The 144,179-nt window shown below is 40.3% G+C and overlaps 1 protein-coding gene and 1 pseudogene across 1 annotated transcript; one reads left to right on the forward strand and one right to left on the reverse strand.

Annotated features, from left to right (window-relative positions):
• The first annotated feature begins 5,493 nt into the window (after positions 1-5,493).
• Positions 5,494-87,585, forward strand: LOC123781596 (antigen WC1.1-like). The gene is made up of 14 exons (XM_087855910.1): positions 5,494-5,962; positions 53,845-54,165; positions 60,204-60,506; positions 60,600-60,917; positions 75,404-75,496; positions 75,572-75,886; positions 76,983-77,297; positions 83,471-83,512; positions 83,605-83,919; positions 84,716-84,853; positions 85,236-85,328; positions 85,617-85,700; positions 86,228-86,365; positions 87,400-87,585. Exons 1-14 carry the CDS (start codon positions 5,494-5,496, stop codon positions 87,543-87,545), a joined length of 3,090 nt encoding a protein of 1,029 aa, XP_087712036.1. The 3' UTR covers positions 87,546-87,585.
• A 1,840-nt stretch (positions 87,586-89,425) lies between these two features.
• LOC148107748 (antigen WC1.1-like) lies at positions 89,426-94,271 on the reverse strand (annotated as a pseudogene).
• Positions 94,272-144,179: the final 49,908 nt, after the last annotated feature.

The raw sequence follows: 144,179 nt of genomic DNA on the forward strand, positions 1-144,179 counted from the left end.
TGGATGTCCCCAGCTACCTTAAACTCAACACATTCAGAGCAGGAATTTCCTTCTAAAATTGCTCCTCGTATTGTATATTCTTGGTGACATCATGGGAGAAAACAGTGAATGGATCCGGATGACTCCTTATTGTCCTGTAATACTTCTTCAGTCACCAAGTCCCACAGGGTCTCCCTCCTCAATATAGCTCACAAGCGTCCTCTGGTCTCTTTATTTTTGCTATTACTTTTGTTTAGGGCCATATCATGTCTCCTGGATTATTGCGATAGCTTCATGTTTGTGCATGTCCTTCGTTTGCAGCCCCTCGTCACTGAAACAAATGTTCTATCTATCATCTATCTATCTATCTATCTATCTATCTATCTATCTATCTATCTATCATCTATCTATCTATCTATCTCTATTATCTATCTATCTATCTATCTATCTATCTATCTATCTATCTATCTATCATCTATCTATCGCAAGTGAGGGTGGGAGGGGCAGAGGCAGAGGGAGAGGGAGAGAATCCCAAGCAGGCTCCACGCCCAGCACAGAGCCCCACACAGAGCATGACAGGGAGCTTGACCTCACCACCCTGGTATCATGACCTGAGCTGAAATCAAGAATTGGACGCTCAACCCACTGAGCCACTAAGGCACCCCTTTAGGAGAGACTCTGAAGAGTGTACTCTCTTTCAGAGCAAAACTATGGAGGGAGTGAGTCAGAGACCTTGTTCGGCTGCCTTTCCTACGGAAGGGAGAACAGCTCCTGGAGAGGGACCTCTGCGAGGGATGGGCTGTATGTCCTGCAGAGAGACTCTTTGGTGCCGGGGCTCGGTGTCAGCAGCTGTGCGGTGTGGGGAAGAGCTCTTTGCAAGCTGCGGCTTGGCAGCACAGCTTACCAGTAATCAGTGAGGGGCTCCTGGTGCTTTGTGCCAGAAGAGAACAGCACCATAGAGACAGTGATGGTGGCAGGGAACCGCGCTATGACTGAGCAGTGATTGCCTTGACCACCAGTGGCATGGCAGGGGACACTGTATCTGGATGAAGTGCTTTCTGGTGCCTGGCGTGGGGCACCTGTGACGGTCCTGCTTTTGTTTACACAGGGTGGGGACGAGGAAAGTATTGGGGTAGAACTCAACCATAGCCCATGGCCGAATGATGAGAGAATCAGAAGAGAACCTCAGTGACAACACACACCACACACACACACACACACACACACACACACACACACACACACGGGAATTCTCAAGAAAATGCCAATAGAGTACAAAAGGACTTCCTAGAACCAGTAGATGTGATTTTCTAAGTAAAAATGCAACAGGGAAACAGAAACAGAGGATGATCACCGCTGAGAACTAAATTAATGGTCTGAAAATACAAAAATTATGGATACCTATAAAAACATAGAAATAAAAATTAAAAAATTTAAAAAATTAAAAAACCCCATAGAAATGAAAACGAGGGAAAGATGGGATTAGGAGGACAGATCTAGGAAATCTAATATACAGAATTCAGACGACTTCCAAAAGAAGAATAAATTCAATCAATAAATGAATAATAGAAAATGGTCCCTGGGCTCAAGACTTGATTGAAAAGCTATACTGAGTCCTGTATAAGACTTGGTTTCCTAGGGGCGCCTGGGTGGCGCAGTCGTTAAGCGTCTGCCTTCGGCTCAGGGCGTGATCCCGGAGTTCTGGGATCGAGCCCCACATCAGACTCCTCTGCTGGGAGACTGCTTCTTCCTCTCCCACTCCCCCTGCCTGTGTTCCGTCTCTCTCTGCCTAATAAATAAATAAATAAATACACACATACATACATAAATCTTAAAAAAAAAAAAAAGACTTGGTTTCCTAGTATCAGTAGAACAATAGGATTCTAGAACAGCAGAGGCTGTAGGGAAGCACTTAAGCATGAGAGGAAGGTGGGCATAATTACCACAGTAGATGGTGAAGTTGGGTGGGAATCAGGGGATTCCCTTAACTCCTAGGAAACTATGGTGAAGATTAATAGCATATGGTGTTCCTAAGAGTAAGAGGTGGGTAGCCAATGGAAGTACTGCAGAGGACTCACGTCAGCTATGACAATGGAAAATCATGATCCCTTCCTCAGGTTCCAGATCTGTGTCAGTTATTAATTGAAAGAGAGGATAGTTCCCTTTAAAAAGGAACCTTGCAATGCCACCACAAGTATATTCAATAAATATTCCCCAGATCCTCTCTCAAGGGACCTACGGCCATATACCAGGGTGATCGTATACTAGGGAAAGGAGAATACTCAGATTTTCAGGGGACTTAAATGCTGTTATGACCCTGGTTGGTATACTGGGGAGTGAATGAAAGCCAGACACAAATGGAGTCTTAGTCCAAGTCCTTCTCATAAAGGGTCTAATGTGATGTTTTTCTTTTTCAACATTTAGCTTTTCCTGACTAATACAATTAGTTATTATGAAAACCATCACCTCCCTTCAGTTCCCCAGACTGGAAACCTTAGTTCCCAACTCCCCCTCACTCCCACATCCCATCAGTTACTAAGTTGTAACTGAAACTTTCTTGTTCATTGTTTAAAATCATTTATTATATAACATTCGATACAAAGAACACATTTAACATGTAATTTACAAAGCACAATAATGAAATTCATTCCCTTCAATATCACAACCAGAATGTTATCAGTAACATTGAAACTCTGTGCTTCTCCTCTGTTTTCTCTCCTTGACTTTGCCTCAGAAGGAACCACTATCCTTTTTATAAAAATACTTTTTAGCACTCATGCATGCTTCCCTAAACAATAGTGTGATTATTTTCAAGTTTTCTAAAAATGGTATGAGTCTGTTGTAATTTCCTGGGATCTGCTTTTATTCATTTAACATTGTATTTCACATTCATTCATATTTCAGCATACAGCTGCAGTTTACAAGTATACCACAAATTATTTGTTCAAACTTTTGTTGATTAACACTTTAGTTGTTTCTACTTTTGGCTATAAGCAACAAATCATTGCTCAAGTATTCTTGTAGCTGTCTCCTCGTGCATATGTGCAAGCGATTTTTGGGTATATGCCAAGGAGTAGAATTGTTGAGTGTTTAATTTATAAGGTAATGCTGAATTGTTTCAAAAGTGAGTGTGCCAATTTCCATTCCATCATATACACCTGTCCGTGTGTATAAGAATTCCTGTTGATCTATATCACTCCCACACTTAGTACTGTTGGATTCCAACTTGTTCTCTCACTCGGTATTGTTAGACTTTAATTTTTACATTACAGTGATTTTGAAATGGTATTGCACTGTGATTTTAATTTGCATTTCTCTGATTAATAAAGAAATTGAGCATCCTTCCATGTTTATTGGCCATTCACATTTCCCCTTCTGTGAATTGCCTAATTTATGTTTATTGCACAATTTCCCATTGGCTTATCTTTTTTATTTCTGATTTTAAAGAAGATCTTTGTATATTCTGGAGACTACTCCACATGTATTACGAAAAACTTCTCCCCTGTCTGTGGCTTGTCTTTTCACTAACTTTCTGGTATTTTTTGATTAACAGAAGTTCTTAACTTTAGTGTAGTTGAATTTCTCACTCTTAGAAAGATGAGTAGTGCTTTCTGTGTGTAAATAAAAAAAGTCCTTGCCTACCTCAACGTCTAGAAATATCCTATATATTATTCCGTAAATGTTAATGCTTTGATTTTCACATTTAAAACTTTAACCCATCTCAAATTGATTTTTTCACATATTGTGTGAGGTAAAGACCCAATTAATTTTTTTTCCCATTTGGAAAATTAATTACTGTAGCACTCCAGAACCATGCATTGAACAATTTCTTTTTTCTGGTGATTTATAATGCTTCCTCTAGTCATCTCTCCAGAGCCCACATACATATGGATCTACTTCTGCCTTTCTATTCAGTTTCATTTATCTTTTTATTTATCCCTATGCCAAAACTGCTTGTCTTCGTTATCTAACTTCGTCATAGTCTTTGTTTCTTTCAGAGAAAGTCTCTTCTCTCAGTTTGTTCATTTTAAGTTTTTAAAAACAAAGTCTTGAGACTTTGCTCATATATATTTATTTTATATGTATTTATTATATATATTATATTTTATTTATTTATATATTATTTATATATATATTATATATATATTATATAACATTACATATAACATTTATTTATTTATTTATTTATTTATTTATTTATTTTTTAAAGATTTTATTTATTTATTTGACAGAGATAGAGACAGCCAGCAAGAGAGGGAACACAAGGAGGGGGAGTGGGAGAGGAAGAAGCAGGCTCATAGTGGAAGAGCCTGATGTGGGGCTCGATCCCAGATCGCCGGGATTACGCCCTGAGCCGAAGGCAGACGCTTAACCACTGTGCCACCCAGGGCGCCCCTACATATAGCATTTATATGTAAGAGTTAAGAGTTTATAAAGTTCCACAAAAAAGCCTATTGAGATTTTAATTGGGATTGCATTTAATTTGTAGACGAATTTTGGGAGAGCTGAGATCTTTACAATGATTCTTCTGTAAAACTTACAGAACTAAAACTTTCAGTTTTACGTAGATCTTTGTTATTGTTTTAATGTAAGGTTTTAGAATTGTTAGATTCGTTTCTAGGTACTTGTGTTTATTATGGCTATTGTTATTGTCTTTATTAAATTATGCATTAAAATTGTTTATTTCTGGTGTATGAAAATGCAGTTGATTTTTTTTGTATAGTGAACTTATATCCAGTTATCAAATTTTCTTATGAAATCAATACGTTTAATTAATCTGACAGTATATTCTTTTAGATCATACATGATCATATCATAGAAAACCAGTGACCTTTTTATTTCTTCCTCTTCAATCCTTGTGATTACCTTCTTATCATACTGTACTACCTAGAGCCTCCAGTAGAATATTAAATAAAAGAGTTCATTCTTGGGGCACCTGGCTGGCTCAGTCAGTAGATCATGTGACTCTTGATTTGGGGGTTGTAAGTTCAAGCCCCACATTGGGTTAGAGTTTACTTAAAAATAAAATCCTAAAGGGGTGCCTGGGTGGCTCAGTCAGTTAAGTGTCTGCCTTCAGCTCAGGTCATGATGCCAGGGTCCTGGGACTGAGCCCTGAGTCCCCCCCCTGCTCAGCAGGGAGTAGCGGGGAGTCTGCTTCTCCCTCTCCCTCTGCCCCCCCACCCCTCCTCCGCTGCTTGTGCACCCTCTCTCTCGCTCAAATACATTTATAAAATCTTTAAAAAATAAAATCTTAAAAAAAGTCTTGGGAGGAGGACTAGATAGTCTGGTGGGACGATCCTTCATCCCCTCAGCAGTGCCTTCAACCTTTGCCCCCTCACCTACTCCTGCTGTGATCAGCAGTGGTCTGAATGACCTGTGTGAACTCTCCACGGGAATAGCCATGGCACCTGGTGGATATGTGGCTCCCAAGGCTGTCTGGCTGCCTGCAGTAAAAGTAAAGGCTTGGAGATTTCTGGAACATTTACTCACCACCAAGGGCACATTTATATGGGCATGAACTTCACCAACAAAACTCTGCAGCACGTGACACATTTTGCAATCCGGTTTAACAAGAATAGCTTCGGGGTCATCCCCAGCACTCCTCTGGCCATCCATGCACCGCTGATGCCAAACCAGAGCATAGATGGCTCCCTGCCTCTCAACACTTTGGGCCCAGTCATGAAGACGGAACCTCTGTATAACCTGCAGGTGCCTGTGAAAAACTATATCTATGTCTTCTACTTCAGCTGCCTCATCCCACTCAATGCGCTTTTTGTAGAAGACGGCAAAATGAAGCACCGGGTCTTCCTTGCCACATGGAAGGATATTCCCAGTGAAAATGAACTTCAGTTGCAGATTAAGGAATGTCATTTAAATGCTGACACTGTTCCCAGCAAATTGCAATACAACAATGTTTATATTATTGCCAAGAGGAACTTGGAAGGGCAGGATGCGCTGTACCAATCCCTGAAGCTCACTGATGGTATTTGGATTTTGGCTGAGTTACGTATCCAGCCAGGAAACTCAAATTATATGCTGTCGCTGAAGTGTAGAGCTGCTGAAGTCTCTCAGGACATCTATCAGGTCTACGACAGCATTTCGAAAAACTCATAGACTTGTGTGGGGCCCTCCAGGCACCCTGTGATTGCTGCAAGCCAAGAACTCTTAACTGGAAGAAATTGTATTGCCGTATGAAATCTGAACCCAAACACACTGAGGCCACCCACCAAGGTAGTGACTAGTCTAACCTGTGCTAACATTAAGGCATGACCCGTTGGATAGGTCCAGTTTCCTATGAACATTTCTAACCACTGCTTGGATCACTTCCCACCTCTTGCCACCTGACGCTGCTATCTGTCCTTTCTTGTGAGCTTCTCCGCGGTGTGCCAGTGGCTGGCAGTTTTGAGTGTAGCTTGATATTTCGTAATTGAGAACTCGTTTCAAAAGCAGAAAAAGAAAAAATTTTTAAGCAAGAAAAAGTGTCACTGAAAAAAAATGTGTTCTTGCTTGTACATTCAATGCTTCCTATTTTTCACAAGAATGATTTTGCTGTAATTTTTTTTTTTTGGTAAAAACAATTTATCAATTTACAGAGGCTTCACTTGCTAAGAGATTTTTTTTAAAATTGTGATTGTTGCATTTAAAAAAAAACATGAATAGGTATTGAATTTAATGACTTTAGAAATCTTTAAATAAATATAGATTCTTCACTAATTATTACCATATTGTATTATTCCAAAGTTCTAAAGTCATTTTGGGATTTTAGAAATGATATCGAAGCTAGCTTCAGTGAACAATATAATTACCGTTGATAATGAATTTATCAGAGAAATGTGGCAACTTAAAATTTTACTCAGATTGTGGATGTAAAGGTAACTTTGCAGTCTACATAATTTGTACTAATGACTAAGATTAAGAAAACCCTTATATAAAGATACTAATTATCTCAATTATTACATTTAAATAGTAATTACATAGAAGTATTTAAACATTCATTTGCATATATATATATACACGCACATTTACATACTGTTAAATAATGGCAGAGGTAACGACTTTATCTCTAAGGCAAGTGGACATAATTTAGTAGGTTTCATTTAATCTAGCCTTTTAGAAAGCAAAATCCAGTCTTACATAAACTATAATGCCACATTTGCTGTTTTATTTCATACTGTGGGGAAAATTGGAGGAATGTATATAGAAACCTTGTTTATCTGAAATTCATACACCAGTTTCTTTAACCCAAGGGAACTTGTATTAAAATTTAGTTCTTATATTTATTTTTGCCATCATAACTTCTAGTTTTGGGTTTTAAGATCTTAGGATCCCAACAAGAAGGTTTTCAAAAAATATCTTTCAATTTGTAATAATGTATTTGAAGGGAATTTAGCCCTGGAATCTCCAAAGTTTCTTCTGGCTGGTTTTATTCAATTTACCTATTTCTTTTCTCCAAAAATATACAGCAGACACTGCTTCTGAATCAAAGGCTGGCGTTCCCTTGGGGTCCTGAAATTGTCTTGGGCTCTTTACTCACCATCTTTCAGTTTTCTTGGGCATTCATATGGGAAAGCAAACCTTCACTTGTTCAAATGAAAGATGACAATTACTGAAGTTTGGTCACTAGATATTCATGATAGCCTTGTATTTCAAAGAAAGGAAAAGAAAAGACATAATTGAATCAGGGGGAAAACCCCATCCCCAATCTCAGAATGAAACACCTGAAACAGCTTGTTCTAGGGTTTCCAGCAAATCACACATTTATTCTATCTTCTAAGGTAGTAGGTCCCTTGTCTGGATGAAGGGCTGCCACTGGGGCCCTATCTTTTTGTTTCTCCTCTAAGCTCTACTCTAGCCAAACTTTTCTGGTAGCCTGGGAACTCTTGTCCCCTGATCCCTGCTGGATGGCTTAATCTCAAATGTCACAAAGAAAGAACGTGTTTGTCTCCAGTTGGGTTAATATCTATCTAAGTCGATAAAATTTTCAAATAATTGCCAAAATTTCCAAGAGGACAGAGTTTAAAGGTTTATTTATTTATTAGAGGGGGGGCGGGGTAGACAGAAAGGGAGAAAGAATCTCCAGCAGACTCCCCACTGAGTGTGGAGCCTGTTGTAGGACTCGATCTCATGACCCTGAAACCATGACCCGAAGGAAACCAAGAACCAGACACTTAACCGACCGAGCCACCCAGGTGCCTCCAAGAGGACAGAGTTTAAACCACTTTTCCTTTAAGTTGGACTACACAGGCTTTATCAGCTAAAAAATTCCTGTGCTGACTCCACTAACAACATCTGGCAGCCACTACTATGTAGCAACAACGACTACTACCACCATTACATATTTGAAATTCTTTTACGTTCTGCTGGTTCTCAGCTCAAGTTACCCTGCGTTGTTTGGATCACGTTAGAAGAAAGCACAAGTCACACCCAAGATACAAAGGGAGGTGAACTCATCCTTGGGTCCTCATTCTCTGCCTTTTGCTTCTTCTCAGTTTAAACAGCTAGTTCAAGGCAACACTTTTTTGTTTGTTTGTTTGTTTGTTTGTTTAAAAAAGAACCAAATAATCTCAATCTCTTTGGTTGAATAAATGACCCAACAGAAGAAGAAAACATCATATGCAGATGTTTCCGTAAGAAGAAGAAAAAACGTCAGCTATCTAGGGAATCCAAACCATTTGGTATTGCCAACCCTGGACCAACAGCAGGGGGTGCCAAAGGACTTTCCATGATCTTAACCATCTCATTCAGGGATCTTCCTTCTTTCTCCTTTGAGGACTACAACTGGGTTTAAAAAATGTATGTTGTTTGATGTGAGCATTTTGACGGGCTTTCTCCTCTACTACTTCTAATCTCTACCTTATATCAATAAACAGTATCACAGAACCTTTTTAGTAGTACTCTTCTTCCTGTGATATTCCTGTGTGGTTTTACTTGAAAAACAACCGAATGATAAATACATATGTAAATACCCTTTCTCTTCCGTGGTGTCTGATTAAGATGTAATAAGTTTCCACCTGTTAGTATGTTGTGGTTTGTCCTATGTATCTTTGGAGACAGAGAGACTGACAGCATTTGCTGCTAATGATACATTCGTGGGTGATAAGCTGCTTCTGTTCTTGAAAAGAATTCGTTAACGGCTGAAACTTATGCCCTTGAAGCTAAAACATCAATTACCTAAGTAATATTCTCAAAAATAGCTCTTTTGACACAAGATCATTTCTCTTAAGTGTCCAGCATACTGTTATTCATTCAATAAACATTAGTTAAGCATCTAGTAAGTTATAGACATTGGAAATACAGAGCCACTCCCCTCCAAATCTAGTTTAGAAGAGTAAGTGGCACATAAATAAATGAATTAAAAATTTCAGGCACTCTGGTAGCAGTAGCTGGGAGGCAAAATAGGGAATATAGGCTTTACCCCAACCTTTGGGTCTGCAGGACCTCAGTAGCTGTCTGTAGCCTGCAGGGGCCTTAGTTAGCATGCCCAGATGGGGAAGGATTCAAAGATAAAGGAAAGAGAACCTGTTTGCAGACTTTTTAGATGTGAAAAGGAAGAAGCAATGTGGCTGTATTTTCAGTGTTTCCAAGCAGGTCTGCGGTCAGGACTTTAAGCTGCACCAAAGCTCCGTGTGCAACTGAGCACCCATGTGGGAGCATCTAGCTTTGAGGTCTGCGTGCCGGCCACAGACGGCTCAGATGCTCAGATTCTGCTCTTCTTTATTTGGTTTTGAACTGACTTCTGGGTTGGAGAGCAAACTGTGCTAGCACTAACCTTGGATTTAAGGGGCTCAGGAATCACCACCCACAAGAACTCAGATTGCTCTGGACTGGTTAATTACCGGGGCTCTGGCCAGAGATGGATTAGTCACGACGCTAATAAAGCCGAACTTCCTGGCCTCCCAATGTATGGGCCCTTCCCAGGCCCTGGGAGGGGCCCCAGCGCTGTGCTCACAAGGGCATATATTTTGAATGTGCCATTTTTCTCGGGTTGAGGAAAAGAAGCAATTTGGGGAAGTTATTTCTTTTCTTTTTTAAAGATTTTATTTATTTATTTATTTGACACAGAGAGAGAGAGACAGCCAGCGAGAGAGGGAACACAAGCAGGGGGGGTGGGAGAGGAAGAAGCAGGCTCCCAGCAGAGGAGCCTGATGTGGGGCTCGATCCCAGAACGCCAGGATCATGCTCTGAGCCTAAGGCAGACGCTTCACGACTGCGCCACCCAGGCGCCCCAAGGGGGAAGTTATTTCTTACCCAAAGGCCACGAAGGTAATTAAAGCCTGAGCATGGAACACTACACCCAGGAGTCAGGTTCGCTCAGGAAACCAAGAAGCAGTGGAAGAGGTTTAAAGCACACCCCGCCTTTTCCTTAGTAGGGGAATGTGGATGGATGAAAATAAAGTCAAAGGTGATGGACTGACTAACCTGGAGGAAAGGAGAGATGGTTAAGGATTAAGGTCAAGATGGTGAGAGGTGAAAGCAGGGAAATGGGAGTGTGACTGTGAGCACAGACTGAGGTAAAAGGAGAAAGGAGATGCAGCCAGGTCCACTTGCTCTTAAAAGGGGGGTTTTGATCTGGTTGTCAGGGAATCAGAAGCGGTAACTGGGAACCAGCAGAGTCCCGCAGAGGAACACACTGAGATCTGAGAGAGCAGCTTGGAAGGAATACCCAGGACGAGGCCTGGACGCAGGAAACTATGAAGAAACATCTTCTCTATGTGGCAGATTCCATCTTCTTTCCAAGTCTTCTTTCTCCTTGACATCAGTCAGAATAGACTACACACTATGCCGTGCAACAAGTTAACACAGCAATCTCCGTAGTTCACATACACACACACAGATTTATTTATCACCATGCTACAGATTTGTGGTCAGTGGAGGGCTCTGCTCTCCTTAGTAACTCTGGGACCCAGGCCGACTGAGGCTCTGCCATCTTGTCGATGTCCCATCTGGAACATGCAGTTCCTGGGGCAAGAAAGTGAGAGACTAGAGAGTTATCCTTGGGCTTCTCACTGCCTCCACTGGGAAGGGGCACATGTGATACCTAGCTGCATTTCATTGGCCAGAACTAGTCATTAGCACCTAGGAAAGGGAATATTTGATGGGTATGTTGCTGCCTATGCCACACCCTTCAATCAAACTTTTGATAGCAATGCTGTCAGTCTTTTCTTGGAGAAGCTTGTGAGGTACAGCTCTGTGCAGAAATCAAACACATTTGAACTTCCCCCTGAGTGGGTGTTGAAGATATTTTATATCTGATTCCACTTTAGTCTGTGCTGAATGTGATTAGTCAGATTTTTGTCTTCTCTGTTTCCTAGCTTCCATGAACCCCAGGAGTTATGAACTGCAGGGTTTTTTTCATCCTTTGTTCATGCATCCATTTCTTTCTTTCTTTCTTTCTTTCTTTCTTTCTTTCTTTCTTTCTTTCTTTCTTTGTTTCTTTCTTCTTTTTTTTTAAGGATTTTATTATTTGTTTATTTGATAGAGAGAGAGAGAGAGAGAGAGAGAGCGCGAGTGCACAAGCAGGGGGAGGGGCAGAAGGAGAAGGAGAAGCAGACTTCCCTCTGAGCAGGGAGCCAAATGTGGGGCTCCATCCGAGGACCCTGGGATCATGACCTGAGCCAAAGGCAGACACTTAATTGAGTCCCCAGGTGCCACTCCGTTTCTTTATCCAATATTTATTAAGCTCTTACCATGCACCTTTACTTGGCCCTAAAGAGACATTGAAGAATAAGACACAGTCCCTGCTTTCAGGAAGTTTCCGATGTGGAGACAGTAAGCACATTTGTACAGATTAAGTAGACACAGCAGTGATTTCTGGCTGGAAGGATCAGAAAATGCTTCACAGAGATGATAGCTCAGAACATTTATAAATTCAGGAAAGACCTAAATGTGAGACCTGAAACCATAAAAATCCTTGAAGAGAGCACAGGCAGTAATCTCTCTGACATCAGCCATAGCAATATTTTTCTACATATGTCTCCTGAGTCAAGGGAAATAAAAGCAAAAACAAACTGTTGCGACTATATCAAAGCACAAAGTTTCTGCACAGCAAAGGAAACAATCAACAAAAATGAAAGGCAACATACTGAAGGGGAGAAGATATTTGTAAATGACGTATCAGATAAAGGATTAGTATCCAAAATATGTAAAGAACTGTTACAACTCAATAACCTGAAAACAAATAATCCAATTAAAAACGGGCAGGAGACATGAACAGAAATTTCTCCAAAGAAGATATAAAGATGGCCGGCAGACATTGAAAAGATGCTCAATATGACTCGTCATCAGGGAAATGCAAATCACGACTACAGTGAGAGGGGCACATGGCTGGCTCAGTGGGTAGGTACATCATGCGACTCTTGATGTGGAGGTTGTGAGTTCAAGACCCATGTTCGGTATAGAGCTTACTTAAAGGAAAAAAAGAAAAAAAGAAAGAAAAAAGAAAGAAGAAAAAAAGAAAAAAGAAAAGAAAAAAGAAAAAAGAAGAAGAAGAAAAAAAAACCCCAACAAAACAAAAGCTACAGTGAGATATCACCTCCCACCTGTCAGAATGGCAAATATCGAAAACACAAGAAACAAGAAGTGTTGGTGAGGATGTGGAGAAAAAGGAGCCCTCATGCACTGTTGGTGGAAATGCAGACTGGTGCAGCCACTCTGGAAAACAGGATGGAGGTTCCTCAAAAAATTATAAATAGAACTAGCCTATGATCCAGGAATCACAGTACTGGGTATTTACCCAAAAAATACAAAAACAGTAATTCAAAGGGATGCATGCACCCCTATGTTGATAGCAGCGTTATTTACAATAGTCCAATTATGGAAGCGGCTCAAGTGTCCACGGATAGAAGAATGGATAAAGAAGGTGTGGCATGTATACACAGTGGAATATTACTCAGCCATAAAAACAATGAAATCTTGCCATTTGCAACAACTAGAGAATATATTGCTGTGTGAAATGCGTCAGTCAGAAAACTCCAGGCGAATAACATATGCTCTCACTCATATGCAGAATTTCAGGAACAAAACAAGTGAGCCAAGGAGGAAAAAAAGAGAGAGACAAACCAAGAAACAGACTCTTAACCACAGAGAACACACTGCTGGTTATCAGAGGGGAGGTGTGTGCTCTGGGGAAGTAGGGGGTGGGGATCAAAGAGTACACCTATCATGATGAAAAAAAATAAGATGAAAAAAACTTGGGAAGATTTGGGAATTACCTCTCTTTAGTGAACTAGAGAACGTCCTCTAGAGCTCAAATAAGCACAAATGTAGTGTTTTCTATTTTTGTAACTGATTTTATCTTGCTCACTGGCAAGGGGTGTTTGTGTGGATTACAAATTTCCATAAAGTTAACTCTCTTATTTAAAATGTGTTGTTTAAGTTTGCTCGGGTTCAGTGCAATAAATTGTCAATTCTAGATTGAGACTCTGGGTTGGAGTTTCTTTTTTTCAGGGATGAATTTCCTCTCTTTCTCCTTCCAAAGGTGGTGTCTGGACCAGGGGGCTTCTTATTACCCTAATGGCAGTGGAGAAAGGGTCCTCGTTCTCCACTTAGTCTCTGCTTGTCTTGATTTAATAGGTTGATCTGATCTGGTTTCTGGGCATCATGCGCTGGATTTGTGGAGACGTGAATGAGGCCTCTTCAGTGCGAAGCTCTTTGCTAGGCGTTGCTAGCCATAGACTGCAACAGGCTGCACAAGCATGGGCTGGCCCTGAGCACACTCATGCCTCTGGTCCCTTGAAACGAAATGGGCTTTGCTAAAGGAGCCTTTCCTAACCCTTGCACCATCCATATGGAGAACACAGAATGGTGAGGTGGATCTCCAATGCTTGGGTAAAAAAAGTCAATTAATAATTTTTTTTAATGTTGCATAGATCTTTTTTAATTCATAAGGGATATTTTATTTTATTTTTTTCATAAGGAATATTTTATATCTTAGTGGGAATATTTTGCATCTTGGTCACTCTATTTCTGATAGCTTTTGACGAACTCTCCCTCATGTAAGAATGTTTAATATTAACTTTCTAGAAAAGATACTACTTAACCTCTTAAGCCATTTTCTCATGGGCCAACTGGGAATGATAACACAATACTGTTGTAACATGTTGCATTGTTTTACAATCCATAAGGCCAATCAAACAGGTATCTTAGGTAAAAAAAATTCTTTCTGCTCCTTACCTCTATATTTTGTATTCAACATAGAAGATGCTGAATTAATATTTTTTATAACCAAATTTTCTTCCTGTTACAGTCGTGTGTGGTTTTAATTGGAAATGTGTCAAATGATAAATAGGTAACATCCTGCCGACTTAGCCCTATCTGATTGAAACTAGAGTAAGAGGCTTCATGGTCTTCACCTGTCAATGTGCTGCCGTTTGTCTTCTGTATCTTGGGGGTACAGAGAGAAACCTGTAGCATCTGTTTTTTGCAACTGGCGGTCTCATCACTGCTGTGCGAATGGGGATGCATTGGTTTCTGGAACTTGGAATTGACTGTATTCATTGCAGAAGCATTGTGTTGTTTTGAACCCTTGCTCATACCATTTAATGGTATTGTATGAAATATATTAATAGAATAGCCTTTACGGCTACTGGATGATCATTCTATCAAGTGATGTAATTTGCATTGTGATGTGAAGCTCTCATGACATTGAGGTGAATGATATTCTTTTTTTTTTTTTTTTAAAGATTTTATTTATTTATTCGACAGAGATAGAGACAGCCAGCGAGAGACGGAACACAAGCAGGGGGAGTGGGAGAGGAAGAAGCAGGCTCATAGCAGAAGAGCCTGATGTGGGGTTCGATCCCAGATCGCCGGGATCACGCCCTGAGCCGAAGGCAGACGCTTAACCGCTGTGCCACCCAGGCGCCCCGAGGTGAATGATATTCTTGAAACAGTTCTTTTTAGTTGAGATGGTTTGTATAAAACACCTTCCTGAGTGCCACTGGAATAGGTATAATTTGGGATTGTTTAATAGCCAGGCATTGAGGAGATAGAGGTGAATTAGATGCAGAGCTAACACCCCGAACATTGGAAGATAGGAGATAAAATGAATAGGTAAATAAAGAGTTAATGAAAAAGTTGTAGATGCAGGGCTCCTGGGTGGCTCAGTCAGTCTGCTTTCTGCTCAGGTCATGATCCCGGGATGCTGGGATCGAGCCCTGCACTGGGCTCCCTGCTCAGCGGGGAGGCTGTTTCTCCCTCTCCCTCTGCCCCGCACTTGTACTTGCTCTCTCTCTCTCTCAAATAACTAAATAAAATCTTTAAAAAAAAAGAGAAAGGGTTGTAGATACTAAGATACAATTTCATGATCAGTAGAATGGGAGCACAGAAGAGAGGGGTGAACCGCAGAGCCGCACGAATGGGGGGGCCACCAGTTCTCAGTATGCCATCGAGCCACCAGTGCATGTGGTTCCATGATGGATTTTTGACAGGCTGGGGGTAAAAGAATTTAATTGCACATTCTAAAGTTCTGTGATTCCTGGGGGGGGGGGTGCCCTGATACTACTTCTCCACTACTCCCATGTACTACTGATGAGGGAATGGAAGCAAGCTGAAGACAAAGCAGAAGCTGACACCCTACAGTCCCCCCCTCCCCCACCGCCATGTATGCAACACTCCTCAGCACTCCTGGCTGCCCTAAAACTAAGGAAAGGACCTGCAACTCATTGATAAGGACACAGTGATAGTGTGGACAGCCTTGGCTTGATGGTGGTGGGGCCTCCAATATCCTGCAAGTCTTCTTTGACATATGAAGGTATCTGCAGCTCATTGATAAGGACACAGTGATGGTGGACAGCCTTGGCTTGACCATGGCAGGGCCTCCAGTGTCCTGCGAGTCTTCTTTGACATATGAAAGTGCTTTCTCAGCCTCCCTTTCTCCTCACCTCCCCCAACCCCATGGTATATAATCAGCCACCTCTCACAACCTGGGGCAGCAGCTCTTTCTGCCCACGGGTCCTGTCCCCGTGCTTTACTAAACCACCAATTTTGCACCAAAGATGCCTCAAGAATTCTTTCTTGGTCATCAGCCCTGGACTCCACCCCACTGAACCTCACCTATATTCCACAACCTCATCATATGGTGCCCAAATGTGGGGCTTTGAGTCTTCACATCCGGACTCTGAGCTCTGGTGCAAACTTGGTATTTTCTCTACTCTTCCTTTACTCTCACTTCAGGGGCTCTTCAAGGAGTACGGTCTTATTGGAACACTTTCACGTCAACTGCTCAGGCTGTAATCCTCTAGCTCATGGCTACTCTATGGGGAGGAGAAAGCTTGCCTTTTGGCTGGAAGTTAGTACCCTGGCCAGGATGGTAGTAAGACCCAGAAACCTGATGCCCTCTCTTTATTGCTGTCCTTATACAAAGTCATCTGTCTTGGGCACGGGACAGCCACCTAAGTGACTAGCACGGCTGCCAATCTTAAGACTCCCGTGTGAGGTTTCCTCCTGATTGATCTAATGTGATCCCCTCCTCATCCCTGGTCTAGCCGCTTCTGGCTGCGGGACCTCCACTCGGAGCTGGCCGAAACCAGTACCCAATTGAACTAAAACCCAACCAGGGACCGTTTCCTAGGGAAGTTGGCTGTAAGGACCACCTGTGTTGGAATGTCACTTAGACCATGATGGATTTCTATCTTTACTGTTTTCCATCAGTGTACTCTACTAATTACTTAGGCTACAAAATTTGGTAATTCCCCCTTGTTAAACTTTTCTAGTTTTCCCCATGGGTTAAAAACAGCTGGTTCTTCAAGGCAAGGTAAAATACTTTCAAGGCAAGACAAAATAAGGCGTGACCTTAACGGCACGACCTTCAAGGCATGGTAGTTTCAATCCATTCACCAGGCACCCATCAGCAGCCTAGGATGCGATGGGGTAGGGGAGGGACGCCCTCCTACGGGCCTTTTATGGAAGGAATGCCTTCACTGGAAGGCAGGATTGTGATCAATAGCAATGTCTTGTTTGAGGGACGCCTCCAGTCGCTTTTGATACAAGGGAACCTCTGACATATCCTGCGTGGGATGCCACCCAGTAGTCGGGATTTGGCAATGGACCTTCTTTACTTTTCTGAGTGTGGCCTCTGTACGCTGCTTCTTCGGGTCCCAAAGGATTCTCCCTTGGGATACCTTTTAACCCATTGGAAACAATTTGGACTGCAAAATTTAGGAAAGGACTGAGCTCCTGTGACACTGCATGGCTTCAGTGGGAGCTATTGGTTAGATCTCTTCTGTAAGGAACAGAGCAAATGGACCTAGGGTACCTTCATTGCTCGTACCTAGGCCTTCACTGCTCTACACAAGGACCCCGACCTAAGGGCCTCTTGCAGAACGTGTTTGCCTGAATGGGTCAGCTAGTAAACTCTCTCCTGACATATTGGATGATAATTATCTAAGTAGGCCTCCTCCGAGTAAGCCCAGGTTGCTGGAGGAAACACAGGCCATCCCCAAAGGGGACTCTTGACTCTCTTCTCTCACTGTTTCTTCTAACAGATGTGGGGGCATCTCCCTCACTCATTTCCTGGGTTGATGACTATAACTGGAGCCAACTGCGGTTAGTCTATTTTGGGATGGGGACTTTAAGGAATATTCCCAAACAACTGCTGAAACTCCCTTTGTTTCGGGGAAATTCCCTGTCTTCTCTGGCCTGACATGGACTACCTGTTCCTCCTTGTTGGCAGGAAAACATGGCCTCTGCTCCTGTTGGAGCTGATGAGCTCTAACACTGGGAACCCTTTCTCTGCCTTCTGGCAGCACTCTGCCTCTACTGTCCCCCCTCCCCCTTCTTCCTGCACCACCTGGGGTGCGGCCTGCATAACCGGCTTCTGTACCATCCTGGGTGCCTCTGGCACCATGGCTCCTCCTCCTCCCCTCACCATCAAGGAGTGAAGAAGAGCACCCCCTGGACCTAATGTTACCCACTCCAGATTTCCCCACCAGTGTCTCAGGCAAAAACTGAAACTGGGGTGGGCCCAGGTGGAACATAATTCAGTGTTTAAACTAAGTCAAGTTTGTTGGTTTAATTAAGATAGACCTGTCTTTAAAGTTATCAGCACTAAATGTAAAACTTATTCTATCGAGGTTTACTAAAGGTCAGACAAACTTGTGTTACCTCTGTTGTGAGTTGTTAGTAAAAAGATGACTAAAATAATGGTTAACTGTCTCAAAGTTTTCATTGGGTAATTGTTAAAATAGCTTTCAAAGTCTTTGGTAGCTTGAATCTTTAAAGTTTCCTTGGATGAATTCGTTGGACATCTAGGTCTTTTCCAAATAGCGTCAAGTACTAAGTCATTGATTCCTGGATGTAGGTTTGTGCTTTTGACTTCTTATTGCAAAGAAACTAAAGATATTTAAATCTGTTGGTAGACATGTTTTGTGCTTAATTGATTCATAAATTTACCATCTAAACATTTTGGTGTAACAGTTTACAGTTGGTTACTACTTAGTTCTCACTGGAGACTAAGGTTTCTAAGAAAACTCTACTAAATGTAATGAAGGCTGATGGAAATTAGGGAAGCAACTCTATATGTAGAAAAGTAGGAGAATATGGAATGCATTTTTTGTTGAAGGTAATATTGTCCTAAATAAGATGGTTGTTTGGTAAGATAGCATAGGATAAAATCTGAATGCAAAGAAAGCTGTAGAAGGAAAATCCTTGGAAAGGAACTTTAGGTGGGGTCAGGACTGACTAAGTGTGAAATGAATTTTTAAAGTACAGTGGTATAATAAGATATGTGTCTGCTTTCTCTCTGTTCAAAAGACAAAGGTTTCTTGAATTGTTCATTTGCTCTGGATAGGAAAATGTAAACAGTTTTCTTTTTGCCCAGAAACCAAAGTTTCTATGTTTTGTCATTAACAGGTCTTCCATCACTTAGTTAAAACTTCTCAATATTAAAGGAGCTAAGTTGTGCTATAAGTTTAAGGTTTTAACAAACTTTACCAACATTTAAATTGTAAATGAAGTCTCTTTAACTCAATAGGCCTTTTTCTATGCTCAGTTACTCTGGAAGCACTGTTAAACAAATGATAAGCCTTAGGTTACATTTGTACAAATGTATATTTTGTATATTATTTCTAGAGATAATCTACAATTCCTAAAGTTTTAATATAAGGTCATCGTCACTCTATTCTGGCTATTGGAGTGTTATGTGTCACAGAAATAACCTGACCTCCTTGCCAGCTATGTTGTAAACTCATCAGACTCTAACCATGTCCATTCTGTGTTTTTGTCATTTATAATTGTTCTTATTGTCTTGCAAAATGAGTTTCATCTTCAAGGAAGTTCATATGAAGGACTTTTAGGACGGATACAGGTATTCAATATCTTTATAGAATCCTAAAACTGAAACGGGTAGGAATTTCCAGAACTAACTAAAGCTGCATTCAAACTAAACAAGAATTAGTAACATGGGACTAAATAATCCGAAAGATTATAGTGTTGTGACTCTTGTTTAAAACATTACTGGTTCTCTAATGTTTACTCTTCCAGATCGAGGAAACTTTCTCTTAAGACATCAGCAATATACAGAAATAATAATAAAGCAAATTAAAGCATTTAACTCTTCTCTCTACCTGAACCCTCTGAAATTAAAAAGGTCTCAGTAAGTATTCTTTCTTCCATGGCAATCATAATCATTTGCATAAGTTCAATAAGTATTGTTCTCCTTGTAACAGGACACCATTGGAAACATTGGTTATTTTACCAAGGCTTTGACTGGAATGTCGTATTTGAGAGACATGCGTAGACTCAGATATGACCAGAGAGCTTTAAGGAACTACGGTTGACTTTATGAAACCTGGAGCCATAAAGCCCCTGGAAATGGCCTAATACCTTGCTTACAGAGTTCCCAGCAGCCTCACCAGGTGAGTAAAGAATGTCACTTCCTGGCAGGTGCAGGAACCTCAGGCTACTTTAGGGACCTCATGGAGAGGAATCTGCCCAAATCTACAGGTATCGCAGATGTGTCTGATGGCAAGTACTTGGCTTGGCTTCTGGCCTGGAAAGGCTACTAGAAGTTCAACCTGGAGATTCCTTATAAAAGTTCCAGCAAAGCAGATTCTAAAAGTTCTATATGATCAGTCACTATTCTTGCTGAGCTTATGTAAATAATTATGCCAAGCTTGTTAAAATTGGACTTGTTTTGCAAATAAATTAGTCCTGATTTGGCTATCTCTGGAAATGAGGGTTATTTTAGAGAGAAAAACTATGTTTAACTAACACATCTTTGTGGATGTTAAATTCTAGATCTGATTGTCCTTAAATGTTTGCTTAAGTTAGACAACTTGAGGTAAACTTAAGAGAAATTGCTTTTTCTATTTCTATACAATAGCTCATGTATAGATAATCTTCATGCTTTTTATTCTGTGGGGCTAATAACAGGACCCCATGGGCATATGTTTAATTATTTGAACAACCGGGAAATGGGATAGATTCCCCAACGATTGTATAAATATCACCTTGACCAATTCTTTGTGGATGGGATTGATGAGGTTGTGGAATATAGGTGAGGTTCAGTGGGGTGGAGTCTGGAGCCGACGACCAAGAAAGAATTCTTGAGGCGTCTTTGGTGCAAAATTGGTGGTTTAGTAAAGCACGGGGACAGGATCTGTGGGCAGAAAGAGCTGCTGCCCCAGGTTGTGAGAGGTGGCTGATTATATACCATGGGGTTGGGGGAGGTGAGGAGAAAGGGAGGCTGAGAAAGCACTTTCATATGTCAAAGAAGACTTGCAGGACCCTGGAGGCCCCACCATTGTCAAGCCAAGGCTGTCCACACTATCACTGTGTCCTTATCAATGAGCTGCAGGTCCTTTCCTTAGTTTTAGGGCAGTTTTGGTGCCAAGGAATGCTGCATACATGGGGTGGGGGGGGCAGTTGCAGGGTGTCAGCTTCTGCTTTGTCTTCAGCCAGCCTTCTGTTCCCTCATAAGGATGATGAAATCACTCCCTAAGAGCCAGAGCATACCCCACTCCATAGGCTTGTGGAGATAATGGATGACCCCACTTTCCTTGTGATTGGACTGGAAAAACATTACCAACTCAGCCAACCTTCCAAAATTTAAAACCATGGTGGACATGTTCTGTATCTCATTGGTATGACCACCTAGCATCTATCTTTGTTACCTCTTTGAAACTGGAGAATGTTGTTTGGCACATGGAAACTCTTAAGTACACGGTCAAAGCCCTAAACGACACTCAGGATAACATTTATCTATTAAATTCTGAAGTAATACAAATACATGAAGCAGTTTTACAAAGCGGAATGGCATTAAATTCCACAAGGTGAAACTTGTGCTAACATAAAAGCAATGGTATGTATACAGTCCAAATTACCGCCAAAATATTTCTGGGTTTCTACCTGACAAATCGGTACTCAAATTGGTGCTTTAAATGATCTCTTTCCTTTAGTGATTGTTTTAAACTCCTGGACTGGAGGAAAATTGTCAAAGGTCAACTATCAAAGATCTTTTATTGAGATCTCTCTTTCTTTTTCAATGTTAACCTTATTTTGTCATTTCCGGTGTCTCCCTTCCTGGTGCCAAGACTCCTTCACTGCCCTAACTTCCAGCTAACAGATGATCCCTTCTACTCAAGGAGGTTCATCTACGTTATCCTGTGATTCAGCTGCCTCCCCTTTTGTAACTCCCCTATACATTCCTCACTGACCAATATTGACCCATAGGTAGGGACATCTCTACGCCCCTATCCAGCAGGAAGAAGTTACAGAAGATGAGACCTTCCACCTTCAACAACCTTAAAGATTTAAGGGTCAAAATTGTTCAGGGCGGAAATGATGAGGGAACGGAAGGCAAGCTAAAGACAAAGCAGAAGCTGACACCCTGCAACCCCCCCCCTCCCATGTATGCAACATTCCTCAGCACTCCTGGCTGCCCTAAAACTAAATTCATTGAAGAATGAATTGGCTTTGTTAGATGATTCATGAATTGGGCAGCGTCCCACCTAGCAAGAAGAGAGGAGCTCTGAGGAGTTGTACAAAATACAGGGTTTTCATAGGAAGGAGGGTGGGGTAAGAAAGTTACTAGCAAAAGGAGAGGGTTGCTCCAGGCAAGGTAGCTTTCCCATAGGGGGCCGAGCAGGGGGCTTTATGCAGATTTTCACATCTTCCTTTCAGGGATGGAGAGGGTGTGCAATCACAATGGCAGACTCATTGGCTCTGATCAGAAAAGTCCTGACTGATTGGTTAAGACTGCATTTCCAGGGGGAGGTTGAGACTGCAATTAGAGTAGCTGTTAAGCCCCAGTTTGGGGACTTGGCCTAAGGGATGCCATTTTGGGTGTGTGGTTGTTTCTTTTCTTTTCTTTCTTTCTTTCTTTCTTTCTTTCTTTCTTTCTTTCTTTCTTCTTTCTTCTTTTCTTTTTTTAAGATTTTATTTGTTTGAGAAGAGAGAGCAGAGCGAGAGTGAGCGAGCAAGAGAGCTGGGGGGAGAGGGAGGGGGAGAAGCAGACTCCCTGCTGAGCAGGGAGCCTGACTCCTGGCTTGATCCCAGAACCCTGGGATCTTCACCTGAGCAGAAGGCAGATGCTTAACCAACTGAACCACCCAGCAGCCCGCTGTGGTTTTCTTTCCTCTTTTTTTTTTTTTTTAAGACTTTATTTATTGCATGGAGCCCTGGGTGTTATACGCAAATAATGAATCATGGAACACTAAATCAAAAACTAAGGATGTACTGTATGGTGACTAACATTACATAATAAAAAATTTTTATTAAAAAAAAAGACTCTATTTATTTATTTGACAAAGAGAGAGAAAGAGAAGCCAGAGAGAGAGGGAACACAAGTAGGGGGAGTGGGAGAGGAAGAAGCAGGCTCCCAGCAGGGCAGGGAGTCTGATGTGGGGCTCGATCTCAGGACTCTGGGATCACTCCCTAAGCTGAAGGCAGACGCTTAACGACTGAGCCACCCAGGCACCCCTGTGGTTTTCTTTTAAACAAAGGTCACACAGAGCATGTGGCAGAGCAGTGAGTGAAGGTCTGCTGGTCTGGTTCTGGAGTCTGTTCCCTTGACCACTGCGTCGTACTCTGCCAGGTTCATTGTGGGACACAGCTGGATTGGTAGCCTCTCAAATTTTCCTCCCCTTCATCCTTGATGAGACTGTACATTGATATTTCCTCATGTGTCAAAGATCTTATCAGAGGACAAGTAGGCTCATGTCAACCTGTACCCTAAGCTCTGGAGTACAGCGTGCTACGTGGAGACGGCCCGCCAGCCCTGAGTTGAGCTCCTCCTTTCCAGTCTGTCATTCCCTGGAACAGGGTCTGGAGCCCAGAATGGTGCCTTCTCTATGAGATCTCAGTGCTGAGGGAAGTGAGACCCTATGAAACTGGTTACACTAAATGCATGCCTATGCCATCCTGTGGGAAGGGATGGTTGGACTCCAGCAAGTATATCCTGTGTTTCAGGTGTCTGGGTGAATGGTTTCTGGTGAGGATGTAAAGTCTCCAAATGGGGAAGGGATGGCAAATCCTGGCACCAGACGGAGGACAGCTTTGACTCTGAGTAAGAGTCATCCTAGCTGTGGCACCTGAGTGACAGTCATCATTGCCTCATCCTAGCTATGGCACCTGAGATCAAACCCTGTTTCAGAGATTTATAATCAGTTATTATCATGACGGTGTTAAGATGACAGGCATAGGAGAACACAGGGCTTACGTATAGCCATGGGAGTTAGGAGTGGCAGAAAGAGATGATAAGTTAGTGATGCTTGGGAAATTAATAAGTAACTATTAGAATATTTAGGGGAGAAGTGCATGTGTTCAATTGTTTTCTTCTCCCTTTAATTTACCTAAGTCTCAAGGACAAAGAATGGGCATGGCAGGGACAGAGAACCTATATTTGCTGACCTGGATGAGATGGGTCCTTCTAGTGGAGAATGTGACAAGGCTGTGGACTGACTCACAGCTGCCCTCAGTGTTTGTCCCACTGAGAACTTCCTGTGCAGGATGGGGAGGAGGAGGAAGCTGTCTCTGAGCTGGGGGCGGGGGCCTCTGGGGCTGGGGATGTTACAAAATGCTTCCTTCCATATCTGTGTGCTTAAATGTTGAGGGCCAGGGCGCGAGGACCGCAGGGTGGGTTTGTGTGTACTGCCAGGGTGCATTGTGGGAACCCTGAGCTTGAGGGGGTGTGAAGAATGGGATGGTAGTGTGTGTTACCAGAGTTGAATTTTGAGGTGGGAGACTGTATCTTGCATTTCCTAACTGCCCTTCTCACTCTATACCTACCCTAGGGCTACTCTCTTGGGGAACATCTGGGAACATGTCTGATCAATGGGAACCAGAGTAAGGCAGCAATGGCTAAATTGGGCACATGCCCCATCTGCTTTTGGCTTTCTCCTTAACCCATCTGGGCTTTCATTCTTGCCCTCACCTTTCCTCTCGGCCTTAGGTCTAAGGAGGCAGGGGGTCACTGGTGCTTTCAGGCAGCATCTGCCCCCTTCTCTTTTCTGTTTCACATGCTTCTCCTTTGACCCTTACCCTTTGCAGCCACCCCCAGCAAAGGACTGTCTCTTTTCCCTTTCTGTCTGCAGTGGTTCTCTTAAATTATATTTTGTCTTCTTTAGCTGTGGTTTATAATACAGCTGTGTTCTGAGTCCTACCAAACCAACCTGTTAATACACAAAAGGGAAACATTTGAAGTTTAGAAAAACACAGTCTTTCAAAACTATTTATTTTCTTTTTGGGACCTAAAAATCTTATTTTGGAGGGCAGAGTTGAAGATTGACTCCTTTCTCTATGTGCTGTAATAACAGTCTGTTTCTTACCCGAAGATCATTTGACGGCTAGCTGAAAGGGAGAGTTCATGTAAGATGAAATGCAATAAAAGAAAAGGATAGCATAGTTAAAAAGCCCCTTATGTCTAGATATTGTATCCATCTGGTTATCTATCATCTGTCTATGTATGTATGTATGTATGTATGTATGTATGTATGTATCTATCTATCTATCTATCTATCTATGATCTATCTATCATCTATCATCTATCTATCATCTATCTCTCATCATCTATCTATCACCGTTACCAGCATCATCAATCATACCATATATCTAATCCATTTCTTTACTTTAGTTTCTATGTTTCTATCTTCATTAATTTCTTTCAGAGTTCAAACAATGGAACTTTGAGATCTTAGTTGATAGACCATTCTAGAACATTTGAATATGAAATAGATATTGTGATCTTTTTGAAAAACAAGTAATTACTTTGGACTTGGCTCCCTGTTTCCAGGAACTTGTCATTCCCAGCTCTGCCATCTTGTGGCGATCCTGAAACCGGCCCACTTGCAACCAGGAACCTCGGCACCCCAGTAGAAGCTGATGTTCTCACACGTTGGACAAGTACACTGATACAGGGAGTGGATTACATTTTGACTTCAACATGTCTTTGTAAAAATTAATCATTTAAGTGTTTGCAACTCAGAAGCCCAGAACCCAGCAAAGGCATGTAAAGATTGCATGTCTAGGTGAAAGGACAGTGGCTAGTGTACCTTGGGCGTTGGGGGGCGGTCACTGACAGATCTCCTGTCCCTGGGATACTTCCCATTCCAGCCACTCTTAGAAGAGATAATGACTTAGATGAGGAGTGGGATGAAGGTGATAAATTTATTTTTTGCTTTTTCCTCCTTCAGGAATGTTCGGTGATTCAGAGAAGAATGGAAGGATTTCTAGGTACTTCAACAGCAGTATGGTAAGAAACAATATTTTTGTCATTTAACTAATAGTAAATTGCTCTTCTACAAATATCATAAAAATAATAATATTCCCTTTCTGGACGTTATTACACATAAATAATCTGAGATGTGGACAAATCTATGTGAAAAGATTTTTTTTTTTTAAAGATTTTATTTATTTACTTGACAGAGATAGAGACAGCCAGCGAGAGAGGGAACACAAGCAGGGGACGTGGGAGAGGAAGAAGCAGGCTCATAGCAGAGGAGCCTGATGTGGGGCTCGATCCCAGAACGCTGGGATCACGCCCTGAGCAGAAGGCAGACACTTAACCGCTGTGCCACCCAGGCGCCCCTATGTGAAAAGATTTTTATGATAACATTAATTAGATGAAAATGAATATGTGGAATTTTCTTTTTCATCTTCCTCCTTATCCTCATTCTTTTCTTCTTTTTCCTCGTTGATAATTACTCATACATAAATTATTACCATTAAGAGAGCTAACTGTTAATGTGTCTTTATTTTCAAGAAGATGTGTGTACTGACTGCAACTTTTCAGAAAACAATTTAAAATTTAAATCAGAATACCATTTTTATTAATTTACACTGGGAAATGCAACTTGTCAGATTGGCCGGATGTTACCAGAATATGACAAAAGCATCTTCTACCTGTAACCTTCGGGGTGGGAGAGGGGTTGGCATGAGATGATTGAAAAACCTAGTTCATGAACAGGGGAAGCTGGATATTTAGTTGGAAGGTTTAATGGCCTCAAGCTCTGCAAGCCGACAAATCTATCTTTCCAACAAAGATGGGTGGCACTTCCATTCCAACAAGACAATGTCAGATGAGTTTCAGGAGACCAGACCATCATATTGGCCAATAAGGGCATCCTCTGGCTTCAATGAGCTCTGCATAGGCATAGCCACTGTTTGTTTTTGATAGCCCTCTTATGCTTCTGGAGTAGAATGTTAAAACTGGAATTGCCACCGAGACATCAAAATGTAATAGATCTGAAATTCTGAAGCCAGACATCTAAATACAGAATTTGCAAAGGTGATATATTAGATTTGGTTCCATGGCACTTGGCCCCATTAAGCAGATTACGGATATGAAAGAGATCCTAGTGTCAAGGCAGAAAGATTTTCTGAAGAAGGATTTGGACATTTTTGGTGCCTCAGTGCTGTAGCCAGATATTTTTCCTCAGTCCAGGGCAGGCATCCTTTGCCCAAAAGGTCCTGGGGTCTCCTATCCCCTCAGAGAAACCTGAGGCCTGAAAGCTAGGTTTAGAACATGGCCTTGTGGCGAGAGCCAGACTGAGGCTTGTCCTGCTCTTCTATTTCCCACATATCCACACAGCAAGGGGCCTGGCCTGTGAGCAAGTATGTTCAGTCCAGCTTATATGTCCTTGCTCCATATAACCCGGGGCTTCTCAAATCTTGATGTGCATGAGAATAACCTGGAAAGTTTGTGACAACCAGATTCTGATTTAGTAGGTCTGGGTGTGGCCTGAGAATTTTCATTTCTAGCCAGTGAGCACGTGATGCTGATATAGCCTGTGGGTGATCCATACTTTGAGGAGTCCTGGTCTAAACTGTGCCCCTACTTCCATAGCAAACACTAGGGCTTCTCAGGGCCAGAGTTGCTTACTCGTTGTTCACTCTTAGGAGGATGTGTCGGGAAGAGGTTGATGCAGGTCTAGGAGCAGGCTGGGCTCCATTTGGGCAGGGAATTCCTGGTTCTGAGAACCCAGAGGTGGTCTAGTAGGGGATGGCAATGACTCTGTCTTGGTGAGGATATTCACTTAGCCCATGGACTCTCTTCCCAGCAGAAAGGGGCTGGCTAGGGGACCGCCAGAGTAGTGTCCTATAAAGTGCAAGATCCTCCGGACTGAGTCTAAGGGGAGTTCTGTCTGGATACGGTCTTATTACTGCACTGATCTTGTGTTTGGTGACTTAAAGTGACCTTGGAATGCCCATTATTTAGTAGTGAGAAGTCCTGGGACCTGCCATGGGGGCAGGGAAAACTTTTCCTCTGAATTAATTTTAAGAAATGAGTAAAGTAAAAAAATATTTTCATTTCTTCATCAGTTGTGTTTGCTCAATATTCCACTTATCTTCCATGGCTGACTAATCTTCTTTCTTAATGACATGGTCTTTACCAGGATTCATTCAACTTTTCCATTAGGTAACCATGATAATCTGATTTATAAGAAATATATATTTCGTCATTCAGATGACCAAATATATATTTTTGATATATATTTGTTTTTCATCTACAGTTTCAGGCTCAAAGCTCCCACAACCCTTGGGATAAGTGATATAAAGTGATAAAGGCATATTTCATTATGTTAATGAGGTGGCTTTGGGTAAGCACTTAGGGATGGGTGCTGGTTTCCAGGGGAGACAACCATTATGTTTAGAGGGTTGGAACTTTCAGTTCCATCCCCTGACATCTGGGGAGAGGAGAGGAGCTGGAGGTTGAATCAATCACCAATGGCCAATGATATAATCAATCATGACTATGTAATGACGTCTTCATAAAACCTGTTATCCTTAAAGAAACAAAATTGCCAGTTATTTTACTAGCAAAAGATGGTTTATTCAGGAATAACAGAAAATCATACTCTGGGACAAGGAACCTTTGGCAAAACCATAGGCAAGCCTGCCATAGGAGAGGAATGCTCTTTTACAGAGGAAGATGTGAAGTCGTGAGGATGTTATTAACAAAAGGTCCTTTGGAGTAAACTGGGGATTCTAAGTATAGTGGATTTTCATTGGATGGGTTGTGACTGTCTCTCATTGGCTGGGTTGCTGGGGGAGGAGGAAGCCTTCCTTTTTCTGTTGGGGTAATAAAGTAATATCTAAGTGCAAGGTCTGTTCTTCCTATTGGGTCTGCAGTTGACTCCTAGTGGTAGGGCATGAAAGCTCCCCCTGCTGAACCTCCCAACTCCATTTTAGTGAGGTTTTCCTATATTAGTTTTACGAACCTAAAAGAACTGGGTTCAGAGAACTTCTGGGCTGGTGAACACATGGAGGTGCAAGGAGAGTGGCCTGTCCGGAGAAGGCATGGAAGCTCTGCATCCCTTCCCCCATCCCTTGCTCCATGCACCTCTTCCACCTGGCTGTTCCTGAGTTGTATCCTTTTGTAATAAACTGGTGATCTAGTAAGTAAAATGTTCCTCTGAGTTCTGTGAGCTGCTCTAGCAAATTAAACCAACCTGGTGAGGAGTTCATGTAAATCTCCATCTGTAGCTGGTCTGTCAGGAGTACAGGTAACAACCTGGGCTTGGGACCGGCACCTGAGTGTGTATGTGTGTGTGTGTGTGGGGGGGGGCGGTGACAGTCTTGTAGGGCTAAACCCTTAACCTAAGGAATCCGATGCTCTCTCTGGGTAGATAGTGTCAGAATTGAGTGGAATTCTTCTTCTTCTTCTTTTTTTAATCCATTTGACAGAGAGGAGAGAGAGAACATAGCAAGGGGAGCAGGAGAAAGAGGGAGAGGGAGAAGGAGTTTCCCCGCCAAGCAGCGAGATCGATCCGGGGCTTGAATCTAGGACCCTGGGATCATAACTTGAGCTGAAGGCAGACACTTAAACGACTGAGCCACCCAGGCACCCCTTGAGTTGAATTCTTAGACACCCTGCTAATGTTGCAGAATTGCTTGGTGTTATGGGGGAAGCCCTTCCCTCTACTGCCCCCTGTTAGAATTGAGTCCAAGAACCCAAAAGAGGAACTTTGGCATTTTATTGTACACAGCATGCCCCTATCCATCCCCTTGTCTTTTCTTACCCCTCTTAACTTTTGGAAATGCACTCCAAAGCCTGAGCACCTGATGCAGGCTGAGCCAGAGAGAGTAGCTCATCCTTCTGAGCCCAGCTCCTGGTCTAGGGATGGGCATAAGACTTAAGCTAGGCCATCCAGTGTCCTCGTCTGGGTTTGTCAAACTGCAGCTAGAAGGAGAGACCCCTTTGCCTCTTGAGGTAAGAATGGGATAGAGCTGGTCTGCAGTAGAAAAGAATGCAAGCAGACAAGAACAGGACAGGTCAATGCAGAGACTCCTGGCAGTGGTTGTTCTCAGCTTCCATCCCCAGAGACTCTTCCGTTGGTTCAATGGCTCAATGAACTGCTTCGGGCCTTTTCAATAAATTTTGTACTTGTTTTGTCAACAGGTGGGTTTCTGGGTTTCTAACTCTGGAAGCTCAGTGTTCTATCAGATAAATGAAATAATGCAATTTGAATAATAATAATGCAATTCTCATCAGGTGCAATTGCAAACTTGCTTCCCTCTCTAAACATTTTACTAACCACTTCCTTCCTTCCTGTAGTTTTGTCTTCTATTTCACTGAGAGAAGTAATCAGACCACGATATAATACATTATTATTATTATTATTATTATTATTATTATTATTATTATTATACATTGTCTTCTCCCTTTGCTCATCCTTGGTGGTAGCACCAATGCTTAGTCGGATGACTCTTGTCCCTTGTCTCCAAGACCAGAGTCATTTCCTTTCAGGTCAAGGCCTGTCTCTCTGCTCCTGTTCTAGATCTCAATCCCTTAAAGAACCAAATGAGGACATGTGCCTAACCCAGTGCCTTCTACTCCACAGCAGTAGGTAAGGACCAGAATGTTCTGAGGGCCGTGTGGACCGTCTGTATCCCATCTAAGATGTGAACTAACCCTGAACAGGAATATTTATCAAGTCCTGAGAAGTTTCACATTTACCACTAAAGCTGATGTCGTAGCCTTACTATATTCCTCTCCTGACTGTGTAGAGGAAATGGCTGCCAAGGAAAAATGGCTGAACATGGAAGTGAGTAATTGGGACTTTCTATGCTCGATGGGAGTGAAGGTGTTAGGGCCTACCCTACCTCTGTGGGCCAGTGGGGGAGAAAGGCTAGGACTGCTGCCTGACTGCCCGTGAGTCTTTCTGCCTTTGATTCAGGCTTGACCATGAACCCCTGCAGGCCTGTCTCAGTGGCTTTAGAAGCTTCTGGATTAATAGCAGTTCATACCAGTTAGTAAAGATTGAGAGGCAGCTGTGGGGAGCAGTGGAGTGTTGAGGAGGGGTCCAGCTAGAACTGGTGGTACAGGAAGTAACTGTTTAATCCTGGAGGATGTAGGCTGACCTCTGTGTTCACTGCCAGATACTGGTGCATGAAAGAACCAGCAATGGGCTCAAGGTTCAGAGCTGCTTGTATAGGGGGTACTGAGATGATGAACCTTGGGTCTGAAGTTAAGAGGACTCTTTGAACAGAGGGGGTACAGTATTAGGGTGCCACTCATACTCTGTGGGTGACAGGGAGGACAAAATAATCAATGGAGTGTGAGCTGGAGCAAGAGGGTAGAGTTGTCAACCTGTTGGCTGGGGTGCAAAAATTCTGTATGATTTCGAAATAGCATCATATAATGCTGAAGGGAAGAGAAGCAGTGAATTTGAAACCCTGCTTGATAGGAAGCTTCCTTTTCTTTTGTCTTGATGCCTGCCAGATAGATGAAGGCATAGCTTCTCTTAATAGTGGTATCTACTGATAATGAGTAATACCAGTGGATCAGTTTGAGTTCATTCTGCTGTGAATCTGCAAGTTGTAGGGGGTAGTTTGCAGTTCTTCCATCAGATGGATTTCCATTGGTTATCTATTTTTTTAATTCTAGACAGACTGTTCAGATTTTATAGCTGTCTTTGTCCTCTGTAGTAGTTTCTGCCTCAGCCTGAGAGTTTCATGTGTTTTCTCCCAAACTTTGGCTCCTACTGGCTGGAGCTTCCTGAAACTCCACTCCTGTGACTGCACAAAAACATGGCTCTACGGGAAGTCATGTTTCACCATAAAACATGAACATAGTAGGGCCAGTTAAGTAGCATTGCTCTTTGTGGCATGTTACACATTTGAAGAAAATGGTAGTGTCGCTGTCCTTCTTGCTCTTGTTCACTGTTCCTCACGAATCCATAATATCAGCTTAGTTCTTTCAAACTCTGAACCCCCTGGGGCCTGGCTCTACATCTTTATGCCCCAGTCAACTGAAATACGCCTCTTGGTGATCTAATCTTTAATTCTTTCTCCAACTCTTAGTCCATTCTATCTCAAGTAGGGCAAGAGATTCAAGGGAGGAGAGGGGTTGAGGTGAAGGACAGGTGTGGTTGAAATAAAAGCAAGATCTAGAAGAACAGAATTTCAGTATGTAAACATTCTGAATCTGGAAGGGAGTGGTTACCAGCCATGGGAGATTCTAGAGAGGGGCCACGAGGCTTGAGTTGAGGGACTTGACTTTCCTGGCAAACTCCAACTCCTTCATTTGTGTCAGCTGAAATATCCCTTCCAAAGAGAAGCTTCCTCTGGGGAGAGTTGGCTTCCCCACAACCTCCATGTTGTAACCCTCATCACGCATGGGATTTTTTCATTATACATTTTTCACATCTGTTGTGAAACAATTTCATATATGCTTAGTCTGTATAACATCTTTGACCACCAGCTAGACTGTGAGCTCCGTGAGTGCAGGGACAGTGTCTGTCTGTTCATTGTCTTATTCTGAGCCTGTGGCACAGTGTTTACACGTGATGGTGTGGAGAGGATGTTAGTAAATGCTAGCTGATGGTGTGGTATGCACGATGCCAGTAACTCACAAATTTTACCTCAGTAGCACTCATATCTTCTGAGTGCTTGTTGGTTCTGTCTCCCCTTGTTTCTTTCCCTGGTGTGACTAACAGTAAAACCATTAAAAATGAAAAGAGAGTGAATAAGTGTATTAGGGATAGCAAGGATATGATGGGGTTCATCTTCACACTACACCAAACTAGGGTTTTAGAGAGATTCCAGAAAGGTGTGTGTGCATCCGGGGGTGGATGCAGGAAGAAAAATGGTACAAGTGGATCAGTCATTTGGCTGGAGCAGACAGGAAAGTGAGGGATGCCCAACGATGGTTCTGGAATGACGAAGGGGTGGCGGGGACAGAGAGGCCATGGACTTTGAGCCCTTAGCACCAGCCCGGCTTTCTAGCAGACCAGGTTTTTAAATACCCTGTAGATTATAGCCCCTCCTCATCTTGGTAAAGGAGAATTAAGCCTCGGGGGGCAGGTGTAGGCAGGACACCGTGGTTTTAAAGGCTAAGAAAGATCCCTGAAGGGGAAAAGTTAGATTCTGTGAAAGCCCCTTGTTATTATGAGCTCCTCTGTGCTCCAGGTCGCCAGTCTCCAGACTGTTCTGAGAAGGGAAGAAAGACCAATAATCACACTTCCTCCACTTGATTCCCACCTCACCCCTCCCCATTCACCTGTGAATTCCTATGCTGCTGGTCCTCATTTTCTGCTGGCTTATTTGATAATTATTCTTGTACTTCACTTCCTTGTGGTTCTCTGTTTCAGCCATGAGCTAAGTCACAGAGAAGAACAATGCTTGATTGCACCAAAAACTTCCACTTCCGGGCCAAATGGTAACTGATCGCGGCACTCTGACCCTCAAAGATTTCAGCCTGCCATCAGCAGCCAGGACCCTTAGGGGAGAGAAAGCCACTCCTGCTTTTTGATGTAACTTTTCTACTTCAGCCCCCATCATGCAGGCCTGGTTCTCAGAGACCTAAGGAAGCATGATGTCAAAAGGCCATGTTGTTCATATAAGGAGATTTTGGAGATTCAGAATCTAATTGGTGTTTGAGCTTCAGAAAGTGGTAGATGAAGTCTCCGATCGCATCTTACATGGTAAAGTCAGTCTCTATTGGCTCTCAGTAGGGAGGATGTCAGAGGATGTGTTTATCTTCTCCCCTCCCATTACTGTAGACCTTTGTTGGTGTCCTGATACCTCCTTGCAGCATTATTTTGCAGCTGGGACTGTGACCTTGATGACATGGGGGTCAGGATGGCTTTGAATCTCTCTCTTCAGGGACTCTGTTTCCTCCTCAGCACCATGGTGGCTGCTCAAAGTGAGTTTCCTGGGATCAATAGTAAGGGGTGAAGAGAAAGGTTTCTGACATCAGGGAGCCAAAGCCTCAGTGTAAACCAGTGTTTTTGACCAAAAAGGAACCGCATTGACTGCGAATATTGGGTCTTCGCCTAGGGGGTGTCAACTGATCATAGTGGCAGATTTTGTAGAGAAATGATATCGAACCCAGACTGAGATGAGTCAGTGTCAGTCAGCTTCCATGTCTCCCTTGTTTTCAGGGAGTGTTTGGTTAGTCCCGGTAGCTCCCTGTGTATGGGAAGGACCAGAGACTGACCTCAGCTGTGTCTCTGGGGTCCTTGCATACTGCATTTGTCCACTTTGCAGAGGATTACCCCATCAGGGTTTCCATGTTTGATATGTTTATGTGACTGTAAGCGATGTGCTTGTGTGTCTGTCTGTAGAGTGGGTGTGAGGGGGGTATGGGGAGCATGTGAGGGCTGTCTGTGCGGGAGGAACAGGGCTGCTGAGAAGTGACTGAGTCGGTTGCTCTGTGAAGCACACAGTGCCCACACTGTCGGGAGTGCCATGTCCCGTATGTAACCAGATCATAGATAATCTCACACCTGCCTCTCCTCTCTGGTTCCTCGCCTTCAGTCCCACCGCCTTCTCTCTGCTTGACTGTGGTGTTGGCCCCTCAATGGATTCTGTGAGAGTCTTTTCCTCCTGGCCTCACCTATTCCTACCAAGTGTCTGTCGTAGAGCAGAGCAACCTGCAGCCATGACGAGAGGCCTCTTGTTAACAGAGGTCAACTGATGTGCAGCACAGTTCTTTTAAGTCTCCTGAGTCCCTGGCCCAGTGCTCGTGGCTCATTTCCTGACTTACTGGGATCCTGGACTGGTCCGTTCTGAATTCTGGAGGGTGCATTTTGTCTCTCCTGCATTCTTCTATCCCCCCTCTGCAAGCTGGTTTCCACTGAGCCTTGGACTCAGAGGACGGCAGGCATCGAGGATGGGGCTGCGAAAACCCTAGCCTTCTGCCTGGAGGAAGCAGTCTTTCAGATCTGGGTGCCGGTCCGGGGTGAGACTGCTTACAGCTCTGACTGCTCTCAGTGCTCATTGTCTTCCTTCTGGAGCTCAGTCTCTCAGCCCCTCCCTGATTCTCCTCAAGGAATCCCCACCCCTCCAAGTTTCCGCTCCATGAGTGTTGGCCAGATGATAATGCAGATTCTTCTCTTGATGACTCCGAGGTGTAGATGAAGGTTTTGATCCCACGAGAGTGAGAGACAATGAGTGTTCTCATATAAGGCCCCCTCTTCTTACTAGAAAAACTATAGGAAATTTCTTCAGTAGTAACTTAAGTTGCAAGAACATTTCACCAAAGCAAGCATTCTTTTTATTTTCCCAGAACCAATACCATTCAGCGTATCCTACTAAAAATTTATTCTGTTTCATACAACATTGGGCCTTGCTCTTTGTAAAACAATAGTCCTGGCCTTTTGGAGCATTTGATAATTTCTGAGTTGGGCACATATTACAGGAGTCTCCACTGCGAAATCCATGATGGGCATTGGCAAAAGATTATCCTTTGAAACACAGTTTATGCCATTACACAGAAACATAGACCCTCAAAGATTGGACAATTCAGTATTTATTATTTTATAAACTGTTTTTAAAAATTAACAATATATTTTGGACACCTTGTTATTCTTCTTTTACACACTAAGAATGTTTTATGGTAGTCTTAAAAAATGTGGTCTGTTACAGGGCTATTATGGAAAATTTTAATTGTTTCCAATTATTTCATCATATGACCAAAACGCAATATACTCGCCTAATCACCCGCTTTGATCAGTTAGTTGTTTTCAGTGTTTCGGCTTTTATGAAACATGTTCTGAACTTCCTTGTTTTTAAATGTAAATCACTTCATGATCGTTTTTCTTCATAACATTCTAAAAGTGGAATTGCTGCTTTATGGGCCGTGAATACTTTCAGAGCTTTTGTACATGAAGAGCCATTGCCCACCAGAATGTTTGCACTAAATTTTATTCCCACCAACATTGTATGAGAGAGTTTCCAGCTCCTCACCAACATTGGCTTTTTACCAGGTTTTAGAAACTGGGCCAGTTTCATAAGCAAAAACTGGTATATATTAGCTAATTTAACCCTTCATTTGTGAATTTCTTGCTAATGACGTCTGTCCTTTTAAACTTGGGATGTTTGTCCTTTTGTCATGATTTATGTTGGAGCTCTTTATACTGTTACTACCACGATGGCTGTGACTAAGATTACCAGCCACTTCTGTGAACTCAACGAATGCACCACAACCCTACAAGGCAAACGATATTTTTATCTCAAAAAACAGATCAGAAAACTGAGGCGAAGCAAAGTTCAATCACTTGTGAGACAGGTGTAAGTAGTAGAGGCAGGATTTGAACCCAGACAACTTGGGTCCACAATTGTCCCTATTGAATTTTTCCATTTACAGGCTGCAAATCTTTTCCCCGGTTTATTTTCATTTTATTGTTCCTATGCTTTGAGATGCATGGAAAGGTCTAATGTTGATAGTCAAATCTGTAAAAATTTCCTTTTCCCCCCCTACTTTCAGAGCCTTGTTAAGAAAGCTCTTCTCCGCTTCAATTTTAAATAAATTATTTCATCTTTATTCTAATAATTTTGTGAATATAGTTAAATAGATGTCAATGCTAGAGGGGTGTTTGGGTGGTTCAGTCAGTTGAGCGTCTGCCTCTTGATTTTGGCTCAGGTCATGATCTCGGGGTCCTGGGATTGAGCCCCAAGTCAGGCTCTGCGCTCAGCACTGAGTCTGCTTGAAATTCTCTCTCTTCCTCTCTCTCTGCCTCTCTCCCTGCTTGCCTGGTCTCTCTCTCTCTCTAAATAAACAATCTTTTAAAAAGTCTGAAAAAATATATGTCAATACTGGATAAATGCGTAAGTTATTTTACTGAATGATATGAAGTGATATCTAACATTGTTTTATTTTTCCAGTATTATTTCCTGAATTCTGTTTTTGTCTTTTTTCACTGATTTGAATGCCACTTAAAAACATGCTAAATCACACGATGGCCTTTCCATTGTATCCTTTTTGGATTTATTTAGACTTTAATTTCACAAATGTCTACTGGGTTTATGGTGGGCTGGTGGGGTTTTAAGTCGATGTTCTTTAGGTGCAGAGGCCCTAGCGAGGACGAAGGAGGTGTTCCCCGGCCCCTGAAGTGAACAGTCCAGTGTGGCTGGGCACCAAAACAAGAATTTATAATTTATAACAAACTCTGTTTTCCATAGTGGCTGCACCAATTTACATTCCCACCAACAGTGCACAAGGGTTCCCCTTTCTCTATATTCTCGCCAACATTCATTATCTCCTGTCTTTTTGATAATAGCTATTCTAATATGTGTGAGGTTGTGGTTTTCTCATTATGGTTTTATTTGCATTTCCCTGATGATTAGTAATGTTGAGCACCTTTTCATGTACTTGTTGGCCCTTTGTATGTCTCTTTGGAAAAAAGTCTATTCAAGTTCTTTGCCCATTTTTTAAATACTTAAAATACTTTTTTACGGCGCCTGGGTGACTTAGATGGTTAAGCGTCTGCCTTGGCTCGGGTCGTGATCCAGGGGTCCTGGGATTGATCTCCGCATCAGGATCCCTGCTCAACGGGGAACCTGCTTCTCCTTCTCCCTCTGTCCCTTGCTGTTCCCCTGCTTGCGCTCTCTCGCTCTCTGCCAAATAAATAAATAACATCAAAAAAATTTTTTTCAAAGTTAAATTCTTGTTAGCTAACATACAGTGTAATATTGGTTTCAGGAGTAGAATTTAGTGATTCATCACTTAGGTACAGCACCCAGTGCTCATCACAAGTGCCCTCCTTAGTGCCCATTTAGCCCATCCCCCACTCACCTCCCTCCAGCAACCCTAAGTTTGTTCTCTATAGTTAAGAGTCTCTTTTGGTTTAATTAAATTAGGTTATTTTCTTCCTTCCTTCCTGCCTTCCTTCCTTCCTTTCTCTCTCCCTCCCTCCCTTCTTCTTTCCTTTCCTTTCCTTTCCCTTTCCCTTTCCTGCCTCCCTTCTTCCTTCCTCCCTCTTTCCCTCTCTCTTCTTTCTTTCTTTCTTTCTTTCTTTCTTTCTTTCTTTCTTTCTTTCTTTCTTTCTTTCTTCTTTCTTTCTTCCTTTCCTTTCCTTTCCTTTCCTTTCCTTTTTTTCTTTCTTCCCCTCTCCTTCCTTCCTTCCTTCCTTCCTTTCTTTTTCTTTCTTTCTTTCTTTCTTTCTTTCTTTCTTTCTTTCTTTCTTTCTTTCTTTCTTTCTTTCTTTCTTCTTTCCTATTGATTTGTATGAGTTCCTTATATATTTTGGATATTAACCCCTTATCAGATAGATGGCTTGCAAATATTTCCTCACATTCCATATGTTGCCTTTCTATTTTGGTGATCATTTCTTTTGCTCTACAGAAGCTTTTTAGTTGAGCATAGTCCTACTTGTTTCTTTTTGCTTTTTTTGCTTGTGCTTTTGGTGTCATAGCCATAAAATCTTTGTCAAGACCAATGTCAAGATTTCCCCTTATATTTTCTTCCAGGAGTTTTATAGTGGCAGTTATTAGCTTTAAGTTTTTAGTTCATTCTGAGTTAATTTTTGTGTGTGGTGTAAGATAGTGGTCCAATTTCATTCTATGCGTGTAAACATTCAGTCTTTCCAACACTATTTATTGAAGATACTGTCCTTTCCCCTTTGAGTGTTCTTGACTTTCTTGTCAAGTATTAGTTGACCACATTGCATGTGCTTATTTCTAGGCTCTTGATGCTTTTCCATTGGTTTTTGTGTCTATTTTCATGCCAGTATCATACCGTAGTTTTGTTGTATAGTTTGAAAGTGATACTTTCAGCTTTGTTTATTTTTCTCAAGATTGCTTTGGCTGCTTAGTGTCTTTGTGGTTCCATACAGATTTAAGATTTTTTTTTCTATTTCTGTGAAAAATATGATTGGAATTGATAGGAATTGCATTGAATCTATAGATGATTATGGGTAGCATGGATATTTTAACAACATTAATTCTTCCGAACATGAACAAAGTATATCTTTACATTTATTTGTGTCTTCTTCAATTTTTTAAAAAAGATTTTATTTATTTATTTGACAGAGATAGAGACAGCCAGCGAGAGAGGGAACACAAGCAGGGGGAGTGGGAGAGGAAGAAGCAGGCTCATAGCGGAGGAGCCTGATGTGGGGCTCAATCCCATAACGCCAGGATCACGGCCTGAGCTGAAGGCAGATGCTTAACCGCTGTGCCACCCAGGAGCCCCTTCTTCAATTTTTTAAAATCAAAGTCTTTTAGTTTTCAATGTCCAGAACTTTCAACTCCTTGGTTAAGTTTATTCCTAAGAGTTTTCTTCTTTTGATGCTATTATAAATGAAGTGGGTTTTTAAAATTTCTTTTTTAGATATTTCCTTGTTTTTGTATAGACACACCACTGATTTCTACATGTTGATTTTGTATCCGGCGACTTTACTGAACTCTTTGATTAGATATGCTTTTTGGTTGAGTCTTTAGGATTTTCCATATGTAGAGCCATCTGCAAATGTTGACAGTATTACTTCTTCCTTTGTGCTTTGGATGTTTTACTTCTTTTTCTTGCCTGATTGCTCTGGTTGGGACTTGCTGTACTATGTGGAATAGAAGTGGTGAGAGTGGACACCCTTACTTGTTCTCGATCTTAGAGGAAAAGCTTTCAAACTTTCGCCATTGAGTATGATATTAAGTGGGCTTCTTATATATGGCTTATATTATGTGGAGGTGTGTTTCTTCTATATTGAATTTTCGGAGAGATTTGATCATTTAAGGATGTTGAATTTTGTCACCTTTTCGACATCTATTGAGATGACCATATGATTTTTATCTTTCATCCTCTACATGTGGTGTATTATATTTGTTGATTTGATGCGTTGAACCATTCTTGGATCTCAGTAATAAATCCCACTTCATCATGGTATATGATCCTTTCAACGTACTGTTCAATTTGGTTTGTTAATATTTTCTTGAGAATTTTTATATTTATGTTCATTGGAGACGTTGGCCTACACCTTTCTTTTTTTGTAGCGTCCTTATGTAGCTTCAGTGTCATGTTTATGCTGACAATGTAAAATGATTTGGGGAGTGTTCTTTCCTCCTCAACTTTTAAAAAAGATTTTATTCATTTATTTGAGAGAGAGAGAGAGGGAGAGAGAGAGAGAGAGGAAGGATATGGGCAGAGGGGAAGGGAGAGGGAGAAAGAATCTGAAGCAGACTCCACACTGAGCGTGGAGCCTGATTCAGGGCTTAATTCCCCCAACTGTGAGATCATGACCTGATCTGAAACCAAGAGTTGGATGTTCAACTGACTGAGCCACCCTTTCCTCTTCTAGTTCATGGAAGAGATTAAGAAGGATTAATGTTAATTTTTCTTTAAATGTTTGGTAGAATTCATCAGTGAAGCCATCTGTTCCTGGCCTTTATTGTTGTTGTTGTTTTGGGGAAGTTTTAAAATACCGATTCAATCTTCTTACTCATTATTGATCTGTTGAGATTTTTTATTTCCTCATGATTTAGTCTTGGTAGCTTGAATGGTTTTAGAAATTTATCCATTTCTTTTGGGTTATCCAATTTGTTGGCATATAATTGTTCATACAGTCTCTTACGATCTGTTGTAATGACCTTTCATTTATAATTTTGTCTCTTCTCTTTCTTTTTCTTGATTAATCTAGCTAAGGTTTTGTCATTTAAAAAATAATTTCAAAGAATCATCTCTTAGTTTTATTAACCTTTTGTATTGTTTTCTTATTCTTGATTTCATTAATTTCTGCTCTAATCTTTTTTGTTTTTTGCCCTTTGCTATCTTTAGGCTTAAATTGTTCTTTATTTCAGGGTCTTGAAAGTGTAACGATAGGTTGTTTATTTGAGATTTATTTTTCTTAATATATGCATTCATAACTATGAATTTCCTTTCTAGAAATGCTTTGCTGTATCCCATAAGTGTTGGTATGTGTATTTCCACTTTTGTTTGTCCCAAGACATTTTTTTTCATATTTGATCCATTGGTTGTTCAGGAGTGTGTTGTTTAATTCCCACATATTTGTGAATTTTCCAGCTTTCTTTCTCTTGTTGATTTCTAGTTTCATACCACTGTGTTCAGAAATAATATTTGATATTATCTCTGTATTCTTGAATTTGTTGAGACTTGTTTTGTGGCCTAACATATGATCTATCCTAGAAAATGTTCTGTGTGCACTTAAGAATGTGTCATCTGCTGCTCTTGGGTGGAATATTCTGTACATATCTGTTAGTCCATTTAGTTTATAGTGTTGTTCAAATTTGCTTTTTCCTTCTTGATCTTCCCATTATTCTTTGTATGATGTACACATTGTTGGAAGTGGCATATTATAGTAGCCAACTATTATTATATTGGTGTTTCCTTCTTTTCAGTACTCTTAGTTTTTGCTCCATATATTTAGATGCTTTGATTGTGGGTGGATAAATATTTACAATTGTTATATCTCTATGAATTGACCCGTTTATCATCGTTTAACACCTTTTGTTTGAATCTTTCAACCATTTTAAACTTAAAGTCTCTTTTGTCTAAGTATAGCTACCCCTGCTCTCTTCTGGTTAGCATTTGCCAGAAATATCTTTTTCCATCTCCACACCCTCAGTCTATTTGTGTTCTTAAAGCTAAAGCGAATCTCTTGTAGGCAGCATCTCACTGGATCTTGCTTTAAAAAGAAATCCATTCAGCCATTCTATGTCTTTTGATTGGAGAATTTAATTCATTTATGTTTAGAGTAATTATTGATAAGTAAAGGGCTTACTACTGCCATCATGTTATTTTCTGTTTTGTAGATCATTTTGTTCTTTGCTTTCTCATCTTTCTTGGTGATTTGGTGAGTGTTTATGGCAGTATACTCTGACTCCTTTATCATAATCTTTTGTGTATCTATTATAGGTTTTTCCTTTGTGATTAAAATGAAGTTTACATAAAATATCTTATAGTTATAACATTCTATTTTATGCTGATAATAACTTAACTTCAATAGTATACAGCAACTTTTTTTTTTAAAGATTTTATTATTTTATTTATTCAACAGGATAGAGACAGCCAGCGAGAGAGGGAACACAAGCAGGGGGAGTGGGAGAGGAAGAAGCAGGCTCATAGCGGAGGAGCCTGACGTGGGGCTCGATCCCATAACGCTGGGATCACGCCCTGAGCCGAAGGCAGACGCCTAACTGCTGTGCCACCCAGGCGCCCCTACAGCAACTTTTTTACTTGTGCTTTTCTTCCCTTCAAATTCTAGTTTATTCATGTTACAACTTATATCTTTTTCATATTGTGTATTCAATAACAAACTTAATATGCTGTTTTTAAACTTCTAAACTAAAATTACAAGTGATTTACACACCATCTTTACAATATTAGAGAATCTGACTTTGATTATTTACCTTTAATGGTGGTTTTACACATTCACAACTTTTTACAACATTAATTAGCCTCCATTTATTTCAGCTTGAAGAACACCCTTTAGTATTTCTTATAAGGCAGTTCTTAGTGGCAGTGAACTTGCTCAGCTTTTGTTTGGGGAAGTATCTGTTCTTTAGTTATGAAGGACATCTTTGTTAGGTATAGTATTTTTGGTTGACATTTTTTTCTTTCAATATGTTGAATATATTATGCCACTCCCTGGGCTGCAAAGTTTTTGCTGAGAAATCTTCTTTTAGTGTTATGGGGGCTCCCTTGTATGTGATGAGTCAGTTTTCTCTTGCTGCTCTCAAAATTCTCTTTGTCTTTGAGAATTTAATTATAATGCGTCTTGTTGTAGCCCTTTTTGGTGTCCTTTGGACGTCCTCAGTCTGGATGTCCATTTCTCTAGTCATGTTTGGGATGTTTTCCGCCATTATCACTTTAAATAGACTTTCTCTCTCCTTCTATTCTCCTTCTGGGATTCCCATAATTCCTACATTGTTGTTGTTGTTATTGTTTGGTGGTGTCCTATGAGTCAAAGGCTTCCTTCACTCTTTTTCATTCTTTTTTCTTTTTTGCTCCCCTGACTGGATAATTTCAAATGATATATCTTCAAGTTCATGTATTCTTTCTTTTGTATGGTCAAGTCTGCTGTTGAAGCTATTGAATTCTTCAGTCCAGTCATTGTAGTCTTCAGTTCTAGGGCTTCTGTTTGGTTTTTATTCATGATTTCTATTTCTTTGTTGAACTTCTCATTTGTCATGTACTGTTTTTGTGATTTTACTTAGTTGCCTGTCTGTGTGATCTTGTAGTTCACTGAACTTCTTTAAGAGAATTATTCATAATTCTTTGTAAGATAGTTCCTGTTGAGTATGATGTTGACTGTGGGTTTGTCATATATAGCCTTTATTATGTTTTTATGTTCTTTCATATGTTCCCAAATTTTTTATTGTTTTTCTTACCATGAAAGGATGTTGTATTTTGTGAAGTGCTTTTTCTGCATCTACTGAGATGATCAAGTGATTTTTTTTTTTAAGATTTTTTAATTTATTTATTTGACAGAGATAGAGACAGCCAGCGAGAGAGGGAACACAAGCAGGGGGAGTGGGAGAGGAAGAAGCAGCCTCATAGTGGAGGAGCCTGACGTGGGGCTCGATCCCGTAACGCCGGGATCACGCCCTGAGCCGAAGGCAGACGCTTAACCGCTGTGCCACCCAGGCGCCCCTGATCAAGTGATTTTTATCTTTTGTTCTATATATGCTATATGTCACATTTATTGCTTTGCTTACAGTGAAATATAATATCCTTGCATCCTAGGGACAAATCTTACTTGGTCATGGTTAATTATCCTTTTAAATGCTATTGATTTCCATATATTAAGAACTTATACAACAATATCAAAAACAAAAAACCCCAAATAATCCAGATAAAAAATGGATAGAACATAAAGACATTTTTCCAACAAAGCATACAGATGACCAACAGACACATGAAAAGATACTCAACGTCACTAATCATAAGGGAAATGCAAATAAAAATCACAATGAGATATCACCTCTCACTAATTAGAATGGCTAAAATCAAAACACAAGGAATAATAAGTGTTAGCAAAGATGTGGAGAAAATGGAACCCCTGTGCATATTGTGGAATGCAACTGATGCAGCTACTGTGGAAAACAGTATGTAGGTTCCTCAAAACATTAAAAATAAAATTACCATATGATCCAGTAATTCCACTGTTGGATATTTACCCAAATAAAATGAAAACACTAATTCAAAAAGATATATGCACCCCCACATTTATTGCAACATTATTTACAATAGCTAAACTATGGAAGCAACCCAAGTGTCTACTGATAGATGAATGGATAAAGAAGATGTGGTATATATATATATATATATGTATATATATATATATATATGAATTATATATATGTATGAATACATATTATAAATATATATAAATATATATATTATAATGGAATATTACTCAGCCATAAAAAAGAATGAGATCTTGACATTTGCAACAACATGGATGGATCTAGAGGGAAAATCGTAAGCGAAATAAATCAGTCAGAGAAAGACAAATATCGTGTGATTTCACTCATGTGGAATTTCAAAACAAATGAACAAAGAAAAAAAAAGGCAAACAAAAAACCCAGAATCTTAAATATAGAGAACAAGATGGTGGTTGCCAGAGGGGAGATAGGTGGGGATGGGTGAAATAGGTGAAAAAGATTAAAAGTGTTTTTAGGGCAAGCATTTAAAAATGTTATAGAATTGTTGCATCATTATCATGTACAGCTGAAACTAATATAACATTGTATGTTAATTATGCTTGAGTTTAAAAAGATTAATTAATTAAAAAATAAAATGTTTTTGAATTTGATTTGCTAATATTTTGTTGATAATTTTTGCATCTATTTTTATCAGGAGTTTTTCTTGTCTTATGTGGCTTTGGTGTGAGAGTATTGCAGGCATCATAAAATGAGTTTGGGGTGTTCCTTTCCCTTTAATTTTTTTAGAACGGTTTCAGAGGATTGCCTTTAATTCTTTACTTTTTGGTGGAAATAAGTGAAATATCTGGTTCTGGGCTTTTCCTTTTTGGGAAGTTTTGATTACTGATTCAATTTCCTTGCTTTTTATTAACTTGAAAATTTCTATTTTTTTTATTAAGTTCAATTAGCCAACATATAGTGTACATCATTAGTTTTTGATGTAGTGTTCAATGATTCATTAGTTGCCTATAACACCCAGTGCTCATCACATCACGTGCTCTCCTTAATGCCCATCACCCAGTAACTCCATCCTCCCACCCCCTCCCATTTGCAACCCTCAATTTGTTTCCTGGAGTTCAGAGTCTCTCATGGTTTCTCTCCCTCTCCGATTTCTTCCCATTCAGTGTTCCCCCGCTTCCCCTGTAGTCCTCTGTGCTATTCCTTATATTCCAGATATGAGTGAAACCATATAATTGTCTTTCTCTGCTTGACTTATTTCACTTAGCATAATTCTCCCCAGTTCCATCCATGTTGATGCAAATGGTAGGTATTCATCCTTCCTGATGGCTGAGTATTTCTTCATGATTTCTTCTTGGTAAGTTGTATGTCGCTAGGCATTTGTACATTTTCTAAGTCATTGAATTTATTGGGGTATGATTATTCACACGAGTCTCTTTTGATCTCTGGGTTTTCTGTGGTAGTATCAGTTGTAATGTCTCTTCTTTCATTTATAATTTTATTTATGCATGTCTTCTGTTTTCTTAGTCAGTTGAAGTTTTGTCAATTTTGTTTATCTTTTCAAAATACCAGCTCTTTTGTTAATCTTTTCTGTTGTTTCTCTGGCCTGTATTTCATTTATTTCTGCTCTGATCTTTGTTATTTCCTTCCTTCTGATGCTAACTTGGCTTTGTTTGGCTTAGTTATTTGAGGTATAAGCTTAGGTTTTCAATTTCAGATCTTTATTTGTAATGTAAGCATTTATTGCTATTAATTTCTCTCCTAGAACTGCTTGAGTATTCCATAGGTTTTAATTTACTGTGTTTCCATTTTTTATTGTTTCAAGAAATTTTTTTGAATACCCCTTCAAGTTTTTCTTTGACTCACTGGTTGTTTAATATCCACAATATTGTAAAATTTTCCAACTTTCTTCCTTTTATTGATTTTTTAAAAGATTTTCTTTATTTATTTGACAGAGAGAGAGACAGCCCGTGAGAGAGGGAACACAAGCAGGGGGAGTGGGAGAGGAAGAAGCAGGCTCCCAGCAGAGCAGGGAGCCTGATGCGGGGCTCAATCCCAGGACCCTGGGATCACACCCTGAGCAGAAGGCAGATGGTTAATGACTGAGCCACCCAGGCACCCCCTGTTATTGATTTTTAGTTTCATACCATTGTGATTGGAAGAGATAGTTGTCACGATTTTAGTCTTCTTAAATTGGTTGAGCTGTTTTGTTGCCTATCATGTGATTTACTCTGGAGAATTTTCCCTGTGTGCTTGGGAAGAATATGTTCTGCTTCTGTTGGATGGAATTTTCTGTTTATGTCTCTTAGATTCATTTGGTTTAAAGTATGGTTCAAGTCTAATGTTTCCTTGTTGATTTTCTGCATGGATGGTCCACCCATTGTTGGAATGGTATATTGAAGAACTCTACTTATTATTTGATTGTTGTCTATTTCTCTCTCTGGGTCTATTAGTATTTACTTCATATACTTAGTGCTCCAATGTTGGAAGCATATATTTACAACTGTTACATCCTCTGGATGAATTGACCACTTTATCATTATATAATGGCCTTATTTGTCTCTTTTACGGCTTTTGACTAAAGTCTATTTTGTCTGTTAAAAATATGGCTACCCTTGCTTTCTTTTGGTTTCCATTTCCAAGGACCATCTTTCTTCAATCCTTTCACTTTCATTTTGTGTGTGTGCTAGAACTGAGGTTAGCATCTTGTAGGCAGCATATATCTGGTCTTTTTGTTTTTAGCCTTTCAGGTACTCTATGTCTTTTCACTGGGGAGTGCAGTCCATTTACATTTAGAAGAATTATTAATCTGTAGGACTTAACTAATGCCATCTTATTAATTGTTTTCTGGCTGTTTTGTAGTTCTCTTGTTCCTTTCGTCCTCTTGCTGCCTTCCTTTGTAAATTGATGATTTTTCATAGTGGTATGCTTTGACGCTTATCTTTATCTCTTGTGAATCTCCTATGGGTTTTCTCTTTGTGGTTACCACAAGGCTTACATAAAACATCTTAATATAAAACAGTCTATTTTATGCTGATAACAATTTAACTTCTATCTCATATAGAAACTCTACCCTTTTGCACTTTCCCTTTTATGTTTTTTTTTTTTTAAGATTTTATTTTTATTTTTTTGAAGCGTTAAGAGACAGCCAGCGAGAGAGGGAACACAAGCAGGGGGAGTGGGAGAGGAAGAAGCAGGCTCCTAGCTGAGGAGCCTGATGTGGGGCTCGATCCCAGAACGCCGGGATCACGCCCTGAGCCGAAGGCAGATGCTTAACGATTGTGCCACCCAGGCGCCCCTCCCTTTTATGTTTTTGATGTTATAACTTACATCATTTTATATTGTGTATGCATTAACAAATTGTTTTAGCTAAAGTTTTTTCTTGTTGTTTTATTGGAGAGAGAGAGAGAGAGAGAGAGAGAGAGAGAGAGAGAGAGAGAGAGAGAAGCGATCACGAGTAGGGAAGGAGCTGAGGGAGTGGGAGAGAAAATCTTAAGCAGGCTCCACACCCAGCCCAGACCTGATGTGGGTCTTGATCTCACAACCTTGAGATCATGACCTGAGCTGAAATCATGAGTCACACACTTAATCAACGGAGCCACCCAGGCATCCCTTAGTTATAGTTATTTTTTATATTTGTATCCTTTAACCTTTATGCTAGAATTAAGTAGTTAATACATCACCATATTATAGTGTTAGAGTATTCTGAATCTGACTACATGCTTTACCAGTGTGTTATATATTTTCATATATTCTCATGTTACTAATTAAAGTCTTTTCATTTCAGCTTGAAGAACTCATTTCAGTGTTTTTTGTAATGCAAATCTATTGGTGATGAATTTTCTTAGCTTCTATTTGTTAGCAAAAGTCTTTCTCTTTCCATCATTTCTGAAGGACAACATGCTGGGTAAAGTATTCTTGATTGGAAGTTTTTTATTTTTAGCACTTAGAATATACCATATAATTCTCTCCTGGCTTGCAAGGTCTTTGCTAGGAAATCTACTGATTATCATATGGATTTCCTTGTATTGAATTTTTTTTTCTCTTGATGCTTTTAAAATTCTCTCCTTATGTTTGATTTTAGGCACTTTTATTATAGTTTGTCTAGAATGAGATGATTTTGGATTGAAATTTTGCAGTGACCTATTAGCTTTATGAACTTGGATGTCTAAATCTCTTCCCCACTTTGGGAACTTCTCAGGTATTCTTTCTTTAAATAAACGTTCTACCCATTCTCTCTCCCTTCTTCTGTGGCTCTGGTGATTAGTACATAGTTTTTTTTGTTTTTTTGTTTTTTGTTTTTTTGTTTTGTTTTATTTTGTTTTTTTGATGGTGTCCTATAAATCTGATAGGCTTTCTTTATTCCTTCATTCCTTTTTATGCTTTATCTTTTGCTCATCTAATTGGATAATTTCAATTGATTTGTCCTTTAACTCATGGATTCTTTCCTCTGTTTTGTTAAGACTGCCGTTGAAGCTCTTTATTGAATTCTTCATTTCAGTAATTATATTCTTCAACTGCAAAATTTCTGTTTCGTTCTCAAAAGTTTTTATTTCTTTGTTGAAATTCTCATTTTGTTTGTGTATTGTTTTCTTAATATTATTATATTGTTTATATATGCTTTCTTGTAATTCTCTGAGTATCTTTAGAACATTTACTTTGAATTTTTTGTTGGGTAATGCCTATGTCTCCATTTCTTTGGGACCATGTAGTTGAGGTTTACTGTATTCCTTTGGTGGAATCCTTTCACCTTGATTCTTCTTGATGCCTGTAGCCCTGCACAGGTGTCTGTGCATTTGTAGAAGCAGTACCCTCCTCCAGATTTTATAGACTGACTTTGGTAGTAGAAGACCTCCACCTGTGTGTGAGGGCACACTCTAGCATGCTGTGACCTGGATCTAGTGATGCAGAGTGCCCAGGGCATGGGTGTGTGGCAGCACTGGGTCTGGGGAGCATGATGTCTCTTCAGCTCAGGTTGCTGAGGTCCACAGCGTTAACAACTGTATGGACCTTGACAAGCACCATAGGGTGTCTGCAGTGGCTGCAAGGGCTGTTGGAGTCCTCAACAGTGACTCTAGGGCTTGTGGCTGGGGGCCAGGGTAGGCAGATGTAGGACTGGAAGGGAATTCTTTCTAGATAGGGAGTTCTTTCTTTGTCCTGAGCAGTACTGGCTTGAGGGATAGGATGATGCTGGCAAAATGTGCAGTCGTCATATTGCTAAAATTTCTGAAGTGGACTTCCAAGCTTTCCCAGAGTGCCTTTGTTCATGGAAAGCTATCCAATTACTGATGATTCTGTGGGGTGTGGGGGATGGAGTCTGGTGTTTCCTACATTGCCATTTTGCTGATGTCACTTAGAATGTTCTTGAGTATAGAAATTTAGGTTGAAAAGTTGTTTCTCTTTTGGATAATCTAGGGCTTCTTTACTTTGTACTGGTATCTCTTGTTTCGGGGACTTAAATGTTAGTATAGATGTTGCTCAATTGGAGGTAATGTGTACCAATTCTGCCTTGACATTTTTTTCTTTGTCAGTTTTCTGCTGTTTCTCATCATTTTAACAAGAATAATTAGATTATGTCGTAGTAACAAATAAGCCAAATTTCAGAAAATTAAATAAACAAAATTTATTTATTCTTACACTACACATTTGTTTCAGTTTGGCAGGACCTCTGCTTATGATTATTCAACTTCTTAAGTTGTTGAATGGCTCCCTCTCTTATGGCACCAGTTTAACATGATGCTGTAGGATTTACTGTGGTTGATGCATGTAGTGGCTTTTAGATGTTTCTATCTGGAAGGGCCACACATCACTTGTTCTCATACTTAATTCAGTACAACAGATCACAGACTCATGCTTAACTACAAACAGGCAAGGAAGTGTTGATATCTCCATGTGCACAGAGAAAACTTGAAATATTGCTGAACGCTAGTCATGTCCACCACATTCAAGATGTGTCTACATATAAATTTCTTTTTATATGGCTTGTTTGAGTTTTCTTGGGCTTATTCAGTTTAAGGATTAGTATCTTTCATGAGTTCTGGAAAATTCTTAACCAATATTTTTCAAATATTGGTTCTGCTCAATGCTCTTTTTTCCCCCCTCTGTGTGTGTCTCTCTCTGTCTCCCTCTCTTCCTTCCCATATTTCAATTTAACTTGCTGTAAACCTTCTCACTCCACTTTATGTCTCTGATCCTCTTTTCTGTATTTTTATTCTCTTGTTTCTCTGTGCAGCATTCTAGATAATTTCTTCTAACTTATTGTTCACTTCAATAATTCTCTTCACCTGAATTTAATCTGATGAAAACATTTTAATTTCAACAAATATATTTTTCATTCATAGAAGTTCATTTGGGTTTTATAGTTTTTTCTATGCATTTTTTCTTAGTTCCTTGAAGCATCCCTAAGATTCCCTATTTCTTTATTTCTTTGAATATGGTATACGTGGTGTTTATAGAGCCAACATCTAACATATCTAATATCGGAAGTGTCTATCTGTTTCAGGAGTTTCTCTTGGTTATTGTTAACGGTTTGTTTCTTTGTGTATTTGTCTATTCTGGACAATGTACTGGCCATTTTATTTATGAAAATTCTTTATAGAAGTATTTTGAGGCCTAGCATGAAGGTAATTTCCTCTGTGAGGATCTTATTTTAATTTTCCTGTGATGATATGGCACTTTTAATAGTGGGCTACCTCAATACAAGTGCAAAATTGATATTATCTAGATAATCTAGAGATTCAAACTTGAAATGTAATTTTATACAAGGGCATGTCTATTTCAACTGATATCCCAGCTTATTGTGGAGACTCTCTTCTGTTAGATGTCTCATCTACATATAGGTTTGGGATTTGATTTGTGCCTCCTCACCATCAAAGGTTGTAAAAACACCCCATTTTCCTGAATAGGCTATTGCTGTCAGGCAAAAGCACGTTCCATGCTCCTGTGTCTCAATGAATTCCCATTTTCCCTTCAGATTTGACCTGATTTTTCCTTCTTATCTTATCAGGTCTTTAATCTCTGAAGATCATTTTTAGTATGTTTTATTCCACTTTTTATTTTATTTATTTTCAGCAGAAGAGATAAATTCAAATAACCAAGCTTACTATTACTAAGAAAATCTCCTGGGGGGGTGCCTGGGGGGCGCAGTCGTTAAGCATCTGCCTTCGGCTCAGGGCGTGATCCTGGCATTATGGGATCGAGCCCCACGTCAGGCTCCTCCGCTAGGAGCCTGCTTCTTCCTCTCCCACTCCCCCTGCTTGTGTTCCCTCTCTCGCTGGCTGTTTCTCTCTGTCAAATAAATAAATAAAATCATAAAAAAAAAAGAAAGTCTCCTGGAACTTTTCACAGTAATGAAATCATCTGCTTGCTGTGTCACCAACTAGATACCAGCTACCTGAAGGCAAGAACGTTGTTTAAGATTTTTTTTTTAATTTTTATTTTTTTGAAGAGTTAGAGACAGCCAGAGAGAGAGGGAACACAAGCAGGGGGAGTGGGAGAGGAAGAAGCAGGCTCCTAGCGGAGGAGCCTGACGTGGGGCTCGATCCCACAACGCCGGGATCACGCCCTGATCCGAAGGCAGACGCTTAACTGCTGTGCCACCCAGGCGCCCCAAGAACGTTGTTTAATTATTTTCTGTGTTTACAGCATTTAGCACAGGACCTGCCTCTCAATTGATTATTTTATTATTATTAATTTAAAAAGATTTATTTATTTATTTGAAGTGAGGAGGGGCAGAGGCAGAGAGAGAGAGAGAGAGAGACAATCTTAAGCAGGCTCCATACCCAGCACAGCGCCTGATGTGGGTCTTGATTTCATGACACTGAGATTGTGACCTGGCTGAAATCAAGAGTCAGACACTCCACTGACTGAGCCACCCAGGTGTCCTTTGATGATTTTATTATTATTATTAATTATTATTTTGATGATTTTACTGTTAATAATAGTAGTTTCTCATGTACTTTTAGGATCCCATTTCAATCTTCTACTCTTACCTTAATGTTAGACTTAAAAATAAAACTGAGTAAGCTCCCCAGGATGTCTCCCTTCTTCTATTATCTCCTTTACCTTCTTCCCATTTACCTTTATTTCCTTCCTGGAATGGACCTCCTCAGGTGCTAGGGATTGAATTGTGTCCCTTCAAAATTCAGTGTTGAAACTGTGTCCCTTCAATCTAGGGATTGAATTGTGTCCCTTCAAAATTCAATGTTGAAACCCTTATAAGAAGAGGAAGAGAGAGAGTGATCTGTCTCCATCTCTCCCTGTGTACACATGCTGAGAAAAAGCCACATGAGCACACAGTGAGACAGCAGTGGTTTACAAGCCAAGAGAAGAGGTCTCAGGATGAAAACTGACTTGCCGGCACCTTGATCTTGGACTTTCCAGATTCCAGAACTGTGAGAAAATAAATTTCTCTTTAAGCCAGTTAGCCTGTGATATTTTGTTATGGAGCCTGCCTAAGCAGACTAGCACACTAGGATTCTTTCTAGTTTAGCATCTTCCCAGATGTTTCCCTTTTTGATGCACCACATCTGATTTCCAGAGTGGAAGCATATGGAGCCAGGTATAGATCTGAGCAGTGTGACTGAGTACCTCCAGGGACCACATTTTGATTATAAGAAAAAAAATTTTTCATTTTGCTAGCCCCAATACAAAGCTAATGGAGATGATTCCAGGACCTTAGGAAATCCACTTCTCTGTTCCTGATGGGAGAGCAGGAACCTAGCTCACTGGATAAGAACTGATATGAAAAGAAAGAGGTGGCTTAGGTCCCAGTTCCACGTAGGACAAGGTCACAGAATTGGTCGCTTGGGAAGAAGTCTTATTTGGATGAAGCAATTAAGCCACTTATATAAATCTCTAGCTTGCCCTGTTGCTGTTTTCTGACTCTGGAGGGAACCCCTAAGTTAGCCATATATTACTGTACAAGAAATTACTGCCAAACTTGGCAGCTTAAAACAACAACTATCATAGCTTCTGTGGGCCAGGAATCTGGGCATGGCTTATCTGGGTCCTCTGACTCATGATCTCTCACAAGGTTGCAATTATCCTAAGGTTCAAATGGGATTGAATACCACCCAAGCTTATTTACCTGGTTATTGGCAGCATTCAGCCCCCGGTGGACTGTCTAACTGAAAGCCTCAGTCCCTTGCTGGCTCTTGACTGAGTCTTCCCTCAGGTTCTTGTCATGAATCTCTCCACATGCAGCTCATCATATGCACCTGGCTTCATCAGAGCAAGCAAATGAGAGAGCAAGACAGGTCAACAAGAGAAACTGGAGTTATCTTGAAACCTGATTTTTTAAGTGACATCTCATCACCTTTACCAAATTCCATTGTTATGTGAATGTTATTAGGTTCAGGCCACATTCAAGTGTGAGAAGGATTACATAGAAAATGGATATCAGGGGGCGCCTGGGTGGCACAGCGGTTGGGCATTTGCCTTTGGCTCAGGGCGTGATCCCGGCGTTACAGGATCGAGCCCCACATCGGGCTCCTCTGCTATGAGCCTGCTTCTTCCTCTCCCACTCCCCCTGCTTGTGTTCCCTCTCTCGCTGGCTGTCTCTATCTCTGTCACATAAATAAATAAAATCTTAAAAAAAAATGGATATCAGGAAGCAGGAATAATCAGGACAGTTTAGAGGCTACTTACCACAGTCCTCTCTTTCAAAGCTAGATGAGAGTGTTCCCTATGGTACAGAGAAGGAATGGGAATATTCCTCCACTGACTTTCCGAGCCATGAACTGTAACTGAGATGGGGGAATTTGGGCCCCTACCAGCCTTATGCATCCCTACCGTGAAGGCAGCATCTAGAGGCATCTGAAGGCCTGTTCTTCATGGTATGCATGGAGCTGAGTCTTACCTGCTTGTGAGAAATAATTGTGTATACCTCTTCCCAACACCATGTTCAGTGATGCCACATTTGGTAGCTTAAAATTAAACACAGAGGGAATATTTATACCACACAAATCAACAAATGCTATACATGAGAGGTTTCTTTTTTTCCTCCCCCAGAGAGCTCATTTTTAAATACAGCATACCACTAAAATCCTAAAATCTCTCCTGTGTTCTGTGTCTATGTCTCCCTTACAGTTATGGAGCTGAGGCTGATGAACGGGGGCCACCGCTGTGAAGGGAGAGTGGAAGTGAAATACCAAGGAGAATGGGGCACGGTGTATGATTACAAGTGGTACATGAAGGCTGCAGATGTGGTGTGCAGACAGCTGGAATGTGGACCTGCTGTTGATGCTCCTATAGCGGCTCGTTTTGGATCAGGGGTTGGGCCTATTTGGCTTGTTAATACTGTTTGTAAAGGGACAGAGTCAACTCTCAGTGACTGTGATCATTTTCCTATTCAAGACTACCGTGAGCAAGGTGCATCCCATAGTTGGGATGCTGGAGTAGTCTGCTCAGGTAAGGCCTGTCTGTTCTGTCAAGGGGATACCTGGCAGCAATAGCCCTGGCTTCATTCCCAGAATAACTAACAGGATCACAAACTTGGATGAAGACTCCAGTTACACAGTGACTCCTAAAGTATTAGGTGCTCAAGGAAGCATAAGGACTTGCTTGGCCCTATACAGTGAAGGTTCCAGATCTATGGATCACTGGGCCCTTCAGATCTCTGTGGTGTGTCATAAAAGATAGGAAGGTGGGGTCAAATGTTTCACATAGGCACAGCTACTGGGTTGTACCTGTATGAAATAAATTTCATCACGGTAGTTGTTTTATTTTCTTTCGTGAGATGGTCAGTCAGGTGCAGCCGCAAGAGGGGACATGGGAGAGGTGCAGGGAAACAAAGTTTATTATTCTTACAAGTCCTAGAGAGATGGATAGATGGAGAGATGGAGTCACTTAATGTTGCAAGGGGGCCACATGGAAGAAGTCCCAAGGAAGCAGGTTCAACCAAGCAGGTGGAGAGCCAAGAAAGAGAGTAAAGACCTGTGGGTAAATGACCATATTGGGGTTCGAAGTGGAGTACACAAGCAAAAAGCAAAAGGGGATTTCATTGTTACATTTGAATGTTACTAGGTCACAGTCAGGGGAGGGAAAGAAGGGGGACTGGTGGCAGATGTCAGCTTTATCTCATTGGTACACCTGGTCACCTGGGTGGTGTGCTCACAGCCTGTTCGGGAAGACATTGAAGCAGCAGGTAAATATGAAAAAAAAATTAAATTATTTATTTATTTCAAAAAGATTTTATTTATTTATGAAAGAGAGAGAGAGTGCATGAGCATGCGGGAGGGGCAGAGGAAGAAGAAGAAGCAGACTCCCCACTGAGCAGGGAGCCCGACCTGGGGCTTGATCCCAGGACTCTGGGATTATGACCTGAGCCAAAGGTAGACGTTTAACTGACTGAGCCACCCAGGAGCCTCAGAAAATATGAAATTGGAAAATTTACAATACGATAGCTGAAGCAAAGGAAATAGGGCAGTGAGGCCAAGAGAACCTGAGGTGGCACATAAGAAGTGCTCAATACCATCCAAGCGTATTTGGCACGTGCCAAAGTGGAGGCAGTAAAGACAGCAATGAACCTAGAGTGTGAATGGTGGTATCGGTATTTGCCGGAGATGTTTTCAGTAGTTATCACAGTGATTGATGAAAAGGTCCGTCACTAACGCCATCAGAACAGCTTGACTTGAGGAAGATATTATCAGATATCACAGTGAATTCCCTAAGGTAAGTAGCTGGGTCTTAAAAAAGGTCCATCCATCTGATGGACTGGTGAGAAAGGTGGAGACATGAGCACATTTGACTAGGACTATAGCAACCTAACCCCACGATCCTATAGCCAGTCAGCATTGTCGTGATCTGCATGAAGAAGATCCCTGGAAAAGTGATCCTCAAATTGTAACTTCAGTGGATCTTTGATGATACTAATTCAGGTCCCTAAAAACACAATTATTTTCTTTTTTTGAGAGCTACTCTATTGAGGTATGATTGACATGCGAAAAACTGTACATATTTAACGTATACAACTTGATGAGTTTGGAGGAAAATATACATCTGTGAAAGCGTTAGCTTGATCTGTGCCATAGAGCTATTTGTCATCTCAAAAGTTTCCTCGCATCCTCTTTATTAATATTTAAAAAAAATAATTATTATCAAGGGGCATTTGAGTTTACTACCTTCAGTTAGGATTTTTTTAAAGAAAACTTGTTTTCTGACATTTCAGGTAACATTCCTTATTGTCACAATGTCTTAATCATGGGTATTAACTGCAGATAAAGTTGTGGAAACACTACAGGGGGCCAGACTTATCTTGTTAAATCAGTATCTAAGTAAAAATGGAGTGTGTGATGTTTGAACTTCTTAAGAAAATTGTTGCTTTTGATATTAATTCCAGTTAAGGTACACGTAAAGATAAAAAGAGTTTGAGAATGGTATGACATCTAAACTTTGATTTTATTTTTTATTCCCTGATTACCATTACCACTGCTTTAACTTAAATTCTCATGTTTTAATGAACTGTTTCATTTTTCTTTGACTAATCTCTTTGTCATCAGTTTCTACTCTCCAGTCTGTTTCTATATTTTCCAGAACATGTTTTAATGATGTAAAGAGAAGTCAAAGAGGTGGTGATGTAGCATTGATAAGAATAAGAAACCATGCCTTTTGCAAAAATTTAAATTGAATTCTTGGAATTTCTCTCTCTCAATTTTAGGAAAGGGATATGAAAGAGAAATTTCAGCCTCTAGTAGATTGTCAGAAATATCGTGTTTAGCAGAAATCCAGAGGTAGAAAGAACGATCTGTGAGGATTATCCAGGAGCTTGTTTGAAATAAAGAGGGGATTTCAGAGGGTTTGGGGAAAAGACTGGGGAGGGGCTTTACAACTTGAGAAGGGCTACAGTACTGAGGTACAAAATGGGAAGGGGATGAAGATGCAATTAACTTCAGGAGGGGAGATTGGGGACTGAAGTTCCATGTTAATTCATATATTCACCACAGCTTCTGTTTTAGACTTCTTGTTCTCATTTCTTCTTTCCCTCTCTTTCTCTATGTTGATGCAGGAGTTGTTTTTGAGCTCCGTGGCTATTTGAGGTTTGCAATTTTCTTTGTGGGAAGTTTTTAAATATGAGTTCTATTTTTTTAAAGATTTTATTTATTTATTTGAGAGAGAGAGAATGAGAGAGAGAGAGCAAGTACAAGCCAGAGGGGAAGGGCAGAGGGAGAGGGAGAAGCAATGTGCTTGATCCCAGGACCCCGGGACCACGACCTGAGCCCTGAGCCAAAGGCAGACACTTAACCAACTGGACCACCCAGGTGCCCCAACATAATATGAGTTCTGTTTCTTTAACAAATTTGGGAATACTCATTTTCCATTTATTTTTGTATTAGTTTTTGATAGATTGTGTTTTTCAAGTAATTAGTTTCCAAGGACTCATCCTATTATAAATAAAATTTTCAAATTAGGACAAAATTTGTTCATACCTTATTATCTTTTACATATTGATAGGATCCATAATGATAATCCCCTTTTCTTCTCTGATATTGTTAATTTGTGTATTTTCTCATTTTTTCTTGATCAGGTCTACTAGAAGATTATCAGTTTTATTATTCTTTTAAAAAGAATTGCCAATGACCTCTGTTGATTTTCTTTGTTGTATTTGTTTTCTACTTCGTTGATTTGGGTTCTTAGTTTACATTCTTCTCTTTTGGTTATGATTTGCTGTTATTTTTGTAGATTCCTGAGTTGGAATCTTAGATAATTTATATTTAGTTTTTCTTTTGTATTCTAATATATGCATCAAGGAAGTGTCAAGGCTCTAGATTTTCTTCTAAGCACTGCCTTAGCTGTATCCCACTAATTTTGATATTACATGATTTCTTTTGTATTTTATCATCGTGAAATGTTTTTTCTTTCTTTATTTATTTTTTAAAAAAAGATTTTATTTATTTATTTGACAGAGAGAGACAGCCAGTGAGAGAAGGAACACAAGCAGGGGGAATGGGAGAGGAAGAAGCAGGCTTCTAGCGGAGGAGCCTGATGTGGGGCTCGATCCCGTAACGCCAGGATCACGCCCTGAGCCGAAGGCAGACGCTTAACAACTGAGCAACCCAGGCGCCCCTCTTCTTTATTTTTGAATATATTCCTGTCCTATAGTCTTAGTTTGTCTGATATTAACATAGATAACAACAGCTTTCTTTGATTAGTGCTTGCTTGGTTTATCTTTTCTGACACTTTAAATATGTTTCTGTGTTTATTTTTTTTATTTTAATTTTATTTTGGGGGGAGGTGCAGAGGATGAGAGGGAGAGAATCTCAAGCAGGCCCCAAGCTCAGCATGAAGTCAGATGAGGGGCTTGATCTCATAACCCTGAGATGATGACCTGAGCTGAAATCAAGAGTCAGATGCTTAACTGACTGAGCCACCCAGACACCCCTGTTTCTGTGTTTATATTCAATGTTTATCTGTTTTTGTGGACAGCATATGGTGTGTCTTACTTTTTCCCTAGTTTTATTGAGATATAATTGAAGTGGTGTCTTACTTCTATTCAGTATGATTATCTTGCTTTTATTTGGAGTATTTAAATTATTTCAATTTAATGTAATTATTGATATGCTTGGGTTTAAGTCTACTAACTTGCTATTTGCCTTATGCATTCTTTGTTCCTATTTTAATCTTTGAGTATTTTAAGTATTCTATTTTATTAGATATATTGCTTTGCTTAGAGTTTACCATAATGTTGAAATTATTACTCTGTAATCATATTTTACCTTCAAGTGATATTATATCACAATATATAATGTAAGACCTTACATGGAATACTTCCATTTCCCTCCTCTTGTCATTTGTGCCATTGTTGTCATACATTTCACTTATAAATATATTATAAATCTTGTAACACATTGCTATTATATTTGCCTGAAGTATTCTATTATTTTAAAAATGAGACAACGTTTTTATATTTACCCACAGACTTATCATTTACAGCAGACTTCATAGCTTTGGGTAGACCCACATTTTCATCTCTTACTATTTTCCTGTAGCTTGAACTTTCCGTAACATTTTTGTGCAATGCAGTTCAGGTGGCCTCAAATTTTATTTTTTATTTATCTGAAAACATTTTAATCTTCATTCAGTTTTGAAACGCATTTTACCAGGCGATTTTTCTACCTTTTCTCTCTCCGTGCTTCAAAGAGAAAGCTTCTACTGTTCTATGTTTAATTTCCTAATTCTTTTATTCTGCAGGGTCTAATCTCTTAAATTAATCTAGATAATTTTTCATTCCAGATATTGTATTTTTCAATTTTAGAAGTTCCACTTGTTTTTTTCTAGTTTTTAAAAAGCTGCTTTATGTTTCATTAAGCACATTTATATAAATGGTTAAAAGACTTTGTCAGCTAATTCAATCATCTGTCTAATTGCTGCATATTTTTAATGCTTACTCTTTTAAAAATTAAAAATATGTAAAACATTGATGAAGAAAGTGAAAGAATATACAAATAAATGGAAAGGTTATCTTTCGTTCATGAATTGGAAAGTGGCTCTTCTTATATCCTAGGGTTTCAAGAGAGACGGCTAGTACCGTGCCCCTCCTCTCCTGACTCTGAGGTTTCTTTCTTTTTTTTTTTTTTTAAAGATTTTATTTATTTATTTGACAGAGATAGAGACAGCCAGCGAGAGAGGGAACACAAGCAGGGGGAGTGGGAGAGGAAGAAGCAGGCTCACAGCGGAGGAGCCTGACATGGGGCTCGATCCCATAACGCCGGGATCACGCCCTGAGCCGAAGGCAGACGCCCAACCGCTGTGCCACCCAGGTGCCCCCTGATTCTGAGGTTTCTTAACATCCAGATTCATGTTCTTTCCCATGTAGGTCACCTAAGAAGTTCATGGAATATTTTGCTATCAAAAATTGTCAGATAGATAAAATTTGGAATCACAACTATGGATTGGTTATAATTCTGTATTTCTAATATTGAGCCATCAGTCTGTCTATAGGCTGTCATGCATTCATGGATACAGATCTCATGGTTATCCCTATCCTCAGTCACTTGAGGGTTGGCTCTGGGGACCGAAAGCTGACCACAGTTTCAGCCCCATAAGTCTCAGGATGACTTTCTAACTTTGACTAATAGATCTCTACTCTCTCGTAGCCCATGTCCCTCTGGGTTGGTTCTGTTCTTTATGCCTCTGTACTCAAGTTTGAATGCCTACACATTACACAGTTTCCTTGGACTCAGATGAGGAATTTACTTCTCTAACCAACACCAAAATATTTTTTCCTAGTATTCAGCTACTCCAAATAATCTGTCTGCAGAAACTCACTCACACAGGTCCCACTCTGACACCAACTGTTAAGTCCTCTCCTCATTCCCAATGCCTGGGAAAAGAAAAACTTTTATCCATGACATGTCATGGTCATATACCATTGTCCATGACATGCCACTTCTAATTGCCAAGCCAGATTTATGAACACTTACTTGGTTTGGTTTTCTTTTTTCTTTTAGGATTTGTACGTTTAGCTGGAGGGGATGGACCCTGCTTAGGGCAGGTAGAAGTGCGTTCTGGAAAAGACTGGGTTCCATTGTCTGATGGCAACTTTACATTACTCACTGCCCAGGTCATCTGTGCAGAGCTGGGGTGTGGCAAAGCGGTGTCTTTCCTGCAGGATGTGTCCTTCAGAGAGTCAGATAGAGTCTGGCCTAAAGAATTCCAGTGTAAGGGGCACGAACCTGAGCTCCGGTTTTGCCACAAAGAGTCCTGTCCAGGAGGTGCTTGCCACCGTGGGGCTGTTCAAGTTTTCTGTTCAGGTAAGATGCAGAGCGGAACTTCAACCAGGTCACATACTCTGCTGGGGTAGGAATGACATGAGATTTGGCTGAAATCTTGTCTTCTCCTACTAGTGTACACAGAAGTCCGGCTCATGAAAAATGGCATCTCTCAGTGCGAGGGACAAGTAGAGATGCATATTTCTGGACAGTGGAAAACGCTCTGCGCCTCACACTGGAATATGGCCAATGCCAATGTTGTTTGTCAACAGCTTGGCTGTGGAGTTGCCATCTCTACTCCAGAAGGAGCATACTTTGTGGAAGGAGGTGGTGAGATTTGGAAAGCTCGATTTCACTGCTCAGGGGCTGAGTCTTTCTTGTGGAATTGCCCTGTGACTGCCCTGGGTATTCCTGATTGTACCCATGGAAACACAGCCTCAGTGATCTGCTCAGGTAAGCGAGAGGGAAGGGCTGACTGGTCCTCAGGATGCTCCTTGAGTGAAATGTCCGTAAGAGCAGAGAGTGCGGAAAAATTATTTTAAAAATGAGATACTCCATGATAAACTGGTTCTTTTCATTGCTTATTTGCCTTTCAGTTCAAGGCAAGGAAATGTTAAGAGGGATATCTTTTAAAATTAACACTATTAATTAAATATATCTGAGTATTATTTACAGAGAAAGTATGTAAGTAGTGAGTAGTTGAATGAATCATAATAACATGAATACTGTGTAACCCAACCCAGCTCAACAAGGAGATCGTTAGCAGCACCCCAGAAGCCACATTCATACCCTACCAGTCACTATGCCCACATTCCTGTCTGAATAGGCTTTTCTATTTTGAACTTCATATAAAATCATATAGTATGTTTCATTTTGTGTCTAATTTCTTTGTGATTCATGTATTCAGATGTTTATAGAAGTGCTTCACTCATTTTTATTATTGAAATGTATCCCATTGAATGACCATGTGACCAGGTATTGATGCATCAACTGATGGTGGAGTTTGATTTATTTCCAGTTCTCAATTATTATAAATAGTGATATAATAGATAATTGTGACAGTGACCTGTGGTACAAATATGTATGTATTTATTTTGGGTGTTTAACTTTTGCCTTTCATTTTTACTCTCTTAATGGTGTTTGATGATAAGCCAAGTTCTTCACTTTAACAAGGTTGTTTATCAACTTTTATTTTATTTATTTATTTTTTTGCATATAGTGCTTCTTTTTTTTTATAATAATATTTTTTTATTGTATTATGTTAGTCACCATACAGTACATCCCCGGTTTCCGATGTAAGGCTTGATGATTCATTAGTTGTGTATAACACCCAGTGCACCATGCAATACGTGCCCTCCTTACTGCCCATCACCAGCCTATCCCATTCCCCCACCCCCTCCCCTCTGAAGCCCTCAGTTTGTTTCTCATAGTCCATAGTCTCTCATGCTTCATTCCCCCTTCTGATTACCCCCCCTTTCTTTATCCCTTTCTTCTCCTACCGATCTTCCTAGTTCTTATGTTCCATAGATGAGAGAAACCATATGATAATTGTCTTTCTCTGCTTGACTTATTTCACTTAGCATTATCTTCTCCAGTGCCGTCCATGTTGCAGCAAATGTTGAGAAATAGTTCTTTTTGATAGCTGAGTAATATTCCATTGTATATATGGACCACATCTTCTTAATCCAGTCATCTGTTGAAGGGCATCTCGGTTCCTTCCACGATTTAGCTATTGTGGACAATGCTGCTATGAACATTGGGGTGCATATGGCCCTTCTCTTCACTACGTCTGTCTATTTGGGGTAAATACCCAGTAGTGCATGGCTGGATCATAGGGTAGCTCAATTTTTAATTTTTTAAGGGACCTCCACACTGTTTTCCAGAGCGGCTGTACCAACTTGCAATCCCACAAACAATGTAGGAGGGATCCCCTTTCTCCACATCTTCTCCAGCAATTGTTGTTTCTTGCCTTGTCAATTTTTGCCATTCTAACTGGCATAAGGTGGTATCTTAGTGCGGTTTTGATTTGAATTTCCCTGATGGCTAATGATTTTGAACATTTTTTCATGTGTCTGTTAGCCATTTGTATGTCTTCATTGGAAAAGTGTCTGTTCATATCTTCTGCCCATTTTATGATTTGTTTATTTGTTTCTCGCGTATTGAGTTTGAGAATTTCTTTGTAGATTTTGGATACCAGTCTTTTATCTGTAGCATCATTTGCAAATATATTCTCCCATTCCGTGGGCTGCCTCTTAGTTTTTTTGACTGTTTACTTGGCTGTGCAGAAGCTTTTTATTTTGATGAAGTCCCACAAGTTCATTTTATCTTTTGTTTCTCTTGCCTTTGGAGATGTGTCATGGAAAAGGTTGCTGTGGCCGATGTCGTAGAGGTTGTTGCCTATGTTCTCCTCTAGGACTTTGATGGATTCCTGTCTCACATTGAGGTCTTTCATCCATTTAGAGTTTATCTTTGTGTATGGTGTGAGAGAGTGGTCAAGTTTCATTCTTTTGCATGTAGTTGTCCAATTTTCCCAGCACCATTTATTGAAGAGACTGTCTTTTTTCCACTGGATGTTTCCTGCTTTGTCAAAGATTAGTTGCCCAAAGAGCCGAGGGTCCATTTCTGGGCTCTCTATTCTGTTCCATTGGTCTATGTGTCTGTTTTTGTGCCAGTACCATGCTGTCTTTGTGATCACAGCTTTGTAGTACAGCTCGAAATCTGGCATTGTGATGCCCCCAGCTTTGTTTTTCCTTTTCAACAGTTCCTTGGCGATTCGGGGCCTTTTCTGGTTCCACACAAATTTAAGGGCTGTTTGTTCCAGTTCTTTGAAAAATGTCATTGGTATTTTCATTGGGATAGCATTGAAAGTGTAGATTGCTCTGGGTAGCATGGACATTTTAGCTATGTTAATTCTTCTGATCCATGAGCATGGAATATTTTTCCATCTTTTTGTGTCTTCCTCAATGTCTTTCAAGAGTGATTTGTAGTTTCTAGAATATAGATCCTTTACGTTTCTGGTTAAGTTAATTCCAAGGTAATGTATGATTTCTGGTGCTATTGTAAATGGGATGGATTCCCTAATTTCTCTTTCTTCAGTCTCATTGTTCGTGTATAGAAATGTGACTGATTTCTGAGCATTGATTTTGTATCCCGCCACATTACTGAAATTGCTCTATAACTTCTAGTAGTTTGGGAGTGGATTCTTTTGGGTTTTCCATATAGAGTATCATGTCATCTGTGAAGAGAGACAGTTTGATTTCTTTGCCGATTTGGATACCTTTTATCCCTTTTTGTTGTCTGATTGCTGTTGCAAGGACTTCTAGTACTATGTTGAATAATAATGGCGAGAGTGGGCATCCTTGTTGTGTTCCTGACCTTAAGGGAAAGGCTTCCAGCTTTTCCTCATTGAGAATGATATTTGCTGTAGGCTTTTCATAGATGATTGTATGAGATTGAGGAATGTACCATCTATCCCTGCACTCTGAAGGGTTTTAATCAGGAAAGGATGCTGTGTATTGTCAAATGCTTTTTCTGCATCTATTGAAAGGATCATATGATTTTTGGCTTTTTTCTTGTTGATATAATCTATCACACTGATAGATTTGCGAATGTTGAACCACGCTTGCATCCCAGGGATGAATTCCACTTGGTCATGATGGATAATCGTTTTAATGTACTGTTGGATTCTATTAGCAAGGATCTTGTTGAGAATTTTGGCGTCCATATTCATTAGGGAAATCGGTCTGTAATTCTCCTTTTTGATGGGGTCTTTGCCTGGTTTGGGGATCAAGGTAATATTGGCCTCATAGAATGAGTTTGGTAGCTTTCCTTCTGTTTCTATTTTTTGAAATAGCTTTAGGAGAATAGGTATTATTTCTTCTTTGAATGTTTGGTAGAATTCCCCGGGAAATCCATCAGGCCCTGGAGTTTTGTTTTTTGGAAGGTTGTTTATCACTGACTCAATCTCTTCGTAACTAATTGGCCTGTTTAAAAAATCAATTTCTTCCTGTTTCAATCTTGGTAGTTTATAGGTTTCCAGGAAGGCCTCCATCTCTTCCAGATTGCTCAATTTATTGGCATAAAGCTGTTGATAAAAGTTTCTAATAATCCTTCCTATTTAATTGGTGTTGGTTGTGACCTCTCCTTTTTCATTCATAATTTAATTAATTTGGGTCCTTTCTCTATTCTTTTGGGTAAGTCTTGCCAATGGTTTGTCAATTTTATTTATTCTTTCAAAGAACCAGCTTCTAGTTCTGTTGATCTGTTCTACTGTGCTCCTGGTTTCTAATTCATTGATTTCTGCTCTAATCTTGGTCAACTGCTTTCTTGTGCGTGGATTAGGCCTGTCCCTCTGTTGCTGTTCCAGCTTCTTGAGGTGAGAATATAAAAACTGCATTTTAGATTTTTCTATTCTTTTGAGTGAGGCTTGGATGGCTATGTATTTTCCCCTTAGGAATGCCTTTGCAGTGTCCCATAGGTTTTGGACCATTGTGTTTTCATTCTCGTTGGTCTCCATAAATTGTTTAAACTGATTTTTGATTTCCTGGTTTATCGAATCATTCCTGTGCAGGATGGTTCTTAGTCTCCAAGTGTTTGAGTTTCTTCCAAATTTTTTTTTGTGGTTGAGTTCCAATTTTAAAGCGTTGTGGTCTGAGAATATGCAGGGAATAATTTCAGTCTTTTGGTATCAGTTGAGACCTGTTTTGTGACCCAGAACATGGTCTATTTTTGAGAATGTTCCATGGGCATTAGAATAGAATGAGTATTCTTTGGTTCTGGGCTGTAGTATTCTATATATATATCTATGAGGTCCAACTCATCTAGTATTGCATTCAAAGCTCTTGTTTCTTTGTTTATTTTCTGCTTAGGTGATCTGTCTATTGCTGATAGTGGTGTTTTGAGGTCCCCTACTATTAATGTATTTTTATCTATATGTCTCTTTATTCTGGTTAAGAGTTGGCTTGTGTATCTTGCTGCTCCCCTGTTGGGGTCATATATATTTATAATTGTCATATCCACTTGTTGGATATATCCTTTAAGAATAATATAGTGCCCTTCTGTATCTCTAACTATAGTCTTTAGTTTAAAATCCAATCTGTCTGATATGAGAATTGCTACCCCAGCTTTCTTTTGAGGTCCATTGGTGTGAAAGATGGTATTCCATCCCTTTACTTTCAGTCTAGATGTATCTTTAGGTTCAAAATGAGTTTCTTGTAGACAGCAAATGGATGGGTCATGTCTTTTTATCGAACTGCAACCCTGTGTCATTTATGGGAGCATTTAGGCCATTTACATTGAGACTGATTATTGAGAGATATGACTTTAATGATGCCATGTTGCCAGTACAGTCTTTGTTTCTATCGATTGTGACTTTCTGTTCTGTATCACTCTTGGGGCCTTTTTACTTTTATAGAACTCCCCTTAATATCTCCTGTAGGGCTGGTTTTGTGGTTATGAAATTGGTCAATGACTGGTGATTCTGGAAGGTTTTTATTTCTCCATCAATTCTGAATGACAGCCTTGCTGGATAAAGGATCCTTGGCTGCCTGTTTTTCTCTGAAAGAGCTTTAAAAATGCCCCCCAACCCTTTCTCTCATTCCAGGTCTGTGTAGACTGGTCTGACATAATTCTGATACCTTTGCCTTGGTACGTGAGAAATTTCTTTGCCCTGGCCACTTTCAATACTGTATCCTTGGATCTAATATTTGCAAATTGCACCATGACGTGACGTGGCATAGGTTTGTCGTGGTTGAGCTTGGGAGGGGTCCTCTCTGCCTTTTGGACACAAATGTTTGTTTCCTTTGCTAGATTAGGGACGTTTTCAGCTACAATTTCTCAAATATCTCTTCCAGACCTCTGTTTTTATCCAACCCCTTGGGGATGCCAATGATTCTGACATTGGAACGTTTAATTGAGTCAGTAATCTCCCATAACCTACATTCTTGAGATTGGACTGTTTTGAGCCAAGTTTCTATTTTAGCTTTCTCTTCTACTAACCCATCCTCCAATTTGCCAATATGTTCTTCTGCCTCATTCACCCTGGCCGTCAGAGCCTCTAGTTTTGACTGCATTTGGCTCATAGAATTTTTAATTTCTGCCAGATTCGCTCTCATTTCTGCCCTTAGAGATTCTATATTCTCATTAACATTTCCGTTAATACTTTATTCAAGTCTACACATCATCTTGACCATTGTTACTCTGAACTCCATTTCTGATAATTTGGTTATATCCATATCCATTAGTTCTGTGGCAGAGGCCACAGACTCATTGTCTTTTCTTTGCTGGGGGGGATATCTCCTTCTCGTCAGTCTGATGAGGAGAGGCTGCAGGGTTGGACTTGTGCACAGGCAGTGTGCACTTGTTTTTAAGGGACCTTAGGGATGTGGGCTTCTTGATTTTTCAGCCTGCCTCCTTGGGGAGGGGCCTGCCGCACCGATACTCAGGCAACCCTGTTTGGGTAGAGTCTCCGTGTCCCCTGCGAGGGGGATGGGGGTGGGCAGGCTGTGAGCCGGTATTTCCAGGCTTTTCTTCTCTGGCGGCTTTCCCTGGTGGTTTGCTGTGCCTCTTCTGAGAGTCAGAGCAGCAGTGGCCGATTCTCAGTCTCTGTCTCAGAACAGAGGGATCGTGGACCAGTCTCCACTGATGTTCTGGCCGCTTTAGCTCTGTTTCTGTTGGTGCTGCTCAACCCTGCAGCATCCCGGGATGTGCGCCCCATTCCCAGCCTCCCAGCCCTCGCTTCCAGGGCTGGCATGTCTCTGTCCTTTGTGTTTCTAACACCGCCAGCCACCAGCCGCCAGCCACCCCTGCGCGCTTGGAGCTCCTGGTCTCAGTCTGGTTCCAGTAAGCGCACCAGAGCTCCGTTTCAGTCTGGTGGTGCACGTTCCCCGGCTCACGGTCTCAGTCTGCTCTGTCGCGGGTGCCGGTCCGGGAGTCTGCCCACTCCTCCATGCAAGTGGCTACCGCTTCCCGGTGCCCAAACGCGGCGGCTCCCTCCCCCTTCCGTTTATCTTCCGATATCTGTGCGCGGCTGATTCCGTGGGTGTTCAGGATGGTCTGGTACCTATCCAGCTCGCTTCAGTGGACCAGCTGAAAAAAGGGACCCCTACTCCTCTGCCATCTTAACTCCTAGATCTGCATATAGTGCTTCTTATGTCCTTTTGAAGACAACTTTGTCTACCCTAAGATCCTGAAGATATTCCTCAATGGTCTAGTTATCTTTATTTCACATATAATTGTATAGTCCTGGAATTGATTTTCATATGTGATAGGCATCAAATTTCATATTTTTATATGGATATCGAAAAGACTCAGAATCCTTTCCCATAAAGACACTTTTCCCCACTGCAGTGCCACCTTTGTCATAATGAGTCTACATTATGTCTGAGTCTTTTTCTGGACTCTAATCTCTTCTATTTTATTGTCATCTATTCTGACAGTTCCGTAATTACTATAACTTTGTAGTATGTCTTGATATGTGGTAAAGTTACACCTCTAACTTGGTTGTTTTTCTTCTCAAGTGTGTTGATCATTCTTGGTCTTTTCCATATAAATTTTAGAATTAGCTTGTCATTTTTCACCAAAAAAAGCTTGATGGTCTAGTCCAAGATGGTGGCATAAGAGGTTCCTGAGCTTACCACCTTCTACAGATATACTTTTCCAACTCTTATAAGTGGGGTAGGAATTATTCTCTCTCTTTTTTAATTCTTTGGGAGATTGGGTGTTAATTGGGTGTTAATTCTTTTTTTCCTATGTATTAAACTTTTTATTTTTAAATAAACACAAACTTAGAGAAAAGTTGCAAGAATCATGTAAATATCAGAAAGGACCACAAATATAAAAAAAATCAGACTGGGATGTTATTTTTTTAAAAAAGATTTTCTTTATTTATTTGACAGAGAGAGACAGCCAGCGAGAGAGGGAACACAAGCAGGGGGAGTGGGAGGGAAGAAGCAGACTCCCAGCGGAGGAGCCCGATGTGGGGCTCGATCCCAGAATGCCGGGATCACGCCCTGAGCCAAAGGCAGACGCTTAACAACTGTGCCACCCAGGCACCCCCCAACTGGGATGTTAAAAGAATGTGAATTACAGACCAATTTTTCTATATGGATTCAGAATTCATGAAGTAAATGTTAGCAAATCGCATCCAGAGTTGTACAAAAACCAATATGCCACAATCAGAGTTTGTTGTAGAAATGCAGTTAGTATAAGACATATCAATTAACAAAACTAAACCAAAAGAGAACCACATAATCTTTTCATCAGATGTGGGAAGGCATTTAGAAAGATTAAATAACTATGCAGGATGACATCTCTTAGCATATTGAAAATAGAAGGAACTCTCTTCAGTCTGTTAAGGATCATACAACAAAAATCCAGAGCAAATTTCACACTAATGGTGAAATATTGAAATACTTTTCCCTGGGATTAGAGACATGATATTAATATCTATTACCATGTTTATCCAACAATTTACTAGAAGTCAAAAAAAAAAGTATAAGAACTAAAAAGGAAGAAATAAAACTTATAACAGATCGAAATCTGGCATCGTGATGCCCCCAGCTTTGTTTTTCCTTTTCAACAGTTCCTTGGAGATTCGGGGCCTTTTCTGTTTCCATACAAATTTAAGGACTATTTGTTCCAGTTCTTTGAAAAATGTCCTCGGTATTTTGATCGGGATAGCATTGAAAGTGTAGATTGCTCTGGGTAGCATGGACATTTTCACTATGTTAATTCTTCCAATCCATGAGCATGGAATATCTTTCCATCTTTTTATGTCTTCCTCAATGTCTTTCAAGAGTGATTTATAGTTTCTAGAATACAGGTCCTTTACGTCTCTGGTTAAGTTAATTCCAAGGTAACGTATGGTTTTTGGTGCTATTGTAAATGGGATGGATTCCCTAATTTCTCTTTCTTCGTTCTCGTTATTCGTGTATAGAAATGCAACTGATTTCTGAGCTTTGATTTTGTATCCCGCCACGTTACTGAATTGCTCTATACCTTCTAATAGTTTAGGAGTGGATTCTTTTGGGTTTTCCATATAGAGTATCATGTCATCTGCGAAGAGAGACATTTTGACTTCTTCTTTGCCGATTTGAATACCTTTGATCCCTTTTTGTCGTCTGATTGCTGTTGCAAGGACTTCTAGTACTATGTTGAATAATAGTGGCGAGAGTGGGCATCCTTGTCGAGTTCCTGATCTTAAGGGAAAGGCTTCCAGCTTTTCCCCATTGAGAATAATATTTGCAGTTGGCTTTTCATAGATGGCTTTTATGAGATTGAGAAATGTACCTTCTATTCCTACACTCTGAAGGGTTTTAATCAGGAAAGGATGCTGTATTTTGTCAAATGCTTTTTCGGCATCGATTGAGAGGATCATATGGTTCCTGAGTCTTTTCTTGTTGATATGATGTATCACGCTGATTGATTTGTGAATATTGAACCACGCTTGCTGTGATCACAAAGACAGCATGGTACTGGCACAAAAACAGACACATAGACCAATGGAACAGAATAGAGAGCCCAGAAATGGACCCTCGGCTCTTTGGGCAGCTAATATTTGATAAAGCAGGAAAAAACATCCAGTGGGAAAAAGACAGTCTCTTCAATAAATGGTGCTGGGAAAATTGGACAGCTACATGCAAAAGAATGAAACTTGACCACTCTCTCACACCATACACAAAAATAAACTCCAAATGGATGAAAGACCTCGATGTGAGACAGGAGTCCATCAAAATTCTAGAGGAGAACATAGGCAGCAACCTCTACGACATTGGCCAAAGCAAACTTTTTCATGATACATCCCCAAAGGCAAGAGAAACAAAAGATAAAATGAATTTATGGGACTTCATCAAGATTAAAAGTTTCTGCACAGCCAAGGAAACAGTCAGAAAAACTAAGAGGCAGCCCACGGAATGGGAGAATATATTTGCAAATGACACTACAGATAAAGGACTGGTATCCAAGATTTACAAAGAACTTCTCAAACTCAATACATGAGAATCAAATAAACAAATAAAAAAATGGGCAGAAGATATGAACAGACACTTTTCCAATGAAGACCTACAAATGGCTAACAGACACATGAAAAAATATTCAAAATCATTAGCCATCAAGGAAATTCAAATCAAAACCACACTGAGATACCACCTTACGCCAGTTAGAATGGCAAAAATAGACAAGGCAAGAAACAATTGTTGGAGAAGATGTGGAGAAAGGGGATCCCTCCTACATTGTTGGTGGGAATGCAAGTTGGTACAGCCACTCTGGAAAACAGTGTGGAGGTCCCTTAAAAAGTTAAAAATTGAGCTACCCTATGATCCAGCCATGCACTACTGGGTGTTTACCCCAAAGATACAGACGTAGTGAAGAGAAGGGCCATATGCACCCCAATGTTCATAGCAGCAATGTCCACAATAGCTAAATCGTGGAAGGAGCCGAGATGCCCTTCAACAGATGACTGGATTAAGAAGATGTGGTCCATATATACAATGGAATATTACTCAGCTATCAGAAAGAACAAGTTCTCAACATTTGCTACAACATGGACGGCACTGGAGGAGATAATGCTAAGTGAAATAAGTCAAGCAGAGAAAGACAACTATCATATGATTTCTCTCATCTATGGAACATAAGAATTAGGATGCTCGGTAGGGGAAGAAAGGAATAAAGAAAGGGGGGGTAATCAGAAGGGGGAATGAAACATGAGAGACTATGGACTATGAGAAACAAACTGAGGGCCTCAGAGGGGAGGGGGGTGGGGGAATGGGATAGACCGGTGATGGGTAGTAAGGAGATCACGTATTGCATGGTGCACTGGATGTTATACACAACTAATGAATCATTGAGCCTTACATCGGAAACCGGGGATGTACTGAATGGTGACTAACATAATATAATAAAAAATCATTAAAAAAAAAAACTTACAACAGAAATAAACTTACAACAGAAATAAAACTTACAAAGTTCATCTGTAGATTAACTCCAATCTCAATCAAAATGTAATCATTTTTTTAGCCAAAAAATTTTTAAATTTCAGCTTTATTGAGGTATAACTGACAACATTTTAAGACATTTGAAGTATACAATGAGGTGATTGGAAATACATAAACATTGTAACAGGATTCCCCCCCCTTCTAGTTACTTAACACAGCGATGACTTCAAAAATTGATCTTTTTTTTGTGTGTATGAGAACATTAATTTGACTCTTACAGCAAATTTCAATTATACAATACAGTGTTATCAACTATAGTCACTATGTTATGCATGAGACCCTCAAAACAGATTTATGTTATAACTGGAAGTCTATACATTTTTACAAAACTTTCCCTATTTCCCTCACCGCACAGCCTCTGCCAACAGTTATTCTCGTCCACATTTCTGTAATTCTGATTTTGTTTTTCTTTCAAATTTTTATTTACATTCTAGTTAGTTAACATATAGTGTAATATTGGTTTCAGGATTAGAATTCAGTGATTCATCACAATACCCAGTGCTCATCACAGGTGACCTCCTTAATGCCCATCACCTGTTTAGCTCATCGCCCTGCCCACCTCCCTCCATCAATCCTGTTTGTTCTCTATAGTTAAGAGTCTTATGGTTTGCTCCCTCTCTCTCTCTTTTTTTCTCCTTCCCCTTTGCTCATCTGTTTTGTTTCTGAAATTCTACATAGGAGTGAAATCATATGGTATTCGTCTTTCTCTGACTGACTCGTTTCACTTAGCATCATACTGATTTTGATTTTTTTTAGATTCTACACAAAAATGATATCATGTAATACCTGTCTTTCTCTTTCTGGTTTATCTCAGTGTAATGCCCTCCTTTTCCATCCATGTTGTCTCAAATGGCAGGATTTCCTTCTTTCTTATGGCTGACTGTTATATTACATTATATACATGGCACATCTTCTTTATCCATTCATCTCTTGATCGATTACTATTGTTATAATTCTGTTATCTAATCCATATGCCTGATTCTGAATTTCCCAGGTGTCCCAAATGCATACTTCACAACAAAAAAAAAGAGTTTAAGGAAATATTCTGCATTCACTTGTCATATTGTGTTAGTCTTCTCTAATCTTCCTTCTCGCTTTTTCACTTCCTGAATCTCGCTTTGTATTACATGACATCAACATTTTAAAGAATACAGGCCAATTATTATGTAGACTCTCTTTCCAATTTGAGTTGTGGCCATAATGAGGAGAGTTAAATCTTGTGGAAGCATGATAAATTGGGATTAGATCCCATCCTGCCTGAATGCAAATTGGAATTTGGCTGTTTTCAAAGTAGAAACCTAAAATATTAGCAAAGTCAATCACTGAACACCAATCTTCCTTACCTTGTTGCACAGTATGAATCATGTGTTTCTAGCTTAATTCTGCTTTGGTCAAAAAATATGTTTTTTTCAAAAAACATATTTTTATTTCAGCCCTTTGAAAATTTTTTAGATCTCATTTTTTTGGGGGGGAGGTGTTTTTTTTTTTTTAAGATTTTATTTATTTATTTGACAGGGAGAGAGACAGCCAGTGAGAGAGGGAACACAAGCAGGGGGAGTGGGAGAGGAAGAAGCAGGCTTCCAGCAGAGGAGCCTGATGTGGGGCTCGATCCCATAACGCCGGGATCACGCCCTGAGCTGAAGGCAGACGCTTAATGACTGAGCCACCCAGGCGCCCCTCGATCTCATTTTTTAAAATAACACGTCATCAGCCTTGCTAAATGATCTGTATATCCTGGGAATAATGTGTATTCTGTGGGTTTGAGGTAAATAAATATTTACTTACTGATTTTGCTTGTGTGCTCTTAGTTACTGAGACTGAAGGTATTTTCTGGTTACTATTGCATTACAAATTACTTCCAAATCTAGTCACTTACAGCAACCACTTTAATTTAAATAACACAGATCACTGCTCATTTCCCCTCCAGCTTCCAGTCACATTTTCCTTATGCCCTTTAAGTCCCCATTGACAGCATTGCCCCAGCCCATCCAGCTTCTGCCTCCGTGTTCCAAAGGCAATGTCACCTTCAGGTGGCATCACAGTTTTGGGCTATTATGGATAAAGATACCACGAGCATGCATATACAAGTCCTTTTGAAGACAAGCGTTTCATTTGTCTTCAGTAAATACTTAGTATTATGGTAAGTGTAAGTTTTCTGGTTCCTATTGCTGCATAACAAAATTTCCCCCCAAACTTAGCAGCTTAAAAATCCTTTTTATTTTTGCCTGTTATTTCCTGAATAAGGGATTTGGGAAGGGCTTGGATCAGCAGTTGTCTCTTGGGGTCTCTCTTGAGGTTGCATTCAGGTATCAGCTGAGACTGAAGTCATCTGTAGACTCTACCGAGCAGGGAATCCAGGATGGTTCATTGACACGTCTGGCAGCTGGAATGTTCAGGTGGATTGTTGACCTGAGCACCTGCATATGAGAAGTCTCTCCAGCACGACAGTCTCCTCAGGGTAGATTTCCCCGGAAGCAAACGTCCTAAGTGAGTTCAGGGGAGGCTGCCTGACTTTTCTGACCTAGATTTTTTTTTAAATTTTTTTGTTAATAATTTTTTTTATTATATTATGTTAGTCACCATACAGTACATCCCTAGTTTTTGATGTAAAGTTCCATGATTCATTACTTGAGTATAACACCCAGTGCACCATGCAGTACGTGCCCTCCTTAATACACATCTGACCTAGTTTTTGAAAGTCAAGTACTTAATATTATATTCACTGCATTCCATTGCTTACAATGAAGTCCACTGTGCCTTTATGTATCTAGGACTTAGTAAATACGAATGTTAGAGCTTTTCAGCATGTCTTTATGTCCTTGCTTATATTTTCCACTTTTTGGTCTTTCTGGGCTTCATTTTGTGTCTTTCCTTCTCATTTTCCTTTTTACTATTTCTATCTTGTGCTGATCTAATGGGCTATTATACTCACCTTTTGAGTTCTTATTTCAAATAGTGACTTCTTCACTTCTAGAATTTTTATTTGATTTCTTGTTAATATTTCCCTTTCAAAATTCTACCTTGTTTAATTCCCTGAACATTTCAATCATGATAATTTAAACTCCTTGTCAGGTTACTCCAATAACTGGATGCCCTGTAAATTTTTTTCCAGGGCCTCTTTATCCTCCTGGATTTTTGTCAAATCTCTTTTCTTTTATGCCTGAGTATTTTTTTTTTAGATTTTAATTTTTAATTTATTTTAATGTAATCTCTACCTCCAACCTGGGTCTCAAACTCACAGCCCTGAGATCAAGCGTTGCATGTCCTACAGACTGAGCCAGCCGGGCACCCCTATTCCCGGGTATTTTTGATTGACAGACATCTTAGATGAAAAATTACAGAAATCCTGCAGAAAGGATTTTATTTTGCGTCCTCCTGTCACCTGTTTTTGGGCAGATCACCTTATTTAAGGGGACTGAAGCAATTAGACACTGGGCATCTATCCCTCTGACGCATAATCTACTTTTACTTCACTTTTCCTTCTATGGTACAAAGGCTCTGGTTATCAGGGTGTCTCCTCCTTGGCCGACCCTGAATTATACTTTGTACCCTCTGAGTCCTATGAGTCTGGCAAAACCTCTGCTGAACTTTTCAGCCTCTTAGCTATAATCTTTGAATTGACAATGGCCTCAAAGGGAAAGTGGCTCACTTCTGCCCTTTACTTTTCTCTTAGAGCAAGGCTCCAAAAATTCTCACTGCCTGGGTAGCTCTTCACCACTTTCAAGCAGTACTGATACTTCCCCACTTCCAAAAATCCATTCAAGTGTAGCACTTGGCTTGAAACAAATTTGGCATTGTCAGAAGCAGAACTTTCCATAAAGAGGTGAAATCTAAAATTATGGTAACATTACTGCTGTGTTATAGACCCCAGCACTAGGTTACTCTTGAGTCTAATTCAGTTTCCTGTTCTTCAACCCTACTAACCCTCTGACCATGCTGTTTCTGCAGGAAACCAAACCCAGGTGCTGCCCCAGTGCAACGACTCTGTGTCTGAATCCGCAGGCTCTGCAGCCTCACAGGAGAGTGCTGCCACCTGCTCAGGTGAGGGGTCCCAGGGGACCAGAAAGCCCTTCTGATTTCCCGTGAAATGTTCCCATGGCATGATTCTCTCCTCAGATCGCAGACAGCTCCGCCTGGTGGACGGCGGCAGTCCCTGCGCCGGCAGAGTGGAGATCCTTCACCAGGGCTCCTGGGGCACTATCTGTGATGACAGCTGGGACCTGAGCGATGCCCACGTGGTGTGCAGACAGCTGGGCTGCGGAGAAGCCCTCAATGCCACGGTGTCTGCTCACTTCGGGGAGGGATCAGACCGTATCTGGCTGGACGACCTGAAATGCACAGGAAAGGAGTCCCACATTTGGAAGTGCCCTTCCCGGGGCTGGGGGCAGCACGACTGCAGACACAAGGAAGATGCAGGGGTCATCTGCTCAGGTCTGCCCACGTGCTGTCCACAGGTTGGGTGAGGAGGTGGGGGCTCTGGAGGAGGGGAGTCTGAGCCCTGAGTGGTGTTGCTGAAAGGGCCAGAGAAGAAGAAGACTTCCTTCCACACTGCCTGTCTTTCTCCATATGAAGATTAGGTGCTTTCTTTTCCTCCTGTGGCAGCTGAGGTTCAGGTCCTTTCTTCTCGGCAAGAGCTCCTGATAGAGCCATTTCCTACAGTTTCCATTTGAAAGCAGGGCCTTCTCTTCAGTTCTCTATGGTGGTAAAGTCTTGAAATCCTACTACTGTCGAAATGCATTACCACGGAATTAGTGGTAGAAACAACACAAATTTATTAATTTACAGTTTTTTATGTTAGAAGTCCAACAAGGGTCTCACTGGGCTAAAATCAAGGTGTCAACAGGCTGCATTCTTTCTGGAGGCTCCGGGGGAGATTCCTTTTTCCTGTCTTGTCTAGTTTCTTAAGGCCAAGTGCATTCACTGGCTCGCAGGTAGCTCCCTTTCTTTCTTTTCAGGCTGACAGCATTGCCTCCCTCTGACCATTCTTCTGCAGTCGTGTTTCCCTCTGACTGGAGCTGGGAAAGATTTCCCATTTTTAAGGAGAGTAGGTCTAAGGATGGGCTCACCTGATTAATCCACACTACTCCAGGTTAATCTCACCATCCCAAGGTCCTTATCTTAATTGCATCTGTAAAGTCTCCTTTGCCACGTAAAGTAACATATTTATACAACACCTTTGGGGGGGCCATTATTCTGCCTACCACCCCACTTTTCACACTTCCTTTCGCACACTCTGTCAGGAGTTTTGTCAGGAAACAGGATTCAGTTTTCCCTCTGTGCAGAGTGCCCAGGTGGGCATTCCTCTCGGTTCATATTCTACTACATTGTATGGAGGACATAGAAACACAGACACAAACACACAAAATCAGGTAAAAGGGAGATCAGTTTCAGTCTTGCCACCTAGTGGGTGCTTCTTTGGCAGTCAGTGATGAGTGTTCATAATCACTGGCATGGAGAAAAAAATCAAGATTGTTGAGTGGAATGTTTACCGTGGACTGTTTCCCCCCTCTCTCTCGTTTCAATTTAGACTTCCTGAAGCTCCGGATGGTGAGCGAGGACGAGGAGTGTGCTGGATGGCTGGAAGTTTTCTACAACGGGACCTGGGGTAGTGTCTGCCATAGCCTCATGGCAGACATCACCTTGTCCATCATCTGTCGGCAGCTTGGCTGTGGAGACAGTGGGACCCTCAATTCTTCCATAGTTCCCAGGGAAGGTTCTAGACTTCGGTGGGTGGATCGAATCCAATGTCAGAAAACTGATTCCTTTCTCTGGCAATGTCCTTCTGACCCCTGGAGACACAACTCATGCTCTTCAAGAGAGGAAGCTTATGTCTCATGTGCAGGTAACTTACTGTCTGTTTCTATGTGTCTCTCCCAGTCCAGTAGGATGTTGTTAGTGAGATTTATATCTTCAAATCTAAGGGATGAGTTTAAGATAAGACTACAACATGAAGTTTGGATGATTATTTAATTTACATGTTCCAATCTTGTTTCATAGGAAAAAATAAGGAAACTGGTGTCAATAGCAGTTGACATGGTAAATACCAGAAGGATTGCGTTGAACATAAGCAATACCCGATAAACTTTCTAGGCAATTGTTAATTAGGAATAGTTAAGTGATATCCCAGCCTGTTAAAGTAAATAAGGGGCCAAGTAAGGAATCAACCCTGATTGTTTTGTCTCTTAAGCTAATGGTATTTTACTCTGGAATGCTAGACACCAGTCGACACCAATCAGACTGGTTCTCCAGTCAGTCTGTTGGTAGATAGTAACTGAGTGCCTTGTAGGCCCAAATTTATGCTGCAGGCAGGTGGATGGAGAAGAGAAGAAAATGTAGTCTCCACCATCACAGAGCTTACTGTCCAGTGTTGAAAATTCTCATTAGGCAGAAATTTCGTGAAGAGTTAGAAAGTGCTGTGGAAGTGTGGAATTGGGGTAAAAGAAGAAATCATACTTAGATGGAAAGCTGAAGGGTGAAAAGAGTTCCTCAGAGGAAAAGGGGGAACGATCACTTGGGTCAGTGTACATACTGAGGTGGGAGGAAGCATGGCATCCTTGAGGCACTGAGAAAATCCCATCATGGCCAGAGCAGAAAAGGGTGAGGGAGAGGGACGCAGGGTTCTCCTGGAATGATGAGCAGAACTAGAGACCTCTCTGAGGCAGGACCAAGGGAAATAGTCCTATTAAAGAGGAATTTGTTTACCTCATCATGGAGAACTGCTGAGAAGTCAGTGGCCTCATGTCCCCATGACTTTCTGCTTCAATTTCTCCCTTCTAAGAGGCCCTCAGGATATCAGTTTTCGGGACTGATTCTGTATCCTCTGGGCCTTTCATTAACTACAATGTGCTTAATCTGTCCCCCTCATCTCACTCTCCCAATTGTTCTGCAGAACCTGCTGGAATTTGGAACCCATCATCTTCAAACTCTCTTAAACCCTCAAAGTTCCCTTCATTTTCGTGTTCTGATCAAAACCTGACTTTTCCCTGAAAACACTGATTTCTGGGTCAACTGGAGGCTCTTTTTTTTTTTTTTTTCCTCAATACACATTTCTCTGGGATGAGACCTGGAATAAGTATACTTCTTGCTCTCAGTTGTCATTTTCAACAATTCCTCTTCTGGCCCTCTTGTCAACATCCAGCTACTTGAAATCCACGCCATGAGGCAATACCACTCAGTACTTCCACTTGTTGCTGTCATCATCCTAACCTTCTGGTCACTTTACCTTGTCCACTGAAGACTGCAGCACCAGGCTCACCAGGATCCTCATCTCTGTCTTACTTCAGGAACCACTGGTACTTACTTCGACCTCCTTAAACACATCTGAGACAACATCCTGGCCTCTCAGTTCATTGACTTCTTTATTTCTAAGCACCTTTCCTTCCATCCTCTCTCTGCCTATGTATACACCACTGACCACCAATAACTGTACAACTCAAAATCTTGATTTCTTTATTCCATTCTCTGATCAATGCCTCTTATCCTTGTGGCTCTTAACCCAGAATGCTTGGTTTCAAATAATTTCTTGTCCTCACGGAGATGCCCAGTCTTTTCCCCTATTAGTTTTTCTTGCCTTTCTTCTCTCCTCATGTCTGCACATTTTTTTCTTAGCCAGATTAGATAATATGATCCAACATTATAATCATTCTCCTTTAATTTATTCAACTCCCTCACCCCCTCTTTGTCAACCTCACCTGGCAAACTCCAGACCTGGTTAAAGTCAACTACCTGAGTACTTCTTGTCTGCACTGGACTAAGACAAAGGCGGGAAAATAACATGTAGTCAAGTTGCTAGTCTGCTTTTGAAATCAAGGACACAATCTCTAATGGGTGTTCCACTGTGTATCTGAGTTCTGATGTACCACTTCAATATGGTGCTTGCCTATCTTTAAAGTTGTATTTTACATATTTTCTGCTCTCCTCACTTTGTCAACACCTGATCTCCACCATCTGTCTCAAATCATGATCTTGCCTGTTACCTCACTGAGAAATTAGAGTAGTCAGCTGCAAACTCCTCATCTCGCTTTCACTAAATCTACTTACCTGTGGTCTCTGGGCACATTGTGTACTTACTTGGCCTCCTGGATCAGTGGCGTCAGTCCTTGTATTAGGCCAGCTCTTCTGCTCAGACTGTGGATCCTAACTGCACTTGTCCAACTCTTCACTTCTATTCCCTCTGCCTTGCACCATCGACTCCCCCCGTCTCCTGGTTTATTCTTATGAATGTATACATGGGTTTGTGTGTCTCACATCTTGAAAAATACCTGAACAAACAGTTTTCCTTGACTTCCTCACTACTGCCCATCCCTCTTCTCTCTCCTTCGCAGCCAGGTTTCTGAAAGTATGGTCAGTAACCACTCATGGTCTTCACAATTTTCCCTCTTCTACTATTCTAAACTCATCTAGTTAAGTGTTAGGGCCCACAATTGCTCTGAATTGGTAGGGTAATGAAATGTAGCAGACTTTTCTCTCTCCAGTGTTCATGAGCTTTCAGCAGTGTTCAGCACGTTCACTTCTCTTTCCTTCTCATTTTTTTTTTTTTTGTCTCTTGACAGTCACTCCACCTCATTGATTGTTAGATGGGAGTGGTTGAGTTCACTGGGAATATAAATGCTCTTAGGACAGGCCTCAAGGAACACTAACTTTTAAAAGCTAGTACACTCTGTGAACTGACATGGAGTCTGATGCAGAGCAGACAGAGAAATAAGAACCCAAACAATACCGTGTTTTTCAAGGAAAGGGGGATGGTTATATATGTTAAATTCTACTGAGGCTTCAAGAACACTTGAGTTGAAAAATACCTAACAGATTTAGGGTATTGTATGTTATTGACTGTTGAATGAGAACATTTTTGAGGTGGGGTAGAAACCCTAAATAAAATTATCAATAAGGTGATGGTTAGAAATGTATACAACACTTTTGAGAAACTGTGAAGGGCAAAGAGTGAGAAGTAAGGTGCTGAAATGTGGTATTCGATGCTGGAAATAGATTTATTTTAATTACCAATTGGATTAATTTGTTGTTGCAAAATAGGTTGACCTATGTTCAGAAGTGACACTGGAACACTTCATTGTCTGGGGTTATATGTCTCTAGTGCAAAAACAACTGGAAACCATGTCATAGGAAGTCTGTAATTAGGCTAATTAGTAGAAATGCCAGAATAAATGTAACTTGATTGTTGACCTTTGAAGGACTTTGCCATGGAAGAAGAAGAAGAATCACCATGAACTAGCTGATGCAGGAGGCAGGATGCCAGCTGATGGATGGGGGCTACAAGGAGGCAGATTTGGGTCCATTCTAATTACAAGCAGCATAAAGGTATCTCAACTTGTGATGGTCCCTCAGAGAATGAACAATACTGTCAAGTAAAAGAACACTGGAGTTATGGTGGGATGGCCTACACCTTCCCTTATATCCATTTTTTTGCCTGTCTCTGCGTTTCTTTCCTTAATCAGTGACACCTGCTCCTGCTGGGGTTGTACCAAGCTTGGCACTAGGGAAATTGTGTCCTTTCTACCAGTTTCTTTTATGTTTACAGAGAGACCAGGTCCTTTCTTGTTCATTTAAACTACAAAAACTCTGCTTACTTATCATAAGCAGGGAACACATACATAAAACTATATAGAGAGAAATTAATCATATCCCATGACTCCTTGTCTATTTGTACCCTCCTGCTGTAAACAGGATTAATGGACTGGTAAGTACTGCTTTCAAAAATCATCCATTTTCATTGAAACATATCCAAACTCATATACCCTTAAAGGGTTTATGCTGATGGTGTCTTGTTATTTGATTTTACCAAATTGGAATTATATCACACACATTACTGTTATATTGGCTTCTATTGCTTAATATATCATGGATATTCCTCCAGGTAGATCTAACTCATTTGTAAATCAATGGTATAAGATTTCATTCATCAGAGATAGCTAGTCCAGTTCATGTAACCATTTACCTATTTACCAATAGTCTGATTGGTTTTGATTTTCTCCCTTTATAAACAATATAAACCTGCCTCCTTATAACCTTCATCCTAGAGCAGCTCATGGTGATTCTCCTCCCTCTCCCACGATAAATATTTTTGTACAAGTATTTATACATACAGGTGAGTTTTGTACTATAGGATTACTCTGCATGTTGATTTTATTAGATCAAAGAATATACTCACAAATTTCAATAGATATTGACAAATTACTTCTGAGAACTAACTCTTTTCGATTGTCTTCTTCATATCTAGATAGAAAATGCTTGGATTTTTTAAAAACTGGAGCATTGAACTAAAGCCAAATAATATAGAAGCTCCCAAATCAATAAACTTAGAAAACTCATGTCTCATGCTAAAATATTGAACTCTGAAATAAGTGTAACAGTTGCTTTTCTCGTGGTTTCTTTCTCCTTCCCTCTATCCCTTCCTTCCTCTCTGCCTTCTTCCTTCCCTCCCTCCCTTACTTTTTTTCATTTTCACAGTGTTTTCCCTTCCCCGAACATTCTTTTCCAGTTCCTTGGTCTCCCCTCCCCCTTCCCTGCCAGCTCAGGTATATCTTGGATACTCCAGGAGTTGCCTGAAATCCACAACCAAGGGAGAGTGTGGTGATAGATATTTCAAAGGCAGAGGCTCACTCCCTTCCTTGCTTCTCTTTCCTCACATTCTTTTCTTGTTCCTGTGGAAAGCCAAAGGGATATTAAACTATAAGACCTTATATTGATGATAATTTTCTACAATCACACATGATGAGTTGAGTGATACTGAAGTCTCCAGTCCTGAAAAGGAACAGCTACCCAAATGAGGTCCTGTCATCATTTGCTGAAATGTTCATAGGGTAGAAAGTTGGATAGGATGATATGGAAAGGATATGCCAATTCTGATATTTTATGACAAGTACCATGTATACTTCTGTTTTCTTGTATTGATTCAAATTTCTGTTTTTCCTTTGGTTTCGCTTTTCATGTGGTTTTCTTTTTATCCCATGTTTGTTATCTGTGTCCTCTCTCCATGTAGTTTTTGTCAGTATATTTGAGTATCATGCAACATTTCTGTCTTACGACTTAGCCATTTGTCTACTTAACCATTTTTCTCTGAATCCTCCTATTCCAGTTCTTTACCAAAAGTATCCTCTTAGGGGTGCCTGGGTGGCTCAGTCGTTAAGCGTCTGCCTTCGGCTCAGGGCATGATCCCAGAGTCCTGGGATCGAGCCCCACATCAGGCTCCTCTGCTGGGAGTCTGCTTCTTCCTCTCCCACTCCCCCTGTGTTTCCTCTCTCTCTCTGGCTGTCTCTCTCTCTGTCAAATAAATAAATAAAATCTTAAAAAAAAAGTATCCTCTTAATATAGTAATCTTTGCTTGTGCACATGTCATACTGAAAAATAGATAATAAAAGTTTATAATCTGTTATATAATTTCCCATTAAAAATATAAATGGAATATTGAATACAAATTATTTCTGTGATTCTGGACATTAACAAGATATCCACTATTATTACCACAAACTATTAATATCAATTTGTATTTCCTTTATTATCTTACTTATTAGCAAGAATTTAAAGGAATTATGTTTTACTGGATTTTATTCACCCAATCATTCAATAAATATTTATCAAGCCCCTATACATAATATTTAGAAAAGTTTCTCAATGCGTACTTGTTGAATGAATGCATACAATATACCAGGTACTGTCCTAATAGCAGAAACACAGAGATGAATAAGATGTGCAAGGTCTTTCCTCTCGTGGAGCTTGTGTGTGTGTGTGTGTGTGTGTGTATGCACGCACATGTCTGTGTTTTATTTATTGTGGAATGTGGAAAGTGATAAACAAGTAAACAGATGAAATAATTTCAGGTGGTGATAATGGCTATGACTTAGTGAGTGTCTCAGTAACTCAGCTCATTAGATTAACTACGAAGCCTCTTATTTTCACTTGTCATTTGGGCTGAGCCAAGCACTTTAGATAACCTTGTTTGGGGCAGGACCACCCCCAGCTGTCCCTGATCTAGCACTTCCCCCTTGTCTGTTTCCCCAGGAGCGAGACCCAAGAGCTGTCCAACTGCTGCCCCCTGCACAGGTACATCAGCCCCTCCTGCCTCCCCTGTTGGCCCCCAAGGGCTCCTTCCTTCCCAGCAGGGGCAGTAACAGAAGGTGCTGCTGCCTTTTCAGACAAAGAGAAGCTCCGACTGAGGGGAGGAGACACGATGTGCTCAGGGCGAGTGGAGGTTTGGCACGAGGGCTCCTGGGGCACAGTGTGTGATGACTCCTGGAGCCTGGCAGAGGCTGAGGTGGTGTGTCAGCAGTTGGGCTGTGGCTCTGCCCTGGAGGCCCTGCAGGAGGCAGCGTTTGGGCCGGGAAATGGAAGCATCTGGCTGGATGAGGTGCAGTGCATGGGCAGGGAGTCCTCACTGTGGGATTGTGCTGCGGAACCCTGGGGGCAGAACAACTGCAAGCATGAGGAGGATGCTGGAGTGCGGTGCTCTGGTGAGTGGCTCTGGTTGAGCTGGAGCAAGGGTGGGGCAATGGGGTGGGCTAGAGTAAAATGGGAAGTTTGCATTCAGAAAGCATCTAGGTGCTGTCAGCCCTGGATCTAGGAGAGGGGGTGGTCTCTACATTGATGTTGTGGTAACTGAGGGGTGATTTCAGGGCTCAAGTAGGGAAAATGGGCTGCCCTGCACTCTGACCAATTCCTGTACTGCAAACTCCTGTTCCTCTCTAGGTGGAAGAAGACTCTTGCTGCCCACTACAGCAGGTACGGGGCCATGATCTGTGGGCAGGGGAGAATATTCAGATTCTTGGGACCTGTTCTGTGGAATCTGACAGCCAGCTCAGAAAAGGAAAGATCCTGAGGAGCCATCCCTGGTGGGGAGGTCTTAGGGCATTTTCCTTGGGGAAGCTTCCCTTCTTCCCTTCAAATTTGCCTTGCCCTTCGGCAAGGGAGGCTGGTTCTTGTGTTACAGAATCTAAGGTTTACCTATTTGACGATGAGGGTCACTCTTCTGCAGCTGGATGCCTATCCCAGGAGTTGCCTGATGCTCTGGTCTGGGGAAGCCTGAAGAACGGGGGCTGCAGTTGTGTGACTTGGCCCAGCTCTCCCTTGGACCTTACTGGAGTGGAGTTCAATTTATCTCAGAACCAGACCCGGGGGAGTGCCCACCAGGGTCGCAGTCAATCCTGTTATGTCTGAGGCTGGGACTTGTCCAGGGAGCTCTGGAAACACTAGAGGAGTTTCCCTGGGCCCACGCCCTTCTCCAAATCCTATTGGCTTTATTCTCCTTAGGGACCAGACCAGGCCCAAATCTTGTCCGTGGCAACTTCTCCCTGTCAGAGATGCTCTGCCTCATCCTGGGGGCCCTTCTCTTCCTGGTCCTCGTCATCCTGGTGACTCAGACGTACAGATGGAGAGCAAAGCACAGAGGTGGGCTACAGGGGGTACAGGTAACACAGAAAGTGTGTGGAGGCAGGAGATGGGGCCAGGTGTGTTGGGGGGGTGGAGCGTGTTTGAAAAACTCCATCTGCCCCACATGAAATCTAAAGGCTGAATCTAGAGAGGCTCTTAGGATTGAACACTTAGAAGTCATGGCTTCTCTGTGAGACAAGAAAGAATAGGGGCTGAGCTGTGGATACAGGGTCAGACTGGGGAGAGAGGTGGACATGGTACATGGGGTATGAGGAGACTCTACAGGAGTCCTGGAAGCCCTGAGGTTTTTTCCATGTGTGAGCACTGGGGAGAATGATTAGCTTGTTGGTTCAGGGATGAACTCAGGGGGCAGTCTCTCACTTGCTGGTGGTTTGCTCAGCCTTATCCAGTTTCGAAGATGTTCTCGATGAAGCTGTGTATGAGGAGATTGATTATCTTGTGACAACGAAGGAAGATCTGCTGGGCAGCACCGGTGTGTATCCTTGCTTTGCCCTCCTGGACCCTCTAGTTGTCAGCTCCCCCTGCTGTCTGTGAGTCAAGGCTTCTCAGAATCTGCAGACCCCGTATGTACCCCAGGCTCACAGAAGCAGCCCCTCCAAAGGCTGCAGGATGGGTTCTTGCTGAGCCCCTGTGAGCTCTGAGCCTTCTCTTTATACTACAGGAGTCACATGTGCTCTAGCATTTCTTTTCAGCATAACCACAGCCCATGGGTGTGAGAGGGTGTGTTCTGTTTATTTTGTGACATTTTTCTCCACATTAGGGGCCCTGTCAGATGACTCTGTGACTAAACTGCCATATTACACTGGAGATGGTGAGGACAATAGTGACTTTCGATCTGCTCCAGGTAGTAGGGGTGAATCTGCCTTGGCTGGGTACTGGGGGCACGGGACTTCCCTTCACAGAGGTGAGATTCAAGAGGGACAGTCTTCCTTTGACTGGGACTCCTTCTCTGGTTGCTCTGATGTGCCTCGTGGTGAAGCTGGGCTGGCTGTGCACAGAACCATCCTCATTCACTTGCAACAGAAAAACATTGTTTTCAAAAATAACATCTGGAAAGTGTAACTGACCAAATATTTTAGTAAGACACATTGGTGTAGGGTTTCTCTGAAATATGTAGTTTTATAAGGGTTTCTCTGAAATATGTAGTTTTAATCAGGAAGTATTGAGATGCTTGGATTATTTTTCTGATTTATGGACACATCAAAATGAAATATGTGACCTTGGAAAAGACCTGTTAAAACACAGAGCATATAGCACCTCCGTTTAGCAGCCATCAGAACCTCTGCGGCAGAAGAGATTTTAGATACTGCCTAGGCAAACCCATTTACTGTGGTTTCATCTGACCCCCTTGTCTGCCCTTAAAATCCCCAGCTCAGAGGACTGAGGCCCCTAGTGAGGATTATGATAGTGCTGAAGAGGTACCAGTGCCTGTGGCTCCTCCTGCCTCCTGGATGAGCAAGGGGGAAGTGCCCCCAGAAGAGGAGAACGGGGTGACGGCCTCTCAGACAGGTGAGTGGGGTTAGTTGATCTCTCGTAATCTTTTGTCTCTGTCCTGGAAAGGGTGAATTTGAGCTCCTCATTGCTGATCCTTCCTATAGATTCAAAATTCAGATGATCTCATATCCTTTGACCATTGTCCTTTCTTTCGTGCTGTCACATTCCCTGAGGGGGAAGAATCACTCTGTATTCTTGGTATCTGTGTCTCCATAACTTCATCTTTGAGATGCTTGCATTAAGACATAGATTAGTTTACAAAGTCCAAAACTGGAACAACTGTTCTGATAACATTTTTGTGCTGTCTCATATGTGAAAGGCGTTTAAATATTTAAGAAATATTTCAATACTGGAAATTGTGAGTCATTTGATAATTTGAGACGCACTGCAATCATATGTTAACACTAATATGTACAAGCCTATGATATATGGTAGCCTTGAAAATTAAACCATGGTGGTGGATTATAGTCTGAATTTTTGGGCAGTTAAGGGCCAATCTGTTCCAGACATTTCAGTGGTCAAATGAAGACACTCATTCTCCAGAGAAGAGTATTTCTCCATCTGAGGGCCCACATGACCTTGAGGAGGTGGCAACAATGGAAAGATCCTATGATTGTTTTTGTGGGCATTCGGGAGCACAAGTCAAGGCTGTCAAGAGCAGAGCTGGATTGTCAGTGAGGACCTGAGATTTCTCCAGGTCTTCCGTGTCCTTCTCGTTCTGAATTCAGACCTGTCAATTGTGAAAGGAGAAATTTTCATGTCCCTTCTTACGATTCCTGGGCAATCTCTTTGCTGAGAAACATGTCTTCATAGAGCCCCTGTGTTGGCCATAGATCTCCTGTGATAACAGTGTTTCCCAGAGACCCAGATGGACTAGATCCTGATAGGATAACCTTGATATATCTTTGCTGTAACTATATTAAATTGTCTGAGCTCCTTGAACATTACTTAATGCTTTGTCATCACGATTTACTTGACTTGCTTCCACCATGGGGCACTGTCCTGTCCTGTTGTCCCAGTTCTAATCAAACTTCTTTTTACTGTTTCAGGCTCTTCTGTACAGTTCTCTAGAGGGGTAGCTGGTTCTGGGAAAGAAGCAGCTAGTCCCTGGCTGCTCCAGGGGGAAGAAGTGGACCCTGGGTATGATGACGTTGAACTAAATGCCCTGGGAACATCCACCATGGTTTTCCCATGATGTTGCATTAAAAATGAGATAAGGCCTCAGATTTTCTAATTGCCTGTATTGCAATAGAGCAGTGTTGACTTATAATTGTATTATATGAAATTACTTAAAATCAAATATTCTGAATAAAGTACTTTTTCTTTGTTGATTATTTAGCAAATTTTATCTCGATTCACAGTTTCCCTCCAAGGAAATACAAGGTGAGTATATTGGCCTGTTTTCTTACCTCCACTATAGGCTACTCAAGGCCTTACTTTGCCTGGGTTCATAAATATTCAAGTCTCTCTTTCTTAGACAAGGAACTCTAAACTTGGTCCATACTCATACCCTCATTCTTACCAAGATGAACTCATGGGAAAAAACCAATCCTGAACATTCATGTATGCTCTTCCTTGTGATGCGGTATCATCCATTTTTAAATAATTCCTAGGCACCACACGTGGGTAGGAATTTCCAAGTCGAGGATGGGAGGTTGGCTAGGGGAGAGGATGGATATAGCTTTCCCTATTCTGCCCAAATTTTCACGGACCAATTAAAAATCCAATTCGGGGCACCTGGATGGCTCAGTCAGTTAAGTGTCTCTTGCTTTTGGCTCAGGTCATGATCCCATGGTTATGAGATCCAGCCCTGCCTTGGGCTCAGCGCTGAGCTGAGAGTGGAGCCTGCTGGATTCTCTCTCTCCTCTCCCTCTACCCACCCACCCCCATGTTCATGCTTTTGCTCACTCTCTCAAAAAAAAATAATTAAAAATCCAATTCTCCATAACTATCTCTTCCTATTTCATCTCTTATTCCCTAGGTTACTTTTTCCATTTATTACTCAAACCCATACAGATTCCTTCTCACTCTTCTCTCATATCTAGTTGGTTATTATCTCTTTTTAAATTCCGTCTTTCCTCTCCATCACTTCTTATTTCTTCAGGACATTGCCATTTCCTGTCTGTCCAATTATAAAGCCTTCTAAGTGAATTAAATCACTGATATCTTTCTTTACTGCATGTTGATAAAGGACAAATTGGCACTAACCCACAGACCTACATCCAAGTGACAAGAAGGCAAAGAAGAGACCCAGTCAGAGGAGATCCAGAAGGAATATAGATAGATAAATCAGGAACTATCAGCTCCATGGGTTTTATAGATCTGGATGGAGGGGTTTGACATGATTGAACTATTAGAGGAATAATTTGAGACCTGTGGGCTTCTTCTCTGAAAACATATCGCTCCAAGATTCCTTTGATCTGGTTTCTATTTACAATGCAAATGTGATTCTTCAAGATAGAGCTATCCTATAGCAGTTGCCAAGGAAAGATTATGTCTCCAAAACATTCCATCACATAGTGAATGTGTGGAGGGGTTACTGAACTAATAATAGAAGAACTGAGAGTAGTGACCTGGTTATGAGCTGAGCCCAACCCATTAGGACTTAATTGATGGCTCCGGATGTTGTCAGGGGTTCTAACCTACAATCACTTTTGCAGTTGTCATAATTTTTGGCAGGGCGTGCTCAAGGTTTCTCTCAGTGTAATATACATGGCCATTTGTTACAGGGAAGTAATGATGTCAATGGTGGGATAAAGTACTCCCACGAGGATTATTATATTTTACTTCTGATGCATGGTGTCAACAAAGCCAAAATAGAAAGGGGCTACTACAAGTTTTCAGCTTCTACTGATTTTTCAGTTTCCACTAACATGTTCACATACAAAGTCATATTTGAGAGATTTTATGTACAACCCAGGACCAAGGATTCAAGTCTTTCAAATCTTGAAGTCTATCGTAGAAAAGGTGGAGTTTTGCTAGATAATGAGGATGGAAACCAATACTTGTGCACTTTTCTTGATATCACAACTGGCTTAATAATCTTCCCACTACTTTCCAGATCATTTAGCATCCCTAAGGTCCACCTTGGTGCTCTGCTCTCCATCTGTGTAACTCAATCACCCGTATGATAAGGACCAAGGATAAAAGGTCCCCCAGGATGATACAGAGAGGATCCCAGGTAGGGAGAAAATGCCAAGGATAGGAGCTTAGCCTAAACTGGCGCCTGAGGAGAAAAGAGGGCCATGAGATTTTAGAGAGGATCATAAGACCAAGGGAATCCCCCTTGCCCCAGTCACCTCCTGAGTCCTCAAGACCATGAAGTCGCCATTCAGAGACAATGGATCTGCCTGAATCTCAAGCTGTGATCCACGTAGGTCCTGCCCTGAGCTGTGTCAGCTCTCTTGTGAATCTGATTCTAAGGGATTTTTATAAAATGAAAGCTGGTAAATCTTTGGAGCATTACAGCCACCACAACTTAATAGGACTATAAACACCTGATCATTAGGCCTTTCTTACACTGACATGGTTAATTTTTCCACAAATATGTAGATTCCATAGTGCAGGTCCTTGAAAATATGGGTGTCCCCTCCATCATATGGCTCAGAGCAGAAGTACCACTTACTTCTGTGAGTGGGGGGAACTGTTGTCCTCTCACCTGGAGAGAAGAGAAGGAGAGTGGGATCACTGTGTTGAGTTGGCCTAGAAAAGCCATAGGGTTGCACTTACATCAATGGCATATTGTTCTCTCCCAGATCCCAGCAGATCAGGCAATAACCTCTTCTGGAGCCAGAGCACAATATAAAGTTAGTCCAGGAAGTACTTCTGGATACAAGCCACGTGTCCTTGGATCCTAGTCCAATACCCTGGTCCTTCCATTCACTAGTGCACCTCATTCCAGCATTGTCTCCTGCTTGCAGTTGCTCTGCACTCAGGGATCCATACTACAATCCCACAGGGAGGACTCCCTGCCCATGCACTGCGCCTCATCCAGCCAGTTGCTCCCATTTCCCGGCCCTAATGCTGCCTTCTGCAGGGCCTCCAGGGCAGAGCCACAGCCCAACTGCTGACACACCACCTTGGCCTCTGCCAGGCTCCAGGAGTCATCACACACTGTGCCCCAGGAGCCCTTGTGCCAAACCTCCACTTGCCCTGAGCACATCGTGTCTCCTCCCCTCAGTCGGAGCTTCTCTTTGTCTGAAAAGGCAGCAGCACCTTCTGTTACTGCCCCTGCTGGGAAGGAAGGAGCCCTTGGGGGCCAACAGGGGAGGCAGGAGGGGCTGATGTACCTGTGCAGGGGGCAGCAGTTGGACAGCTCTTGGGTCTCACTCCTGGGGAAACAGACAAGGGGGAAGTGCTAGATCAGGGACAGCTGGGGGTGGTCCTGCCCCAAACAAGGTTATCTAGAGTGCTTGGCTCAGCCCAAATGACAAGTGAAAATAAGAGTCTTTGTACTTAGTCTAACAGGCTGAGTTACTGAGACACTAACTAAATCGTAGCCTTTATCACCACCTGAAATTATTTTATCTGTTTACTTGTTTATCACTTTCCACATTCCATAATAAATAAAACACAGACATACGCATGCATACACACACACACACACACACACGCTCCACAAGAGGAAAGACTTTGCATGTCTTTTTTTTTTTAATTTTATTTATTTATTAGACAGAGATAGAGACAGCCAGCGAGAGAGGGAACACAAGCAGGGGGAGTGGGAGAGGAAGAAGCAGGCTCATAGCGGAGGAGCCTGACGTGGGGCTCGACCCCGGAACGCCGGGGTCACGCCCTGAGCCGAAGGCAGACGCTTAACCGCTGTGCCACCCAGGCACCCAAGACTTTGCATGTCTTATTCACCTCTGTTTTTCTGCTATTAGGACAGTGCCTGCCACACTGTATGCATTCATTCAACACGTGTGCGTTGAGAGCCTTTTATAAGTACTATGTATAGGGGCTTGATAAATATTTATTGAAAGAATGGGTGGATAAAATCCAGTAAAATATATTTCCTTTAAATTCTTTCTTTTTTTAAAGATTTTATTTATGTATTTGACAGAGAGAGACAGCCAGTGAGAGAGGGAACACAAGCAGGTGGAGTGGGAAAGGAAGAAGCAGGCTCCCAGCGGAGGAGCCTGACGTGGGGCTCCATCCCAGAGCACCAGGATCATGTCCTGAGCCCAAGGCAGATGCTTAACGACTGTGCCACCCAGGCACCCCAAGTTCCTTTAAATTCTTGTTAATCAGTAAAATAATATAGGAAATACAAATTAATGATAATGGTTTGTGGTAATAAATACTGCATATTAAGAAATAATTAGTTCATAAGTTCATACATCACATATCTAAAATACCTAAAATGTAACTCCTCTTTGGTGCAATTGATACATCATTACACACAGTAAAATAAATTCAGACACAATAAAGTTTTGAATGTTCTCTACTGAAACTATACAATTCTTTATGGAAAATAAGATTTGATTAAAAGTAATTGTGGGATAAAGAATATCATCTGAAGCTTTGCATTAAAGGCAGAAATCCTAGAGGTGCCTGGGTTGCTCAGTCAGTTAAGTGGGCAACTCTTGATTTCTGCTCAGATCATGATCTGTGAGATCGAGTCCTGCATTGGGCTCTGCGCTGGGCATGGAGCATGCTTAAGATTCTCTCTCTTCCTCTTCTTCTGCCCGTCTCTGTTCATACTTGCTCTCTTTCAAAAACAAATAGATTTGATCACATAACCTGCCCCTGCAACACATTTATAACTCTAGAAATATTAATATGCCAAAATTGGGGAAAATATTTTGAAAATATGTAAGACAAGTAGTAAATGATGTTAGTTTATAAAGAATCCCTATGATTAAATAAGAAAATGAAAAGCATTATAGAGAAAAAATAGAAATGGTATGACAGACATTTTAGGGCTACAAGATAAGAAAGAAGATAATATTTGTGTGTATAGGGTCAATAAGGATAAAAAACATGATATAACGCACTGTGGCAAGGTTATGAAGAAGAGAATGCTCTCAGTTAATGTTATTGAAAATTAAAGCTACTGAAAACTATTCTGATGGGCTATTAGGCAATACATATCAGAGGCCTTCAGAATGGTTATGTCGAGAAAATAATAATGACTTCTCTATTAGGTCAATGTAGAATCAATGTATTAGGTTCATAAAAACCTTATCACAGCATTGTAATTGAAAGCATAAATATACAACAAATGGGATTAGATAAATAAGTTATGATTCAATAATACAGGGAAATACTGGCAACCATACAAATAACATAGAACATCACTGTTCTAATAGGACAGAAAGAATTTTAAAATACATTGTTAATTTTGAAAGTGTATATAAAATGGCGTACAGGAACTTTATGACCCGATTATGAGTGTGTGTGTGTGTGTGTGTGTGTGTGTGTGTGTGTGTGTATGGATGTGTCCTCTATTAAAGCGGAGATGTATGTTTAGAAAGAATCTAAAGCCATGTGATTAGATTGTTCTCATCTCAGGAGCTTAAGCCCTGATACCTTGCATTCTCCTGAGTCAGGGGCCCAATGGAGACAAGATTTCATATAGGATCTGAGGAAGCTACAAGGGAGAAAATTTGCCAAAGGACATTAATAAGCACAAGTTCTTTCTAAATAGTAGATCCATTAGGATGTCACAAAATAAGCTTGTATACTTCACTAGGGCAGGGGAAAATTGACCAAAGAGGCACATCCTGAAGTCTCTAAGGCCAGATCCCTCTTCTGCCTTCTATGCTAATACCAGTCCATCTAAGAGCACCTGCATTTGGCATCACTTTTCTCTGGTGCACAACGAGGCTGGAGGATGATCAGTCCAAGAGGTAAGAAGGGAAAACATCACAGGCAGGAAGAGAAAGTTCTGGCAAGAATCCAGTGCTGGGGAAAGATCACAGTAAAGCAGAAAAACATCTGAGCTATAGGTTTGTGGGAAAGAAAAAGAGTCAAAGTTAGGCTTATATTGCAAGTGCAGGGTTATCTGGGAGTATAACTATAGTTCATATTGGGAAGACTTTCTTTTTTTAAAAAATGATTTTATTTATTTATTTGAGAGAGAGACAGAGATAGTGAGAGAGAGCAGGAGCTGGGAGGAGAGGGTTCAGAAGCAGGCTCTCCACTGAGCAGGGAGCCTGACTCGGGACTCGATCCCAGGACCCTGAGATCATGACCTGAGACACTTAACCAAATGAGCCACCCAGGCCACCCCAGGAGGACTTTCTTTATAGGCAGAAAAGTTTCCATATCTGCCCTATCATATACACATACACACATATCATCATCACCACTACCACCTCCACCACCAAATCCAGCAATCTGGCTTAGAGAATGTAAGTTCTATGGACTCTTATCTAAGAAAATTAACTTTCACTAGGCAGACATATTCCTGCTTACACATTTAGCCTTCACATACACTTCAGACTCCCCTTCACCTGATTCCTCCACTCCACATGGCCCCCTCCACCACGCACATGCCCATAGTCTAAAGGGTAGCAGAGTATAGGAAGGACAGATCAGAGATCCAGCCTGATGTAGTCTCTCAGCCATAATCCAGTACAAGAACCCCTGGAAATGATCTGAGCTTTTAGGTGATTGGGGCCAATTCAGAAAACGAACTTTATATGTCTGCGACATCTCACTGCTGAACTTGAAAAACAGAGTCCCTCCTCACAAGAGAAAAATCAGCATTCATTGTCACTAAAGATTACATTAAGTCAGAACCAAATGGTCGATAAAAAGGCATTGTCTTTGCAGTGCCAGAGATCATCTCCCCAGAGTCTTTGAGTGAATCCAATAGCTGTACTGATTTTAAGAAGTGAGGCTACGCTTACCTTGAGCTTCGTCCTAGTGAGGACACTGAAGAGTAGAAAAGCGATTCCTTGTAGAAATCAGAATCCATTCATGGTTATTTAGATCCTCATGCCTTCAGGTAACAGCGTCAGCCTCTTCAAACCATACAAGGGATCCTCCTGTCCTCCTGCTCCTCAGTGGGGCTTCTACAGCAGGAAGGGAATTATATAGTCCCATCCCTGGCATCATTATTTTCTGGAAACCAGCAGAAATGCTGTTTAATATCTTCTCTTCCATCAGAGACTATATAAAAAGAAAGCATTCTGAAATACAAGCACCAATTGCATGCTAATCTTAAATATCTCCTTATATGAGATACAAGGTTTCCCAACATTAGGTGCCATTTTGTCTCTAAAGCTGCTACAGAAAAACTCTATCAAATATATATATATATTTCTTTCTTTTCTCCATCTCAGGGGCCTGGCTCAATGGCTGGTTCAGCTCAGCTGGTGGAATTAATAGTCAAATGCACGGTTTTGGCATCAGTTCTGCCACATATGACCCAAGAAAAGATGATCTTTTGGTTTAATTAAGCCTAGGTCTCCAATGTCAAATGACCAACATATTGTAGCTTCAAAGAAATGAGAAGTATCCAACAGAACAAAAAGTCAGATGAGTAGAAAATTGGGAATGGAAGGATACAAAAATTCTCAGGAAAAGGAAAAAAGTTGAGGTGGTCATCAAAGGAACATGATTATTGGGTCTTAGCATGGGCTTTCCTCTCATTTCTGGTTGGTAAGCGAAAGCCTTGTAAAGATCCAGGGTTCCTGAGGGGAACAGGTATGAAGTATGTCTTTCCTTTACATCACATCACAGAGAAACTTTTGTCCCCAACATTACCATGGCCAGTGTAGACATACCACCTAGGAATAAATGTGTTCTCCAGGACATGGTGTTCTCCTACAGATTACAAATCAGTTATAAAATGAATCCCTATTTTACACTGTGGCACTCTGTTCCTGACAATCTAGTCTTCAGTGGTTAGAAGGTACTTGCCCTCCTACTCTTAGGTCCTCTTTCCAACATTTCTCTCTCTATGGTTCCCCCTCTTTCTTCTGTTCATTTTCATATAAACTAGTTAGTCTACTTTCATATTCTTTCCAGGTCTCTGAGTATATAAATAAGATGGGTGTCGTTACAGTGTTTGGAAATGAAGTCAGTTTTACACAACTTGCTTATTGCACCCTTGCTATCAACAAAACAAGTACCATGTTTTCACTTTTTTAAAAAGGTATTTTTTGAGATATAATTGACATATTGTGTACATTTAAGGTGTGCAATGTATTGATTTGATACATTTGTATATTGCAATAGGATTACTACCTTAACATTAGGTAATATCTCTATCACATCACATAATTATCATTTTTTTGTGGTGGGAACAATTAAGATCTAATCCTTAGCAACTTTAAGGTTTATAACAAAGTATTGTTGTCTATAACTACTATGCAGTGCATGAGTTCTCCAGGACTTATCTACTGGTTGCAAGTTTATACCCTTAAACTACATCTTCCCAATTCTCCCAACTCATAGCCTCTGGTAGGCACCACTGTATTCTCTGCTTATAGGAATTTGTTTTTTTGGCTCCACATAGAGTGATATCATACAGTATTTGTCTTTCTCTCTGACTCTCACTTAGCATAATGCCCTCTTACCATGTAGTTTCACTTCTTGATTTTTGCTCTTGTTGCTTGTGCTTTTGATGTCATATTTAAAAAAAAAAATCATTGATTGACAAGACCAATGTCAAGGAACTTCTTTCCCATTTTTTTCTTCTAGGAGTTTCACTCTATCAGCCTTGTGTCAAAGTTTTCAATTCATTTTGAGTTAAGTTTTGATTGATATAAGACAGAGATCCAAATTCACTTTTCTGCGTGTGTTCAGTATTCCCAACACCATTGTGGAAGAGACAATCCTTTCCCCATTGAGTTTTCTTAGCTCCCTTGTCAAGTATTAGTTGACCATATGTGTAGAAATACATTTCTGGGCTCTACATTCTGTTCCAATGGACTGTGTGTCTATTTTTATTTTTCGTTTTTTAAAAAGATTTTTAAAATTTATTTGAGGGAGCTCAAGAAGGCCAGAACTCGAGCCAGAGAGAGAGAGAGAGCACGTGCACGAGGCGGGAGGGGTAGACCGAGAGGGAAAAGCAGACTCCATGCCGAGCAGGGAGCCTGATGTGGGGCTGGATCCCAGGACCCTGGGATCATGATTTGAGCTGAAGGCAGATGCTCAACCTACTGAATCACCCAGGAGCCCCTTGTGTCTATTTATATAACAGTACCATACTGTTTAAATTACTATAGTATTGTAATATAGTTTGAAATCAGGAAGTGTGATGTGCTTTGTTCTTCTTTCTTATAATTGCTTTGTCAATTGGGATCTTTTGCGGTTTCATGTGAATCTTAGGATTGTTTTTTCTATTTCTGTGAAAATGCCATTGGGATTTTGATAAGGATTGTGTTTAATCTAAAGATGGCTTTGAGTAGTACGAATATTTTAACAATATTAATGCTTCCAATCTATGAACACAGGAGATCTTTTTACTTGTTTGTGTTTTCTTCATTTCTTTAATCAATGTCCTATAGTTTTCAGAGTAAAGAATAGAAAAATAGAATAGAATAGAAATGGGAAATAAATAGAATCCATTTCTTTATTTTTTTGGAAATTCACTGTTAATATATAGGGACTACTACTTTTTGCATGTTGATTTTGGATATTACAACTTTAGTGAACTCATTGATTAGATGTAACCACTTTTCAATTGAGTCTTTAGGATTTTCTATATAAAAATCATGTCATCTGCAAAAAGAGATAATTTTATTTTTTCCCCTCAGATTTGAATATCTTTTATTTCCTTTTCTTGCTTGGATTGCTCTAGCTAGGACTTCCAGTATTATGTTGAATAGAAGTGGTGAGAGTGGGCACCCATGTCTTGTTCCTGATCTAGAGACTCACAATTGAGTATGATGTTAGCTGAAGGCTTGTCATATATGGTTTTTATTATGTTGAGCTATGCTCTTTCTATGCCTGATTTGTTAAAAATTTTTATTATAAATGGGTGTTAAATTTCATCAAATGCTATTTCTGCATCTCTTGAGATGATCATATGATTCTTTTCTTTCATTCTATTATGCAATACTTCATATTGACTGATTTGGGGGTATTGACCATCCTTGCATCCCAAGGATAAACCCCACTTGTTCATGGTGAAGGATCCTTTTAATGTGCTGCTGAATTTGGTTTGCTAGTATTTTGTTGAGAATTTTTCATCTGTATTCGTCAGGATATTGGCCTGTAGTTCCCTTTTCTAGTAATGTCCTTTTCTATTTAGGGTATCAAGAAATCCTGCAGGATTTCCACCAGCACCACTATTTGGAGTCCTATAAAGTGTTTAACTCATTAAGGTCAGATATTGTACCACATTGCTTCAAATCAAGGGCTCCATTTTATGACAAAGGAGACTTGACAGAGGTTATGTGACTGTGGGATCCAAGGGCCTTATCACCTATCCACTGACAGAGTGATGGAGATGCCTATTGAAGGTATAGCTGAAAACCAGCTTGGAGGTGATATCCTGAAGGATGGGGCCCACCATCCACACTACAATATATTTTCTCAAAATCAGTTACTATTATATAGTTACCCATGATATAACCAACAGGAAAGAATACATGGATCCAAGAATCAGTGGGAACAAGAGTGGCAATGCTTACCTTCATTCCCTGGGGTCCCCTTGAGTTATTTTGGATTTCTATCTTCCAAGTCTAGGCTTTGTGGATTTAGAAGCTCTGGTTCCAAGAAGGAAAAATGATTTCACCAGGGGTCACGGTAAGCATCGCATTAAACTTTAAGCTATGGCTGCTTTCCAATTACATCAGGATATGCATGACAAATTATCAATTAGCGAGAAAACAATAATGTCATTTTTGGGGTAAATGATCCCAATCATCAGGAAGAGGGGAACTGCCAAAGAATGCCAGAAATTTCCAAAGCCACCAGAGACTAGGCAAAGCAGGATCCTCCCCTAATACTGATGCTGAGAGAGCATAACCCTGCTGACACCTTGATTTTGGACTTCTAGTCTCCAGAACTGTGAGAGAATGAATTTTTGTTGTTACCCAGTTTGTGGCAATTTGTTATGGCGGCCTTAGGAAACATGGTAGGAATGTAAAAATGTTCTTTCTGAAAGTGCTTCAATGGAACTATAAGGCTTCTTATACCAGGTGAGGCTCTGTGCCTAAATTGATGGATTTCTCTAGATACTTTTGGACAAGGAGGACCTAGGGCATCCCAGGAACAGGGTGAAGGTGTGAGGGTGGTTGTCCTGGTGATAATTGGACAACCTTAAGCTCTTTTTTTTATTGTCCAGACAACAGGGGAAATCTGCCTCATATTCCCTTGGGTACAGTATTCCCTTCTTTTTGTCCCATCTGACAGAGCTATTCTAAGATTCTCTTTGGTGCACACATTTTTGACAAGATTAGATGAGCCCTGAGGAAACTTTGACCTTTCAGAAAAGGATCAGGAGTCCCTTTTTGGGAAAATTTTGCCTTCCTTGCCTTGACTTAGGACAGAAAATTTGGGAAAACAAACCACTTGCCATGCATGTGGGTCTTATTTGCTTTGGGAATATTCTCATCCTTAACAAGAGTGCTCTGAGCTTTCTTTCTCCCTGCTCTGATATGGGTGAGCTCTATCCGTGGAAAGCAGGTTGGATGTAGCATTTCTGAACCTATGAATCTGTGGTAGTTTGTGAAGCTTCCCGCTATTCTTTAGCATTCTCTCATGTAACTTCACAGGGTGGTATTGGATGGGGTTGAGCCTCCTGAAGGGCAAAGGCTGGGCCAGTACCTACCAGGCTCTCACAATCTCCCATTGTGCCTCGGCTATGACTTCACCATCCTGAAAACCCAACAGGTGACAGTAGGGGCAGGATTTCCCCATGTCCTTCCCCATCCCGAGGATATGTTTTTTTCAGAGTCCAATTCAGGCTCAAATCCTGGCCCTGGAATCTTCTTTGTGACAGGTATCCTCAGTTTCATCTTTGGACCTTGCATCTTCCTTTTTCTCATTTTCCTGGTGATTCAGCAATGCAGAAAGAAAATAAAGTGCCAAGGTAAGCTCTAAAAAGGAGATAAGGATGAGAAGAGCTTGTGGGCAGTGGACAAGAAGGGACCCATTGTGACGTGGGATACTGAAGCTGCCTCTTGTCCTTATTACACTTTTCTGGAAAATGATACTTGTACTGCTCTGGACTCTGAGTTTCAATGAACTTGAACTAGGAAAGCCAAGGAAATATGGAATCATATATGCCAGCATTGAGTTCAGCACCAGGGATAGGTACACAAGTTAGGACTGGACCAGGATATGCCCATAAAGCATGATCAAGGAAGGGGCTCTGATGAGCTGAGAGCAGCCTCAGAGACTTCACAGATGGCTCTATATGAAGGTGTTTTAGGGTGTGAGTTTCTGACTCAGAACCTTTGTTTCAATCTTGACTGCTTGTAAATATTATGTGTGTGAGGCTGCATGTGAGGACGTAGATGACCATGAAACTAAGGAGGAGAAATGGCTGGAGTCAGGTGGATGTCCTTGCCCTCTCTAGCATGTTCTGGCCATCAGTCACCATCTGGGGTGACTCACAGCATCTGTGGGTACAGCATCTACACAGGGCATTCCTGTGTCCCTCCTCAGAACCATACCTTTCTCCACACTCTGAGGCGATCAGCAGATCTCTCTGACCCCCAGTGAACACTCAGTCTTCTCTCTGGAAAGAAATTATTTCAAGCCTGAGGTTCTGTTCTGAACCATTACTTAGCTTTCACATGTGTGAGTTTATCCTTTCATGTCTGTTCTTGGAAAGTTTCTTAGCTGGCAGATAATTCTGTGGCCACGCTGCCACCATGTGCCAAAGAGCATGAAGACAAAGTTAGTTTTGGAGATGGTATAGGCAAGGCAGGCCAATCTGGTCTTGGGATTGGGGTGAGGGTAGGAAGGTCTGCTTGGAAGAGACACTGAAGGGGGAATAGAGCTTTGAGAGATTACAACCTCAGTCCTCTGAAGGGGAAGTTTGGTTTCCTGGGGACCATTCTCTGAGGAACTGAATGACTGTTTCTCTAGCTCGTTTAAACTGCTTTTTCCCTAACACTTCAGTAACTGCCTCATGATCTTAGGGAGCTATGTTTACATAGCTGTTCTGATAGTTTCAGGCATATGTTCATATGTAGGTAATGTGACTGTATTTCCTAAACCAAGATATCTGGTTCAACAAAACACTGTAAAGCTTCAAGGTGGGAGACAACTGAGAAATATCATTTTACTGAAATGTATTAGGATTTGGTGAACATTTTGGTGTTTTATGGGAATAATGCTGCCAAATTTTTAAGCTGATATGTCTACCAATTATCCAGAATGTCTTTAATTATAGACTCTGGATTATTGGTACTTGAAAGGATCGTAGGAATTGTGTAGTCAAATACTACTATATAGATAAAGTAACTGAAAGTAGATAAGATGTGACTTTCTCCCAAGTCATGCAAGAAGTCACTGTTAGATCCAGAATGACTGTATCCTGATTCCTGATCGTAGGTCCGGTCTACCTATATGCTCCACCAGAGGCCCTAGCCTGCTATTACAGGACAAGAGACAGATGGTTTAGAATACAGGTACAAAAATGAAGGGTTTTCTGTGCCTGAAATTCTTCCCGAGACTTATTTATGTGGAACGGATGAGATGGGCCTGCTTGGGGTCACCTCAATGGGCATGTGTTCTGTGCAATTGCCCAGCTCCCTGCACTAAGAAGGACCTCACTCTCAGTTTGTTGTCCTCCTGTTGCCATCTTGAAGTTCTTGATAGTGTTTGAACAAGAGGATCTGTATTTTGCTTTGCACTAGGCCCCACAAATTATGTAACCCAAAGAACAGTCCATCACAGACAAGTGCAAAAATAATCCCTTATAGACAAATAGAAAAATATTTATTTAGAACCATAATTAGCTTTCCAAGTAATTTCAGTTATTTCTTGGTATCTTTAAGGAGGATGGGAATAGATTGGATTCGGTGAAAGAGACTTTCCTGTAGTTACAGCCACGCATGTATTTTTTGATGCCGTGATCCTATTTTCCCAATCACAACAATCACATAGATTACCAAAAGATTTTTTGGGGTAATTCAAAATGTGACAACGTGAAATTGTAATTTAAATGGCAAAACTACCTGTTTTTGTTAGACTGCCTCTTGATATTCTATGGCTGCTAATATATTAAGATTACTCTGATAAATTATGTGTTTTCTTGGAGACAGGTTTTGGGTGAAGGGCAGGAACTACTCCATATTTCCTTAAGACCCATGGCAGGACTGGTTTCATAATTTTCAGGGCCCAATGGGAAATGAAAATGTGGGATTCCTTGTTCAAAAATTATTAAGAATTTGAAGATGGTGAAAGCAGGCCAAGCACAGGGCCTTCCCGAGCAAGGAGTCACGTGTCCATGAAGCTGGATCCATACAATTTCAGAGTTGGAAGTCGCAATGGGAGCATCTGCTACCACAGCCTGTGTGAAGGTGGTGGGGCTCCTGGGGAGGAGAAAAACAGTAGAAGCTGAAGCAGCTATGCCCATCTGAGGACCTTCAGAAAAGACTGGGATTATCCTGTGGACATTTGGGGAATCAGGATCTGGTCCCTAAGTGACCTCAGGGGATAGGTGGTAATAGAGTTGTACCTTGCTGTCACCAAATTCCTGTGATTCAGCCCAATCTAATCAGGAAAAGTAGGATACTTAACATTCCTTTCTTCAGTTTCCTGTCTCTGCTGTTAATATCAACTGAGTTTATACTGACTGACTCTTCACAGAGTTCTTTAGTCTCTATTACAGGTATTTCCTAGACCATGATCTGAAATCAAAGTTTGTATCTGATGATTTCCCTGATGTGTTTTATGTTGTGCAGAAATTATCTCAATCTGGGGGTGCCTGGGTGGCTCAGTCCTTAAGCATCTGCCTTGGGCTCAGGGTGTGATCCCAGGGTCCTGGGATTGAGCCCCACATCAGGCTCCTCCTCTGGGAGCCTGCTTCTTCCTCTCCCACTCCCCCTACCTGTGTTCCTTCTCTCGCTGGCTGTCTCTCTCTCTATCAAATAAATAAATAAAATCTTAAAAAAAAAAAAAAGAAATTATCTCAATCTGGGTCCCCAGGGATGTTGTTTTCCTCTTGCCCATGATTCCGATGCCTCTAGGGGGCTCTGTTTAGTCTCCGAGTTATAATAATTATAAACAGGCCCTAAATTTGCTCTTGCAGGTTGGTTTTCACAATCTTCGTGGGATGAAGGTCTGGGAAAGGAGAAACTCCTAAATGAAGATGAGCTTCAATGTGAGAATGCTGAGCTTAGAGCCACTGGGATGTCATTTGAAGAACAAATATGCCTGTATTGAAACTCCTGTTACATTTCGGTCCAGACTAGAGGTCCAGAAAATATCACTGTCTCTATCCAGATAGGATAGTGCCGACTTGTGTTCCATTTCTATATAAATTGTTCTTTCAGACCAGTTCTGTTATCAAGAAATCTTTGTGAATATCTAGAGACTTTAACACAAACTTTTATAGAATTCATACCCTAGTTGCTTTAATCCAAATACATTTTCTTCTCCTGAGTGAAATGCTAGCTGAATGATCTATGGTCAGACTGAGGAAAATGCTGAATCCAGCTCCAGATCTGAGGGTTCTTTCCTCAAGATGACATCACAGTAAAAACATGTGAATATTCCAGAAATGTTCTATCCTAGTTACATCACCTTTTCTTACATAATTTCAGTCCCTCCCCCATGGACTCTGGAATTTGATTTCACGGGGAGAATTTGATTTCATGTGGGTGTTTCAGAAATTTCTTAGTAAAAATAAATAAATCTAAAAACTTCTCAGAGGCATAATTGGAATAGTAAAGCACAAAAGTCGCTCAGAAGCAGAATGTTTTTATGTTAACTTTGTGACTTTGACTATGAAGATACTTCAACTTGCTTCCAAACCCAATATGCCTTTCCATGATTGAGTTATTGGGTATAGCACACACACGTTTAATTAAAATAAATATTATTTTTTTGTGTTCTCAAGTACAGTGGTCTTTGAAAATGTAAATTGGTTCAAGTTACCCCACAGGTGGCGTATCTTCTAGGATATGAATTGAGAAGACTATCCCCATGGTGATGGCTATAACATGCTGAGGGAATAAGAATGGCCCAACTCCTAATCAACCATCACTAAACCTCACCCTAATCCAGCTTCTGGCATTCCCAATATTCACCCAGAGATATGTAATTTCTGATCTTTTTCCATAGCCTGGGGAAGTGAGAACAGGGGCATGACATCTTGGAAAATAGTTGTTACAGGTGGTAGTATACTGTTTCTGTAAAATTATTCTTGACACCACTATCTCTGAACTACTTGCTCTGAAGAAATGAAGTAACCCTTTACAGTCAAGCTAGGAGTACTGGAAAGTCCAATGATAAATGCTTACAAGGAAAAAGTACCTACTTTCATCCCCAAATTCCCTAATTCCATATGAATGTGTGCCTATCCATCGAAGGGGAAAAGAATGAAGTCCTTTATTTCCGACCTGCTCTATTAAAGTCAACAGGATCACATGTGATAAAGATTAGGGTCAGGCTTACTCATCACCTGAGGTTCCTGAGAAAATCATGAGAGCTCACACATCTGATGGGGACAGATAGACCATCTACATACAACATGCCCAAGTTCTCTAGGCCTTTGGAAAATAAGAAACGAAGTGATTTGAATCATTAGCTCTGCATACTGTCCCTAATATTGCTAATGGTTCTCGAATATGATTGGGCTACCATCCTTCTAACTCCTACTTCCTCAAAGTGTCATTTTGTTGAATTCTTCATCTCTGTTTTCTTCCTTTCTTCCTTATGCCTCTTATCTTCTCTTCTCAGGTTTGAACAGCAAACCCTGAGGCACAAATGAAAAGATTACTCCAAACACTTAAGTGGGAGAAAGGAGAGGGCCTGGGGACCAGACGTTCTAGTGGCGAAAGGTCTCAAGCCGGGCTCTGCCTCTACCTTTATTGTGAATGTTATTAATACAACAAGGGAATAAGAAAAACAAGAAGGAATGTGAAGCTATAATACTCAAGACAGTGGTATAGGGAGTATCATGTGAATTGAACAAGCCGTGCTCGTGACTGGTGTGCAGACAGGGTGTGCATGGAGTGTGTGACCTTTAAAGATAAAAGTCTCTCTTAAGCCAAGCATTTACTCCCTGAATTTACACTGAGCCTCAGCGAGGATCCAGCTGTTTCCAGCCTGCAAATGTTAAAGGGCCCAGTTTCCCAGACACTCCTTTGCTTTTCAACTAGTCTCATCCAGGGAGGCATGTGTTTATTAAATCTCCTCCAGCCAGGCACTATGCGTTCCTGCACTCTGTCCCATTTCACCAAATGAGGACATTTTGCTGATTCTTCCTCCTCCAAAACACTACTATCAAAAGCTTAAGTAATCAGCATTTGCTGAAATTTAGTGTTAAGGGGGGTGGTGAGGAGGAAAAATAGCCTGGTGAAAGATGTAAATAATTGCCAAATTTGACCTCATCTTTTTTTTTTTTTCCTTTTTAAGAGAGAGAGTGTGTTTATGTGAGTGGCGGTGGGGGAGGGGGAGGGGGGAGAAAGAGAGAGAGAATCTTAAGCAGTCTCCACACCCAGTGTGGAGTCTGTCACAGGCCTCAGTCTCACAACCCTGAGATCATGACCTGAGCAGAAATCCAGTCAGATGCTTAAATGACTCAGCCACCCCGGCGCCCCTAACTTGATTTATTAATTAACAATATTTAGTAGTTTGGCTAAAAAATGACAAATAGTTGTATTATCTTCTCAAAATATTTCTTCTTCAATGGGACAATTTGCTTTATATACCATGGATCCTATTACTGCCAAAATGATAAAACAAACAGGGGCTGCCAATTCCCAAAATCAACTCTGGAGAAATAATAGATAAAAGGGAAATAAGCATCCAAAGAATTAACCACATTAGAATGAGACCATTCCCTGAGCAGATTGAAACCTAGATTGAACTGGTGACCTGAGAACAGTGGACTGGGGAGAGGGTGGTCAATGCCTGCAACCCCAGAGGAGAGCTGCCAGGGGAGGGGATGAGAGTGTAGACAGGAGGCAAGTTCTGATCTTGCATTTCCCACAATTCATTTTATCAATTGTTTTAATTTCATAGATACAGCAATCTGTGGCAGTGATCTAAGCTACTCACTGTGCCCATGACTACTATTAGGTACAAAAGTGCTGCTAAGCTAAGGAGTTAAAGAAAACAATGAAATAGGGTAAATATAGATGAAGAACAAATTGTTGAGTTGAAATATCAATTTCAGTAAATTTCCAAGAAGGCATGAGAAATGAATAAGGATGTAGAAAATATAAAATGGTAAGAGTTATAGGGGATAGAAGAAAAGCCCCAGCATATACTTAACAGGGGCCCTAGAAGTAAGAAACATAAAACTAGAGGGGAGGAAAGAGCTGAAGAAATCTATCAATAGACAGAAATTTCACAGAATAAAAAGAAGATGTAAGGTCTCATTTTGGAAGCAGATTGCCACTGAAGTAAGATAAGGAAAAACAGTCATACCCAGATAAACTGTAGAGAAGTTAAAAAAAAAAAAACAAAATAGAATTTCTGGAAGAAAGAGCACATTATCTGCCAAGGAACAAGAATCAGATTGACTCTAAACTTCTCAATAGCAACACTACTTATAAGACAAAGTAATACCTTTTTTTTTTTTGAAGTTTTATTTATTTACGTAATCTCTACATCCCATGTGGGGCTTGAACTCACAACCCGGAGATCAAGAGCTGCATACTCTCAGACTGAGCCAGCCAGGCACCCCAAGACAAAGTAGTATCTTAAGCAAGAAAATTGAATTTGAGATTGTATGTGGAGCAAAAGTATCATTCCTAAGTGAGAAAGAAATATGCTATATAAGCCACAATTTTACAAAATATACAAATAAAGCTGCTACTAACAGAAGAAGAAACAATGAAATTGAATTTAACAAGAAAGGCCTACATAGTTTTATTGGTAAGTTTCATCAAGCTCTCAAGTAATAGTTCTATTTTATACCAAAAAATAGAAGCAGCAGAAAACAGAGGGGAAAAAGTCCCAGCTCATTTAAAAAGCCTAGTATAATACTAATTTTATTTTTTATAGTGATACATTTATATAGAATAAATATCAAAAATATTAAGTATACAACTCAAGAATTGTTACTTACCTATATACCCATATATATGTGTGCTAGATAAAGAATGTTTTCTGTGCCACAAAATTCTCTCATGCCTGCCTCCCCTGCCTATCACTGTATTGACCTCTTTTCATCATAGACTAGTTTTGCCTGTTTTTGACCCGTATGAACAGTGAGAATTCTCTTTTGCTTCCCTTCTTTTATAACATAGTGTACTTGTGAGATTCAGGTTTGGTGCTACATGTAGTTGAATTTCTTTGAAATTGCTATCTAATATTCTAGGGGGCATGGGTGGCTTAGTTGGTTAAGCATCTGACTCTTAATCTTAACCGAGGTCTTGAGCTCAGGGTTGTGAGTTCAAGCCCCATGCTGGGCTCCACACGAGGTGTGGAACCTACATTAAAAAAAAATTGCTATCTAACATTCTAATGCAAGACTACATCACAATTTATTTATTTATTCTACTGTGTTTTGGACATTGAATTATTTTTAGTGTTTGACTATTATAAATAGAGAGGATATGACAGATAATGGGAAAGCAAAAACAGGAGTTCCTCTACTCAAACACTTATATAAAGATGTTCATATCAATAAGCATTACCCAAGTTGATGATAGCTATTTTTTTTAGGAATTCTCACAAGAGGAAGTGCTGGGTTGTAGGGTATAAATTGAGCTCCAATGACTGAAATTAAAGATATGGAGATCTATAAACTGTCTTACTAAGAATTCAGAGAATTTATTTTTTTCCAAGTTTTTATTTAAATTCCAGCTAGTTGAAAGAATTCAGAGAAAGCTTCTTAAAGAAATTCATGAACCACAAGAAAACACAGATAAACAAGTAAACAAAATTAGAAAAACAATGCATGAACAAAAGAAGTTCAACAAAGAAATAGAAATTAAAAACAGAAATTCTAAAGTTAAAGAACATAATGATTACACTGAAGAACTCGATAGAAAGTTTCAGTAGTAGACTCAGCCAAGCAGAGTGGCTGGATGGATTAAAAAACAAGGCCCGACTACATATTGCCTACAAGAGACTCACTTCAGTTTTAAGGATATACACAGGCTGAAAGTGAAGGGATGGAAAAAGGTGTTCCATACAAATGGAAACCAAAAGAGAGCAGGTAGCTATGCTTATATCAGACAAAATAGACTATTAGCAAAAATTGTAGTAAGAAACAGACAAGGTCATCATAAATGATAAGTGGTCAATTCACCAAGAGGTTATAATAATCAGAAATATACATGCACCTCACATCAGAGCACCTAAATATTTAAGCACATACAGATCTGAAGGGACAACATAATAGGGATTTGAACAATGGATAGATTATCCAGATGAAAAAATCAATAAGGAAATAATGGACTTGAACTGTACTTTAGACAAAAAGGGTCTAAAAATATATGCAGAACATACCATCCAATGGCAGCATAGACACATTCTTCTCAATAGTACATGGCACACTTTCCAGAGTAGATCATACATCACAAGTAAGTGTTAGTAAATCTAAGATGATTGAAATCACACCAAGTATCTTTCCCAATCAAAATTTTACAAAAGGAGAAGAGTTCCCAGCGGGTGAAAGACTGGTAAATTGATTACATTAGCCTTCTCCCGCTGAATGAGGATTCTAAACATTCTTTGGTTTGTGTGGACACTGTGTCTGACCCAGCCCAAACTTTCTCTACTGCCATATGCACCAAGCTGCCATCATCAGGGGATTAGAAAAACTGAGTACCATGCATGGATACCTCATCGAGGAGATCGTGATTGGGGGTCACATTTCAAAGGTCAGGTATTGAATGGAGGTTTCATATTCCCTATTACCCACAAGCAGTGTGGGTAATGACCAACCGGTAGGGCCTATTTGTCCCATATGCCAGACAGGGAACCCTGGCTGAAGCACCTAATATCGTGAAGGTGTGAAATTCACGAGAGACAGCCACTGCTCTGACTCTCACTGAGGATCGATGTGCTATGCTGCTGAGGACACCATGCTCCAACACACCTGGAAAAGGGCTTATCTACTGGAATTTGCACTTAGGATGTCCCACCAGGGTGGGTGAGCTACTTCGTTCCCCTGGGTGAAGGGGAACTACTCAGTCTGCTGGGATCCCATTACCCTGCTGCAAGCTGGATCTGTTAAAATGCACTATACTGGGAATGGAACATACACCACTGGAAGAGGGGAGTAGGTGGGGTCCTGGTCTGGCCTATCCCACCCCAGTCCTTCTCACACCTGGCAGTGCTGCCTCCCCCAGCCAACATGTATGGTTTGTACAACCACGTCACGTTTCTAAAGCTGCGAACCTCCCTCTCCTCAGGGCAAGGGGGGAACATTTTGTCTTCCCACTGGTGCGATCGTTTTGCTGTGTCTTTGTTCCTTCCATTGGCCTATAGAATGTTATAACGCACACAGAGGCCCTTATTAAATTCACCTAGCAAGCCTTAAACGATAGCCAACAAAGGCTGTCCTTACTGACCACTGCAATGTCTCTGATGAGAAAAGCTGTCCAAAGGCTCATGAGCCTTCCTGTGTGAGGGCATCAACACAAACAAAATAACATCATCATGTAGATTTTAGTGTGGTAATTAGTAATGGTAACAGTAAAATAGTACCAACATTTTTTTTTTTGTTTCAGCTTCTAGACATTAATTCTAATCCTGGTAAGTTTTAAAAAAGCTTGGGTTGAAGAATTTTAGTTTCTGAGACTCAACCAGAAATGAAGCCAATAAAAGGTCTTAGGCATTTTGGTTCCCTGTTTATGCTCCTTGAAACCAGGAAGTCATTTTGACTCTCAGGAGATCATTTCCTGTTAGTTCCATTTGTTTAATAGCTATTTTTCTTCTCTCATGTTCTTTAAAGGATCCCCCAATTTTCCCAGCCCATAATGACCCTTTCCTTTTCGGCCTGAGGTTTTATTTCCTGAGCTGGGTGAGAAGCCCCCAGAGGGCAGTATTAAGGCCTCGTGTTTCTTCTCCAAGCCAGCACTGGACACTGTTTGTTCTTAGGCAGTGTCATGGTGTCAATGACTTCTGTCTGTTGTTCTGGATGAACAAGAGGGAGTTTGTGGACCTTGAGAGGAAGCACATACTCATGGCAGATAGAGATTAGTCATGAAGTCTCCTGGAGATGGTCCATACAGGTCTTGGGAGCTGGCAAAGACTGTGGAGGCACACCGGCATCTTGTTAGTGGGTGTGCACTGGTCATGTTAGAGATCGAGAAAGTGGAGTTCAGACCAGGATCTGAGATCCTTGTGTGCAGGGGAAGTGGTGCCGGGATGGGGTGTTGGGTGTGGCAGGGACTGGGAATCTCTGGGGAGAGTGGCTTGAAGCATGAGACAACTTTTGCTGTTAGGTGCTCTTTTGAATGGGGGAGAATTGATTGATCTAAGTTCTTTGAAACATGCTCGATGGATTTGTGTAGTAGCTTAGGAATTAGCAGATATTGAAATAATAGTGATATTCAGAGAAATCCTGCTGCCTGATAATTCTGTTTAATTTAGAAGAACATAACCCCCATCTTAGAAGATAAACTCTTCTCTCCCGTTGACACAACTGGGGAGAGGTTCCCATGATCCATGTGACACACAGTCCTGTCATGATGAGCACACAAAGACAGGGTATTTCAGAGCTTCTGGGGAAGGATCTGAAATCTGTCCTCAGGAAAATGTGGTCTTTCGACTTAGACATTGTTCCCTGACAAAGACTAACTCTAGAGCTGTGAAGTCTAGGGAAGCAGTTCCTTCATTTTGTGAATGGATATGGCTCCCATGCAGTGAACCACACATTCTGAATATCTGTGAAGAAATCTACCTTCCTGTTGGTCTGGCCTGATAGTCTAGTATTTCTGGTTCAACAGAGCTGCAATACAAGTGAAACTCCTCCAGAGTCCTTGTTTCTATACAATGTGTATAGAATGAGGCTTGGCCAATCCGCATCCAGATCCTCACCACTCCTATTGTGCCCTAAGCTGTGACTTCATCACCCTTGATCACCTAGGAGGTGAGAGAGCTGGGGCAGAGAATTCCATGTCCTCTCTCAGATCTCAATGGCGGAGGTTGAACCAGGGGCCAGTTTATTCCCAAATGGTGTTCCTTGGCTCTATGCCCTGTTTGCTATGCTTTTTGTATTTTTTCTCTTTGTCATGTTCTCTCCCTTTTTACTTGAGATAGACCAACACATAAAGAAATGTAAGTACCATGGAGAACCTTAGGGCACAGGGGAACTGTATGAGAGAGTGTGTGTATGGAGGGAGGAGAATGTATACATTATAAGGTGGGGAACATGGAAACAAAGTCTGCTCTTATCTGATCTTCAAGGTCTTAATGACCCAGGGCTAAAGGTTTTAGAAATAATAATCTTATATATGATGGAAGTACCCAAGGGACATAGGTCAGGACTGGACTAGGCAGCCCATTTGTGGTACATCTGTGGAGCATGGGGAGGTATTAGGACCTTGCCTGAGTTGACATAAGGCCCAGGTATAAGGATATAGTAAACCCTGGGGAATCTGGGGATATGTGAAGGAATTTTCAGATGGTCTCTGACTCACCATGCTTTGTCTTAGTCTTGCTTAGATGCAGATATTCTCTGCATAATGCTGTGCGTAAGGATAAAGAAAATGAGATAAAGATGGACCAGCTGGGAAGGCCAGGTGAGTATTCTTTGCCCTTCACCTCTGGGTTCATTAAGTCCATAAGCTGGGCAGTTCTAGTTACTTCCACGGCCCATGTGCTAGATGGCTGAGAACTCCACACTCAAATCTAGTCTAGTGAGGCAACCCTCTCACATTCTGTTTAGCTTAATAATTCTGTCTTCTTTCTGGGGAGAACATTTTTTCAAGTGGAAGTTTGGTTCTGAGCCCTCATTAACTTCATAATCTAGGCTCTCGTATAGGTGGAAAATTTCTCTTTTCTCAGCTATACTTGTGGTGTTTCTCCTCTTATCAGGGTTCTCAAGTGATTCAGTTACAAAGCTACCATATGTTCATGCCCATGAAAACATTAGGTAACTCTTCTCCAGGCATTTGTTATAAAGTTGCCTTTGTGATAGGGGTAAGTGCAGAAGAACTTTGTAGGGATAGAATCATACAAACAGTCTGAGGAGACTAAAAGTCCATTGTTCTGGGGAACATTCTGACCACCAGGTGACCATAATTCCTACAAATTGTATACTTGCCTCTCCAGGTAAGGTTAGCTCTTCTCTCCTCCGTGCTATTCTGTGACTCCTTTTTGAAATTACAGAGAGATAACACACTGGATTCTTGGTTTTTGGGTCCTTCAACTTAGACATCATTGAGTTCTTCGTGTCCACCATATCATTCCCTCAATATGAATGTTAAAATTTGTTTTCTCTCTGTACGTAAGGTGAAAGTTGTGGGCTATTTGGTGAGGATTGACTTTTATAGCTCATGTAACATATCCCGTTATATAATTATTACAACAATTATTATATAATGATGTAACTATTATATAATGGTAACATTATATAGCTTTATTAGTAGGTGGGATTTCTGCATGGGTATTTTAAGAATCAGGCCAAAGCACAAGAAAAGGTTGGTCACTGAGGAACAAATCTTTGGAGCTTAAAACATTTCTTACATACTTATCTAACAGGATTTTTATCTATACTTTTATCTATACTTTATCTAACAGGATTATCTAACAGGATTTTTCTGAGGGTTTATTGATGTACAGAAAATTTTATAATCTGCATCTCTTTTATTCCGCTGTCCAAAATGGGAGTTGCAATCTGCTGGGTAACAGGTATAATCAAACAATTTTCTTCTTGTTCCAGGCTGTCCTCTGGAGTCACCAAGGAGAGAAGTTCTGGGAAGGAAGGAAGATGGGATAGGAAGAGATCCCTCACTCCTTGTGAGGGTAGCAAGAGAGCCCAGGGGTTCTGAGGTTGAGATCTGTACCCCTGGACCATCAGTTTGAGAGTGGCTGAGCCTGTAAGGAATCACCTGTGACATATCCCAGACATGAGAAGGCTTCTTAGACCCTCCTTATGTATGTTTATACTGAAGAAAAAAAAAAGATAATAAATATTTTGAGACTCTCAGAAAAGTTCTACATTACCAGGAATTTTTTGTTGAACGTACAGCTTCTTACATTCAGTTGCTTATAGTCAATCCAAATCCCAAACAAATTTCCCACTTCCAGGTGAAATCCTAGGTGAATGACTTATGCTATCTTATTTTCCTAAGGCAACAAGTAGAGTCATTCTTTCAGGGGAAGAAAAGCTCAGGGTCCCTATTAGACTAGGCAAACACTTAATCCAGGACCATGGCTTAGTCCTTCCTCTCTCTACCCAAGATTATCACATGGCTAATCATCTGAACACTCTGAAGTGTTTTGTCCAGATTGTTTTCTTATATAAGTGCCATGCTCCTTTCATATTTTACAGTAGAATATAGATTCATGAAGACAGATGCATAGGGAAGGAATTGGTATAGATTTTCTCTTTCTACCCACAGCTTCATGTCCCCCACCAAATGCTTTTTTTTTTTTTTTAAGATTTTATTTATTTATTTGACAGAGAGAGAGCCAGCGAGAGAGGGAACACAAGCAGGGGGAGTGGGAGAGGAAGAAGCAGGCTCCCAGCGGAGGAGCCCGATGTGGGGCTCGATGTGGGGCTTGATCCCACAATGCCGGGACCACGCCCTGAGCCGAAGGCAGATGCTTAACGACTGAGCCACCCAGGCGCCCCACACCACCAAATGCTTTATTATCAAGTGAAACTATTTTCACCTAAGTTCCTCCACATTATTTCCTCATTCTTACCTACTGACCCACTCTTCCTCTCTGTTCTCTTTTAATCATCTTTGTCATGATGGGTCTTTAAAGCATCAATGTGGAACTCTCTAGTTGGAGAAGTGTATAACGGACTGAGGAGAGAAGGAGAAGGAGGAGGGAAGGATGTGGCGGAAGGACAGAGAAGGAGGGAGGAGGAGTGGGGAAAAGGAAGGGAGAAGAGAGAGGAGGGAAAATGGTGGGAGCAATATCTAAGTTGGAGACATAGAATAGGTTGTTTGAGGTGAAAGGAATTCCTGTCAGTAGAAATGCTAAAGAAAAGTCTGGCACTACCTGTCAGAACTGTTATGTGAGGGATTTCTACACTGAACAGGAAGTTAAAATTGTCTGGAAAAGTCTCTTCATTGTCTAATACTTACAATAACTTCTGATAAAGAACTGTTAAATCCCAATTCACGTTGATTTGATAAAACTCTATGGATATCTATTAAGACGCTATTCAAAATGGCCACGGGGGTATTTGTTTTTTTGTGTTTGGATCTATTTCTTTGGAGGGGGAGTCTCTTGGTATATTCTTTTTTCCTCCACAAATGCTTCTGCAGTTTCTAGGGGCACATTTCTTTTTTTCCATTTTATTCTCTTTTATACATTAGTAATTTTATCGATTCTTTAAAAATATCCTGATTGCTTAAAAAAGTTTTGAATAATTTTTCTTGACTTATACATGTCTTTCCTATTTCTGATTCCTAAATTTCTGATTATTTCCTACTGAGTGTAATTCCTTTCACTGTCTCTTTTTTTTCTATCCGCCCAACAAATTTCTTGCAAATATTTCATTCTTCATGTTTCACTACTTTGGAATGAGAGAATACAACTCTAAGGCCCTATTGCCCTGCTCCCCAAAATGTAATCCTTCCCAGGATTAAATGAATTTAAGGAGACCCAGTGCTCTAAAATTAGACATCAAACAGAAAGCCCTCTAGGTATTTACAGCAGGAAGTGGTTTACTACAGGAAATTATGTGCTTACAAAATCTTCATCATGAAGTTTCAAAAACCCCAGGAAACCACTGCTAAAGGCCACCCTGCTGCAAAAACCGAAGCTAGCAATTTTCAGGGCAAGTGGAAAGGCCCCTACAAAACGAAATCTCCATAAATGGGAAAACCTAGCATGGTGGAACCTAGCCCAGATGCCACCTGTCCAGTCTTGTGGGAAATGTAGTTCTCAATCTTCCAGGCCCTGCTGTTCAGGGAGAGCATACAAGAGGGCAGGAATGGGGAGGAACTGGTGGGAAGTTATGCAGCTCAGTTGCCTATCCAGGGCAAAGAGCAGCTCTCTGCTTATATTCAGCAGAAAACGTAGTGCTTAGGGGGAAATACATAGCCATCCACGCCTCACTCAAAAGAATAGAAAAATCTAAAATGCAGTTTTTATATTCTCACCTCAAGAAGCTGGAACAGCAACAGAGGGACAGGCCTAATCCACGCACGAGGAAGCAGTTGACCAAAATTAGAGCTGAAATCAATCAAGCAGAAACCAGAAGTACAGTAGAGCAGATCAACAGGACTAGAAGCTGGTTCTTGGAGAGAATCAATAAAATTGACAAACCACTGGCAAGACTTATCCGAAAGAAAAGAGAAAGGACCCAGATTATTAAAATTATGAATGAAAAAGGAGAGGTCACGACGAACACCATTGAAATTGGAAGGATTATTAGAAATTTTTATCAACAGCTATATGCCAATAAACTAAGCAATCTGGAAGAGATGAAATCCTTCCTGGAAACCTATAAACTACCAAGATTGAAACAGGAAGAAATTGATTTCTTAAACAGGCCAATTAATTATGAAGAAATTGAGTCAGTGATAAACAACCTTCCAAATAACAAAACTCCAGGCCCGGACGGTTTTCCTGGGGAATTCTACAAAACATTCAAAGAAGAAATAATACCTATTCTCCTAAAGCTATTTCAAAAAATAGAAACAGAAGGAAAGCTACCAAACTCATTCTATGAGGCCAATATTACCTTGATCCCCAAACCAGGCAAAGACCCCCTCAAAAAGGAGAATTACAGACCGATCTCCCTAATGAATATGGACGCCAAAATCCTCAACAAGATACTTGCTAATAGAATCCAACAGTTCATTAAAAGGATTATCCACCACGATCAAGTGGGATTCATACCTGGGATGCAAGCGTGGTTCAATATTCGCAAATCAATCAGTGTGATACATCATATCAACAAGAAAAGACTCAAGAACCATATGATCCTCTCAATCGATGCTGAAAAAGCATTTGACAAAATACAGCATCCTTTCCTGATTAAAACCCTTCAGAGTGTAGGAATAGAAGGTACATTTCTCAATCTCATAAAAGCCATCTATGAGAAGCCTACTGCAAATATTATTCTCAATGGGGAAAAGCTGGAAGCCTTTCCCTTAAGATCAGGAACTCGACAAGGATGCCCACTCTCGCCACTATTATTCAACATAGTACTAGAAGTCCTTGCAACAGCAATCAGACAACAAAAAGGGATCAAAGGTATTCAAATCGGCAAAGAAGAAGTCAAAATGTCTCTCTTCGCAGATGACATGATACTCTATATGGAAAACCCAAAAGAAGCCACTCCCAAACTATTAGAAGTTATTGAGCAATTCAGTAACGTGGCGGGATACAAAATCAATGCTCAGAAATCAGTTGCATTTCTGTACACGAATAACGAGAACGAAGAAAGAGAAATTAGGGAATCCATCCCATTTACAATAGCACCAAAAACCATACGTTACCTTGGAATTAACTTAACCAGAGACATAAAGGACCTTTATTCTAGAAACTATAAATCACTCTTAAAAGACATTGAGGAAGACATAAAAAGATGGAAAGATATTCCATGCTCATGGATCGGAAGAATTAACATAGTGAAAATGTCCATGCTACCCAGAGCAATCTACACTTTCAATGCTATCCCGATCAAAATACCGAGAACGTTTTTCAAAGAACTGGAACAAATAGTCCTTAAATTTGTATGGAACCAGAAAAGACCCCGAATCTCCAAGGAACTGTTGAAAAGGAAAAACAAAGCTGGGGGCATCACAATGCCGGATTTCGAGCTGTACTACAAAGCTGTGATCACAAAGACAGCATGGTACTGGCACAAAAACAGACACATAGACCAATGGAACAGAATAGAGAGCCCAGAAATGGACCCTCAGCTCTTTGGGCAACTAATATTTGATAAAGCAGGAAAAAACATCCAGTGGGAAAAAGACAGTCTCTTCAATAAATGGTGCTGGGAAAATTGGACAGCTACATGCAAAAGAATGAAACTTGACCACTATCTCACACCATACACAAAAATAAACTCCAAATGGATGAAAGACCTCGATGTGAGACAGGAATCCATCAAAATTCTAGAGGAGAACATAGGCAGCAACCTCTACGACATCGGCCAAAGCAACCTTTTTCATGATACATCCCCAAAGGCAAGAGAAACAAAAGATAAAATGAATTTATGGGACTTCATCAAGATTAAAAGTTTCTGCACAGCCAAGGAAACAGTCAGAAAAACTAAGAGGCAGCCCACGGAATGGGAGAATATATTTGCAAATGACACTACAGATAAAGGACTGGTATCCAAGATCTACAAAGAACTTCTCAAACTCAATACACGAGAAACAAATAAACAAATCAAAAAATGGGCAGAAGATATGAACAGACACTTTTCCAATGAAGACATACAAATGGCTAACAGACACATGAAAAAATGTTCAAAATCATTAGCCATCAGGGAAATTCAAATCAAAACCACACTGAGATACCACCTTACGCCAGTTAGAATGGCAAAAATAGACAAGGCAAGAAACAACAATTGTTGGAGAGGATGTGGAGAAAGGGGATCCCTCCTACATTGTTGGTGGGAATGCAAGTTGGTACAGCCACTCTGGAAAACAGGGTGGAGGTCCCTTAAAAAGTTAAAAATTGAGCTACCCTATGATCCAGCCATTGCACTACTGGGTGTTTACCCCAAAGATACAGACATAGTGAAGAGAAGGGCCATATGCACCCCAATGTTCATAGCAGCAATGTCCACAATAGCTAAATCATGGAAGGAGCCGAGATGCACTTCAACAGATGACTGGATTAAGAAGTTGTGGTCCATATATACAATGGAATATTACTCAGCAATCAGAAAGAACGAGTTCTCAACATTTGCTACAACATGGACGGCACTGGAGGAGATAATGCTAAGTGAAATAAGTCAAGCAGAGAAAGACAACTATCATATGATTTCTCTCATCTATGGAACATAAGAACTAGAATGATCAGTAGGGGAAGAAAGGGATAAAGAAAGGGGGGGTAATCAGAAGGGGGAATGAAACATGAGAGACTATGGACTATGAGAAACAAACTGCGGGCTACAGAGGGGAGGGGGGTGGGGGAATGGGATAGGCCGGTGATGGGTAGTAAGGAGGGCACATATTACATGGTGCACTGGGTGTTATACACAACTAATGAATCATCGAGCCTTACATCGAAAACCGGGGATGTACTGTATGGTGACTAACATAATATAATAAAAAATCATTATTAAAAAAAAAAAAAGAGAACATAGTGCTTACATGACAATACACCTTAGCTGCAACTTTTTCTCTTCTCCACAGGGATTCTTCAGGCTGCTGGGTCAGGAGGGCTTAACAATTGCCCAGGATGAGATCTCACCCTGTGACGTTGATTCCAAGGGGGGAAACCATGACTTTCTCACCTTTCTACAAGCACACCACAATCACAATAGCTTTCCATTTATTTTCCCCAAATCCTGGTTAGGTAAACCTATGTATCTTCATGTGTGCTGCACCAGTGATCTAGTCTTAATATCCTTCCCAGGAAACTATTGCTCTTCCAAAATGCTCCCTGAGTGGTGATATGCCTGATGTATTTATTAAGAGATATACATTGTCATGGTTTCTCTCATCTATGGAACATAAGAACTAGGAAGATCAGTAGAAGAAGAAAGGGATAAAGAAAGGGGGGTTAATCAGAAGGGGGAATGAAGCATGAGAGACTATGGACTCTGAGAAACAAACTGAGAGCTTCAGAGGGGAGGGGGATGGGGGAATGGGATAGACTGGTGAGGAAAGGGAGATCATTTGCAGAACATGAGGGGACTGTCTCACTGAGACCAGATTTGTACATGTCTAGCATGTGGTAGTAAGGAGTGCACATATTGCATGGTGCACTGGGTGTTATACGCAACTAATGAATCATCGAACTTTACATCAGAAACCAGGGATGTACTGTATGGTAACTAACGTAATATAATAAAAAAAATTAAAAAAAAAAGAAGAAAGTTGTTCACTCCTCAATTACCACTCCATTGAAAAAATAATCCTAAATATCAAATTAAAAAGAGGTTCCATTGAACTATTATTATTGTCTTTCTATAAAATCTTCGTATATATTTAAATGTCAACAACTCCACATTTTTCTCCTTTAACTGTCTACATTAGTATCTTAGATCATTAGTCTTAAAGTTTCAAACACTGTAGTTATTTATTTATTTATTTATTTAAAGAAAAAGCTGGCAGTTCTGGTGAGTTCCAAAGCCCACATGCTAGACATGTACAAATCTGGTCTCAGTGAGACAGTCCCCTCATGTTCTGCAAATGATCTCCCTTTCCTCTCAGTAAGACTAAGTCCTCAGAGACTTCTTTCTGGTGAGAACATTCACCAAACTGAGTTTTCATTCTGAGCTGTCATTAATTCCTGTGAATGGAAACATTTCTCCCTTTTGTTTATTTCTGTGATGTTTCTTTTTCTATTAAAGGTCCCTTTTAATTGACTCAGTGATGAAATTTCCTTATTATGTGCTAGATAGTGAAAGGAAATGAAAGATTTATAACCAGGCAGCAGTTACAAATTTGATTTTGAAATAGGAATAAAGATAGAAGGATCCTGACATCTGTGGAGATGAGACCCTTAGAGAAAAATAAAAAATCATTTTAATCCTCTGTTGACCATTGTACCCATAGACTGTGTATATGAGGCGGCCTGCCCTTCCAGGTGGGGTCAGTTCTTTCTTCCCTTGTGCTGTTCTATGACTCTTCACGGCATCACAGGCAGAGTACACACTAGATTCTTGGGTTCTCTGCATCCACCATATCCTACCATCCTACCTTCCATATGAATGTTACATGTTCTACCAATGCTCCGACCAAGTTTCCCTCAAAAAAATTGAAAAGTCTGGTATGTAAAAGGTTATTGTGTTGCTTTGAGGTAAGTAAAACATGTGGGAGATAAATTTTTGGCTGGATAAATGATTGGATTTGAGAACTTTTTTTGATCAACTCAAGGGAAGAATGGTAGACCATGTATTTGTATTTGTCACATCCCCAACATAACCAAAGTATGTGGTTTAATTGTAAACAACCACAATATCTATCCCAACATTTCCATTATATAAATGAGAATATATAATTTATTATTGTGGTTGGAGAAGTTAAGTGAATTGCCCCAAATTTCACATGAAGTCACTGTAGCTCTCAGTTATTTGTATAAATGTCTCCACTTTCCCAATTTGTGTTCCACTCCATCACTCTGCTACTGTTCTTGAGACCCTCGTTTGCCTGTAGAGCACAAAGTAGAACAGTAATATCCCAAGTGATAATTTCAAAAGAGTCAAATGGGTGGCTTTGTCTAGAACTTTTTCTATTATAGCAACGGAGAGGGGTATCGCCCTCATGGGGGGATGAAGAGACAAAGCTTTATCATCCAGGGCCTCTTGGAAGTGGTCAAAGAAAGTTTAAATTTGTGCAACTCTTCTATCTGGGAGTTCAGAATCTGAGTGGGCTCCTAACTCTTTTAAACATCAGCTTTGCCCTTTGCAAGGCATACTGTCATTCCCCTTTATCCTCACAGAGCCTGGGTAAAGCTTGGGTTCAGTGGTTTTCCTTCTCTCCTGCCCACATTCTTGGTCACTGATGCACACATTCCTAAATTCAAATGTTAGCTCTTCGGAGTATCATGATTTTTTGTGCTAACTCTCGGTATGATGAAGTATGGGTAATCAGTTTAAATGTTAAAATATTGGCACATTTGTGATACGTTTGACCCTTGTAATTTTGGTCAAGACTTTCCCAATATGTAGTTTCAATAGACATCAGATTTTAGGAGAACATTCTCACAAATTTTCTTATTCACACATAGAAAGTTAGAGATAGGAAGAATCACAGAAATTATAAGCTCCAATCTTTCCAATTACAGATTAGAAACTCTCTTTTCCAGGGCACCTGGGTGGCACAGCGGTTAAGCGTCTGCCTTCGGCTCAGGGCGTGATCCCGGCGTTGTGGGATCAAGCCCCACATCAGGGTCCTCTGCTATGAGCCTGCTTCTTCCTTTCCCACTCCCCCTGCTTGTGTTCCCTCTCTCACTGCCTGTCTCTGTCTCTGTCAAATAAATAAATAAAGTCTTAAAAAAAAAAAAAGAAAGAAACTCTCTTTTCCTCCTAGTTGAATGGAAAAGATGAGAGTTGCATGGTTTTTGGGGACTTTTATTCATGAAGCTCAAGTAATCACTCCTATCTGGGGATAAACAAGGCTGGGGTTATCCACATGGAAATATTGGCAAATCAGGACAGGAATGAGAGATCTGGAGCTGTGTTTTCCTACCTTCCATTCCTTGTGAATTTATTCATATTTTGTGAAGTGAAATGTTTGCATCTTCACCCTCATGTTCTTACTGATTATGCAGCTGGGGAGATAGTTCTATAGCTGCTGTCTGGCTATAATCTCTTATCGTAATTATTTACCATACTATGGCCCATGAGCCACATACTTCCATCCTGATATAAATGCTGTGAGATATTTGTTGATGTTCTGAAATATTTGCAATCTGAGTCTCTCAAAATTGTGTCTGTCTAAATAGGGTTCTGTCATTTTGCTGCAGTAAGCCTTAGCCAAGGAGCGTTCCTTCTGTTTCAGGCCGTCCTCTTCAGCCTCATGGGAGAGAAGCTCTGAGAGGGGAGGAAGCTGGAATGAGACAAGATCACTCATTCACTGTGAAGGTGGTAGGAGACAGAACCCAGGAAGTCTGCTCCGTGACATCAGTTTGACAGTGGCTGAACTTGTCAGGGATCCTCTGTGATGTCATGTCTCAGACAGGAGAGGGCTTTTCTGACCCTCATTATCTGTTTGTTCTGAAATGAAATTGATAATAAACACTTAGATATTCTCAGAAAAGTGCTGTGTTACAAGAATTGTTTGCGAAACATCTATCCTCTTTCATCTCGTTTCTTTTAATAAATCAAAATCCCAAGTACACTTCTGTTGTCCTATGTGAATGACCTGTGTTATTTGTTTTCTCAATGCAACATGTGGTTTCACTCTCATAGGTAAAGAAATGTTCATGGTTTTTATCAGAATAGACAGACACTGAGTCCAGGACCAGAGTTGAGCCCTCCTCCCTCTACCCAAAATGATTTCATAGCCAAATCACGTAAATATTCTGAAGTGTTTTGCCCAGATTACATCACTTTCTTGCACAAGTGCCCTTCTCCTCCCCTCTCCTAAAACAGAATATTGTTTCATGGATAGATGTGTGGGGAAAGGACTGTTGCAGCTTTTCTTATTCTTCCCTAAGCTTTCTGGCCCCCAAATATTACTCTTCTACTACCAAGTTAAACTAATTTTATCTCTCTTCCACATAAGCACACAATTCTCCTTCAACCTCACCTACCACATACATTTGTCTACCAAGTCCTACTGTTTCTTTGCTCTTCCTCTCTGTCCACCTCTCTTGACCACAGGTAATATCTCTGTAGTAGTCCTGAAGCATTATATTGTTTGCCTGTGCAATTATAACTGCTCCACAATTCAGATTATGGAAGTAATCGGTCCCCTTTTCATGCTATTAGGCTCCACATTTCATCATATGTAGCCTAAACGTCATGTTTCAACATGTCTTTTCTTTGTATAAAGGTCTCTGTTGGGGGCGCCTGGGTGGCTCAGTCGTCAAGCATCTGTCTTTGGCTTAGGGTGTGATCCCGGTGTTCTGGGATCAAGCCCCGCATCAGGCTCTTCTGCTGGGAGCCTGCTTCTTCTTCTCCCACTCCCCCTGCTTGTGTTCCCTCTCTCACTGGCTGTCTCTCTCTCTCTGTCAAATATATAAAATCCTAAAAAAAAAAAAAGGTCTCTGTTGGTCCTTCATCAACTATATTAGTGCTTTTAATACTGTGGCATTCATTGCATCAACTTCCAAACTGAAAAAGAATAAAGATTCCCTGGTGTAATCTCTGTAATTTTGAAGAAGCACATTTTAAGAAGCACATAAAGATAAAGACTCTTTGCTCACTCCCAAAATCTGTGCTTTCTTCTTCCTGGGTACATGGCTTTTCAGCAAGGGGCTATGTTTCTTAACTTCCCCTGCAGCAAGGAGTAGCTATGTGACTAAATGTTAACCAACAGAATACTAAGAAACGATCCATGTTAAATCCATGTCATTGGCTAAAAGGGGAATGTTTTCTCTGTTCCTGAATAGGAAATGTAACCAACTGAGGTCACCTTAGAAGCCCTATGTAGAGTAAGGAGAACAGCTTTTCTAGCCAGGAATCTTAGGGGTAGAGTAGAGTAGAGGCCAACTCTTGCTGCTGCACATTTCCCTTAGAGAGAATCAACTTCTTTGCTCATTAATCACCATATTTTTTGGCCTCTTTGTTAGAGCTGCCTGGCCTTTACTATAACTGTACATTCTTCTGTTCGTGGTGTTTAGTATATCACAAGAACTGTTGACCCAGTGTTTAAAACACCACAATTTTATGGGGCGCCTGGGTGGCACAGCGGTTAAAGCGTCTGCCTTCGGCTCAGGGCGTGATCCCGGCGTTCCGGGTTCGAGCCCCACGTCAGGCTCCTCCTCTATGAGCCTGCTTCTTCCTCTCCCACTCCCCCTGCTTGTGTTCCCTCTCTCACTGGCTGTCTCTATCTCTGTCAAATAAATAAATAAATAAATCTTTAAAAAAAAAAATAATAAAAAAATAAAACACCACAATTTTAAACATAATAGACAAAGACCACCACAATCAGACTCAATGTACCTAACATGTAGCTTAAATACCAGCAGTATATATGTATATATATATATATATATACATATACATATACATATATATATATATATATATAATTATCATTATTATTATCTGGCCACTGGAGTCCTTTACTCAATTTCTTTTTTTCCCCCCTTCAATTCATACCAGTGTTCACTATTCCTTTCACTGAATGCTCTTCCCCTATAAATGTATATAATATGTATATATTATATATATACATATATATACACATATATATATATATATGTATATATATATAATTATCATTATTATTATCTGGCCACTGGAGTCCTTTACTCAATTTCTTTTTTTCCCCACCTCAATTCATACCAGTGTTCACTATTCCTTTCACTGAATGCTCTTCCCCTATAAATGTCCTGTACCTTTCCTCTTTCTCAGATATTTCTTTTTCACTTATTGTTTACCTCAAGACTGTTGGATCAAAGAGAACCAAAAAATGTATAAAGCTTAAAAACAAAATTAGTTTTTCACTCACATAGCAGACTTACTTGGTGCTTCTGATAATGGGACTTCTTCCCATCCTCTGGCTTCTCCACCCATTGGATGGTCAGTCATCTGTTTTCACTCAGTGGAAAGGGGAAAGAGCGTGGACAATGCATGGAAATGGCCCACATTTCATTGGTGAGACTCAGTCACGTAATCACACCCAGTTGTAATAAATGCTGATGCGTACACTAAAAATCATATTACTTATAAGAAGGGGATGGAGTATGGTATATCACTAATGATCTTGCTAAGAAGAAAGAGGGGAATGTATAAAGAACTCCTCACCTTCACATATCACAATCAAACTGCTAAAAAACAAAGAGAAAAATCTCAAAAACAGCAAGAGAAATACGACTTACCATGTACAAGAACAAATATGATTTATGCTAGAATTAATGGAAGTTCAAAGAAAAATTATGTAGTAAGAGTTAAGAATCTTTATCTTACATAGATGAACAATATACATTCACTTATATTCCAGACACGGATAAACAAAAGACTGACAAAACCTTCTAAAACATTAACAGTAATTATCTCACAATGGTAGAATTATTAGTATTTATTAATGTCCTTTTAATATTTTCCATAGTTTTTATGAAACATGTATTAATTTTCTAATAAAAGAACTAAAGTTTCCATAAACAGAAATAGGGCTATCTCAGCAATTTTATATAGGAAACCTTTTACTGAAGAACAAAATATTAATTAAACATATCTTAATAGGTCACGGTTAAATTTTAATATTTAAACTCTCTATTACATTTCTTCATAATATTTACTGCAAACATAATACATGCAAACATAATTACAACAAATCTGAGGGACTAGGATCTTGCTCTCTCTTGATAAGAAGCTCTCAAAACAAGCTTCTCTTAGAACTGGGCTAATTATTCTCTTTGATCAGATTCATGGACCAAAGTGTCCTGATTTATAATATCCCCAACCTCTTGAGAGCAGAGACCCTAAATGAACAAAAGCTGTTTGGTGGCTTAAAGATTTAAAATTTCCTTTTCAGGGCACCTGCTGTCTCAGTTGGAAGAGCAAGGGACTCTTGATCTTGGGGTCGTGAGTTCAGGATTGTGAGTTCAAGCCCCACATTGGGCATAGAGAGTCCTAAAAATAAATAAACTTAAAAAAATAAAAAATAAAAATTTCCCTTATCATATCCTAGTCTTCCTTTTCTCTATTACTTCCCTTATAAGAGCTCCATGAAGCCTATTGCTTTTTCCAAAATTATTTCACTTTTGAGATTGTAATTTATTATAATTCCTATAGGAAGAACAATATGCTCAAAATCCAAGGAAGATAAACTAGAAGGAAGAGCAATTGGCCAAAGCCGTCATGAATAACCCTAGTGGGGATAAAAATAAAAATGATGAGTCTGATACTCAATTTTGAAAATGGTGCTTTCTACTTTCAATTCTCTATGGAACTAAACACACCTGAACCATAGCAATAGCCATTAGTTGATGTCAAATAATGGTTTTCATTGTTCAATTTATTATAGTAGAAGTCTTAGCGATTGTCTTAGTCAGTTCAGGCTACTATATCAGAATACAATAGACTGGGTGGCCCTATAAAAAGAGAAATTTATTTCTCAAGTTCTGGAGGTTGGAAGTCTGAGATCCAGGTGACAGTGTGGTTGGGTTCTGAGGAAGGCCTTCTTTCAGGTTGTAGATTGCTAATCTCTCACTGCATCCTCACATGGTGAAGAGTGAGAGAGCTCTCTGTGATCCTTATAAGAGCACTAATTCCTTGCCAAAGGTCCTACTTCCTAATGCTACCATGTTGGGAGTTAAGATTTCAATATATGAATATGTTGGGGTGGGGGAAAGGGTGACAAACATTTAGTCCATAACAGTGATACATGTAATTTAACTTTTATTATCACCAGTCTTTATCAATTTAGCTGTTCTTTTTTTGCTCAGTAAATATTGTTTGGACCAGGTTTCTATAGGGTAAGTTGGCTTCTTCATTCAAAAGTTACTATCTCTTTCAAAGACACTTGGAGGTTGATGTGAAATTATAAAAGAAGAGACAATAAGTTCCTATTCTAGAAGATTTTATTAATTTATTTATGATAGAGAGAGAGAGAGAGTGAGAGAGCAAGAGCTGGGGGAGGGGCAGAAGGAGAGGGAGAAGCAGACTTCCCACTGAGCACAGAGCCTATGAGGTGCTTGATCCCAGGACCCTGAGATCATGACCTGAGCTGAAGTCAGATGCTTAACTGACTGAGGCACCCAGGTGCCCCAATAAGTTCCTAGTCTAAGTAAAGTCTGCTTGCATATATGAAGATAAACACACAAACACACACCCACACACACCCCACAAAGAATTGATCACTTAGGACAGATTTAGCTGGTGTTATATCCTAATATTACCTTCTATGCCCAGACCTTAAGCAATTTTCTTCTTGCCTCGATAGTTAATCTGGAATTCGGAGTCCCAGAATGTGAAAACAACTTATTTGACAAAGAAACAGTTAAATATCATCAGAGTGAAAAAGGAAGGTAAAGCTGTATATGGTTTTGCTTTTGAAATGCTTCTGGAAATTAATCTTCAAAAAGTCTTTAGTTTGCACTCTAATAACTCTGAATTTATGATTAATGAGATTGAGACAGGGCAAAGATGTTCCTTTGTTTCATATGATAACTAACATGCTAAGTGTCATGGGCTGAATCGTGTCCCCCAAAACTCATATGTTGAAGGCCTAACCCCCAGTACCTCAGAATATGCCTGTATTTGGAGGTAAGGACTTTAAAGAGGTAATTGAGGAAAATGAGGTCATTTGGGTGAGTCCTAATCCAATTCAACCGATATCCTTACAAGAAAGGAAGATGAGGGCATAAACACACACAGTTCAAGGGGTGAACATGTGAGGACACAGAGAGATGGTGGTCATCTAAGAGCCAACAAGAGGCTTCACAAGAAACTAAACCTGATGACACCTTTATCTTGGACTTCTAGCCTACAGAATTGTGAGAAAATACATTTCTGTTGTTTAAACCACTCGGTCTGTGGTATATTGTAATGGCAGCCTTAGCACATTAATAGACTAAGTACAATGCTAAACTAAACAGGACTGTTGAAGGAAAATGTTCACTAACATAGAAACTTAATTTTAAGTATGTTAAAAATTATATTTGTAGTACCTATTTGCAAAGAATAATTGTGCTAATACAAATTACTGATTATTAAAACTGATTTACAATAATCTAGACTTAATCCTTTGTTCTTCACATCATATAGATGGAAACATAAGGTACATGCTTTAAGAATACATTTTATTTTAAGCTTTTCACTGAACTTTTCCAGATAGAGAAATTAATATCATCATCAATAACTAAGGAATGGCATAGGGGTAGTAAGGAGGTTGCAACCATAAATACTATTAGGTCCTGGTATTACTTACAATGGTGACCACTACAACATGTCTGGGCTAGTTACCATCTCAATGGTTTTCATGTACTTCCCCTCTAATTTTTCTTCTTTTTTTAAAAAGATTTATTTATGTATTCTAGAGAGGGGTGAGGGGAGGGACAGAGGGAGAAGGAGAGAGAAACCCGAGCAGACTCATGCTCAGTGTGGAGCCTGATGCAGGGCTCAATCCCAAGACTCTGTGATCACGACCTGAGCCAAAACCAAGAGTCAGATGCCCAATGGACTGAGTCACCCAGGTGCCCCTTGCCTCTGTTTTTTCTAACATTTTTCTCTTATTTTGGTAATTTAATATATTTTTAAGAGGAAGAAAAAGAGAAACACAAGCTCATTCACTTGAATGCTTGGGTCAAATTTGGAATAGTATTATGCTGAATATTCTATAGTTTTATGCCTGAATATTCCATACTAAAAATCAGGAGGTATGACTTATGTCTGTACCCTGGTATTTATTTGTTCCCATAAAAACATTCAGAATTGACTCTGGATGACACAGGAAAGATCTTTTCAGAATTGCTAGTTTACCCATGCTGGGAATTAGAAAGTTTTCTCAATGCTATTTATAAAGCATTGTGCTTTCTAGTGTGTGCCTTCCACAAGTTCAATTCCTTTCTCCACCATGCCTGGACCACCCACTCTACTCTGGGTGTAGGCAATGAGTGATCAGACCTTGTTAAACTTTTTGATTTCTTGACACTTTAACAAGAATCATCAGCAAGCTGTAATTCTAATAAGTGATGATCTTAGAACTCGAAAGAAAACACTGCTCTTTTCATGCCAGAACTCTAGGTTGACTTTGACTTTCTTTTCTCATTGTCTTGGCACTGGTAGGTGTTTTAGAATTGCCCTTTAAATATATATGTGTATAAATATAATATATATGACATCATCATATAATGAGTGCTTGTTTTTATACATCTTTTTTTTTTAAAGATTGTATTTATTTATTTGAGAGAAAGAGAAAGACAGCACAAGCAGGAGAAGCAGCAGAGGGAGAGGGAGAAGCAGGCTCCCTGCAGAGCAGGGAGCCCAATGTGGGACTTGGTCAGGGGACTCGATCTGGGGACTTGATCTGGGGACTCGATCTGGGGACTTAATCTGGGGACTTGATCTGGGGACTTGATCCTGAGCCGAAGGCAGATGCTTATCCAACTGAGCCACCCAGGCGCCCCTATTTTTCTAAATCTTTAGAGCTTGTTTATTATGCTAATGTTTTTGCATCAGTCAAAGCCACGTACATTCAACAGAGATTGAGCATGTATCGTGTGTTAGGCACTGGAGAGTAAAACAATAAAGGGCAATTTAAATGCTCTGAATCGTGTACTCAATACACGAGAAACAAATAAACAAATCAAAAAATGGGCAGAAGATATGAACAGACACTTTTCCAATGAAGACATACAAATGGCTAACAGACACATGAAAAAATGTTCAAAATCATTAGCCATCAGGGAAATTCAAATCAAAACCACACTGAGATACCACCTTATGCCAGTTAGAATGGCAAAAATAGACAAGGCAAGAAACAACAATTGTTGGAGAGGATGTGGAGAAAGGGGATCCTTCCTACATTGTTGGTGGGAATGCAAGTTGGTACAGCCACTCTGGAAAACAGTGTGGAGGTCCCTTAAAAAGTTAAAAATTGAGCTACCCTATGACCCAGCCATTGCACTACTGGGTATTTACCCCAAAGAGACAGACGTAGTGAAGAGAAGGGCCATATGCACCCCAATGTTCATAGCAGCATTGTCCACAATAGCTAAATCATGGAAGGAACCGAGATGCACTTCAACAGATGACTGGATTAAGAAGTTGTGGTCCATATATACAATGGAATATTACTCAGCTATCAGAAAGAACGAATTCTCAACATTTGCTGCAACATGGACGGCACTGGAGGAGATAATGCTAAGTGAAATAAGTCAAGCAGAGAAAGACAATTATCATATGATTTCTCTCATCTATGGAACATAAGAACTAGGAAGATCGGTAGGAGAAGAAAGGGATAACGAAAGGGGGGGTAATCAGAAGGGGGAATGAAACATGAGAGACTATGGACTATGAGAAACAAACTGAGGGCCTCAGAGGGGAGGGGGTGGGGGAATGGAATAGGCTGGTGATGGGTACTAAGGAGGGCACGTATTGCATGGTGCACTGGGTGTTATACGCAACTAATGAATCATCGAACTTTACATCGGAAACTGGGGATGTACTGTATGGTGACTAACATAATAGAATAAAAAAAGCATTAAAAATAAATAAATAAATGCCCTGAATATGTGTTGTACTTAAGAGAATGAAGTGTGACTATCCTACTTTGTGTAATAAATATAAACAGAAATCCTAGGAATGGAAGTTATTAATGAGCACTGTTCGAAGCTGAGATCTAATTGTCCTCTTCCTTAGTGACAGACTATCCACAACTTCAGCCAGTGCTCAGAAACAGTCCTGATAAATTCTGTAAGCTTTCTATAAGAACAACTTCCTCATCACGCATACTCTTTTCCAGAAGGATACTTTGTTTAACAGACTGAGGAAGCCAGTCCCATGCTATACATGGTAACGTAAAGATAGGAAAAAAAAGTACACTGAATTCTGTGACAGTAGGAGACCTGTGTGCTGAGTTTCGGCGATTCAGTAATGCTTCTCCAATTACTTAGCGGGCTTTTGGAAGCCCCAAGTCATTTGGCAGCTTCCAAGGCAGGAGGAACTTCCAGCAAGCAGAGCTATGTGGCCAGCATCTTCACAATCATGGGTGCAAGTGCCATCTGAAAGAAAGGCAAAATTATCTATATTACCTAGTAGGAAAACACCTCCCTACGGAGAAAGGAGCTGTTAGGGGCAGTCTTTGAGCAGCTGGGAAAATACAACACAGCAAGGAATGCTTATCACATAACTGACGAGCATGCTTAGATACTGTTTTGAGGTAAAACATTTAATTATCAAATTTAAAAGGGTAAACCATTAAGCCAGTGTCATCAATAAAATTGCAGTTATAATTAGATGATCAGATTTGCTCTCAACGTCTTGAAGGCCTAGGACTGTGATATATATATATATAATATATATATATCACAGTCCCATTCATAGCAGAATCAAGAGCGATGGAGAATTGTCCATGGATGGAGAAATTTAGGCAACTAAATATTAGTAAGGTTGACTATTAGTGGATCTGATGAGGTTGTGGGATATAGGTGAGGTTCAGTGGGGTGGAGTCCGGAGCCGACGACCAGGAAAGAATTCTTGAGGTGTCTTTGGTGCAAAATGGTGGTTTAGTAAAGCACGGGGACAGGACCCGTGGGCAGAAAGAGCTGCAATGCAGTTGTGAGGGGTGGCTGATTAGATACTATGGGGTTGGGGGAGGTGAGGAGAAAGGGAGGCTGAGAAAGCACTTTCATATGTCAAAGAAGACTCGCAGGATATTGGAGGCCTTGCTGTTGTCAAGCCAAGGCTGTTCACAGTACTTTCCTCCTATCACGCGTCCTTATCAATGGGCTGCAGGTCCAAAAGAAATTCCGTTTTATTTACATTTCCTTCTGCCTCAGCTTCCCTCAACTTTATGGAGGGGATGGTAATGTTAGGGCTTCAGGAAGCTGAATTATGGGTCTCCGGATATTAGACTATTGATAAGAAAGCTTCTTCCTTGTAAATCACTAGGACATGTGTAAACTGAGGGAGACTCAGGTCTTGCAGGATTGTGATCTCTGTTAGTTAACTATTTGTTTTTTTCCTTTCCTTAGCTTTAGGGCAGCCAGGAGTGTCTGAGGAATGTTGCATACATCCTGGGGGCAGGCGGCGGAGGGGTGAGGGGGGGTAGGGCGGGGGGGCGGGGGGGGGGGTTTGCAGGGTGTCAGCTTCTGCTTTCTCCTCAGCTTGCCTTCTGTTCCCTCATCAGATCTATTAAGAGCCACTGTCTGAACTTCAGGCTTCCCATCTGATACGTAAGAACCTTGGAGCTCATCATTCCTATCCATACAAGAAAAAAGCTGAACACATTGAAAACCACCAACTTCTCCTAGATTTGCCAGAGCCTTGAGGTCACGGGGCAAACTGCGGCCCCCAGAATTAAAGACTGGCAGGTAGAGACAGAGTACGACTTACTGGAACAGAAGCCCACGAGCAGAAAGCTCTGTGGGAGTGAGTCATGGTAAGGGAACACACAAACTGCTTTTGACAAGTTGCCGGAGGCTCAGTGTGGACAAACTCAGAGGTCCCACCCTTCTGTGAGTTTTACCTTTAAGACCTATAGCAGCTTCTCACAGTGAAGATGCGAGAAAAATCCGCTTGTGATTCCAGCAGGAAAAAAGGAAAAGTAACCATTTTGAAATATACCTGGAACATTCAGGTTTGTTTGTTTTTTTTAATAAAAAAATTTTTTTTTTTAAACAAGATCTGCCCTTAAAGGAAACTATTTAATCAGAACTTAATGGACTGGAATTTTACCAGGAGACTAAAGGAACTGTGGGCAGGGAATATGCAACTTCAGCCCCTTCTGGCCTTCCTGTCTCACCTAAGTGGGGAAAAATACCTGAGAAGCACATCTGAAGGCCACAGGCTGGGAGCACAGGCTCACTAAGAAGTTGAGACCAGATCATAGGCCTGCAGAACGCTTCCCTTTCCCTGCCCCCACATTACCACTGCATCACTCTACTGATAGTAACAAGCCATTACAACACAAAGAGCTGCACATCTGAGACATTGTTGGTGAAGAAGTCACTAAGGAGCCCCAAAGACATGGATGGCACCACCACCACCAGTGGAAATTTTAGCCTCTGACACCTATAGTTTATAGCTCACTGTAAACACAGTGTAACCCCTAGCTAGATAAACATAAAACCTTACACTAAAGGCTTATTTACCTCAGTTCCTTTTACCCAGCTCTTCATGTCTGGCTTTCAAGAAAAGATTACAAGGCACAATGAAAGATAAAGATACAGTTTGAAAAGACAGAGCAAGCATTAGAATGAGACTCAAATTATGGCAGGGAGATTACAATGATCAGACCAGGAACTTAATATAACTATGATTGGGGCGCTTGGGTGGCTCAGTGGGTTAAGCAATCAACTGTCAACTTCAGCTCTGATCATGTTCTCAGGGTCCTGTGATCCCGCCCTGCCTTGGGCCCTGTGGTCAATGGGGAGTCTGCTTGAGGAGTCTCTCCCTCTGCCCCTCCCCCCACTCACATGCTCTCTCTCTCTCTCAAAATAAATAAATAAATCTTTAAAAAAGTAAAATAACTATGATTAATATGTTAATGGCTCAAATGGAAAAAGCAGACAACCTGTAAGAGCATGTGGGTAACATAAGCAGAAATGGAATTCTGGAAATGGAAAAGTAAGAAAGAAATACTGGAAGTTAACAACACTAATAGCTATGCCTTTGAAGCCGGCCTAGGGGCAGGGCCAGGAGAGCAAAAAATTAAGAAAACAAAAGATTCTCCCATGCTCCCTGATTCTCCTTCCTGGTCATTTGGCCAGAAAGATGGGCTAGAAGTCTAGGAAGAAAAACAACAGCAACAACAACAAAATTCACCACCACAACCGTTATAGTCTGTCTTTGGTTTTGAAAACCAAAGTTGAAAACCAAACTTGATCTATTATTTATGGAGTCCTAAGGGTTTTTTCTTTTTCTTTTTCCTCTTTTTGTGTGTACATGTGTGACATTTTTACCATTTTTAAATATACAGTTCAGTGATATTAAGTGACGAGGAAGCAGACAGCAAGCTGAGGGCAAAGCACAAACTAACATTGCACAACCCCCCCCCCCAGGGGGAATATAAGTGACATTCCTCAGGCCCTCCTGGATGCCCTAGAACAAAGGAAAGGCAAGAACAAGTAGTTAACTTTTTTTAAATTTTGAATTTAAATTATGAATTATTAGTTTTTGATGTAGTGTTCCATGATTCATTGTTTGCTTATAACACCCAGTGTTCCATGCAATACGTGCCCTCCTTAATACCCTTCACTGGGCTAGCCCATCCCTCCACCCCCCCCAACCCCCGCCCCTCTGAAACCCTCAGTTTGTTTCCTGGAGTCCATAGTCTCTCATGGTTCATCTCCCCCTCCGTTTCCCCCCCTTCATTCTTCCCTTCCTTCTCCTAATGTCCTCCCTGCTATTCCTTATGTTCCACAAATAAGTGAAACTATATGATAATTGTCTTTCTCTGCTTGACTTATTTCACTTAGCATAATCTCCCCAGTCCCATCCATGTTGATGCAAATGTTGGGTAATCATTCTTTCCAATGGCTGAGTAATATTGTATATATTGTATACATGGTCCATTGTATATATGGACCGCATAGTTAACTTGATAGAGATCACAGTCATGCAGGACTCCAGTTTGCAGCTGTCTTAATAATTTACAATAAAAAAGCAGCCTCCAGAAACCTATAGACTCAATTTCCTGTAGCCCAAACATCACCCTCCTCTCCATAGGATAGAACATCTTATATAATCAGCCACTCCCCACAACCCCAGTGCAGCTCTTTCTGACTATGGGCCCTGTCCCCATGCTTTAATAAAACCACTTTTTTTTTTTTTAGCATCAAAGATGTCTCAAGAATTCTTTCTTGGCCATTGACTCTGAACCTCACCACTCCAAACCACATCATTCCTGATGAAAACTTGCAACACAATAGGTAAAAAGGAAATTTCTTCAGCACAGTAAAGGCGGTTTATGAAAAACCCACAGTTAACATCATAATCTGTGAGTGTGTGTGGAGGGAGGGGAGCTGGAAGCTTTGCCTCTAAGATCCAGAAGAAGGCAAGTGTATCCACTCTCACCACTTCTAGTCAACATAGTTGAAAGTACAGCAAGAGCAATCAGACTGGAAAAATAAATAAAAGATATTCAAATTGGAAAAGAAGAATTAAAATAATCTCTGTGTGCAGATGACATGATCTTTTACGTAGAAAACCCTATAGACTCCACAAAACAACCGTGTCAGTGTTAACAAATAAATCCAGTAAGGTCTCAGGATACAAAATCAACATACAAGTACTAGCTGTGTTTCTTTACATTCTTTTACAATGACCTAGCTGCAAAGAAAATTAAGAAAACATTTATGACATCCCATTTTTGATGGCATCCAAAATAATAACATGCTTTAGGAATAAATTTAACAAAGGAGTGAGAGATTTGTACCACTAAAAAGTATAAAACTTTGATGAAAGGAGTTGAGGAAGGCACAGATAAATATGAAGATACTCATGTTTATGGACCAGAGGAATGAATATTGGTAAACTGTGCGTACTAACCAAAACGGTCTATAGATTTGGTGCAATTTGTACCGAAAGTCCAATGGCATTTGTCACAGAAATAGGAAAACGATCCTACGATTTGTATGGAACCATAAGATTCCATAGCCAAAGCAATCTTGAGGGGGAAAAAAAAAAGCTGGAGCATCACACTTCCTGTTTTCCAACTATATTACAAAGCCATAGTTAATAATCAAAACATATAGTATTTGCATAAAAACAGACATACAGACCAGTGGAATAGAATAGGGAGCCCAGAAACAAAGAAATAAACCCAAACATATATAGTCAACTAAGTTTCATGCAAGTAGCCAAGAATATACAATGGGGAAAGAACAGTCTTTTTAAATATTTGAATGGTGTTAGCAGAACCAGATATTTACATGCAAAAAAAAAATTGAAATTAGACCCTTATCTGACACCATATGCAAAAATCAACCAAAAGTAGATTAAAGATCTAAAAATAAGACCTGCAACTGTGAACCTCCTAGAAGAAAACAAACATTGTCTTGGCAATGATTTTTTTTTTTTTTTTTTGGATATGACACCAAAAGCTCAGGTAATAAAATAAAAAAATGAACAAGTAAAATTATATCAAACTAAAAAGCCTCTGCCCAACAAAGGAAAAAGTCAACAAAATGAAAAAGCAACCTATGAATTGGGAGATTATTTTGGTATCATTTGCAAACTATATATCTGACAAGGGGTTAATATCCAAATATATAAGGAATTCATACAACCAAATAGCAAAACAAAAACAAAACAAAAACCAGTTAAAAATGGGCAAAGAGGGGCGCCTGGGTGGCACAGCGGGTTAAGCGTCTGCCTTCGGCTCAGGGCGTGATCCTGGCGTTATGGGATCGAGCCCCACATCGGGCTCCTCCACTGTGAGCCTGCTTCTTCCTCTCCCACTCCCCCTGCTTGTGTTCCCTCTCTCGCTGGCTGTCTCTCTGTCAAATAAATAAATAAAATCTTTAAAAAAAAATGGGCAAAGAATATGGATCAACTTCTTTTCCAAAGAAGACATACAAAGGCCAACAGGTGTATGAAAAGGTGTTCATCATCATAAAGTAACAGGGAAATGCAAATCAAAACCACAAGGAGATGTCATTCCCCACCTGTTTGGATGGCTATTATCAAAATGACAAAATAACAGGTATTCATAAGGATGTGGAGAAAAAGCAACCTTTGTACTCTGTAAGAATGTAAATTGGTACAGCCATTATGGAAACCGTGTAGAGGTTCCTCAAAAAACTAATAATAGAACTCCCACGTGATCTAGCAGTCTCTTTTCTGAGTGTATATTCGAACATTATTATTATTATTATTATTAATTATTATTATTTACATTGTAAGCAGCTTTATTGAGATAAAAATCTTTTTTTTCCATGAAACTAACCATTAACAAATATTTATTAATGTCCCACAGTATCCAAAGAATATTATTAAATCAGTATCTGGAAGAGATATCTGCCGCCATGTTCATTGCAGATCCCATTATTCACAAGAGAATAATGCGAATAATCGCTTTATTCACAGTAGCCAAGGAATGATACAACATGAGAATCTGTTCATCAACATATAAATGGATAAAGATGCTTATATATATACATTATGAATATATATGAATATTATTTTATATATGAATGGTATTCAACCTTAAAAAAGATGAAGATCCTACCATTTATGATAACATGGATGAACCTCAAGGACATTATGCTAAGTGAAACTGAGGACATTATGCCAACTGAAATAAGCCAGACAAATACATTCTGCATGTGAAAGAAACATGAACCACTGCGGGACAAGTGTCAATTTGTAATAGACAGACTCTATGGTGGTTCCCAAATACCTGGCTTCCAGGTCTCCATGTACTTATGTAAATCTCTTCCCTTTGGTGATTTACTTCTAATTAACAGAATAGAACAGAAATAATGGAAAGTCACTTCTGAAGTTAGGTTGTAAAAAGGCTACCTTATGTCTTGAGTTGTCTCTCTCTTACTTTTTTGTGTTTTTACTCTTTCAAAATAAAAATTAAAAACTATATTAAAAATTAGCATACTTAATTCAGCAAAAATATTTAAAAAGTCAATAAACCTTAGGTTTACCCACAATTAAGTTTGATTTGAAATAGAAAAATCTATAATTATCATGAACCACATAATAGATTCAGGGCCAAAAAATCCATTTAATCATTTCAATGATGTAGTAAAATAATTTGATAAAAACTTTTCATAAACTAGGAATAGAAATAAACTCCCTCCTTCTGAGTGGTATCTGGCAAAAACATATAGCAATAGTAATCTTAAAAAGAGAACGTTGGAAGCATTCCCTTTAAATCACAAACAGGAGGGGCACCTGGGTGGTTTAGTCAGTTAAGTGTTTGCCTTTGGCTCAGGTCTCAGTCTCAGGGTCTTGGGATCAAGCCCCACATTGGGCTCCCTACTTCTCCCTTTCCTTCTACCTGCCTCTTCCCCTGCTTGTACTCTCTCTCTCTGTCAAATAATAAATAAAATCTTTAAAAAAAAAAATAAATCGCCAACAGGAAAAAAAATGTCTGTTTTCATTGTTTCTACATAACATTATACTGGAAATTTTGGCCTGTCAACAAACCAAGAAAAACAAATTAAAAGCTTAAGAATTTTAGAGAAAGAAACTGAATTATCTTTATTTCAGTTACAATTTTTTCCTTACAAATATATGTCCAACACATTTTTAGACATAATCAGAAAGGCTGTGTGTGGCGTTGGCTAGAATCAATATACCAAAATAATAATAACAGCAACAAAAATTGCATTTCTCTGTTTTAGTATCAGTCAGTGAATATAATTGAAAATAGGTACCATTTATGATAGCAATATAATTATTGATACCAAAGAATTAATCTGACAAAAGTAAGAAAGAGCCATATCCAGAGAATTACATAGCATTATTGAGAGACAGAAACACCTGAATGGGCCATATATGGCATATTCAGTAACAAAAAAGCATCCATATTGTAAAATTTGTAATTCTTCCCCAAGTAGCCTATAAATTCAGTATCAGTGAGGATACCAACGTGTGATTTTAGGAATTTGTCAAGCAGATTTCAACATTTATGTGGAAAAGTAAAAGAGTAAGTGTTGGCAAGATGTTTCTAAATAAAAAGAATTAATATGATGTACCCAGCCTAGCATATATGAAAACTTACTAGAAAGCAAAAGTAATTAAAACAGTGGAGTATTGGTGTAGGGATAGACAACTGGTTAATTGGAAGAAAATGGACTGCCTCTGAAAGTCTCACACTATATGAAACTATAATGTATAATATAGATAGCATTTCAAATTAACACAAAAGAAGTTGGTACAATAAATTATGTGAAGAAAATTGATTACTTACTCGAAAAAAAAGAAATTAGATCAGTATCTTATTTCATGAGTTAAAAAATCTAATTTGGGGGGCACCTGAGTGGCACAGTCAGTTAAATGTCTGACTCTTGGTTTCAGCTCAGATTGTGATCTCAGGGTCATGAGATTGAGCCTCAAGTTGGATTCCATGCTCAGGGTGGAGTCTGCTTGAGATTCTCTCCCTCTGCTCCTCCCCCTCCCATCATGCTCTCTCTCTCTCTAAAATAAATAAGTCTTCTTAAAAAAAACTAATTTGGAAGTTTGCAGACATGTGAAAAGCAATACTTTATAATATTTAGAGGATTAAAAAGCAATATTCATTTGACTTGGGTAAATAATTTTTTCTTAAGCAAGATGCAAAGAGTTCTGATTATTAAAATGATTGAAAAACTGGGGCACCTGGGTGGCTCAGTTGGTTAAGTGTCTGCCTTTGGCTCAGGTCATGATCCCAGGGTCCTGAATCTGCTTCTCCCTCTGACACCCCCCCCCCCCCACCGCTCGTGCTCTCTCTTACTCTCTCTCTAAATAAAAACTTCTAAAAAAAATGATTGATAAACTAAGAACTGCTGTTCAAAAGACATCATTTAAAAAGTGAAAAGAAAAGTCACAAACTTGAGGAATATATTTGCAGCATAAATTAAGATTATGGACTAGTATCTAGATTATATTTTTAAAATACATATGTTTATAAAAATATGAGCAAGTCACTTAACAGACACCTCAGAAGAAAACAAAACATCTGATAATTTCACTCTTACCTGTAGATTTTGGATAAACTTCTACAAATATGCACCAGAGACATGTTTATACCAGCATATTTATATTTAGAATATTTATACCATCATATTTCATAGTAGTAATAAATAATCCAAAAGACTATTGACAAGCTAATGGATAAATTCACTGGGAATTTTATTTATACAAGAAAATATATCCTACATGAGTGAAGACTAAATTAACTATAGCTTTTGCAATGACAGAAATGGAGTTCAGAAATACGATACTGGGGGCGCCTGGGTGGCACAGCGGTTAAGCGTCTGCCTTCGGCTCAGGGCGTGATCCCGGTGTTCTGGGATCGAGCCCCACATCAGGCTCCTCCGCTATGAGCCTGCTTCTTCCTCTCCCACTCCCCCTGCTTGTGTTCCCTCTCTCACTGGCTGTCTCTATCTCTGTCGAATAAATAAATAAAAAATCTTAAAAAAAAAAAGAAATACGATACTGAAAAAGTAAAGCAATCTCAGAACACTAAATGCAGTTTGATATTTTATAAAGCTTAAAAAAACAAGCAAAACTAAACAACACATTATTATATATATATTATGCATATATATCTATATATTTTAAACTAGTAGGCAAGGTAATAAGAAACACGCAATTCAGAATAGAAGAGGAAAACAGGTAGAAAAAAGAGGTTACTAAAGATCCAGTTTCCTAGTTGAATGGTGGGCTTATGTACATTCAGGTTAATAAATTGTGTACATGTAATTAACATTTTTGTCTAATGAAATACTATATTAAACAGAAAGGAATTTAAAGCATTTTTAAAAACAAATAAATTAGGGGCACCTGGGTGGCTCAGTAGGTTAAGCAGCTGCCTTCAGCTCAGGTCATGATCCCAGAGTGCTGGGATTGAAACCCACGACAGGCTCCCTGCTCCCTGCTCTGCAAGGATCCTGCTTTTCCCTCTCCCCCACTTGTGCTCTCTCCTGCTCACTCTCTCTCTCTCAAATAAATAAATAAAATCTTTAAAAAAAATAAAATAAAAAATAAATTACTGAAAATAGTTGCAACATATATGACAAGAAGCAATACTACTTTGAAATAAATATAAAGATCTCATACTATTCACAGTATGGAGTTTTCTCAAGAAGTTAAAAATAGAACTACCTTATGACCCAGCAATTACACTACTAGGTATTTACCGCAAAGATACAGATACAGTGAAATGAAGGGGCCTGCACCCCAATGTTCATAGCAACAATGTCCACAACAGCCAAACTGTGGAAGGAGACGAATTGTCTTTCAACAGATGAATGGATAAAGAAGATGCGGTTTATATATACAACAGAATATTACCCTCAACCATCAGAAAAGATGAGTACTTACCATTTACATCAACGTGGATGGAACTGGAGGGTATTATGCTAAGTGAAATAATTCAGTCAAAGAAAGACAATTATCACATGGTTTCACTCATATGTAGAATATAAGAAATAGTGCAGATAGCCATAGGGGAAGGGAGGGAAAACTGAATGGGAAGAAATCAGAGAGGGAGACAAACCCTGAGAGACTCTTGACTCTGGGAAACATGCTGAGGGTTGAGGAAAGGAAGCGGGTGGGGGGTTGGGGTAACTGGGGGATGGGCATTACGGAGGGCACGTGATGTGATGAGCACGGGGTGTTCTATGCAACTGATGAATCATTGAACATCACATCTGAAACTAATGATGTACTGTGTGTTGGCTAATTGAATTTAAATTAAAATAAATCTCACACTATTCTAATGTAAAACAGAAATATTACAAATGCGTGAAAAAACAATTTTGCACGAAATTGCATAAAAATACATGAATAAGCACTTAATTAAAGTAAATAAGCATCTGAATACCATGATTCAATGTCAATAACGTTTAAAATGTTAATTTAAAACAATAAATGCCATTCAGTCTACAACTTGGACATTAATTAAAATTATCAAAAATATGAAAAATATAGGCCTGTCTGTGTGGCTCAGACGGTTAAGCATCTGCCTTCGGCTCAGATCATGATCTCAGGGTCTTGGGATCCAAGCCAATGCTGGGCTCCCTGCTCAGTGAGGAGTCTGCTTCTCCCTCTGCCTGCCGACCACCTGCTTGCGCTCTCACTCTCCCTCTGTCAAATATATAAATAAAATCTTTAAAAAACATGAAAAAATTTAAAAAGGATAATTTCTGTATTAGATGTATAAAACAATTTATTTGCAAAATTACTAATTACAATATAAAAATTAAATAACTTCAATAATCATTCCTAGAGTCTTATTTAAATCTATTTGAATGTTTCCAAGTGATGGAAACATACACAACCAATAACATTTTGTATCATAAGTGAATATGCGATGTAATAAAAATGTTAAAGAACTATACAGGTATAATACTAATTTTCTTTAAAATATTATGTATATATTTTTAAAGATTTTTTTATTTATTTGAGAGAGAGAGAGAACACCAGCGAGGGGGAGGGGCAGAAGGAGAGGGAGAAGGGGACTCCCCGCTGAGCAGGGAACCCAACACGGGGCTCGATCTCAGGACCCTGAGATCATGACCTGAGCCGAAGGCAGGCGCTTAACTGACTGAGTCACCCAGGTGCCCCTAAAATAGTATATATTAATATAAAAATATATCACAAATTGGTTTTCAAATTCTTAGGTGTGTTTTTCTCTTGGTGTTAATATTACGTATGTTTTCTTTATCATGTTTATTCTCTTTGATTTCTATATTTGTTCTAACTTTTTCTAATTTTTAAAAATTCACTATGTTAAATATGTATATTTTTTCAATGAGACTCCCTAAATTACACATATTCTATTGACCTCAAAATAAGTGTTGTGGGTAGTGATTAGGGGGAAGGCAGGGTGAGGGAATGTAGACCCAAAAGCAGTCATCCTCTAGAACTCACTGAAACAACTGGTGAGAAAACAGGAATTCAGGAGCAGGATACACATGACCACAGTGGGCAAAAGATTCTGTTGAGCCTGGCATCCGTCAAAACCTGTAGAAACCAAATAGAGCAAGATGGAACTCCATGTCTCTCTGGGATATGCTAGATGACTTCAGAGATTTAAACACATAACAAGGTAGAGGCAGTAAAGAACTTTCTTCCAAAGGAAATGGCACAAAACTTCTTTTATCCTAGGAAAATGTCATAGGATTAGATCTTGTGATGGAAACCACCAAAGGGTTCAGGATATTTTAGCATATGATGGTAAAAGTTTGCATGTGTGTCCAAATCTATTTTGATGCTTTTGGGAGTGGTTTAATTAGTATTCTCAGGGCTACTTATTTTTATTTCTCAACTCTTTGGTTTACCTTCTCTCTAGTTTTATTACCATGCTTCTCCTCCAGACTTTATCACCCCACTTTGTTTATTCATTTACTCATTTATTGCGGTATGCACCAGACTTGCTGTTTTATTGTGGACAAAGAAGGATGAATCAGTATTTTCCCCTGCATTCTACTGTGTGGTTGTTGTTTTTTTTTTTTTTTAAGATTTTATTTATTTATGTGACAGAGAGACAGCCAGCGAGAGAGGGAACACAGCAGGGGAGTGGGAGAGGAAGAAGCAGGCTCATAGCAGAGGAGCCTGATGTGGGGCTCGATCCCATAACGCCGGGATCACACCCTGAGCCGAAGGCAGACGCTTAAGGACTGCGCTACCCAGGCGCCCCTCTACTGTGTGGTTTTTGACTGGAATGTACAAGCAGCACAACCTTTGTAGTTCACTGTAATGAGAACTGCTGATGGACATCGTGATGATTTACCAAAGCTAGCCCCTTTGCTTGCATCTCACTATTTCTTTTTAATTTAATAGCCGCTGTTTCTTTCTTCCATTCTTCCTTCCTTTCTTTCCCTCCCTCCTTTCTTTCTTTTCCTTCCTTCCTTCCCTCCTTGCCTCCCTTCCCCTTCCTTCCTTCCTTCCTTCCTTCCTTCCTTCCTTCCTTTTCTTTTCTTTCCTTTTCTTTCCCTCAGATTTTTTTAGATGAATAAATTCAGGTCTAACTAGTTAATACTATACTATGAATTTGAAATTGGGAAGAGAGTAGATCTTAAATGTTCTCCCCCCAAAAAACAAATGGTAACTATGTGACATGACGGAGGTGTTAGCTAATGTTATGGTGGTAATCGTTTTGCCATAAATAATTGTATCAAATCAGCAGTTGTACTCCTTAAATTTACACGATATGTCAATTGTATCTCAAAGGAGCATTTCACTATTTCATCTACTCTCTCCCTTTCCTGTTTGTTCTCAGTTTCGCAACTAGTAAAGTTGACAGCAGTTTGTGGGAAAAGAACAAGTTGAAATAGGCAGAAACAGCATAACAACTAAAGGGGTCAAGACCTTATTCCACAAGTCATTTGGAGACTTTAAATAATTTATTCAGGGTATGCTCTATAAAATTAGCACTTTAGAAAGATTATTTTAGATGCAGATGGGAGGAGCGCCGGGTGGCTCAGTTGGTTAAGCGTCTGCCTTCTGTTCAGGTCATGATCCCATGGTCCTGGGATGGAGTTCAGTGTTGGGCTCCTTGCTCAGTGGGGAGCCTGCTTCTCCTTCTGCCTCTGCTGCTGCCCCTCCCCCCACTTGTGCTCTCTCACTCTTGCTCTTTCTCAAATAAATAAATAAATAAAATCTTAAAAAAATAAATACAGATGGGAGGATTAATCATTGGGATTTACAGGAATAGATATAAATTTATAAGGGTAATGCACAACATTGGAGAAGGAGTCTACTTAGTAAGCTGATACCAACATGCAAGAACCGAGGAGAAATGAGCAAATAGCATAGTAATGAAGACTAGACAGGAGGGACAACTAGTAAAGTATTGTAGCCAGAACTTGTGACCCTCCCTAGACCTAATGCCATCCTACCAAATTCAACATTTTCAGCTTTCTTATTCATTTTCTAATTAAATACATGAGACGCAGCATGTTCAAGTTTAAATAAAATAAACCTGTAAGTAACACACATGAATTGGGAAGAACTGTAATTCACTAAGTCGAACTTTCTAGATGGGAGCTGGCTGTGGCTCTTGAACTATAGTAAGTCTTTCGCAAAAAAGATGTCTTTTTTAAAAAGTCAGGCATTCTGCAGATTTTCTAGAAACTTGCTGGTCTTCAGGCACAAGCAAAATAGTCACAAAATATTAAATTGACACCTCAGTGTGGTGTGGGCACTGCACCAACAGAAGTAGCATTGCATTTCCAAAAGCCTTACACAGTTTAGGCCTCAAGTCTCAGATACAGCAGAAAACCCCTTCCAGACCCGTGACCCTTTGCCATTCTTTTTTTTTTTTTTGCACTAAATGTTTATGACATGTAAGTTTAAAGGTTATCACTAATTTCAAATGTACTCTGAAATACTTCCTAGCCATATTTTCCTGTGTCCATTCTTAGTCTTTAGAGTCCGTTAAAGACTTGCTCTTTGTTTTCCACCTTAGAATCTCTTTTTATTTTTCTTTACTAAAATTTATAGCAGAAAGATCAAGTGTTTGGACTT

Source organism: Ursus americanus, chromosome 25, assembly GCF_024610735.1.
Source record: "Ursus americanus isolate L20-20 chromosome 25, mUrsAme1.1.p, whole genome shotgun sequence".
Classification (NCBI taxonomy): Eukaryota; Metazoa; Chordata; class Mammalia; order Carnivora; family Ursidae; genus Ursus; species Ursus americanus.

Coding starts and splice junctions, on each gene's coding strand:
- LOC123781596 (XM_087855910.1), top strand. CDS start 5,494: ATGAACTTCACCAACAAAACTCTGCAGCACGTGACACATTTTGCAATC. Junction 54,166..60,203: donor TGCTGGAGTAGTCTGCTCAG/GTAAGGCCTGTC, acceptor TTTTTCTTTTAG/GATTTGTACGTTTAGCTGGA. Junction 86,366..87,399: donor GGTGACGGCCTCTCAGACAG/GTGAGTGGGGTT, acceptor TTACTGTTTCAG/GCTCTTCTGTACAGTTCTCT.